The sequence below is a fragment of the Trifolium pratense genome, linkage group LG6 (assembly GCF_020283565.1).
Source record: "Trifolium pratense cultivar HEN17-A07 linkage group LG6, ARS_RC_1.1, whole genome shotgun sequence".
NCBI classification, from domain to species: Eukaryota; Viridiplantae; Streptophyta; class Magnoliopsida; order Fabales; family Fabaceae; genus Trifolium; species Trifolium pratense.
This window is the reverse complement of record NC_060064.1, coordinates 28,930,649-29,033,590: the sequence shown is the minus strand read 5'-3', so window position 1 is coordinate 29,033,590 and position 102,942 is coordinate 28,930,649. Positions and strand designations below refer to the sequence as shown.

At 32.3% G+C, this 102,942-nt stretch overlaps 4 protein-coding genes and 13 long non-coding RNA genes across 21 annotated transcripts; 13 read left to right on the top strand and 4 right to left on the bottom strand.

The window, feature by feature from the left end:
• The first annotated feature begins 18,360 nt into the window (after positions 1–18,360).
• On the top strand, positions 18,361–18,963 carry LOC123888862. The gene is made up of 2 exons (XR_006802321.1): positions 18,361–18,541; positions 18,642–18,963. It is a non-coding gene; the product is annotated as an uncharacterized LOC123888862 (long non-coding RNA).
• A 2,306-nt stretch (positions 18,964–21,269) lies between these two features.
• On the top strand, positions 21,270–21,914 carry LOC123888861. Its single transcript, XR_006802320.1, has 2 exons — positions 21,270–21,500; positions 21,592–21,914. It is a non-coding gene; the product is annotated as an uncharacterized LOC123888861 (long non-coding RNA).
• A 1,782-nt stretch (positions 21,915–23,696) lies between these two features.
• LOC123888860 (MYB-like transcription factor EOBII) lies at positions 23,697–30,424 on the top strand. The gene is made up of 3 exons (XM_045938042.1): positions 23,697–24,548; positions 24,806–24,935; positions 29,891–30,424. The coding sequence occupies exons 1-3, from the start codon at positions 24,407–24,409 to the stop codon at positions 30,240–30,242; spliced, it is 624 nt and encodes a 207-aa protein (XP_045793998.1). The 5' UTR covers positions 23,697–24,406; the 3' UTR covers positions 30,243–30,424.
• Positions 30,425–35,778: 5,354 nt separating this feature from the next.
• Positions 35,779–39,132, bottom strand: LOC123888859. Its single transcript, XM_045938041.1, has 3 exons — positions 38,786–39,132; positions 38,498–38,649; positions 35,779–36,599 (listed from the first exon to the last, which is right to left on the bottom strand). The coding sequence occupies exons 1-3, from the start codon at positions 38,856–38,858 to the stop codon at positions 36,423–36,425; spliced, it is 402 nt and encodes a 133-aa protein (XP_045793997.1). The 5' UTR covers positions 38,859–39,132; the 3' UTR covers positions 35,779–36,422.
• A 306-nt stretch (positions 39,133–39,438) lies between these two features.
• LOC123888858 lies at positions 39,439–41,037 on the top strand. 4 transcript variants are annotated; one of them, XR_006802319.1, is made up of 3 exons: positions 39,439–39,988; positions 40,301–40,497; positions 40,796–41,037. It is a non-coding gene; the product is annotated as an uncharacterized LOC123888858 (long non-coding RNA). The 4 variants fall into 4 exon arrangements; XR_006802317.1 differs by lacking the exon at positions 40,796–41,037 and adding an exon at positions 40,100–40,120 and having other exon boundaries at positions 40,301–40,641; XR_006802316.1 differs by lacking the exon at positions 40,796–41,037 and having other exon boundaries at positions 40,301–40,641.
• Positions 41,038–44,650: 3,613 nt separating this feature from the next.
• Positions 44,651–47,608, bottom strand: LOC123888854. Its single transcript, XM_045938039.1, has 3 exons — positions 46,168–47,608; positions 45,087–45,131; positions 44,651–44,962 (listed from the first exon to the last, which is right to left on the bottom strand). The coding sequence occupies exons 1-3, from the start codon at positions 46,584–46,586 to the stop codon at positions 44,905–44,907; spliced, it is 522 nt and encodes a 173-aa protein (XP_045793995.1). The 5' UTR covers positions 46,587–47,608; the 3' UTR covers positions 44,651–44,904.
• A 134-nt stretch (positions 47,609–47,742) lies between these two features.
• Positions 47,743–48,311, top strand: LOC123888855. The gene is made up of 2 exons (XR_006802313.1): positions 47,743–47,899; positions 48,002–48,311. It is a non-coding gene; the product is annotated as an uncharacterized LOC123888855 (long non-coding RNA).
• Positions 48,312–52,025: 3,714 nt separating this feature from the next.
• LOC123888857 lies at positions 52,026–54,286 on the bottom strand. Its single transcript, XR_006802315.1, has 2 exons — positions 52,777–54,286; positions 52,026–52,118 (listed from the first exon to the last, which is right to left on the bottom strand). It is a non-coding gene; the product is annotated as an uncharacterized LOC123888857 (long non-coding RNA).
• A 416-nt stretch (positions 54,287–54,702) lies between these two features.
• On the top strand, positions 54,703–55,574 carry LOC123888856. The gene is made up of 2 exons (XR_006802314.1): positions 54,703–55,120; positions 55,221–55,574. It is a non-coding gene; the product is annotated as an uncharacterized LOC123888856 (long non-coding RNA).
• A 2,410-nt stretch (positions 55,575–57,984) lies between these two features.
• LOC123888852 lies at positions 57,985–59,288 on the bottom strand. Its single transcript, XR_006802312.1, has 2 exons — positions 59,006–59,288; positions 57,985–58,156 (listed from the first exon to the last, which is right to left on the bottom strand). It is a non-coding gene; the product is annotated as an uncharacterized LOC123888852 (long non-coding RNA).
• Positions 59,289–60,080: 792 nt separating this feature from the next.
• LOC123888851 lies at positions 60,081–60,537 on the top strand. Its single transcript, XR_006802311.1, has 2 exons — positions 60,081–60,212; positions 60,302–60,537. It is a non-coding gene; the product is annotated as an uncharacterized LOC123888851 (long non-coding RNA).
• Positions 60,538–62,935: 2,398 nt separating this feature from the next.
• Positions 62,936–64,187, top strand: LOC123888850. Its single transcript, XR_006802310.1, has 2 exons — positions 62,936–63,875; positions 63,979–64,187. It is a non-coding gene; the product is annotated as an uncharacterized LOC123888850 (long non-coding RNA).
• Positions 64,188–71,028: 6,841 nt separating this feature from the next.
• Positions 71,029–72,379, top strand: LOC123888849. Its single transcript, XR_006802309.1, has 2 exons — positions 71,029–71,967; positions 72,071–72,379. It is a non-coding gene; the product is annotated as an uncharacterized LOC123888849 (long non-coding RNA).
• A 3,033-nt stretch (positions 72,380–75,412) lies between these two features.
• Positions 75,413–76,608, top strand: LOC123888848. Its single transcript, XR_006802308.1, has 3 exons — positions 75,413–75,534; positions 75,638–76,156; positions 76,257–76,608. It is a non-coding gene; the product is annotated as an uncharacterized LOC123888848 (long non-coding RNA).
• A 4,057-nt stretch (positions 76,609–80,665) lies between these two features.
• LOC123888843 lies at positions 80,666–81,763 on the top strand. Its single transcript, XR_006802302.1, has 2 exons — positions 80,666–80,922; positions 81,469–81,763. It is a non-coding gene; the product is annotated as an uncharacterized LOC123888843 (long non-coding RNA).
• A 3,180-nt stretch (positions 81,764–84,943) lies between these two features.
• Positions 84,944–86,888, top strand: LOC123888846. 2 transcript variants are annotated; one of them, XR_006802306.1, is made up of 3 exons: positions 84,944–85,260; positions 85,799–86,487; positions 86,585–86,888. It is a non-coding gene; the product is annotated as an uncharacterized LOC123888846 (long non-coding RNA). The 2 variants fall into 2 exon arrangements; XR_006802305.1 differs by lacking the exon at positions 84,944–85,260 and having other exon boundaries at positions 85,270–86,487.
• A 5,685-nt stretch (positions 86,889–92,573) lies between these two features.
• On the top strand, positions 92,574–98,536 carry LOC123888842. Its single transcript, XM_045938037.1, has 2 exons — positions 92,574–95,910; positions 96,013–98,536. The coding sequence occupies exon 1, from the start codon at positions 93,736–93,738 to the stop codon at positions 95,590–95,592; it is 1,857 nt and encodes a 618-aa protein (XP_045793993.1). The 5' UTR covers positions 92,574–93,735; the 3' UTR covers positions 95,593–95,910; positions 96,013–98,536.
• The last annotated feature ends 4,406 nt before the right edge of the window (positions 98,537–102,942 follow it).

Genomic DNA, 102,942 nt, shown 5'->3' with positions numbered 1-102,942 from the left:
AATGTAACTGAAGAAAATTGAGTAACACAGGAACAAAATGATATTGAGGCTATAATCACTGTCGTTTCGCGATCAAAATAAATTTTAATTAAGAAAAATAGTAACAAGGCAGTTAACCTTGGTCGTCTCACAAGGACCTCTAATTTAATAATTAGTAAAAATAAGAACAGTGAATAACACAATTAAATATGGGGTTTTGGGTTTGTTTAGATCGAAAGAGTAGTATTAGAAATTCAATTGATAAAAAGACGATCAATCCATTGGTTTTAGGAAAACTTCGTTATGATTCTATCCTCGGTTCACATAAAATATTGTTTATATATTCATGCCTTGGTTGGTTTATAAGACCGATTATACAAGCGATAAACAGTTTATACGAATTCATTCGATTAAGCAAAGAATGTGTTCAACTAACCATGAGTAGTGAACAAGCGTCACTTAGAACACGGTTTGTATCATGACAGATTTCGACCAACCCTTTTTTGCTAAGCGCGAAAAAACCTATATCAATTCCTATTCGAACTAGTCATACAAGCGATGAATCAATCCGAAAAGTCTCACAATATATAACTCAAAATAGAGATTAAGCATCACTATATTCGAGTTTCATAAATAAATAAAGAGCATGAATTGATAAGAGAAGACAATAAATAAATAAACTGAATTACTATTAAGAATTGAACCTCAAGAAGTCATGAACGATGTTCCCGTATACCAATGGATCAACCTAGGGTTGCTAGTTCTCCATGAGAATGTAGCAGCCTTTCTTTTCTATTTTTTTTGCGTGAAATCAGAATAATGAACCCTAGGCTGCGTTTTTGCTTAAGTACTCATAGAAAATTGGGCTTAAAAAGCTACGGGTCGAAAAACATAAGTTTGACCCGAAATTACATTATTTTCATAAAGTCTGGAACATAAACGTAAATATTTGACTGCGTTTCGCTCCGAACTGGGTTCTGGCCTTAACATAAAAGTTGTAGCACTTTCTCTTGTCTTTCCAACGCATATTCGCACACCTCAATCCGATACTCGTAGCTCAAGTTATGACCTGCGGACTGAGAAGGATCAATATGTCATTAAATACGAAAATTGGTCAAATAAATTCATTAAGGCTCAATTGTGACCCAAAACTTAGAAACATAATAAAAACTCGATATTATTGTAGAAAAACTACTAATATGCTAAATTATAATACTAGAAAATATGTGCCAAAATGCACTGATCAAATTCCCCCACACTTATTCTTTTGCTCTCCTGAGCAAAACTTAGGATTAAAGACTTAAACTAAAAATTTAAAACACAAACAAGCATGCTACAACGTCACAAGTACCAACACATTCTAAGATTCAAGCTACAAGCCTTGGATTGTTTTTCAAAGATTGGCATAACTCTTGTATGTCAACTATCAATGATAATCATGCGTGTGTGTGTGAACTGTCTATTACTGTCAACCAGAGTCATGACATGATCCTTCTCATAAACTACACAGTCAGGATACTAAGCTACCTTTTCTTTCCTACAACTCAGAGTTTGAGTTTAGATTTCAGCTTGAGGGGAAGCTATTCTTTTCTTGTTCTCACAGGCTTTTTGATTTTTATACGCAGGGATACCACTTATGTTCATTTTAGTTATGCTTTAGGTGCTACTCTACCTTTTCACCTGACGGGATCTCACTTGTAATGAGTCCAACCTGTTACTCCGAATAGAGCACCCTACACAGCATTTGTTCCTCCAGTTTTAGGCACAAGAACTCAACATATTCATTATTGTTCCTCCAGTTTCGGGCACAGGAACTTATTCTATTTTTATTTTTATTTTTTTAATTTTTTTTTATTGTGTAGTATCCCATCATTTAATCTAGCCATGATCCTACAATCAAGTAATTCAGTTTTCCCCCAAACTTAGTCCTAATCATACCTCTTTATCGTATTCTATACTCAGACAACTTAGCTGATGACTGTGTATTTTAAAGATTTATCAAGCCACTACTAAGTTTGCAAGTTTTTCAGCAATTGTGCATTAAGGTGCAAAGATCATCATATCAAGTATGAAAACGAGAATTTCCAAAAATTTCACCAATCCCACGGCTATATTGCTCTCGTCCTAAAACATGTAACTACTCATAACAATTGCATGCATGCTAAATTTATTTATTTATTATTATTATTATTATTTTTTTTTTTAATTGACAGGAAAATAAAATAAATAAATGTCCCCCCCCCACACTTAAAACAGACATTGTCCGCAATATATAACAATAAGCATAAAGAAAAAGGAAGGAACACACCCGAGGGCTAAGGTGTAGCTTTCATGTCTGGTGGTTTTGGAGGAGGCCTTTCTGCACTTCGAATACATGAAACGGGAAAAAGCAAATAGCAGATGAACTTAGATATTAGTAAAAAATCTGGTGGCTTGGGAGGAATAGCCAGCACATATGGTACACCTGCAATAACAAAAGCATGGAAATCAGACAATCCACGGTTAGTTTGTGAGTCAGATAAATTGGGTGGAAGAGATGCACAAATGGTGAAGGACAACTGCATGTTTCTTGGCTTAATCAAAGGTTCCACCAACAATTTTTTTTCTATAGTCAATGGTTTCTTCCGACTAAAATCCATATTTTTGCTGTCAACTACAAGAGTTATTGTATTTGCTTGAATTTCTGCACAAGTGGTTGTCGGCATCAAAATATCTTCACTTAAAATAGCTGCATTGATCTCAAGACAAGCATTACAAACACCACATTCACAAGAAAAAATTTCAAAAGATTTATCTACTTCAAGCGAAGTATGTAATTCATCTATATCATATTCAAAGGAATTTTGTGGTGTGACCTCTTCCATGCATTCACTTGAATTTATGTTGCTTATTTTGTGTTCATCAACAGAAACAAGTATTGTTTCAATGGGCTCACCTGGAGTTTCATCAACACTTGTATCACATTGCATTACCTCTAAGAGTGCAGCAGGTTGTACATCATCATGCAACATCTTCTTCTCTTGAATTAGATGGGCATTGGAGACTATTTGCTCAACTTGGACTGCTAAACTTTGAAGAGAGGATTGCATCCATTCATCCATTTGCTTATTATGTTCAGCCATCTGCTTTATCAATTCTTCCAAACTAGGTTGTGGCTCAACCACCGATGAATCAATTTGCTGAAACTGTGGATATGACCAAATAGGCTGCTCAGCAGGATATGAATTTTGTTCTTGATAGTATTGTCCTTGAAAATTACCTACAAATTGCGTCTCACCACAAAAAGTATCTAAAAATGTAGGACAATCATCACTAATATGAAAACTCGAAGAACAAATATTACACATCACAGATGGAATATAATTTTGATGGCAAGATTGTTATTTTCTTGCATCCAAGCAATTTATGATATAAGCCAACTGGTCCGATGAATCTCCCATTTTTTTATTGGTTTTTTTTTTGTCTAAATAAAATGAAGAGAAAAATAAAAAAAAACGAATAAAAAAAAAAAAATTAAAAATAACACCTAAATTTTTTAAAAATAAAACAAATCTAAATATAATTTTTTGGGATTTTTTTAAATGTATGGAAAATTCAAAAAAAAATAAAAAGTGGTCTAAACGAAGGAATTTCGCAATTTCAGCCTCAATTTTCGTATCAAAGATACGAAAGTTTTGTTCCTTGATTTTTTTCGGATTTGTGGACCAAATTTCGGATCAATCTGAGATATCAACCGAAAATTAATTATTTTTCAGCTTCACTGCAAAATTCAACGTCATAACCTGAAACACAACAAAAACTCACAAAACAAAAAGTGTTAGTAACGTTAGTTAGTTCTAAATTTTACTAATCCTAATCAGAGATCCCCGGCAACGGCGCCAATTTAATCACTGTCGTTTCGCGATCAAAATAAATTTTAATTAAGAAAAATAGTAACAAGGCAGTTAACCTTGGTCGTCTCACAAGGACCTCTAATTTAATAATTAGTAAAAATAAGAACAGTGAATAACACAATTAAATATGGGGTTTTGGGTTTGTTTAGATCGAAAGAGTAGTATTAGAAATTCAATTGATAAAAAGACGATCAATCCATTGGTTTTAGGAAAACTTCGTTATGATTCTATCCTCGGTTCACATAAAATATTGTTTATATATTCATGCCTTGGTTGGTTTATAAGACCGATTATACAAGCGATAAACAGTTTATACGAATTCATTCGATTAAGCAAAGAATGTGTTCAACTAACCATGAGTAGTGAACAAGCGTCACTTAGAACACGGTTTGTATCATGACAGATTTCGACCAACCCTTTTTTGCTAAGCGCGAAAAAACCTATATCAATTCCTATTCGAACTAGTCATACAAGCGATGAATCAATCCGAAAAGTCTCACAATATATAACTCAAAATAGAGATTAAGCATCACTATATTCGAGTTTCATAAATAAATAAAGAGCATGAATTGATAAGAGAAGACAATAAATAAATAAACTGAATTACTATTAAGAATTGAACCTCAAGAAGTCATGAACGATGTTCCCGTATACCAATGGATCAACCTAGGGTTGCTAGTTCTCCATGAGAATGTAGCAGCCTTTCTTTTCTATTTTTTTTGCGTGAAATCAGAATAATGAACCCTAGGCTGCGTTTTTGCTTAAGTACTCATAGAAAATTGGGCTTAAAAAGCTACGGGTCGAAAAACATAAGTTTGACCCGAAATTACATTATTTTCATAAAGTCTGGAACATAAACGTAAATATTTGACTGCGTTTCGCTCCGAACTGGGTTCTGGCCTTAACATAAAAGTTGTAGCACTTTCTCTTGTCTTTCCAACGCATATTCGCACACCTCAATCCGATACTCGTAGCTCAAGTTATGACCTGCGGACTGAGAAGGATCAATATGTCATTAAATACGAAAATTGGTCAAATAAATTCATTAAGGCTCAATTGTGACCCAAAACTTAGAAACATAATAAAAACTCGATATTATTGTAGAAAAACTACTAATATGCTAAATTATAATACTAGAAAATATGTGCCAAAATGCACTGATCAAATTCCCCCACACTTATTCTTTTGCTCTCCTGAGCAAAACTTAGGATTAAAGACTTAAACTAAAAATTTAAAACACAAACAAGCATGCTACAACGTCACAAGTACCAACACATTCTAAGATTCAAGCTACAAGCCTTGGATTGTTTTTCAAAGATTGGCATAACTCTTGTATGTCAACTATCAATGATAATCATGCGTGTGTGTGTGAACTGTCTATTACTGTCAACCAGAGTCATGACATGATCCTTCTCATAAACTACACAGTCAGGATACTAAGCTACCTTTTCTTTCCTACAACTCAGAGTTTGAGTTTAGATTTCAGCTTGAGGGGAAGCTATTCTTTTCTTGTTCTCACAGGCTTTTTGATTTTTATACGCAGGGATACCACTTATGTTCATTTTAGTTATGCTTTAGGTGCTACTCTACCTTTTCACCTGACGGGATCTCACTTGTAATGAGTCCAACCTGTTACTCCGAATAGAGCACCCTACACAGCATTTGTTCCTCCAGTTTTAGGCACAAGAACTCAACATATTCATTATTGTTCCTCCAGTTTCGGGCACAGGAACTTATTCTATTTTTATTTTTATTTTTTTAATTTTTTTTTATTGTGTAGTATCCCATCATTTAATCTAGCCATGATCCTACAATCAAGTAATTCAGTTTTCCCCCAAACTTAGTCCTAATCATACCTCTTTATCGTATTCTATACTCAGACAACTTAGCTGATGACTGTGTATTTTAAAGATTTATCAAGCCACTACTAAGTTTGCAAGTTTTTCAGCAATTGTGCATTAAGGTGCAAAGATCATCATATCAAGTATGAAAACGAGAATTTCCAAAAATTTCACCAATCCCACGGCTATATTGCTCTCGTCCTAAAACATGTAACTACTCATAACAATTGCATGCATGCTAAATTTATTTATTTATTATTATTATTATTATTTTTTTTTTTAATTGACAGGAAAATAAAATAAATAAATGTCCCCCCCCCACACTTAAAACAGACATTGTCCGCAATATATAACAATAAGCATAAAGAAAAAGGAAGGAACACACCCGAGGGCTAAGGTGTAGCTTTCATGTCTGGTGGTTTTGGAGGAGGCCTTTCTGCACTTCGAATACATGAAACGGGAAAAAGCAAATAGCAGATGAACTTAGATATTAGTAAAAAATCTGGTGGCTTGGGAGGAATAGCCAGCACATATGGTACACCTGCAATAACAAAAGCATGGAAATCAGACAATCCACGGTTAGTTTGTGAGTCAGATAAATTGGGTGGAAGAGATGCACAAATGGTGAAGGACAACTGCATGTTTCTTGGCTTAATCAAAGGTTCCACCAACAATTTTTTTTCTATAGTCAATGGTTTCTTCCGACTAAAATCCATATTTTTGCTGTCAACTACAAGAGTTATTGTATTTGCTTGAATTTCTGCACAAGTGGTTGTCGGCATCAAAATATCTTCACTTAAAATAGCTGCATTGATCTCAAGACAAGCATTACAAACACCACATTCACAAGAAAAAATTTCAAAAGATTTATCTACTTCAAGCGAAGTATGTAATTCATCTATATCATATTCAAAGGAATTTTGTGGTGTGACCTCTTCCATGCATTCACTTGAATTTATGTTGCTTATTTTGTGTTCATCAACAGAAACAAGTATTGTTTCAATGGGCTCACCTGGAGTTTCATCAACACTTGTATCACATTGCATTACCTCTAAGAGTGCAGCAGGTTGTACATCATCATGCAACATCTTCTTCTCTTGAATTAGATGGGCATTGGAGACTATTTGCTCAACTTGGACTGCTAAACTTTGAAGAGAGGATTGCATCCATTCATCCATTTGCTTATTATGTTCAGCCATCTGCTTTATCAATTCTTCCAAACTAGGTTGTGGCTCAACCACCGATGAATCAATTTGCTGAAACTGTGGATATGACCAAATAGGCTGCTCAGCAGGATATGAATTTTGTTCTTGATAGTATTGTCCTTGAAAATTACCTACAAATTGCGTCTCACCACAAAAAGTATCTAAAAATGTAGGACAATCATCACTAATATGAAAACTCGAAGAACAAATATTACACATCACAGATGGAATATAATTTTGATGGCAAGATTGTTATTTTCTTGCATCCAAGCAATTTATGATATAAGCCAACTGGTCCGATGAATCTCCCATTTTTTTATTGGTTTTTTTTTTGTCTAAATAAAATGAAGAGAAAAATAAAAAAAAACGAATAAAAAAAAAAAAATTAAAAATAACACCTAAATTTTTTAAAAATAAAACAAATCTAAATATAATTTTTTGGGATTTTTTTAAATGTATGGAAAATTCAAAAAAAAATAAAAAGTGGTCTAAACGAAGGAATTTCGCAATTTCAGCCTCAATTTTCGTATCAAAGATACGAAAGTTTTGTTCCTTGATTTTTTTCGGATTTGTGGACCAAATTTCGGATCAATCTGAGATATCAACCGAAAATTAATTATTTTTCAGCTTCACTGCAAAATTCAACGTCATAACCTGAAACACAACAAAAACTCACAAAACAAAAAGTGTTAGTAACGTTAGTTAGTTCTAAATTTTACTAATCCTAATCAGAGATCCCCGGCAACGGCGCCAATTTAATCACTGTCGTTTCGCGATCAAAATAAATTTTAATTAAGAAAAATAGTAACAAGGCAGTTAACCTTGGTCGTCTCACAAGGACCTCTAATTTAATAATTAGTAAAAATAAGAACAGTGAATAACACAATTAAATATGGGGTTTTGGGTTTGTTTAGATCGAAAGAGTAGTATTAGAAATTCAATTGATAAAAAGACGATCAATCCATTGGTTTTAGGAAAACTTCGTTATGATTCTATCCTCGGTTCACATAAAATATTGTTTATATATTCATGCCTTGGTTGGTTTATAAGACCGATTATACAAGCGATAAACAGTTTATACGAATTCATTCGATTAAGCAAAGAATGTGTTCAACTAACCATGAGTAGTGAACAAGCGTCACTTAGAACACGGTTTGTATCATGACAGATTTCGACCAACCCTTTTTTGCTAAGCGCGAAAAAACCTATATCAATTCCTATTCGAACTAGTCATACAAGCGATGAATCAATCCGAAAAGTCTCACAATATATAACTCAAAATAGAGATTAAGCATCACTATATTCGAGTTTCATAAATAAATAAAGAGCATGAATTGATAAGAGAAGACAATAAATAAATAAACTGAATTACTATTAAGAATTGAACCTCAAGAAGTCATGAACGATGTTCCCGTATACCAATGGATCAACCTAGGGTTGCTAGTTCTCCATGAGAATGTAGCAGCCTTTCTTTTCTATTTTTTTTGCGTGAAATCAGAATAATGAACCCTAGGCTGCGTTTTTGCTTAAGTACTCATAGAAAATTGGGCTTAAAAAGCTACGGGTCGAAAAACATAAGTTTGACCCGAAATTACATTATTTTCATAAAGTCTGGAACATAAACGTAAATATTTGACTGCGTTTCGCTCCGAACTGGGTTCTGGCCTTAACATAAAAGTTGTAGCACTTTCTCTTGTCTTTCCAACGCATATTCGCACACCTCAATCCGATACTCGTAGCTCAAGTTATGACCTGCGGACTGAGAAGGATCAATATGTCATTAAATACGAAAATTGGTCAAATAAATTCATTAAGGCTCAATTGTGACCCAAAACTTAGAAACATAATAAAAACTCGATATTATTGTAGAAAAACTACTAATATGCTAAATTATAATACTAGAAAATATGTGCCAAAATGCACTGATCAGGCTAGAAATACATCTACTGGCTAGTAATAAAGAGGATTCATTTGTTGGTTTTAATGTAATTGAAGGAACTAAAGGAAATAGAATTAGCATGTCCTTCATGATCAATTTTGAGTCATTTGCTAAAGTCAGTCAAATACTAAAATGGTTTGACTACTCATAATTCTAAAATAATAAAATAATTGATTCCTAATACTTTAGATAATTTTATTAAAATAAATTTCTCGGGTCTTACATCCTACCGACCAAAAATATACTAACACACGAAAAATACTTAAAACGAACAAATTTTAATAAACTAACTATTTCTAAATTTTGGGGCGTTACAGCTGTAGAAGAAAGTGGAGTGGAAGATGGTTTCGCCCCCTCCATGTCAAACCTTTGTAGGAGCTCACGAATGTATCTGTGTTGTGTGAGAAAAATTCCATTGCTGGTAGGAATTATTTCGATACCCAGAAAATAATGAGGTTGTCCCAGATTTTTCAATGAGAATCTATGAGAGAGTGCCTTGATGAAGTGTTGAAGAAATGTGGAATTATTACCTGTGAGCAGTAAATCATCTACATAGACTAAGAAGTAAGCCATAATTTCACCCTTGTGATAAGTGAAAAGAGATGGATCACTTTTGCTTGTTTGGAATCCGTAAGATAGAATGAATGCCTTGAGAGAATCATGCCAAGCACGTGGAGCTTGCCGAAGACCATAGATTGCTTTGTGAAGTTTGCAAACATAGGTGGGATGTTCCACATCTTTCATACCCGGTGGTTGATCCATGAAAACCTCTTCAGTGAGTGCTCCTTGTAAAAAAGCATTGTTTACATCAAGTTGATGCATTGGCCACTGATTTGAGATTGCAAGCGTGAGAATAATTTTGATTGTTTGTGGCCGAACAACTGGGGCAAATGTCTCCTTGAAATCAATACCAGGACATTGTGTGAATCCCTTTGCAACAAGATGTGCCTTATAACGAGCAATGGAGCCATCACTATTTCGCTTGATACGAAATAACCATTTGCATCCAACAATATTTTGTCCAGCCCTTGGAGGCACGAGAGAGAATGTGCCATTTCTGATTAATGCTTCAAATTCATCTGCAATTGCCTTGCGCCAATGAGCATGTTTCATGGCCTCACGAATATTGGAAGGTTCCAAGTTTTCTGGTAGGGGATGTTTGGATACAGTGTACATCCTCTTTGGTTTGAATATGTTATTCTTGGACCTTGTGATAATTTGGTTTGGCTCATGAGAGGGTGGTGGAACTGCAGAGTTATCAGTTGTGATAGTAGTAATAGAATCAATAGAAGGTGTAGAGACATCATTACCTGACATAGCATTTGAAGGCATGAGTTCCTGATCTTCAAGGGACATAGCAGATGACGTGAGCGGGTCATTGTTATGGATTGGAATGTTGGTATGAAGAGGTTGAGGTGTGTCAGTTGTAGTTAAGGATGGTGATGGTGTGGGTTTGGTGAGTTGAATGTAAGGGAATATGTGATCAAAAAATTTGACATGCATAGAAGTGTATATTTTGTGAGTTTTAGGATCAAGACATATGTAGCTGTATTGGGATTCTTCATATCCGAGAAATATGCATGGTTGAGACCTTGGTTGAAGTTTGTTGGAAGCATAAGGTCGCAACCATGGAAAACAGAGACAACCAAATGAATGGAGATGTGTGGGAGTTGGAGTTTTCTTATGAAGAGTTTGGTATGGTGACTGCATGTTAAGAACAGGTGTTGGTAACCTATTAATTAGGTACACTGCAGTTCTAAATGCAAATGACCAATATTCGGGTGGCAATTTTGACATATGTAGTAATGCTTTTCCAGTTTCAACTATATGTCGGTGGCGTCTTTCAGCTGGGGCATTCAGTTCAGGTGTATATGGTGGTGTGGTGAGGTGAGATATGCCATGAGTGTGTAAAAATGATTTTAGTTTGATAAATTCTCCTCCATTGTCAGAGTACAATGTGACAATTTTTTCTTTGAAATAATTTTCAACAAGATTTTTAAATGTAGGAAACAAAATAGAGACATCTAATTTATTTCTTATTGAATAGAGCCATACATATTTGGTAAAATGATCAACGAAAATTACATAATAAGAGAAACCATCTATAGATCTAATGTGGGCTGGACCCCATACATCAGTATATATAAGTTCTAATGGTTTTTCTGTGTTAATACTAGAGACAGAGAAGGGTAGTTTATGACTCTTAACACTATTGCAGGATATGCAAGGTTCTTGTTGGCTCTTTATTTTGCAAGATGGAAGTAGATGTCTTAGAATGCGGTCAGAAGGATGCCCCAATATGTGATGCCATGGTGGAGGAATGGATGTAGTTGTGACATATGACTTTGGTGGGAATGATGGATTGGGCATGTGGTAGAGTCCGCTGCTATGCTGCCCTCTTAGAAGAGGTTGCCTTGTCTTCAAATCCTTTATCATGAAATGATCAGAAAAAAATTCAATGGAGATAGAGTTAGTGTGACATAGAGATGAAACAGACAACAATTTTTGTGTAATTTTTGGCACATGTAAAACATTTGATAGATGAAGTGATTTAGAGGGAGTGTGCAGAATAGTTTTACCAATATTAGAGATGGTATGTCCTGAACCATCACCAACCACTAGTTGATCCGAACCTGTGTATGGTTGAGCGAGATGCAATTGATCCAGATCATTAGTGATGTGATGGGTTGCTCCTGAGTCTAGAATCCAATCTGAGACACCTGGTGGCATGGCTCTAGTGTGATGAGCAGTGGGAGTCTGGTTCCTTCTTGGAGGATATCCACGCAGCTTGTAGCACACTTTGGCTGAGTGTCCTGGTTTTTCACAGTATTGGCACACTATGCGCCTTGATGGGCTTCCTGATTGGTTGTAGGCCTGATTTCCAGTTCTATTGTAAGACTGCTTCCCTTTGTAAGCAGTATTTGCAGTAGCAAGAAGAGGGGTTTCTTGCACAGTTTCATCTCTCTTCAAATAGTTTTCAAAGTCTGAGAGGAGATCATGAAGAACATCAAATCCAATAGGATTTTCTCTAGTTCTGAGTGCAGCAGTGACCTCACGGTACTCAGTTCCAAGTCCATTCAAAGTGTGGATGACTAGATCAACATCATCTACCGGAGAACTTATGATGGCCAGCTCATCAGATAATGCCTTGATACCATGAAGGTATTCAGCAATGGATTTTGATCCTTTTGTGGATCTAGAAAGCCTCTCTTTTAGATGCATGATTCTTGAGCGAGTTTTGCTCGCAAACATCTTGGTGAGAGTATCCCAAGCTTGTTTGGAATTTTTCACATTACCTAACATGGTAATGATGCTGGCATCAACAGAAGAAATAATGGCATGAAGGATCAATTGATCCTGTCTTTTCCAGCGTGTATAAGTTGCATCAGTTGTGGCTGGACTTGTATTAGTGCCATCAACATAGCCTATGAGGTCATAACCCACAAGGAGTGCATTGAATTGAACACTCCAGGCAGGAAAGTTGCTGTTAGTCAATTTCAGTGATGAATGTGTGTTGAGTGCAATAACATAATCTTTGTTTGAGGTTATGGGAATTTCAGAAGTTGTGGATGAAGGCATGATGAAGAAAAAGAAAAAGAAAAAAATATGGATCGATGCTTTTAAGCTATTTGCTCTGTATACCATATAAATGAATGATATATTATATTGCATTGTTGAAACATGTACAAGTATATGGTGTATATATATCACAGGAGATATACATCACAGTAATTGAAAAGGCTATTGTTATGCCTAAACTTAAGCTAATTGTAACTAACAATAAAAGACATAATTCTATACAATTATCATATCCTTTAATGATTTTGATTTCATCGGATATGTGTTACAGCTGGCCCATTAGTATCATTGTTTTTCTGAAGAAGCTAAATTAGCCCACCCAAATTGGTACCAGAGAGAATTGAACCTGAGACCTTAAAAAGGAGCACACTCCTAGGTCCCCAACCAATATCATACCATGTATCATTGTTGATTGTGATTACTAGCAAGTATATCACAAATTGTAGATTTTTTTATATTTATCCCAAGGTACAGGCGAGCTTCTAACCGGAGAAACCAATATCTCGATCCTCTACAGTTTGTGAGCAGCGTATTTCACTTACCGTGCGTCTAAGGGTAACATGTGGTTGCAACGCAACATTGGCACACCTATAGCTAGCTTGCTTTTAAAAATAATGTTTTCACATGACAAATATATGTTTGAAAGGGGTTGGAAATTCAACAAAGTTGTATAATAGTGGGTGTTTGCTCTCACTAAATTTTTTCTCTACCTTCTCTCTAAAAAGAAACCCTAAACCAGCCGCTTGCCTCCCTATCATCCAAATCCATCCTCCTTCTCAAGATGTAGATGCCATGGCTGGTGGTGTGAGGAGTTCTCCACTCCAAACCACCATGTTTTCCACCTTCTATTCCAACGAGTTGTTCCTCTCCGCACCAGTAAGATGAAGGTTGTTTAGGTTTGTGCTTGCTAAACCCGTTTTGGGTCGTTAAACCACTGTCGGTTCCGTCGCGATGGTCGTTTCTCTCAGCTCAGATCATCACTTCTCCGCTTCGATCTCTTTGTCACCACCAGTCACTGTACGGAGCTGGGTTTGTGGCCGTCGGCGTGTGGGTCTTTTCCACCGTCGCGGTGCTCGTCCTCGGTTGTTGTTCTCTTTCCGGCGTTGTTCATCTGTGAGTTCTTCGTGTGGTTTGTTGGTGTATTGGAGTACAGTTTCATACCCTTATCGTTTTGGTTTCCTTGTCACCGTCGCTGGTGATTTCGGTTTTGCGGTTCTCGTGGTTTGGTTCATTTGGATATGTTATTTGGTTATTTCTCAGATCTGTTGGGATCTACAGATCTCAGTATCCGGGTTTGCTTCCGCCGCGCTAGAGGATTTCCAGTTTTTTCTAAAATTTTGTTTCAATCCGTCGTGATTGAATTCAATCGGTTTAGCTCGATAGAGTCTTTGATGTCTGCTGTGATTTTTCGTAGGGGGTTGCCGGTACGTAAATTGATTCGTGTTGACGGTCGATTTATTCGCCACTTTAAGTTGTAAAGGTTAACACAACACTTTTTTGCTATCTGGTTTCGCGCCCTATGTGGTTCGCTAGGTACTGAACGTTTTTAGCTTAGTTTTTTAAACCACTTTTGTTATTTTGGACGTTTTGTATGCCCCGTTTGGGTTGATTATGTGGTTTGACTAGGTTTGGTTCATATCCCTAGTTTTTTGTATTTCCTTTTATTTGTTTTTAATCTATATAGGGTGTTGCGGTGGTTTACCATTGGCACACCTTTTGCCTTAAAAAAAACAAAAAAAGGGGTTGGAAATTGTGCTATCGATGAAATTCATAACCTTGGGATTTTATATATTTTTTTTTTATAAGTAAAATTTGAATTATAAGGAGTACAAGGGATACTCAACCCTTACAATTCAAGATTAATTTTGAGGTTTTATATTATAATGTTATTATTCTTCGTTGCTTTCTTGTTTGATCACCATAAAACCAAAAAAAAAAAAATATCTTCATAATCATTTCTCTAAACTTTCATTATATAATTATAATAGTTTATTTGTGTAAAATTCTACCCTGTCTCACATTAGTCCTTGTGGATTTGATATGTTGTGAATTCTAGCCGAAAACCACACCAATAACCAATAGTAGAACTAACTATCTATAGTGTGTGGGACAAATGGATTGAAGCAACCAAATCAACAATGAATGAGAATAAGCAATAAATCAACAAAAGCTAAACTATCAAAAGCGATAAATAACACGAATATTGTTTACCCAGTTCGGTCCAATAATGACCTAGTCTGGGGGAGAGAGCAGCTCTCCGTTCCACTATCAAACTTCCTTCTTGATTACAAAGAGATACAAACCAAAGAGTTACAAGATTTAGTGTTTCCCTAAATCTACCCTTTTCCCAAATCTCTTCCCGTGACCAAGAGATTTCAAAGATAATGTTTACGAGATGAAAGAGATGAGTTCTAATCCCTAGATAATACCCAAGAGAAACACACTCTAATTATCTAGCCTTAATGATGTTGAGGAACCCTAGAAAAAACCACCTTTTTCACTCTCTTTCATGCTGGCGGCTGAAGCAGCAGAAAGCAGGGTATATAAGTACCTGCGGTCACGCCGCGCGTGAAGGACACCACGCCGCGCGTGACCGGCACCAGAGACAGCTCCAACACATTCCTGTAATTACGCCCCGCGTGATCCAACCCACGCCCCGCGTGGTACTCTGTTCCTGCATCAATTTTCTGTTCAATTTCAAGGCAAATCTCAACAATCTCCACCTTGCCTTCAAATTGATGGCGGTGCCAACTTCCCACCAACCACCATGCTGCTCCACTTTGTTTACACCATTCCTCTTCGGCCCCCGGAGTCTACCTCTCCGTTCTCCCCGAAAAATGCTTGCTTCTAATTGCCCTTGGATTTTTAGGACAACTCACAAGCTAAACCATACCATCTTCAAACATCGGATTGTAGCTTTTCGTACTCTTGAAGAATTCCTTGCCTCCAACCAACCTTGGAATTTTAGGTGGTTCCACAAGCCGCAATATCAACCTCTCCTTGCATCCAACTACCTCCAATAGTCCTACAAGTTACCAAGATTGATCACCATTGCTTCCACACAAGGTCCCCATAGCCATACCACTTTGGTGTACCTCCACCTCAAATCGAGTTTCCTTCACCAAAGCCTTAGACCGGTATATCCACTATGTCTTCCACCTTGTACAAAAAATTCAACTACTCTGAAACGCACTTCAAGTCATTGTTAGTCTCCAACACTTCCAATTTAGTTTCAACCACCTAGTAAACTTCATTTTACTAGACTTACTAAATCCATTGTCACTAACAACTACCAACCCGAAGATCTACAACTTAACCATATCATGAGAATTACCACTAGTAGCAAAAGCATGACCAATAGTAGAACCAACTATCTTTGCATCAAAAGTTCAAGAATATACCTCACATCATGTAACAAAGAAACAATCATACCTTGAACCTTACAAGCTTTCCCGTCTCCAAGATGAACAAACTCCACCTTCAACTAGCTCTAGAGGTTTCAATGTACTCCTTCTTCAAAACACATGTGATCGGAGCATCCAAAAGTCCACGACTTAAGCTCCACCAATTCCCAACTTCACCACACTAGCATCTCCGCATTCTCACAATAATAAAGTTGTTGTTTCAAACGTAACCCCGAGTATTATTCCACCGCCTCTCCAGGCCGATGCCGAGTATTATTTCACCGCCTCTCCAGGCCGAAGCCGAGTATTGTCCCACCGCCTCTCCAGGCTTTCTAACCATCTATGGTTCCCAACATGAGACTATAAGTGCACCCGCACTCTCATAGCTTTCATCCTCATCAATGGCAACCTGAGCCGACGAACTACCATTGCCTCTCCTCTTAGGACAATCCTTCTTGAAATGACCCGGTTCTTGACAATGGAAGCATTTGAACTTGCCACCACTATCACCCTTTGTCCTAGACTTGGACCCATGATTCTTTCCTTTCCCTTTGCCTTCGTTCTCGCTTCTACCCCTCGCCACATTAAAGCCTTCCGCACCATCATCAACTCTCAAGTCTCTCAACTTTGTCAACTCCTTGGTTCTTAAAGCCGATTGAACTTCATCCAAGGTGATAGTGCCTTCTTTGCCATAAAGCAATGCATCCTTGAGATTTTCAAGCGACTTGGGTAAAGCACACAACAAATGAAAAGCCTTGTCCTCGTCTTCCAAGTTCACATCAATGTTCGCTAGGTCGTCAATGATCTTGTTGAACTCCGCAAGTTGCTCCACCACAGACCTGTTCTCCACCATACGAAAGAAAAACAATCTTTCTTTCAAACACTGCTTATGTGCCAAAGACTTTGTCATGTACAACGCATCAAGCTTGGTCCACATAGCCTCAACAGTCCTTTCCTTAGCTACTTCCCTCAACACATTATCCGCGAGGCACAAGATAATGGCACTCAAAGCCTTAATTATCATTCATCTCGGTCTTCTCCGCGTTTGAGTAAGTATTCGGCATATTCGCTATTCCCATCAACGCTTCAACACACTTTTGTTGAGTCAAAATTGCTCTCACCTTCACCTTCCACAACCCAAAGTCGTTACTCCCGGTGAACTTCTCAATCTCCCATTTTGAACCCATGGTGCTTAATCCAATTAACCCTTTGCCCCACGACGGGCGCCAATTGTTGTGAATTCTAGCCGAAAACCACACCAATAACCAATAGTAGAACCAACTATCTATAGTGTGTGGGACAAATGGATTGAAGCAACCAAATCAACAATGAATGAGAATAAGCAATAAATCAACAAAAGCTAAACTATCAAAAGCGATAAATAACACGAATATTGTTTACCCAGTTCGGTCCAATAATGACCTAGTCTGGGGGAGAGAGCAGCTCTCCGTTCCACTATCAAACTTCCTTCTTGATTACAAAGAGATACAAACCAAAGAGTTACAAGATTTAGTGTTTCCCTAAATCTACCCTTTTCCCAAATCTCTTCCTGTGACCAAGAGATTTCAAAGATAATGTTTACGAGATGAAAGAGATGAGTTCTAATCCCTAGATAATACCCAAAAGAAACACACTCTAATTATCTAGCCTTAATGATGTTGAGGAACCCTAGAAAAAACCACCTTTTTCACTCTCTTTCATGCTGGCGGCTGAAGCAGCAGAAAACAGGGTATATAAGTACCTGCGGTCACGCCGCGCGTGAAGGACACCACGCCGCGCGTGACCGGCACCAGAGACAGCTCCAACACATTCCTGCAATTACGCCCCGCGTGATCCAACCCACGCCCCGCGTGGTACTCTGTTCCTGCATCAATTTTCTGTTCAATTTCAAGGCAAATCTCAACATGATACTCTTTTTATTATGACGATATACTCGTCTACATGCGAGCGTTTCAAGTTTCTAGTACCGTTGCTGGGGACTAATTGTAGAAAAAAGGTAAAAAAAAAAATTAGGAAAAATTTTCTGCTTTTTTGTTTGTGTCTTTTATTTTTAACATTTTATTGCTCTTGCCATGGGAGAAAGGTATTTTGACAAGGGGAAAATTCTGCTCCCTTGGAATGAATTATATTTCTCTCTTAAACTCTATAGGGTAGATGGCCTTAACCTTAAGCTACACTTCTTGCTAGAAACCATAAAAATGATTCAACTTGTGACGCTTGCGGATCCACTAATTAACCATAATTCCTAACTCTTCACCAACCCACATTCCTACTCCTCAAGACAATCAAGAGTTTCGGTTTATCTTAATATGTTAATTTTAGTTAAAAATCATGTACATGAAAGGTTATAAACTAATGAAAATTTGTTAAAAAATTATGAATTATTTTAATTTGTAAATTTTTACATAACCTCTTTACTAAAGATTTTAAAGGGGCAAATTAACACATTGTTGTACTTAAAAGATATCTAATAATTATAAAAATAAATAAAAAATTGAAAGTCTTTTTAAACTTTGTAAGTACTAAAAACTATTTAATTAATGTAACGAGAGTAATGGCTTTATAAATCAAAAGGTGGTAAACTAAAATTCTATGTAATACATACAAAAGGTGAAAAATATGGATAAAATTTTTAAGTTTGTTAATGTTATGATAATCATTTTTTCTCTATTTATTGTTTCTATAGAAAGTCAGCGTTCTGGTAAACTAGTTGTATCTCCTTTTAAAATTTTCATCATTATTTCTTACACAATATTTTAACCCATTTTAGTAACATTGATTTTTCTCTTTTTACATTTTAGGTCCCATTCCATGTGTTCGTGATCGTGATTGTCCAATTTCTATCTCCCAGGTTCACTCACGTAATACAAGAATGAGATGTCGTAAAGGTTATTGTGTAGGAGCATAATTATAAAGCTCCTAAGGTTATATGATTGTCAAACTCAAAAGAATACACAATGCACTACGTGAATACTACATGAGTTTTTATTTGGTTATTGTGATCACCAATTAAATAAATTTTCTTTTAGCTTTTCTAATTTTACGTACCTTGTTAGTTTTGTACTTTAAGATGATGCGAGTGAAATGAAATAATAATGAAAAATATTATCAATTGTTTCTTCATATATCACTACAACAAAACTGCTGTGTGTTAAGACCAAAGGAAAAAAAAAACTGCTATGAGCGTTGACCAACATGAGACGCTATTCTTGGGGGTGATGCTATATATATATATATATATATATATATATATAGGGTTGCTAATTTACAACTAATTATTAAAAATATGTTGGTGTAAATTAGCAATCCGCACCTTTTTACTTTGGACAAAAAACCCTTGACATTTAGTTATTTTACACTAGAAAATTAAGGGTTAGTTAGGTAACTTTTATTAAATGTTGTACACCCATTTACTAATTTACACCCAAACAATTATAAATATAAGCAACCTAAAGTAAACAACCTAGGAAATCAAACAATCTAAATACAATTCCTTTAGACATAAAAAAAGACAAACAAAATATTTTTGTTTTTTTACCGATAGTCAAACTTTTTTTTATAATAGTCAAACTTGTTTAATTATAGTATAAAAAAAGCATCGAAGCAGCATTTGGTGAATTAAAAAAAATGGAGCATTTTTTTTACGGAGCTGGAGCATGCATAGTGAAAAAATGGAATTCATGTTATAGTAAAAATCTGGATCATATATATTGAAAATCTAGTCACTTTACGTGAATTAAAAAAAATCTGGAGCATATAGTGAAAAAATCTGGAGCATGAAAAAATAAATTAATCGATCAACTTGAATATTCATGTTTTTTTTTAACTTGAATAAAAGATGAATTTGGATTGTAAATTAGCAAATTGGTGCACATCATTTAATAAATTTTACCTAAATAACCCCAAATTTCCTAGTGTTCAATAAATAAATATCAAGGATTTTTTTATCATATTAGAAAAGGTCTGCATTGCTAATTTACACCAACATATTTTTAGTTGGTTGTAAATTAGCAACCCTCATATATATATATATATATATATATATATATATATATATATATATATATATATATAGTGTCTGCTCTTGATGGATGCTATGTAAGTTTATGAATTATATAGCGTCAGCTAAAGCATACACTTAAATGGCCGAAGCTAGGTAGTTGCGTCCACCAGATGCTAGTATCTTGGGGGTGACGCTATATATATTAGTGTTATATATATTTATAATTAACACCAATATAACGTCTGCTCTTGATGGATGTTATGTTAGTTTATGAATTATATAGCGTCAGCTAAAGCAGACGCTTTATTTTTTCTTTTCTTTTTTTATCAAAAACTAAAAATACATCAAAAAATTATCTTTCATAGTTGCAACCCTAATTTCTCAGATCCATAAAATCTCTACCAATATACTCATTAAAATCATCAAAATTAAAGATAAAGTGAAGTGTCAATGGCATAAAAGAAAGGCAAGAACATAAGATATGCTACGATAAGGCAAAATGAATACAATTGTATTTATACAATTAACCTTGAAATGCATCAAAAATAGTATTTATATAATTAACCTTGAAATGCAACAAAAAATAATATCATCAATAGAACCATGCAGCTTCACATATGTATCTTGGGAATTTTCATAAGATTCAAGCCTGGAAATTTTCATAAAAAGGATAAGTGTGGGTTACAATTAAAAGTTGCAACATCATAATAGACAAACTAATTAACACAATTTAGAAAATTACCATGATTGACAGTCATTTAAAAGAAGATATGCGCAACAAAGCTGAGATCTCAAATGTACAGCCTTGCCAATGTCAATGGTTGGAACTTAAATTATATATATATATATATATATATATATATATATATATATATATATATATATATATATATATAATGAAAAGTTAAAATACATGCTAGTGTGCCATGAACGGGGAAAAGTTTTTTAAGATAAATTAAAAACAATAATTTAATGCTTAGAATCTCAAATTGTCATAAATTTATATTTTTAATGAAAAATATGATGTAAGGTTTTAAATTTGTTGTAAGATTTTGAGACTATACTACAAATGTGCAACAAGAACAAATAAAAATAAGATGATTTTTAAGTTTCTTGTTATACATAATCGTTATACATAATATATCAATGTCAATTATCTATAAAATAAATGTCAATAATCATGACACAAAATGTGCTAATAATAAGAAATAGGACTGACAATGAACTGAGTCAACTCGAAAATAGTTCGAGACTCGATTCGGCGATTGATTTGTTGAACTTGGTTGATGAACTAGATGAGCCAAATTTGAGCTAAAAATTAATTTTGTTAATTAAATGAGCTGAAATAGTGCTATATATATATATATATATATATATATATATATATATATATATATATATACCTTAAAAAAAAGTAGGACAATCACTTAACAATAGGATAAAAATGAGCCATATTAAAATAGATAGGCAACGCCATATACATATTGTTGTAGTTTTAACTATTTTAAAAATTAATAGTCTGAAGAATATTTCTTTCTTGAACTTGGCTGAGTTTTGATGATAACAAACTCACATCACAAAAGAAGAAAGTTTATGGAGACTCAACATGAGGAAACAAGATGAAGACCAAGTATTAGACTTAGTATTTAAATTATTTGTAAGTATGGTCCTTATTGATTTATTACTTTTAATAATTATATAACTTATAATGCTTAAATGACACCTCTTTTTCTTTTTCCTTTTACTAGTGGGGTATGTAACCTATTTTTTGTTGGAACCGGTAGAGTTTGTCGGGTGTGGAGCTAGGTCTTTTAAGATCTAGTTGGTTGATGGTCTCTTGTGTCTGCCCTTCTTCGTGGTTGATCCTTGTCTCCCTCTGAGGGGTTTCAAATTATCTTCCCGTGTTGGGAGGTTAGAGTTGTTTAGGTTTTGTTGTTGGTGTGCCTTTGGTTTTGCATGTTTGTTTTTTAGATAGCCGTACATACGTGGAGTGTACTTCTGGTACCACTTTTTTCTATTTTTTTCATGTACTATTTTCGTATTTATTAATATATATACTATTATTGTGCAATATTCAAAAAGAAACAACTTATGCACTTGTTTTTATAGACAAAAGCTTTATCTCTATTGATGCAAATTTCCAATGTACAAAAATGGTTTTATTTACAACAATTCGGAGAGATTTAAATTAAACTCAACGAAAGCTCAAATACAAGTGTTAAACTTTTCTGTGAAATAATGATTTAAAATAAGAACTACACACTTATACAATTGTTCTTGTGAATAGTATTGTTGTAGCTTGTTTGCTAATAGTACGAGTAGTAGAGGTAGTGGTGGTATACCTCGAACTATTTTTTGTCTTGTAGTGCAGCTGGCATAAATGTCATTATCATTGGATTATGTGAGATAAGATCGTTAGTAGTAATCTTTCTTCTTAATTGAATATTTCATTGATCGTCCGTTTGCCAAAATAAAGATGAATAGGACTGGAGGATGACAGAGTGTGTTCAACATATATGTTCAGATGATGGAGTGAAGTGTTAACTTTAACTTTATGATCTTTTCTATGGTGTATAGAGGATGAATGAGCATATCCAGGGGTTGATGATCTTTATGAACTTGGGCACTATATTCGTTCAAAGGCTTAAGGTATTGTAACACCCTTAATTTTTCCATTTGATTTTTCTTTATAATTAAAATCAATAATTAATTTATTCCAAAAAGAGTTTACACGCTAAACTTAGCCAATCACTAAATAATTAATAATTACGCAGCAGAGTTAACAACTTAATTAAATTCCAAAAGTTTGAAGTTAACGTCTCAAAAGGAGAAAAATATAATTCAAGAGGATCTTTAATAAACAACTGAATTTAAGTAGAGTTCCCCTGTAGGAGTTCCTAGCAGAGCGACTCAATTTATTGAAAACGAGAAAGGAGAACAAGTCCTAATGTCATCTCCGAACTCTCATCTAAGCATCATTGTTTACCTGAAAACCTACGATTACACATCATAGGGCGAACCAGAACGAGGGTGAGATGAATTCACCAATAAAATGGATCGGAATGCAAAGAATGAAGCATCAATAAACATCGTCATTCGGATCATCAAAAAATATAAAAGGAATAGAATTATAATTCCTCGAAACCACAACAATACTCAACATTTAAATTCATAGTTTATACTAAACTCGTCCTCCTACTCTTTTAATTATATTCCCTTATTTATACTAACTAAATAGTAACCAAGTTCACCAACTTAATCATCGCACAAATTGAAATAGGATACTATATGTATATCAAGTGGTAAAAGCATAAGTAACTTATACACTAAAAGATCAACACCGACTAAAATTCCAAAGATAACAACACAAATAAGCATTTGATCAGAATTGAATCTAACCATAATAACACAAATAGCAGTATAATAGCAACCTGATAACAATATTAATATACCGATAAAATTAAATACAGTTAGCAATATATAACTAACTAACTGTTATTAAACTATTAATTTTAAATACAGTTATTATTCGGGCACACCAAATCGATTAAATAATGCTAGGAAAATAATAACTAACTAACTTTAATTAAACTATTAATTTTCTAAAAATTGGGGCGTTACAGGTATCATGTCTGGAGGATCAACAAAGGCTACACAAATGAACAAACACATTAGATTATAAAATTACTCTTATAAATATTGTTATCATCAAAACTCAAACAATTAGAGCTATATTGTTTTTATATTTGATGAATAATTTCGCTTTTAAAAAATGTGTCACCAAAACAACCTGAATTAGAATAACAAAATTACGGGAATCAATGTTAAAAGCAACACCTTGAGAGATTTTTAACTATGCCCCTATTGAGCCTATTTTTTGAAGAAACAGAACAATAAAGTTCCTTCGCACCGAAACCAAATACATAGAAGATAAAGGGCAACCAAGGCACTACAAATAACAAAAGCCTTTCAATATCTCAAACAAGACGTAGGGTTCAAACACCGTTGATTTAGATCTAAACCAACATCCTTCTTTCTATTTTTAAGCCACCACAATGAGTCTCCTTTAATCTTATCAACCAATTGATCCTTGAAAAAAACCTATTTTTTAACCGGTGTAAATTCCCCTTATATATCTTACCGGTTGAATTCACACCAGATCAAAACTAGTGTAACAGATAAAAAAAAAAATGAATGAAAAATCACCTTCATGCACTAGTGATATATTTTTTCACATTCAATGTGTTAATCAGAAGGATCCATGTACTATTCAGAATATTGCATATGGACAACAATATATTGAGAGAACGTAAAGATAAAATATATAGCCTCTACACAAAATCACATGCATATATAGTCATCCATGCATGCATGCATGTTAGTATTAGAAACATAGTTAGGTACGTAAAAAAGTAGAATTTACAATTAACAAATGATGTTAGTATTCCCTCTATTTAAATGCTCTCCAACGCCCATTATTATGATATGTCATGAGCATATGTCTTCCTTCATGTACAACTCTCTCACTCTCTCTCTTTTTCTCTCTCATACAAAAATATAATAATGGACAAAAAAGAGTGCAATTCTTCTCATCAAGATCCTGATGTACGAAAAGGACCATGGACTATGGAAGAAGACATGATCTTGATCAATTATATTGCAAATCATGGTGAAGGTGTTTGGAACTCCTTGGCAAAATCTGCTGGTAATTAATTAAACACATATCAATCTTCTACCTTTATTTAATTAAATAAACCAACACTAATAATAATTGTACTACTCTCATCTTAACATGTTTAACTACTTCTAACCAGATCCGGTGCATTTGTGCTAGTATGGATATGATATGATACCTAGTTTAATAGGGTACAAGTGATCGAGAGAGAAAGATTCATAATTTATTTCTTTGTTATTAATAAGCAATAATTCTAAATAATAATAATATGATTTTGTACATCACAGGTCTTAAACGTACCGGAAAGAGTTGTAGACTCCGTTGGCTAAACTATCTTCGACCGGATGTTAGACGAGGAAATATTACACCCGAGGAACAACTCTTAATCATTGAACTTCATGCAAAGTGGGGAAACAGGTCAATCTATAAAACATATATTTTTAATATTTATCAAAGTCAAATATTTAGTTATTCAAATGGTGTGTGTGTTTTGCATGCACTCTACAAAATCAAGATCTAATCAATTTTACATACCATTAAAAAAATAAAAAATTTACATAGAAAAAATATTTTGATGCATATTCTTACTCGACCAGAAAATTTAAATCTCCATCTTTTTCTATAATCCAAAATATGCTTGCTTTATTTTTAGCTTTTGGTACATATATCATATATGAGCTTGTGGTATACTCTTGGAACGTGTGTATATATAAAGTGAGCGGAATTCTATCCATGAGAAAAGTTTAGAAGACTTTGGGATTTGTAATTTTTATGAGAAAGTATCCGAGAATTTATGTTTCTTTGACAAGGGTTTGTGGAATTGATTGATGTGTCTATAAATGTTAATTCCTTGTACTAAATCTTTTTATAAAATTTTGTTTTTCATTACTTTTTTTTTTTTTGACAGAGAACAAAACCCAAACATACATCATCTAGGTTTACTTTAATATAAAAAAAATATCTCATACTTGACAAAAAAAAATATGTCTTGTACAAAAAATCTCTACTTTCTAGTTATAAATTATTATAGTAATATAATAAGATTTGTTTTGGTAATTTTCAAACATTTCATTTTGAGTTTACTAAAAAAAAAAAATTCATTTTGACAAATTAATTGAGTGCATCATCTAAATTTTTGGAGAAATAATTAATTGCTCTTAATCTCGTTTAAATTGCACTTTCACACAAGAATATAATCCCTTAAACTGGAATTACCATATCCTAAGATCTAGTTTATGAATGTTGGTTAGATTTTTGGGCCAATAAAACTAAGAAAGTCCAAAATCATAAGTTCCATACGAAATAAGAAAGAAAGGAAGCCTAGGTTTCATATGAAAATTCCAAAAAGTTTTACAGGTAGATCCTTACCACTTTTAGTTAAAAAAAAGTATAATAATAAAAATGGGAAAGATAAATAATACTTTAATAAAAAAATATATTTTAATAGAAAAAGAAAGGTCTACCTTTATACCATTTATTAAGGATATGTGCTAGATTTTAATATGTAATTCTTTATTCAAAATCCGATTCAATCAAAAGGATGAGAAATCTTTAGAAAATAGAGAAGTAGGTGGTACAATTTCACGATGGGATACAAACAAAGAGATTTAAGGTTAAAACGTTAATTAAGAAAGTGCTTCATATTTTCAATTTTTTTCACTAACAGTATCCAGCATATCGGACCGTCTAATCTAATTTGAAGTCATTCTGACATCAAGTAGTTTTAGCTTTTAATCACAGTTGGGGGGTTCATATTTTCAATTTTTATTATGAGATTAAAATTCTCAACAACCATTTGTACCCTCAAAAGAAAAAATCATTCACAACCACACGGTGCATTGATTGTAGAATATTTCAACACGTTAATATATACATAGCCACTTTTTAAAAATGGGCTTACTCTTTGTATGTCACTTCTACGGTTAAAAAATAAATAGGGCTAGGAGGAGAGTATAAACATGATTAGAAAATTAATATTATGATAGATATATAGAGAATATGAAGATAGATAGAAGGAAAGATTAATTGAGAGGTTGCAAGTCACTTTACTTTCGTATTTGGATTCTCTCTTGCCATCATGCCTCTACAACATAAAAAGGAAGAATAAACAAATGTTAGAACGGTGAAAATAGAAAACAAAAAAGGGCACATCTAAAAAATGTACAAAGAAAAAAATTAGGGCAGAGAGTTATATTTTTCCCTATAATTTTTTTTTTTTAAATATATTGTTTGTTTTAACTTCATAATATCAAAATATTAGGGCAGAGAGTTATATTTTTCCATATAATTTATATGCATCTTGTCTCTACAAATAAAATGACTGTACATAGAAGATCGATAGCGATCGAATATATCATATCATAGAGAAAATAGATGATTTAGGAGATAACAAATGGGTTGAAGATAGTGTCGGGATTGAGTTTTTTTATGAAAAGCATACAAGTTCCCTTAGACTTCTCAAAACAAAAACAAAAAAAAAGCTCTACAAAAAAAAAGACTAGAATAAGTAGTACAACAAATAGATAGAATTCGAACATATCATGTACGAGAAAATCAAAGGGGTAGAAGATGGTCTAGCGATCCCCGTGAGTTTAGCTCAGTTCTATATGCAGGGGTCGGGATTCGAACCCTAAACACCTCACTTATCTATCTTATGGGTGAAATTTAGACTACTTGACCAAAAAAAAAAAAGGGGCTAGCAAGAGCTTTGTTCCTCGACAAAGAGATAAAAATATCAAAAATAAAGTATGACGACTATTTTGAAGAAAAAAATAATGAAGAAATTAAAATAAAAAAAAAATAATGAATTGAAACAATTACAAAATTTACCTTACTTAAATAAACAAAAAATAAAAATCAAGAAAAATGATTCGTAATATTTACTTTCACTTCATATATAATTATAAAAAGTTTGATAAAAAAATATATAATTATAAAAATATTTTTATTTTTCATAAGTCTTTATTTTTAATTGAATATATATTGTAAGTCATGATCTTTGGTATTTATTTTATGTAAAATTTTAACCATCTGATCTTTAGCATAAAATTAAAATCATCGAATGTATAGATGATTAACCTCAACAAATATATTTTATACTAAAATTGTGGATGCATGTTATCATTTTTTTATCTTTACATAGTGTTTAGTTCTAGTTCTGATTAATGACAAAAAATAGGGGTACAATAGATTCAAAGCATAAGGTTTAGAACAGAGGTTGTCTCTATCTTCGGTGAGATTTTTACTCGAATTCCTTATGTATTTTTTTTTTTTTTTGGTACATGATTTCCTTATGTATTAACCTCTGCCCTTTAACTATATTTTATTAGTTGACCAATTTTTAGAAGAAAAAAAGTGGATTGTCGGAATTTCATAAGAAATGATCCCTTCCCTAAGATTTATAATATTTATAGGATATACTTGTAGATTTGAGAGTCTTTCCTTGAGGATAATCTTAACTCAAGTAGCGGATATTTTATAATTATAAATTAAAAAATATTATCTAATATCCTAATTAATAAAAGTATTTCAATTAATTAAATGATATATATTTTTATCTGAGTGCGACCAAATGATAAGTCTAAATAATTGTGACTATTAGTCACAATTATTTAGACTGACTATATAAGTATTTTGCCTTCTTTCTTGTTATCCAACTCGCTCGCAACAAAAAGAAGCTTCTCAAATATTATATTTACCATATTATAAAATAACTAGCTGCTTTTATGCCTATATATTTATTAATTTAGTTCAAGGAAAATAAGTTATATTTTTTAATTCAAACAACAAAAGGTATTGTATTTGTCGCACATGCCTATATTATCTTTCCAAAAATAGAGTCACGCGTGTACCAAAAATAATGTTTGAGTACCCAAAAAAACAAAATGAAGTTAAATTATTTTTGCATAAACAAAAATGAAGTTATTAATTATTGTCAAAAAAAAATGAATTTATTAAATATTCTACAAAACCACAATTGATAAGTCCAAAAAAAAAAACCACAATTGATAAACACAAAACGGAACTTTATTTTAGTAAAAAGAAAAGGAAATTTATTATATAGACAATAGACAATCAATAAATTAAAAATATATATGTATCTTTTGTCAAAAAAAAAAAAAAGAAGAAGAAGAAAGAATATATGTATCTGAAAAAGAATAGGAGATGTATGAACTAAACCATACTTTCTACCTGAGGAATATGCATTGAGAAATCTGAAATTTTTTTGATCTTGGAGAGGTCCTTCTTCAAAGCAAAGTCATTATATATCTCCATATAGCAAAGGAAAATAAGAATCTTATGTATTTCTCAACATGAGGTTGGTTTTATATATAAGTGAGTGATCTTTTTTTTATATATATATATATAAGTGAGTTGATCTTTTTTTTATATATATATATAAGTGAGTCTATAATATAACCTCACTTTTATTCTTAGCCGTTAAACATGACCTCAAACTCTCGATCAGATACATTACCATTGGCTGCTTTAAATACTAGAGTTTCAAACTTCATACTTTATATTTTTATTTTTATTTTTATTTTTATTTTTAAATATTACACAAATTTTCACCCTACATAATTTCATTTACGCTGCAAATTTTGACATATATACTTTTTTTTTAAACCGACATATTTTTTTAGTTAAATATAAGTAATTGTGACCGATATTTTTTTTTTATAAGCAATTGTGATCGATATAGTTGTAGATGCAGTTAAAGCTTTGTCATGAAAATATTTTAAAAAATTATATTCTAATTACAATTATAGTTGCGGACCAGAATTTAAAATTTTATTAACGGTTTGCAAAATCATGATTTATGAGTACAAATAAAAACAATAATAGAAAATTCGTATTTTTTTTTTTTTACTTTTCCCTAAAATTGTTCACTTTTACCTTACCTCCTCACTGCACACACGTGTGCAATCATTCTCATCACACATGACATTTCACTACCCAAAACGTTTCATTAGTTTGGTCTTAGTGGATATTATAGTCAAATTGTTTGATTTAATAATACAATGTGCATCATTAGTTTGCTTAATTATCATTAACAATCGATTCAATAGGGTGGGGTGGGTAGCTCAACTATTTTGAGTCAAGGATTATAGAAGTTAATGAATTAATGGTTCAGGTTTAAGTCCCGATGAAGTTAAAAACTTCAATTTTTTGGAGAAAACAATTTGTGGTCCGATATGCTTACTTTTTCATATAACTCTAAATTACTATTGTCATCTCTTCCCTAAGAATCGGAGAATTAAGACCATAAAAGATAAAAGATATATTTACGTCCAAACAAGACATATAAAAATAGTATAATTCGATTATATATCTCCGACTTTCTTTTGCAAATTAATCACTCACCAATGCAGGTGGTCCAAAATCGCGAAACATCTACCGGGGCGAACCGATAATGAGATAAAGAATTATTGGAGGACTAGGATTCAGAAACATATCAAGCAAGCTGAGAATTCACAACAACAAAGTTCTTCTGATATTCAAATAAATGATAATGATAATCAAATAGGAAGCACTAGTCAAATTTCAGCCATGCCCGAGCCAATGGACATAAATATTATCTCACCACCCTCTTACCAAGGAATGTTGGAACCATTTCCAAATCAATTTCCTACAATTTCTGATCAATCAAGCTGTTGTACCAATGACAATAACTATTGGAGCATGGAAGATCTCTTGTCATTGCAATTACTAAATGGAGATTAATTAAGCTTATAAATGGATTATTATATAATATATATAAACTTAAGTGCTTAATTTCCATGAAGCAGAAGTATATTTCTATGCCTTGATACATATTAATTAGGCTTGTTTATATATAAATAGTTTGATGATGTTTGGTGACAAAGTACTATATATGGGTTATGTTCTGTAATATATATAGGAGCTTATTATGGATTATGTAAGATATGTTTGAGAAACATAAACCTTGTAACTTTTGCTTTTACCTATCACACCCTATCCTTTAGAGAGAAAAAAATTGTCTCCAAAACTACTCTTAAAATACTACTAATATATCATAAAAGTTAATATATTGAAGATACAATTATACACAAAAAACTTCTTAGGTAAAAATCATGGCTCCTCATGCTCTTTTTACGAGTGAGGTATGCACCTTATTTTTTGTTAAAACTGGTAGAGTCTGTCGGGGTATTATTGAGTTGGATCTTCGTGGAGTCTCTGGTTGATTGGAGGCCTCTTGTGTCTGCTCTTCTTGGTGGTTGATCCTTGCCTCTCTTTCTGAGGGGTCCGTGGATCTTCTTGAGGTAGTAGGATAGAAGTGTTTAACTTTTAGTGTGTCTTTTTGTAGGATTGTGTGTGTGTTTTATAGATTATTAGGTTTTGACAGGATGTACTTCCGATACTCCATTGTATTATGAATTTTCTCTCCTTTTTTTTGCTTATTACCCAAGGCATAAACCATCAGCTAACGAAAAGAAAAATTATTCATCATAGTCAATACTATTCAAAGCTAAGGTACAATTATTAATTGGTTATATAAACAAACAATATTCCTTATGTCCCTTTTCATAAGTCATTTTTAGACAAATTTCTAAGTGTTTTAAATGGGAATCTTGATTATGTGGGGTTAAATTTAAAATGATCATATAAACGTAGTATTATGTGTATGTATCTTTTGTAATTATTTGTACAACAACTTTCATTTCTCTTTTTCTTTTTCTTTTTATATACTTTCTTTGATCTCACATATAACTAAAATTTCTTTTTCAAATTCATTGAATAACTAATGTATCTTATCTATAATATAAATCAAATATATATATATATATATATATATATATATATATATATATATATGTTATTCAGTAAGGTTATGTCATTACTCTGTCTTTTGTGCTGTCTTTCATATTAATAAGTTCTCCATTTCTGTTTGCTATCACAGTTGTCTAACTGATCATGTTCATATTGCACATGCAGGAAGAACTTAATTGCATATAGATTGCCAAACTAAAGCCACAAGAAATTGACACGTGTCATCTCTCTCAACACAGTAACAAATGCTATGTTTGTTAACAATTGAAACTTCCTTTTTATTAGTCCAATGTGATGATGCATGTACTGCCATGCAACTTTCAAAACAGACTAAAACCTAACTCTTTGTCTATGGATCCATCATCCATCATGCACTATGTCATCATTCATCACATGATCACATGTGCCTCATAAATAAATCCACCCATCAACACACCAAAATTATCATCATCCATCATTTTACAAAGTTTGTTTAGTTGCTAGCAAGCTCTGCTTTCATTTACACAGCAAGGTTTTAAAATTGTCATTATAAATTATTGTCGCGGACTCGCGGTCGCATTTCAATCCAATCGATCTTTTTATAGGAAAATTTTAGTAGTTAATTTGTTGGAGTCAGTTGGAATTTGTTAGCAGCAAATATCAAACTCTTGACCTCTTTCATAATACTCTTTCAGCATCTCAACTCATACCACTAGACTACGTCTTCAAAAACGTTAGGGTACAAACGTCGCATTACAATCCTAGATATATCATGTCAAATTGTTAAAAAGTCCACGTCGTATTTGAGTTGGCCTGGACAAAGATTCATAAGTAAGAGGTAATTCTCAACTTACAAGCCGGGATTGAGTTATGCTCAATTCTCAATTGCTGTCAAATTTTGATTTGACAGATGTTATAATCTTGATATGGTCGCAGAAACATCAAAAACTTTACACCACGATCGATCGCTACTACAATTGTGGTCACAAATACTTTAATTAGTTTTTGATGATGATATCTTGTTTGTTGAAGTTACATAAACTATAAGGTACTTGTCGTTTGTGACTTGTGAGCATGAAGTTAGGCCAATGATGACAGTAACAAGAAAAAGCATTCATGGTGTACCAAACTTGAACTTTAGTTAAAAGTTAAAACTACACAACACTTATTCAAACAAAGGGTATAGAAGGTGACTCAATAAACATGTCCTGAGATTCTGCTATACCTTATAAAAGAAACAAGGACAGTTACTTGTAGGCTTTGATATCTCATCCTAAAAGTAACTATTTGTGAGAACCGTTCATTCTATTTACTCACGTTTTTTATGTGCTAAAATTTCAATGAAAAGATATCTAACACGTGATGATAATAAGTATGTTGCACATGGTTGGTCGGATACATGAAAAAAACATGATGAAATTGAATACTGCAGTTAGTTTCTGTGTACCATGCCATGACAGCTTTTTAAGATATATAGATATAGATAGATATTTGTACGTTACTTATTACTTTCACCTGCTTAAATATGGGGCTAGCTAGTTGCATGGGATAAATATATAATATTTTCCTTCTTTGTATGGGAACCGACCACAGTTGCATCTGTCGCAATTGCAATCGGAAGGAGTTGGAATCACTTCTAGAACTGATCCTCGAACCAGATCAGATGGTCTAGTGTGTCAGATACCGGTGGTGAGAACAAAAAAATAATAATGCCAACAACGAATCGTTCTGAGTTGCTTTAAGCAGGTGGTCAGGGTTTTATTTATTGATTCTTGTGTATGGAAAGAATTTGGTTTAGAGATGAGAACTCACCTTAAGTGTTCCATAGATTTTCCGATGGATCTTTGTTCAAAATTAGCTTGCTTATATGAAGAGACTGTCCAATTATATACACATTTAACAACCCAAAAACCTTAACAATACGAGACTCTAATAAAACTTCAATAATATGACAAATTGTTTTTTTGTTAGTATGTGGTATGTTAGTTTATTTTACACCTTTAACCCTTGCCTATCACACCCCGAAATTTTTTTTGACTGGCAAAAATATTATATATTTCGGAAGGCTCTACAATTATCCTTGAAAGTTGAAAGAGGGTTTTATAAACAAGAAAATTTCTCAAAAAGATCTTATAGAAATCAAGGTCACATTTTATGGAAATTAACATTCTATTTTATAAAATGGATTTCTTGACATTGTTGGAAAACAAAAGTTTCATATGCTCAAAATAGACAATAGTAAAGTCTATAACGAATACGAATTTTATAAAATTAATCGTTGGATTGAAAGTTTATATCATATCGATCATCCATAAAAATTGATACTCATTGATATTAACAGTAGTAAAAAAATATTGAAAATCATTTGATATGTCATTGGTACTCATCAAAATTTACAGTAGTCAATAAAAAACCATAAACTGTTAATCTTGATGGGTTTCAATAACATATCAAATGATTTTCAATTTTTTTCAAATTTTTTATCGATGATCTATACCTACAATATAAACTTAATTTCAATCCACCGGTGAATTTTATAAAATTCGTATTCGTTATAATGTTATCATTCACTTGTGTACCGTGGAAGACTTTCTCCACTTGTACATGTTAGACTTACCCTAAATGTTTGGTATGTCCCCGAAAGGAAAATTGTGGAGCTTTTGTCTTTAGATTCTAAGTATTGTTGGACAAATGAGCACTAGCCCAACTAGAATATACTAGGCTGCGCATTTGGGCTTCAGCATAGATGGGTTTGTGCTCTAAAATTTAAAATGATATGGTAAGTTTCTTTGGAAATTTTTTTTTATACCCCAACATTTATGTCTTCACCCCTACGAACAAATTTTATTTCCAATTTTACCCTTTTTATCATTTCACTTCACCCAAAAAAAATGATTTCAGTATGTAATTTTCTTTTTGAAATTGAATATATTTTCGGAACACTTGATTCAAGTTTTTCGGTAAACAAAATGACACACATGAACACTTGCAAAAAGATTTCCGATAATATAAATGCAGATTTTTGAACCCAACACTTAAGAATTTACAAACCGGACTAATATTAAAATGATTTCCGGTAATAATACCCACGGTATAGCCGTGGCTAACTTCCAGATCTGGCATTTGTGTGGAGGTGGTGTGAGGTAGATGCTTTAAGGTTTTCTTTCTCTTTGGTTTTACTGATATGCTTCAACTTAAATTAGTATTACGCGATCAAGAATTCATATCCACTGTTTATTTTCATTTCAATTTGAATTATTGGATTGCAAAGAATTGTTTATTCCTAATTCATTAAGTTGTCGACTTTTTATTTTGTGCTAAATTGGGAATCGGACCAATTGATTAAGGATTTCTGGTAATATAACAAACCGGAAAAGTAAACATTAATGTTGGGGTGTAAAATATCTACACCGGAAAACTTAAAGGGTCATGTTAACATGTGCACCAATGGCACATGTTAAGCTATCTAAAAGTAGAAATATAGCATTTAATGATACAAAATATTTAATGTTTTTGAGAGTTGAATTCACAAACTTAACATTTAATGTTTACCACATTTATCTTCTTAACATGTGCATTTGATGCACATGTTAACATTCTCCAAACTTAAAATATATGTTCCGTATGTTTTTTTCAAAATTTTCTCTCTCTTCTTCTCTTTAGTGTACCGGAACTGTTTTAAAAAAATTGTGAAAAAAGTTGATGGCACAAGTGTGTTATGTCTGGGAGCTCTGAAGAAGCATCCATGGCAGAAACAATGTTGTTGTTTGGATGAGAGCAAAAACGGGGTCTATTTGTTGTCTGTGTTTGTTTTGTTTGCGGTCAAAAGTGTCTAGAAAAATTTTACCTGACATTTTTTTCTAAAGTGTTTAGGTAACAAAAATTATGAAAAAATTTTACATACTTGCACACTTTTTTTCAAAGTGTTCAGGTAACAAAAAAAAAATAAAAAAATTTTATATACCTGAACATTTTTTCCAAAGTGTTACAGTAATAAAAAAAATTTCTTCAAAATTTTAGTTTATATATGAGGGCAAATTCGTCCATTCAAAATTAAATTAATATTGAGGTAGATAGACAATTGTTGGGGTAGAAAAAAAAAATTCAATTTCTTTTCGGGCCACCTAACCTTCGTGCCCGTGCCTGGAATCGCCAAAATTATTATGCTCGAGTCCTAGGATTCGACCATTGAAAAAAATCCATATTTTGAAAACACAGGTTCGTGGCGTTGAACTCAAACAAAAGTCTATGAGGTTTCACATTCTAGAATTCAAACGTGATTGGTAGTCGGAGTTTTGAACGGTGGTCATAGTTAATAGTCTTGGACAATGGCCTATTCTTATTGACAACTAGAGAGGCTAGGCTATGCAATTCACTCCGGCCAATAGTATACCTAGCTAGCTAGCTAAAGTCTATAAAATGAAACATTTTTCTCTTTTCTCTTTTCTCAATTATTTTCTTTTATCATTGATTATTACAAAATATATTGTCTAAACGGTCGTATAAAACAATCATTTTTTTGTATAGGCAATTGTTTTATTTTTAGACTAAATATAGCAACAACCTCATATCACACCTTATATCATTTATAAAAGCAATGACCATCGCAGAATGTTAGTTGTAGATACCAATACAATAAAAATTATCATCATCGAGAACATCATATCTCTATTTATTCACCGGAACCTGCATACTTGTACATCATTTCATTCATTTCCAGAAAGGTGGGTGGACGACCAAAACGTTGAATGAATTCAAGGTGAAGTGTTCCGGCAGATTTCAAACCTCCAGAGTGTACTCATACACAATTGGCTTCATCAGTATTTCTGTTGTTTTTGTTCTTCTTGGAAATGATAGACGTGTCAAAAGTATCGAAGAAATTGATGGATCAGTCGAAGAAGTTGAGGGATCACTAAGTAACTACTTGTGGCTTACATCAGTATACATGGATGCTTGTCATACATTAATTTTCATTTCTATATAGGGTTTATCTTACTTGTTAAGTATATTTTCAGGTCAACATTTGGGATGTTCCGAAAACATTCAAGATATTGATGTAAAAGGTAACAACTTGCAGCTTACATCAGTGTACAAGGATGCTTGTCGACATTTTGCCTTATAATTTTCCTCTTCTCATCTGAGGCATAAGAGAGGGTATGAATTACCAGCGAGCCAGAGTAGTGGTTTTGATGGATCCTTTGCGACCTTTTTTCTTGCTTCAGAAAGTAAGGTCGATAGACGTTTGGTAGTTTTTTTGTTGAATATTGCCTCAATAGTCGTTGTGTGATGATTTAGCCAGATTACTTGTGACTACGAAAAATAAAGAAACATTGTTAATAAATTAATAAATATAATATAAAAATTATTTTCTAACTTACCATACTTGGTGTGGTTAATGTCTTTTTAGATGACCGGGAGAGAAAATTTGTTCGCAGATGCAGGAATGACATTCATCTTATGGCTAAAATTGTTAGATGAATTTATTTTCGACTTGACATAACTTGATTCAATTGTGATTATCTCCGGCCCAATTTTATGTTTTTGATCAGGCTGAGCTTTAGGTAAAATTCTCATCCAAAACTTATTTTCTTGGATTACATAACTTAGGGTTGTTGGTTTGACAAATCCAAAAGACTTGGAAACACACACTCCTTCAGTTAGTTTCATATCATAGTTAGACTTGTGATACATGACCATAACGTTATTTTTTTTGGACCCCTAATCCACCCAAATTTGTGTTTCATAAATCCGGTTTTCCATTTTTTGTAAAAATTTATAGGAATGTCAACATTTGCCTAAATATCATGAACAAAACTTAAATGAAAATGTTTTTGACTAATGATCTGAAAACCTAAAAATTTATAAATTCAAAGACAGTATTGTATACCATATTTTGATCAATGAAAGTATGAAAATAGTTGCGATATTTTACAATTTCCTAAGGTGTTGGTAATCGGTAATCTGAAAACATTAAAATTCCTAAGAATTTACCATTGATAGAGTAACCAAAATATATAATAATTATACAAATTCTTCTATTTATAATAATCATATTATAATTTTAGTAAAACATTTTATATATGTTATGTGGTGACAGTTTAGATAAAAATAAGGCTTAAATATGTCATCAGTCCCTGTAGTTACACTCACTTTTGGTATTAGTCCCTGTACTTTAATTTGTTGGCTTTTGATCCCTGCAATTTGAAAATTGTTTGCTTTTGGTCCCTCCGTTACTTAAATGTTAAAAAAAATGGGTATAAACTAACGGAGTGCCACGTGGCACAATCAATGTAAGCCATGTGGCACAACAAAAAGACTTACTTTTATGATTTATATATTTTTTTTATAACTTTTACCACTATTATTATTTAATATTTATATATTATTTTTATTAATTAAATTAAAAAATATAAGGCTAAGGGAAGAAGCAGAATCACGGCAAGAACACCTCCGGTTAAGATCCTGTCCACAACCAGTAGCCTCACCTGAACCAGAACCGCCGCTGGTTTCCACGATCACCGGAAGATTGTAACCGTCAATGAGACTAATCTGGTAGTAACCGGGGAAGCCTCTTCAGTTGCGGTTGATTTCGACGGAACTGCAGTCGCCGGTTGAGCATGTTTCGTGCCGGAATCGTCGAATTTACAACTGGTTCTTCCCCAGAATCAACGGGACCAACTGTTTGGTGCTTGGAACGTTTGTGTTGTTCCTTTTTTGAGTTCGAATCTGGTTGTTCGAAGATCGATTTTCGTAAAATTTCTGCCCATACTTGGTCGCATTTGTTCATGAATGTGAATGTTGTTGATAAAAATGAAGAAGAACAAGAACACGAATGAGTTGTGATGGTTGTTGTCTCACGAAGAAGAAGAGCAGCATAACTTAATCCCTCTTTTTATGCAATTTTTGTTACTTTTTAATTATTTATTTCTATTAATAAAATACTAATATTAAATCCCCATTTATTTATTTTTTCTTCAAAATATAAATCATAAAAGTGAGTCTTTTTACTGTGCCACGTGGCTTACATTGATTGGGCCACGTGGCACTCCGTTAGTTTATACCCATTTTTTTTAACGTTTAAGTAACGGAGGGACCAAAAGCAAATAATTTTCAAATTGCAAGGATCAAAAGCCAACAAATTAAAGTATAGGGACCAATACCAAAAGTGAGGGTAACTGTAGTAATAAAATTGAAACATTTTCACTCACCTTACGAGTATTAATCAAAGAAATCACAGCCGGTTGAAATGTCAATGTAGATCCAAAGACCAAGTGCATTGTAGATACCGATGCAACAAAATTTATCATCGAGAATATCATATCTTTAACAGTTAAAGAGAAACTGCGCATCAAATTGTTACCTAAAAGTGGACATTGCAGATCAAAATATAGCAATATTAAAACACACAAAAAAAAAAGGTAATTCATGTAACAACAATATAGAAACTCTATTTTAGAGAGTTCACAGTATGAACATGAACAATAAATATCACTTACCTAAATAGAAACATGGTGGAACAAGATTCAGAGTTGTATAAGTTGTGAATATTTTGAAGGGAAAATTGGGCATGTAAAGAAAGTTGTCTATTGGATGAAGAATGAGCGTTGTATAAGTTGCTTTATAAAGACAAATTATTAGACAAGACAAATGTAAAGAGAATTAAAATAGGAGTAAATATTGTTAGCGTGTGTTGGGAAAGGGTTCTAAACTCAAAGTCTCAGAGCATCCTATGCTTCTGAACAAACACATTATCAGTGACTTGACAACTCTAATAAATTAGTCTAGCTACTGAGAAAGCTGAGTAATGTTTCTGATTTGTTAAATCACTTTGTGTTTGCGTAGCTGTATAAAGAAAATTGTGACAGTGAAGTTTTTGTTTAGTCACGAGGCAAATAGTAATACTAGTAGTAAACATTAGGGGTGGACAAGACCCGAAAAACCGGCACAGCCCACTGAAAACCGCAAAAAAAACCAATCTGGGTCGGATCTGGACGGTTTTCTGGACCCGCGGGTATGTTTTACGGGTTCTTGTGACTACATGTGGTCGGGTCCGGTTCAATAAATCTGAATCACGGATACCCGAACCAAACCGGAATAGACATATAAAAATAATATTTTAATACTATTGAACAACAAACGCAGCGTTTTATCCTATTTTCTAGGGTTAGATCAAACATACTTCCTTCTCTCTCTCATTCAGTCGTTTCTTCTTTCACTCTCACCATTAACACACAAAATTTGAACCCTAATCTAATGGCGTTTTCGCCGCCGCTGCTACCTCCACCACCGTAAATCTTCTCTTAGAAATATGGTTTGTTTCTTCTCTGTTTTCGTTCCTCAACTCTTCTCTCTTTTTCGTTTTAAGATTTTACTACTCTTTAACAATTTTCTTTTTGCTTTTCTATCATGTTATGCACAAGAAGAAAGATATATTGCTGCCTATGGTTTAGGATTTTCAATTAAAGATAATGCTCTGGTTAATTTATTTTTCCATCCATATTCTTCTTCTCTTGTTTTTCTGTTTTTCAGTTTCCTATTCTAGTTAGGGTTTTTCATGTTACTATTTGACTAACATTTTTTTTTTCGAGTTAGGTTTTGAGAATCTTCCATCTATCAGATGCATTTTCCGGATCTGTGAGACTTGAGAGCTAGACCCTTTAAATCCTTTGATTTTATTCTAGATCTGTGAGATTTGAGAGGTAGACCCTTTAAATCCTTTGATCATATTGCTATTTGACTAAGATAATTTATTTATTTTATTAGTTAAGGTGTAGGGTTTGATAATCTTATATCCTCTTTGCATTTTATAGATCTGTGGTGATATTTGAGAGGTAAGCATTGTAAACACCATTTGCATTTTCTGGTTAATTTAAAATCTATTCTATGATTTTGTTATTTTTATTTTGAATTTAATGTTCTTTATAATTTGTTCTGTTTTATTAATCAAGCTCCTGATTTCTATATTTTTTTATTTTTTTTTAAATGAAAATTGATGAAAATAACCTTCACAGGGCTGGAAAAATTGTGGTTCAATTGAATGGTAGATTGAATAAGTGCGGTGTTATTAGTCCTCGTTTCGATATCCGCGTCAAAGGGGTTGAAGGATGGACTGCAAGGTTGCTTCCCTCAAGACAGTTTGGATATATTGTCTGGACAACCTCTGCTGGTATCATGGATCATGAAGAGGCAAGGAGAAAGAATGTTGGTGGTAAAGTGTTGGGTTTTTTCTACTAGGCTATGAAGATGGCACCCTATTTCAGATTTTGATGAGCTCATAAGTTTTTGAGTGTTAGAGATTTTTTCTTCTTTTGCATGGTTATATATTATAATCTGGCTTTTACTTAGGACCTTATGTTTTTAATTTGTATTATGCTAAGTTGAATTTTGCGTAAAAAAAAGAAATTGATGAAAATAACCTGTCCAATGCATAGATTTCTATATTCTATTTTGCCACTTGATATACTTGGTATTTTCCTAAGGCTAGTTGTTTTGGTTATCTTTTTCAGGTTATTGGAAATACTCACAAGCCAATTATTAAGTTCATGGATCCAAGATCGAAGAACTATTGAATTGTTAACTAGTTTTAGTATGATATGTAGGGGTGTTTAATCTAGATTCAGTTTGAAATTAGACATTAAGGCATTGATAGTTAGTTTAATTTTTTTTTACTGTATTAGAATTTCAATGTATGTAATTTAGGCCTATTAAAATTTAAATGCATGTGATTTTAGTTATTTAAATTTTAATATTTGATATGAGTCATTCTGATTTGGGCCTATGAAAATTTCAAAACCAAGTTGTGAATGTGTATATATATAAAAACAACCCAATTTAAATATTTGGACCTCTGTAAAATAAGAAATCTAGTAAAAGGTAATACGATTTCAAAAAAAAAAGCAAAAATATGTTATTGGGCCTTACAAAGTGACCAGCCCAATAACTCGAACAACCCATTCGAACTAACCCGTAACCTGCTTAAACCCAACCCGTCCAAACCGTTAGTAGATTTTGGGTTGATATGGTCCCGTGGATTCCACCCGTGGATTGGGCCGGTTTGAGGTTTTGGGCCCATACCGACCCAAACCGGCCCGTTGTCCACCCCTAGTAAACATGAATGGACTTTGATTTGATGTGAAAAGAAGAAATTGTTTGAGTTTCAAGGCAGATATTACTCTTATCAAGGACATGAACGGTGTGATTATTTTGAATGTCATTATAAGAGTATTTTAATTTCAAACCACTTTAGACTATCTACTATGGAAAAAAATTTCACATTCACTTTTTTTCACTTTTTATATTTGATATCATTTTTTCTCTCTTCCATCTAATAATTCAACTTTTATTCACTACAATGTTTTGTTTAATAAAATTCAACACCCTACTCCACCATTTTTATTTCATATACTTATTTTCTTTTATGTTTTTATTTTTGTGATTATATATTAATAACAATTATCGATTGAAATAAAATTAAAATAATTAAGAGTTAAATAATTTTTCTTTTTTTAATAATGTATTTGAATTTATTGTTTTAATTTTATATTCTTAATTAATTTTTTTTTTTGCAAGTAATAAAGACGAGATATAGAGATTGTCGTTATTAAAACAAATAAAATTACAAAAACTTAAAATGCAATGCAATACACTAAGCATACAATACACCTAAAATGAAACACATATAAAACTTAATTAGTACAATATACTCAACTCGCAAACAACTTATTTAATCACGAAACATTCCGAACTTTGATCATATGTCTTTGACTAGATCTGCATGCAATTCGTGATGTACATTTGAATCACGCATTGCAGATCTAACACGGACATGATTCACAAATGCAGGTAGCACCTCGGTCGAAAATGGCTCCGTTGTACTAGACCCACTTGCCTCAAATTGATCATAATATGTCCAATGTTGAGCATATGTATCTTGTTCATCCTCAACAATCATATTATGCAATAGAAAAATCTCGGTCGAAATCTATAGTTGTTGGGATTTGGGTAGTTGAAAGGGTAATCAGTAGAATTTTGGGTGTTAAAAGAGTTATTGTTGAGATCCATTTCACTAAAACGATGTTTCGAGCTACAAACAAGAGTTCATTGAAGGCTAAATAGAAAAATTAGAGGGAATTTTTTTTTTTTTTTTTCTGTGTCCAAATCAAATGAATCAATACTCTATTTATAGAGAGAAAAAAATGATGAATTTTGGTGAAAAAAATTAAAAAAAAAATTAATTTACTACGAAATAATTGACCCCAAATAATAAGGATGAGATCAAAATCTAAAAATTTCAACAACCAATAATATAATATGTTGTCAAGTGGAGGATGGCTACTTACTCCCTCCCCGCCACTTCTCTTCTCAACGGGTTGAAGAAATTCAATACCAATTAACACACATGTGTTTCAACTTCTCATTCAACTATATCATTGTAACTATTTTGAATTTATCATTCAACATGTCCATTGCAAGTAGTCTTATAAGGTGAATTTGGGTCGTGTTCATAAATGAACATGGTTATTTTTATTTAAATTTTTAAGAGTATTAAATGAAAATAATCATGTATAATGTGTTTTTTTTATCTGTGTGATTTTTTTAAAGTATTCCTTATAAAAAAGACCGAATGTAATATATTTGAAAAAAAATAATAAATGTGTCTTGGAATTTGAAAATGACTTATATTTAGGAACAAATTTTTTCTTTCAGACAGTGTTTATAATTTGGGATTGAAGGAGTACTTTTTAAAAATAACAAAATTACACCTTTTTGTCTTTGTAGAGAGGCTGAATGAGCGAGAGATGAGTGAGGGGAGTATGATCTAATGCAACATGCTAAAGGAAGCACTAAGCTACAAGCCAAAACAGCTCCTGAACCTTGATCTAATGCAACATGCTAAAGGAAGCACTAGGCCTCAACATCCTGCTCCTCATGGTGTTTCACGATCAGTATTGGAAATGAACGGAGAAGTGGTGGAACGTGCGGAACCACATATTGGATCACTCCAGTGCGGCACGAAGCCGCTGACGTCGAGTCGGCTCCTATGCCGCTAAGCTATGCCCTGCTTGGTCAGCCAGTGAATCTACACCTAGTGCAAACCAATACAAGATAATAATAATGGACAAGCAGAATTTCCCACGCATCACACCAGATCTCCAATCTCAAAAGTCTCAATATCGCATGTATTATTAAGATCTCTCAGCACTGACTACTTACAGATAGGCTGAAGGCGCGAACAGAACCGAACAAAACAGTAGACAAAGCAAACTCCTAATGCAGCCGCAATGCCTCCCACAACACGATCAATTTTAATACCGTACAAGACAAAAATCGTAGACATCAAGAGATGAGTGAGGGAAGTATAATTGTGTGAGTGAGTTTTTAATAATTTACCATTTCGTTTATATACAAAAAACAAAAAAGAAAATACAAACTAAAACCATATTATTTAAATTGTAAATAACATCGAAATACTTATATGACGAGACACAATAAAGTGAGTAATATATTGTTGACCCAAAAAAATCTATAAAATAAACAAATTATAAAAAATAACCCAAGATCTTAGGCTACCCTGGATTCAGTCTCGCGATCATCATGTGCCCTTCAACATCAAAACACTAGGGTTACAGTGCCAATTCACAATCTTTGTTATAGAGCAGACATTATAGTTAGAGAGCTATTTTTGCCACCTACTGTACTAGCGCGCCCTATTTTTACACATCCGCGTCTTAAGTAGCGGATGCGTAAAAATAGAGCGTTTTGGGAAAAAAAAACCGTCCGCTACTTAAGTCGTGGATAGTATTTAAGTAACCAATAGGGCGGCAAAAGTAACTCCCTTATAGTTATTTTGCTAGTTATTTACGAGTAATTTTCTAAAATAAAATTGGTGCCCAAAATTAGGAGACCCTCTGCTATGGGCCTGCAACCTGCACAGCCTCTAGGCCTTCCATTGCTCTACTAGGTTGAGGACTAATTGAATTGGAAAACTTCTCAATCCATCGCAACTTTTCTTGTTTACCCCAAAAAAATTTGGAAAATATTTTTTGAATTTTTTATAGTGTAAATTTTACACTAGAAAAACACTTCAGAACGTATTTTCCAATTTTTTTTGCGCGCTAGGGGGTGAACGAAAAATATTGTGGTGGGTTGAGAAGTTTTTATTGAATTGAAGTTGGAATGTTTCTCTTTTTCATTGCTTGTTCGAAACAAAACAAAACAAAAAAAAAATCTCTTTTTCATGTTCTTCATCAAGCTAATTTTTAGCTAAAAAGGACTCTCACATTGTGGTAGACTTCGAAAAACACATTCCGAAGTTTTTATACAAGGACAAAAATGAAAAATCAGGGTAGAAAAAAAAGGTGTGGGAAAAGAAAAATTCAAATAAATAAATGAACGAATAATTACATTAACATTATTTGGATTTGAGGCCTATATATAATAAACAAATGATTATTTAGAGGCCTAGTGAGCTTAAAAAGAATTAGTTTCTTTGTGAGGCCTAAAGCAAGGACTTGAATTGTCTTATGCTTGGGCCGTCCCTTATATATAGAAAATGAAATAAGTGAAGCACTCACATTATATATACAAGGTTTATTAATACCGATGCAGTTTAAATTCAAGGCATGTTGTCAGCACTGTTTATCAAATTGCAGATATCAGAACATTCCACCAAACTGCACATAAGGAATATGGAATGAATGTAAGCATCAATCGAGAGGATAATTTGGTACTTGGACAATTTTATGATCTGGTGATTAAGCAATAACCATATTATAGCAAAAAGTCGAAGACATTTACCAGTATTGACGAGTTCGAAAACCTTGCTTAAAAACAACCAACGGTCTGAAAAACAATAAGGCCGTCAGTCGCGAATATCCTGAGTGCTACATTAGAACATCCACAATGTATGCTACTTAAAATTTAATGATGTAGAATTATCGGTGAGACTATTTAACATATCTTTGTATGGAGCAGATTTTTTGACTTTTGCGTAGGAAAGACAATGTACCTTCCACTGCTTGCGCGCCATTAGATCAATCCAACCCTCAATAATTTCCCACGTCCCCTTCTTTGTCCAAAACATTTGGAGACCACTAAGACTATGTCTCACAACGAATCTATTGTCCAAAATTTTACAATCATATCTTCTAAAAATGGGTTGTTTAATAAACTTACAAATTCAACATGAACACTCAATTGCAAAAGAAATACACTAAAAAATTACAACCCCGGGTGACAACACCTTAAAAATACCATCTCTAATCCTTAATATTAAAAAAAATAAAATTTAAGCTAAATATATTAGTTGTTTAATAAATTTTAAAAACAAAGTTTTTACCGGAGTAACCGTGTAAAATTTCTTATAAATGCATATACTTGCCTTTTTCGGGCAAAAGTCAAGGAATCCGCTTCCATTGTTTTTTTATATGTTGGATGAGAAGTACTAACAATACACTCTCTTAACGCACATATTTCAACACATTTTTGTTTATTGGTTAAAATTTAAATGAGTTTCATAAAATTTATATGACCCCACATTTTTTTATAGGACCTTATGAATATAAACCAATAAAAAATAGTGTGTTAAAATGTATGTGTTAAAAAATATGTTTCTGGTTCCATAAGCATAGCTCAATTGATTGGGGCATTGCATGAAAAATGCAGTGTTCGGGGTTCGAATCCCGGTACTCCCACTATTTCAGTAAGTTTCCAACATTATTCATTTTGGATTGAAATTGAAGTGATCGAGTGCTAATTAAATTAAGAATACCATTGTGGATGGTACTAATTACTTATTAATTATCATATATTCATAACTAAACTATAGTTTTTTTTTTTTGACAGTATAACTAAACTATATATAGTTAATATTATGTACCTTATGACATTAAAAGGGCCTTCACCAGGAGAACCTTCACCACCTCTAATACAAGTAGTGACACATTTACCTGTACATGATTCTGCTTTCCTTGACTTAGGTTTCTGTATTTTAGCTTTCTTGCAATCTTGTTGAGTTTTGCATTCACCAGATAGAGTTTGAGGTATGTTGGAAAGAGTCTCAAATTCCTCAGCTCTTGCAATTGAAGCTATTACTACAGCAGTTGTGAGAAAGGTAGCAAGTGTTAGACTGGAGTTGTAGCATACTCTTTTGATACTCTCACTATGATGAGATTTGCAAGTGATGATTAAGCTTCTTCTACTCAATTGATGATGATGATGATGATGGTTTTCAACATGTAGAAAATTAGGCACAGAGGATCCATAGTGTGGCAATAAACTTGGGCCACAAAATAACATTATCTTTCTATATTTGAAAATCTCATCCACTTTCTTTCTTTATTTATTTATCCTCTTTTGCTTTTGTTCTATAAGATAATGTTTAGTTGACACTTTTTTTTTTTGGACTTAAAGCTAATGTTTAGTTGACACTTCTCTAGCCATACACTTGTTTTACACAGCTGACGTGGCCAATTTAGTGGATTTTAAAAAATAAAATAAAGACGTAACTGCTCCCCACTACATTTAAGTTTTATATTCCAACGGTCCCTTTTTATGCGTGATTGAATCTCCTCCTTCACTTTCTTCTCCGTCTCTTTTCATCCTCTCTATCTTTCTCTTAATTTCAATCTTTTTCTTCAATAAAAAGTTTTAAAATAATAATAAGAGAGAGTGAGATTAAGAGAGAGATAGAGAGGTTGGAGAGAGATTGAGAGGAGAGTGAAGGAGAGGATCCAAATCCTTTTTATACTCCTTCTGTCTGGATAATACTTTTTAAAAAAAATTTATCATCAATGAATATCTGTTAATATTCGCGGATACCTCAAAATCCGCGAATTATCCGTTTAGTGGATATCCACACGGATATGGAACGGATATTGATATTATATTTATCTAACGAGGCTAACATGGATATCATACTATCCGCCCCCATGAATATCCATTTACATTCCTAACTGTCATAGAATCACATGCTTTGAATTATAATTGATTGGTCTGATATGACCGTTGATAAAACATTACTTGTGTTTGATCATTCCTAAGCGGCATATGCTTCTGCGATTTCCCTTCTTCTTTTTTGTCTTGAAGCCTAATGGCTATAAATTCACCTCTTTAGGTGAATAAGTAGGAGATCCCGGGTTTGAACCTCGGTCTTGCATATAGAATGCAATATCTTTTTTTTTTATCGAGAATGAAAGGTTATAAAATAATAAAAATTTGTTAAAAATGTAAGAATAAATTATTTTGATTCGTAAATTTATACTTGACCTCCTTACTAAGGTGCTAAAGGGACAAATTAACACATTGTTATGCTTAAGAGACATATTAATTTTATAAAAAAAAATGGAAGTTTTTTTTTCAACTATGTAACTATTAAAAACTATTGAATTGATGTAAGGAGAACATACATGAGCTTTATAAATAAATCAACAAGTGATAAAATAAAATACTATCTTTTTTTTTACAATAAAATTTTCCTTTTTTTTTTACAACATAATAAAATTCTATTTGATACATGCAAAAATTAGAAAATATGGATAAAATTTTTAAGTTTGTTAATGTTATGATAATCATTTTTTCCCTATTTCTTGCTTCAACACGAATTTCCCATGGTAAACCGTTTTTAAATCTCCCTTTCAAATTTCCTTCTTTTCTTCTTATACAATATTTTATTCCATTTTAATAACATTGTTTTTTCTCTTTTTACATTACAGCTGACATTCCCATTCCATGTAAAACTGATCGTGATTGTCCGGTACCTACCATCTCCCCATTCCGCCGTCCTAAAAGAATGAGATGCCGTAAAGGTTATTGTATAGGATAATAACTATAAAGATCGAAAGATTATATGATTGTCAGGTCCAAAAAAAATATACAAACGCACTACAAGAATACTCCATGAGTTCTCATTTTATGGGCCCATAAAATGAATTTTCTTTTAACTTTTCTAATTTCACGTAGCTTATTAGTTTTGTATTTTAAGATGACGCAAGTGAAATAAAGCATGAAAAATATTATCAACAATTTCTTCTTCTATACATATCTTAATTTTAAGATATCATCACGGTCTCCATTCAAGTTAAAATTTAGTTTTTATGTTTTTTTTTTTTTAACAACAATGGATAAATTAAATATATACACTATTCAACTCTCACCCTCCATTTTGTTATTCATTTTAAGAAAGAAAGAAATAAAAGATTTTAAATTCGATCAACACTATTCAACTCTCACCCTCCACTTTGTTGTGTTTCCTCGGTTCACGTTCATTTATATATTTATGGGGCTACCTTAGGGTGTCACAAATAATATTATTCTTATTTTGTGATTTTCATTTTTTTTAATTTATCATGTAGCCTAATGGCCAGAAATTTACCTCTTGAGGTGAATAAGTGAGAAATTTTAGGTTTGTTACAAAAGAGAGGGGGATTTCAGGTTTAAACCCGGACCCTACATAAAAAATACAATATATCTTTTCTATCATGAAAGACTATAAAGTAATGAAAATATGTTAAAAAATTAAGAATGAATTATGTTGATTAGTAAATTTTTACTTGACCTCCTTACTAAGGTGCTAAAGGGGCAAATTAACACATTGTTGTACTTAAGAGACATCTAATAATTATAAAAAAAAAAAAAATTGAAAGTTTTTTTTCAACTCTGTAAGTATTGAAAACTATTGAATTGATGTAAGGAGAACATGAGCTTTATAAATAAATCAAAAGTTAAAAATAAAATTCTATTTGATACGTGCAAAAAGTGAAAAACATGAATACAATTTTCAAGTTTGTTAATGTTATGATAATCATTCTTTCCCTATTTCTTGCTTCAACACGAGTTTCACATGGTAAACCGTTTTTATCTCCTTTTCAAATTTCCTTCTTTACTACTTATACAATATTTTATTCCATTTTAATGGCTTTGTTTTTTCTCTTTTTACATTAAAGCTGTCATTCCATGTAAAACTGATTATGATTGTCCGCTAATTAAAATCGGCCGATACAAGCATTTAACAAGAATGACGTGCCGTAAAGGTGTTTGTGTAAATATATAACAATAATTATAAAGCTCCAAAGATTATATAATTGTCATATCCAAAAGAATACACAAACGCACAACAAGAATACTCCATCAATTGCAGAGAGTTTCTTAACAATAGTAATCCATATATTACAAGTTAATCGATATATTCATTTTTATTTTGATAAAAATAATGGATACTTGATTTTAATTTATATGTTTTTGTACTTAATCCCAATTGGTAATCTCCCATCGATAACAACGAATCATACCTTCAATATATATGATTCATCCTAATTCCTTGAGATGGAAGGCATAGACAAGAGTAATATGTAGGTTTATGCCATTTGCTTTCAAACTATTTTGTAATCGATCGGCTATCTCTTATCTCTTATATTATAAACTTGTTAGTGAGAATGTGTGTATACAATAATCTTACCCTAGAATTATTAGTAATTATTCAAGACTATTGATTACAATTAATATTAAGAGTTAAGATATGGATTAAGATTAAGTTTAAAAATTTACTCTTAAGGTCAACGGATCTTTCCTCATAATTTAATGCTTAAAATCTCAAATTGTCTTAAATTTATATTTTTAATGAAAAATGTGATGTATGGTTGTATTCAATTGAGATTTCATGGAATTTTAAAAGACTTTTTAAAAATAGAAAAGTCTTGTGGTATTCAATTAAGATTTTTATAAAATATAAATATGTCATGTCGTATTCAATTAAGACAATCACGATTTTTTTTAAGGCAATGAAATCTGTTGTAATTCAATTGAAATTTCCTGTCATTTATAAAATATCTATTGGTATTCAAAAGTCTATGAATTTTAATGGATTCTTTAATGAAATGGATTTTGCATGACTTTTTAGTTAAAAATATAAATATCAAACTCTTCCAACAATCTCACTTAAAACCCTGGGATTGTTCATACACTCATCAAGACTCTTTTTCTTTCGGCGTCACACTGAAATGCTATGTTGTTCTCTTGAAACAAGATTCCATGTTTGATTTTAGCAAATTATTTTCCTCAGCAAAGATTATGCTCTCATAAAAACGAGATCATGCTCTCGTAAATTTTTTGGTACATACATATACTTTCCAAGGACAATAGACGGTGTTTGTGAATGACAATTGCTATATTGTTCATACATATACTTTTCAATCAATTTTACATTATTTGTTTTGAACGGCAATTGATTATATGAAAATCGATTTTAACTTGATTCATTGTTTTTTTCTATATTATATTCATATTTATGAATCCAATAATTCTGCAACTAATTGCAAACAAAAACATAATAAAATAATTCTGCATTTTTTATTACGATTCATGGTTGTTTTTTTGGTTAAAATTGGTTCATTGATTTTATTGGTTATATTGATCCGATGATTTTTTTAAGGAATGATTCATTTTCATTGATTATTGATTGATTCATTATTATTTTAGAAGAAATTTGTATCGAATTTATTAAATCATTAAAGTATTTTGAAATCTTAAAAGTCTGTGTTATAAATCTCACAAATTCTTGTGTTAAGAATCTTGATTGTAAAAAGTCTTTTAAAATAGTCAACGGAAATCTCACAAAATCAATACAATCTCGCAAAGTCTTTTAAAATCTTCAAGATTTTTTTTGCCAAAATAATCTTGTGAAACCCTTAAATTTGTTTTAAAGTTATGTAAGATTTGTGGAGTATACTACAAATTTCGGACAACATCTCTCCTTATCAAACCAGTATGACTAATATATATACCACAATGTTTAACCCACAAATCATTCATGCCTAGAAAACGTTTAGCCCAAAAAAGGTTAGACTTACTTTCAAGAGCACTAATAATATTATCATCATCATTGTTCTCAGGTAAGACCCATTCCTTTTTACTCCAAACACGAGAAGCATAAGGCCAAGTAGTTTTATCGACACGTGAATCGAAGAGGTTACAATAGTAAGCGCCGTCGAATTTCTTGAGAGTGGTGAGGTCGTGTTGAACGTCGAGGAGGTCGCCGGATTGAGATTGGACTTCGTCGAGGTAGTAGTATTCGACATTTCGGTGGAACAAGAGCTGAGAGACGTAAATGTAGGATTCTATTTTTTAATTTTTTTTTATTAAAAATGAAAATGTAATTTTAAATTAAAAAGTTGAATGAAAATGTTAATTATAATATCCAGATTAGCAAAGTCATCGTCCGCTAAATAATTAGAAATTAGACATGTCAGAAAGATTTTACCTCATGGATTCTTTTAAAAGTTTTGAGATTTTGCAGGGATATAAATAAATAAATAAAATTCACTTCATGGTCTTTTTTTGTGAAAACAATTTTTTTATTTTATTTTACGGTGATCAAAATCAAAAGTGACATTTTTTTTTGACGATATATATTTGTAGGGACCAAAAACAATACAGATGCCTACACATAATATATATAGGGACGAATCCAGAAATTATTTACACGGGGGGCCTAATTTCTTTTTTTAATAATAAATAATAGAGTTAAATATATTTTTTGTTCTTATAAAATAACAAGTTTTTATGTTTAGTCTTATTAAATTTTAACTGAAAACATCCTCTAAAATCTTGTAGTTTGATAAGAATAGTCCCTATTTTTAAATATTTTTACAAAAAATTGTCTCTTAATTTTATAAAGACAAAAAATATATTTAACTCAAAATTATAAGATATAAAATCACAATAATTTATTTAGAAGCACCCAACACAAAAGTGTGTAAATTAATAGGTGTCATTAGCAACTCATATATGCATAGGGAGGGGGTTGGAGCCCCTGCTTGCCCCGCGGGTCCGTCCCTGAACATATACACATAAAATATAAATGTCAATTATCTATAAAAGAATCCATGAGACCAGACATTAGCAAGATCCTTAGTTTAACACCCCGTTCTAATGTTGAAGAATTCTTCTTTTCGGTGATGATTTCCATTGGCACATGTTCACAAAAGTTTATGCAATATAATAAGATTTGTCCCTAGGGTTTTCAAACATTTCATTTTGAGCAATTAATAAAGTATGTCATCTCAATTTTGGGAAAATTAATTAAATGCTCTTAATCTCATTTTTCACTTCCAAGAATATGTTCCCATGAACTGGATTTACCATATCCTAAGATCTAGTTTACGAAAGTTCGTGAGGTTTTTGGGCCAATAAAAATAAGAAAGTCCAAAAAGATAATTTTTTATTGGCTTAAATACAGTTTTACTCCCTCTCTTTTGATTAAATCGGAATTTTTCTCCATATTTTAAAACGCGGACTTTTACCCCCCTGTTTTATAATTTTTTGGATTTTGCCCCCCTAAAATTCTGTTTTCGAGTCACAACTTAAAAGCTTCCAACACAACTCAATTTGGATCAATAATTCACCAAATGTATACTGAAATGACCGTAACCGAGTTATCTTTCCACAGAATCAAACCCCACTAAATTTGGAGTAACAAAAAGAGATTAATTACCGTTTTAGTGAAGATATGTCCCCCAAATTCTGAACAAAATCTGCTTTCGAGTCACAACTTCAAAAGTCATTGCCTTGGTTCTGTGGTTATTGTGCCATGTGATTGTGCTTATCCCATTTTAATGGGCCTTCATGTGTGTTAGGCTTTCGGATGATCTGGAACACTTTATTTAAGTTATTTATGGTTTATCCTCATCTTCAATATGTTGATTTTAGTTATATATTTTGAAAAGGAACTTAAACTTCTTTTTCTATTCATTTTAAGAAAGAAAACATTTTAAAATCGATCAACACAATTCAACTCCTCCCTTCTCCCTCCCTCCTGATAAAGAACTAAATTTCATTATTTTAAAAAAGAAAGAAATCAAAGATTTTAAAATCGATCAGCACTATTCAACCCTCACCCTCCACTTTGTTGTGTTTCCTCCGCTCACCTTCATTTATATATTTATGGGGCTAGCTTAGTGTAACGCCCGGGTCTGACGAGGGCGGGGAGTGGTTGTCGGTGCATGAGACATGACAATTAGCGGCTCCTGGCAGCTTCTAGGCAAAAAACGAATCACATCGAAATGAGAGGGATCCTGAGGCTGTGCGGGTTTGAGATTGCATGGTGGAAGGAAGACTTATAAGGATTGATGGGTACTACCTATACCTACAAGATGCATCTTCTTTTCGGTAGCTCATTCGATAAGAACTCCACAGTTAAGCGTGTTTGACTTGGAGTAGTCTTTGGATGGGTGACCTTCTGGGAAGTTTTCCCGGAAAGCGTGCGAGTGAGGACAAAGCACGCTGGAAAGACTCGTGTTGGTTTGTGGGGTCAGTCGGTTATCCTGAAAGTAGTTTGGGATGTTACAAATGGTATCAGAGCAGTGTAACGCCCGGGTCTGACGAGGGCGGGGAGTGGTTGTCGGTGCATGAGGCATGACAATTAGCGGCTCCTGGCAGCTTCTAGGCAAAAAACGAATCACATCGGAATGAGAGGGATCCTGAGGCTGTGCGGGTTTGAGACTGCATGGTGGAAGGAAGGCTTATAAGGATTGATGGGTACTACCTATACCAACAAGATCCATCTTCTTTTCGGTAGCTCATTCGATAAGAACTCCACAGTTAAGCGTGCTTGATTTGGAGTAGTCTTTGGATGGGTGACCTTATGGGAAGTTTTCCCGGAAAGCGTGCGAGTGAGGACAAAGCACGCTGGAAAGACTCGTGTTGGTTTGTGGGGTCAGTCGCTTATCCTGAAAGTTGTTTGAGATGTTACACTTAGGGTGTCACAAATAATATTATTCTTATTTTGTGATTTTCACTTTTTTTTTAATTTATCATGTAGCCTAATGGCAAGAAATTCACCTCTCGAGGTCAATAAGTGAGAGATTTTAGGTTTGTCACAAAAGAGAGGGGGATTTCGGGTTCAAACCCCGACCCTAATATAAAATACAATATCTCTTTTCTATCATGAAAGGCTATAAAGTAATGAAAATTTGTTAAAAAATTAAGAATGAATTATGTTGATTAGTAAATTTTTACTTGACCTCCTTACTAAGGTGCTAAAGGGACAAATTAACACGTTGTTGTACTTAACAGACATCTAATAATAATTATAAAAAAAAAATTGAAAGTTTTTTTACAACTCTGTAAATATTGAAAACTATTGAATTATAAAATAATGAAAATTTGTTAAAAAAATTAAGATTGAATTATTTTGATTTGTAAATTTTTACTTAACCTCCTTACTAAAGGTGGTAAAGGGGCAAGTTAACACATTATTGTACTTAAGAGATGTTTAATATTATTAAAAAAATAAAAAATTAAATGTCTTTTTTATAACACTGTAAGTATTAAAAACAATTTATTTGATGTAAGGATAGCATGAGCTATATAAATAAATCAAAAAGTAGTAAAATAAAATTCTATTTGATACATGCAAAAAGTGGAAAACATGGATAAATTTTCAAGTTTTTTAATGTTATTATGTGGGAGATTCGGAGTTTGAACTCCGACCTACATATAAAATGCAATATCCATTTTCTATCACGAGAATGATAATAAAATAATGAAAATTTGTTAAATAAATTATGAATGGATTATTTTGATTTGTAAATTTTTATTTGATGACCTCCTTATTAAAGGTGCTAAAGGGACAAATTAACAAATTATTGTACTTAAGAGACGTCTAATAATTTTTTTAAAAAATAAAACCTCAGCTATATAAATAAATCAAAAAGTAATAAAATCAAATTCTATGTGATACATGCAAAAAGTGGAAAACATGGATAAAATTTTCAAGTTTGTTAATGTTATGATAATCATTCTTTCCCTATTTCTTGCTTCAACACGAGTTTCACCTGGTAAACCGTTTTTATCTCCTTTTCAAATTTCCTTCTTTACTGATTATACAATATTTTATTCCATTTTAATGGCTTTGTTTTTTCTCTTTTTACATTACAGCTGCCATTCCATGTAAAACTGATTATGATTGTCCGCGAACTAAATTCGGCCGGTACAAGCATTTTAGAAGAATGACGTGCCGTAAAGGTTTTTGTATATAAATATATAACAATAATTATAAAGCTCCAAAGATTATATAATTGTCATATCCAAAAGAATACACAAACGCACAACAAGAATACTCCATCAATTGCAGAGAGTTTCTTAACAATAGTAATCCATATATTACAAGTTAATCGATATATTCATTTTTATTTTGATAAAAATAATGGATACTTGATTTTAATTTATATGTTTTTGTACTTAATCCCAATTGGTAATCTCCCATCGATAACAACGAATCATACCTTCAATATATATGATTCATCCTAATTCCTTGAGATGGAAGGCATAGACAAGAGTAATATGTAGGTTTATGCCATTTGCTTTCAAACTATTTTGTAATCGATCGGCTATCTCTTATCTCTTATATTATAAACTTGTTAGTGAGAATGTGTGTATACAATAATCTTACCCTAGAATTATTAGTAATTATTCAAGACTATTGATTACAATTAATATTAAGAGTTAAGATATGGATTAAGATTAAGTTTAAAAATTTACTCTTAAGGTCAACGGATCTTTCCTCATAATTTAATGCTTAAAATCTCAAATTGTCTTAAATTTATATTTTTAATGAAAAATGTGATGTATGGTTGTATTCAATTGAGATTTCATGGGATTTTAAAAGACTTTTTAAAAATAGAAAAGTCTTGTGGTATTCAATTAAGATTTTTATAAAATATAAATATGTCATGTCGTATTCAATTAAGACAATCACGATTTTTTTTAAGGCAATGAAATATGTTGGTATTCAATTGAAATTTCTTGTCATTTATAAAATATCTATTGGTATTCAAAAGTCTATGAATTTTAATGGATTCTTTAATGAAATAGATTTTGCATGACTTTTTAGTTGAAAATATAAATATCAAACTCTTCCAACAATCTCACTTAAAACCGTGGGATTGTTCATACACTAATCAAGACTCTTTTTCTTTCTGCGTCACACTGAAATGCTATGTTCTTCTCTTGAAACAAGATTCCATGTTTGATTTTAGCAAATGCTATGTTCTTCTCTTGAAACAAGATTCCATGTTTATTTTAGCAAATTATTTTCCTCAGCAAAGATTATGCTCTCATAAAAACGAGATCATGCTCTCGTAAATTTTTTGGTACATACATATACTTTCCAAGGACAATAGACGGTGTTTGTGAATGACAATTGCTATATTGTTCATACATATACTTTTCAATCAATTTTACATTATTTGTTTTGAATGGCAATTGATTATATGAAAATCGATTTTAACTTGATTCATTGTTTTTTTCTCTATTATACTCATATTTATGAATCCAATAATTATGCAACTAATTGCAAACAAAAACATAATAAAATAATTCTGCATTTTTTATTACGATTCATGGTTGTATTTTTGGTTAAAATTGGTTCATTGATTTTATTGGTTATATTGATCCGTTGATTTTTTTAAGGAATGATTCATTTTCATTGATTATTGATTGATTCATTAATTTTAGAAGAAATTTGTATCGAATTTATTAAATCATTAAAGTATTTTGAAATCTTAAAAGTCTGTGTTATAAATCTCACAAATTCTTGTGTTAAGAATCTTGATTGTAAAAAGTCTTTTAAAATAGTCAACGAAAATCTCACAAAATCAATACAATCTCGCAAAGTCTTTTAAAATCTTCAAGATTTTTTTTGCCAAAATAATCTTGTGAAACCCTTAAATTTGTTTTAAAGTTATGTAAGATTTGTGGAGTATACTACAAATTTCGGACAACATCTCTCCTTATCAAACCAGTATGACTAATATATATACCACAATGTTTAACCCACAAATCATTCATGCCTAGAAAACGTTTAGCCCAAAAAAGGTTAGAATTACTTTCAAGAGCACTAATAATATTATCATCATCATTGTTCTCAGGTAAGACCCATTCCTTTTTACTCCAAACACGAGAACCATAAGGCCAAGTAGTTTTATCGACACGTGAATCGAAGAGGTTACAATAGTAAGCGCCGTCGAATTTCTTGAGAGTGGTGAGGTCGTGTTGAACGTCGAGGAGGTCGCCGGATTGAGATTGGACTTCGTCGAGGTAGTAGTATTCGACATTTCGGTGGAACAAGAGCTGAGAGACGTAAATGTGGGATTCTATTTTTTAATTTTTTTTTATTAAAAATGAAAATGTAATTTCAAATAAAAAAGTTGAATGAAAATGTTAATTATAATATCCAGATCAGCAAAGTCATCGTCCGCCAAATAATTAGAAATTAGACATGTCAGAAAGATTTTACCTCATGGATTCTTTTAAAAGTTTTGAGATTTTGCAGGGATATAAATAAATAAATAAAATTCACTTCATGGACTTTTTTTGTGAAAACAATTTTTTTATTTTATTTTACGGTGATCAAAATCAAAAGTGACATTTTTTTTTTTTGACGATATATATTTGTAGGGACCAAAAACAATACAGATGCCTACACATAATATATATAGGGACGGATCCAAAAATTATTTACACGGGGGGCCTAATTTCTTTTTTTAATAATAAATAATAGAGTTAAATATTTTTTTTTTCTTATAAAATAACAAGTTTTTATGTTTAGTCTTATTAAATTTTAACTGAAAACATCTTCTAAAATCTTGTAGTTTGATAAGAATAGTCCCTATTTTTAAATATTTTTACAAAAAATTGTCTCTTAATTTTATAAAGACAAAAAATATATTTAACTCAAAATTATAAGATATAAAATCACAATAATTTATTTAGAAGCACCTAACACAAAAGTGTGTAAATTAATAGGTGTCATTAGCAACTCATATATGCATAGGGAGGGGGTTGGAGCCCCTGCTTGCCCCCCGGGTCCGTCCCTGAACATATACACATAAAATATAAATGTCAAGGGTTATGCTAACCGGTGCCCCGGGGCACTGGTTAAGGAAACCAAAAAAGGAAATTTTTAAATTGAAAATAATACTTTTTAGACTTTCGAGACGTTGACTGCACAAAGTTCAATGTCATATTACTATATTTGCTTCCTTAAACAGTGCCCCGGGGGCACTATTTAGCATTTTCCATTATCTATAAAAGAATCCATGAGACCAGACATTAGCAAGATCCTTAGTTTAACACCCCGTTCTAATGTTGAAGAATTCTTCTTTTCGGTGATGATTTCCATTGGCACATGTTCACAAAAGTTTATGCAATATAATAAGATTTGTCCCTAGGGTTTTCAAACATTTCATTTTGAGCAATTAATAAAGTATGTCATCTCAATTTTGGGAAAATTAATTAAATGCTCTTAATCTCATTTAAATTGAATTGTAGTAATTTTTTTTCACTTCCAAGAATATGTTCCCATGAACTGGATTTACCATATCCTAAGATCTAGTTTACGTGAGGTTTTTGGGCCAATAAAAATAAGAAAGTCCAAAAAGATAATTTTTTGTTAGCTTAAATGCAGTTTTACTCTCTCTGTTTTGATTAAATCGAAATTTTACCCCATATTTTAAAACGCGGACTTTTACCTCCCCTGTTTTATAATTTTTTGGATTTTGCCCCCCTAAAATTCTGTTTTCGAGTCACAACTTAAAAGCTTCCCACACAACTCAATTTGGATCAATAATTCAACAAACGTATACTGAAATGACCGTAATCGAGTTATCTTTCCACATAATCAAACCCCACTAAATTTGGAGTAACAAAAAGAGATTAATTACCGTTTTAGTGAAGGTATGTCCCCCAAATTCTGAACAAAATCTGCTTTCGAGTCACAACTTCAAAAGTCATTGCCTTGGTTCTGTGGTCATTGTGCCACGTGATTGTGCTTATCCCATTTTGATGGGCCTTCATGTGTGTTAGGCTTTCGGATGATCTGGAACACTTTATTTAAGTTATTTATGGTTTATCCTCATCTTCAATATGTTGATTTTAGTTATATATATATTTTGAAAAGGAACTTAAACTTCTTTTTTTTATTCATTTTAAGAAATAAAACATTTTAAAATCGATCAACACAATTCAACTCCTCCCTTCTCCCTCCGGATAAAGAACTTAATTTTGTTATTTTAAAAAAGAAAGAAATCAAAGATTTTAAAATCGATCAGCACTATTCAACCCTCACCCTCCACTTTGTTGTGTTTCCTCCGTTCACCTTCATTTATATATTTATGGGGCTAGCTTAGGGTGTCACAAATAATATTATTCTTATTTTGTGATTTTCACTTTTTTTAATTTATCATGTAGCCTAATGGCAAGAAATTCACCTCTCAAGGTCAATAAGTGAGAGATTTTAGGTTTGTCACAAAAGAGAGGGGGATTTTGGGTTCAAACCCTGACCCTAATATAAAATACAATATCTCTTTTCTATCATGAAAGGCTATAAAGTAATGAAAATTTGTTAAAAAATTAAGAATGAATTATGTTGATTAGTAAATTTTTACTTGACCTCCTTACTAAGGTGCTAAAGGGACAAATTAACACGTTGTTGTACTTAAGAGACATCTAATAATTATAAAAAAAATTGAAAGTTTTTTTACAACTCTGTAAATATTGAAAACTATTGAATTATAAAATAATGAAAATTTGTTAAAAAAATTAAGATTGAATTATTTTGATTTGTAAATTTTTACTTAACATCCTTACTAAAGGTGGTAAAGGGGCAAGTTAACACATTATTGTACTTAAGAGATGTTTAATATTATTAAAAAAATAAAAAATTAAATGTCTTTTTTATAACTCTGTAAGTATTAAAAACAATTCATTTTTCAAGTAATAAAGTAATAAAATAAAATATGGAAAAAGTAATAAAATAAAATTCTATTTGATACATGCAAAAAGTGGAAAACATGGATAAAATTTTCAAGTTTGTTAATGTTATGATAATCATTTTTTCCATATTTCTTGCTTCAACACAAATTTCACACGGTAGACCCTTTAAATTTTCTTCTTTACTTCTAACATAATATTTTATTCCATTTTATAACAATATTGTTTTTTCTCTCTTTACATTATAGCTAACTTTCCATGTAAAACTGATCGTGATTGTCCGGTAATTTCCGTCAACCAGATTAGATCAAAACCTGTAAGAATGAAATGTCGTAAAGGTTTTTGTACTTGACAATCATAAAGCTCCAAAGATTATAGGATTGTTAGACCCCAAAAGAATACACAAATTCACTACTCCATGAATTCTTGTTTAGTTATTATGATCATCCATTAAATGATTTTTTTTTATAATTTTTTAATTTCAGTTACCTTGTAAGATGATGCAAATGAAATTAAATAAAGCATAAAAAATATTATCTATGGTTTCTTCTTCTATATCTTAATTTTGAGATATCATCATGGTCTTCATTCAAGCATATCCAATTTTTTTCTAGTAATTAAATTATAAATTAGTTTTTATGTTAGTTTTGAGTCTATGGTTTTATATTTATGTCATAATAATATTGATACATTTGTTTTTCTCACATTTCAATTGAAATTTCCCCTTCCTTTTATTTTTATCAACATCCTCAAATACTTTGTTTCCTTTTAAAAGATATGAAAAATTAAAATTCATGGCAAAATTATAAGGTATACTCCCTCCGTCCCAAATTATAAGAGAAAATAAAAAAAATCACACTTATTAAGAAAAAGTAAAACATGAGAATTTGAAGTATATTTTTGTGGGTTTTCCTTGGAATAAGTTGCATAGGAAGATGTAAAAATAATTTTTATTGGTTGTTGTTTATTTAGAAAATGAGAGAGAGAAGAAATTAAATGCAATTTGCATTTAATTTTATGAAAATAAGGAAAAAACATTTTTGAAAATGATTTTTTCTCTTATAATTTGGGACAAAAAAAATGGGCTTTTTTCCCTTATAATTTGGGACGGAGGGAGTAATAATTTACTGCAATAATTATGCAACTTTTAATTAATGTTTTATTGGTGATGTATCATCTTCAATTTAATAGATTTATCTATAACTCTATGAATTAACCTTAATTGTTCTTTGTAAAATATAAAATAAAGAAACCTTAATTTTTCTCGCGCTATAGGCTAATGCGTGTTTAATATACTCCTTTCGGACACAAATATAAGAAAAAATGTGTTTTTTGGATTCATTGAATAATAGATGTATCTGGACTATAATATAGTCCAAATACGTCCATTATTCAATGAATCTAAAAGGTAATGAGCATATATACTTAAGTAAATTAATCATTTATTATTCTATATTCGCATTTATCTATAAAAAAAAATCATCACACAAGATGATTTTAAAGGTTCATGTTATACATAATATTATCTATAAAATAAATTTCACTAATCATCACACAAGATGTCCTAATATATTCCCTTGAACTGATGTACCATAGCCTATAAGGTTTAGTTTATGAATGTTGGTGAGGTTTTTGGGCCAATGAAAATATACTCCCTCCCTACCAATATAATAAACACGATAAGTTTATGAATGTTGGTGATCCCATAACATCATAGGAACAAAATGATTAGTAGTACAAATGCATAATCAAAACGGAAAATTATGAATGTTGGTGATCCCATAACATCATAGGATAAGTTTGTTGAAACCCATAATTACAAATCCATAATCTTCTCCAAGTTTCACCATTTGCGACGCCTTTTTCCATAAAAATATGCAAATGCGGTTACTTTTAAATCCATTTCCAAGGAGATAGCCAATAAATATATTTTTCCAAATGGCATTGGACGCAATATGTGTTCAAAGACTCAATGGTTGCAGAGATTTTGTCCTAAAAGCAACATTCGTTGATCCCTGATCGACATTGTTTATAGTTGAGACTAGGATGGTATCTGATTGTCTTCGAGCCCCCAACTTTTGTTCTTGATTAATGAAAATATCATTGGCAAATATTTTCGCAGTTGTTCATATTTTATGAATCCAAGAATTTCACCTCTAACTATAAATACAAATGACCCCGACTGTCTTAAAAATAAAGTAAATGCATTAAATAAATTTATTCATGTGATTTCTAAGTAAAAAGTAAAGTAAATGCATTAATTATGATAAAATATTTCCTTTTTTAAATCACTAACATGTGCCTTTAGGTAGGGATGGCAATGGGCGCCCATGGGTGCGAGTTTGACACTTACCAAACCCACACCCGAAATTATCACCCAAACCCAAACCCAAAGGTTGTTCGGGTGGCAAAACAACACTCACGCCCACACCCATTGGGTTCGGGTATTTTCCACCCAAACCCAAACTCACATCACATTTGAAAATAATTTGCAAATTTAAGAAATTAAATTCCAACATAGACTTTGAATTAAATTACAACTAAAATTAAGGTCTTCCAAGAAAATTCAAACAATGACTTTCAATAAATTACAACATAGACTTTCAAGAAATTAAATTACAACTAAAATTAAGGTCTTCCAAGAAAATTGAGGGAGACTATGGGGGGTAATTAGATAATTATAAAATATTTCGGGTGGGTGTATGGGTTTCGGGTGTGGGTTTGACTGATACCAAACCCACACCCATATTATCGGGTGTCACCCAAACCCAAACCCAAACCCAGTCAAATTGGATTTCGTCCGTTGACTTGGGTTTGAGTTCGGGTGGGTTTCTCGGGTTAGGGTTTTTTTGCCATCCCTACCTTTAGGGCACATTTTAGCTTTTCCCTATTTATAAAGGGCAATATAGTACATTTATTCATGTTTTATATTAAATAAAAAAATTAATTACACTTAACTAAATTTCTTAAACACTGCGCAAGTATTTTTTTTTTGCCTATAAATGTGACTGAAGGGAGTATTTTGCTATGAATTCTTGTGGGAATAATTTATGAAGGATTGTTATTTGTATTTTTTTTCTTGATGAAATGACAAAGTTATTGAAAACTCACACACACAAAGTGGAGTGATCTGAGTTTGAAAACCTCGATCATGACATTTGATGCTAGCAATTTTGATATTTTTATCAGTTGAGCTAAAATGTGTTGATTTTTTTTTTTATTAGTAAATACAATCATGCATGTGAACAATATACAGCTGAAGAATTATAATCCAGTAAATAGGATAGGATACAATATTACAACATGTAAATCTATCTTAATTGTTTGTTGACACCCTTGACCACAACTCGGTAATCTTCTCAAAAGAAAACATTTAAAAATCTATCTTTAAGATTTTAATTTGTCATATAATCTAATTGCTATAAATTCACCTCTTGAGGTTAATATGTGGGAGATTCGGAAGTTGAACTCCGACCTACATATAAAATGCAATATCCCTTTTCTATCACGAGAATGATTATAAAATAATGAAAATTTGTTAAATAAATTATGAATGGATTATTTTGATTTGTAAATTTTTATTTGATGACCTCCTTATTAAAGGTGCTAAAGGGACAAATTAACAAATTATTGTACTTAAGGGACGTCTAATAATTATTTAAAAAAATAAAACATGAGCTATATAAATAAATCAAAAAGTAATAAAATCAAATTCTATTTGAAACATGCAAAAAGTGGAAAACATGGATAAAATTTTCAAGTTTGTTAATGTTATGATCATCATTTTTTTCCTATTTCTTGCTTCAACGCGAGTTTCATATGGTTAACCATCTTTATCTCCTTCTTAAATTTCCTTCTTTTCTTCTAACACAATATTTTATTCCATTTTATAACAATATTTTTTTTTTCTCTTTTTACATTACAGCTAACATTCCATGTAAAACTGATCGTGATTGTCCAGTAGTTTCCGCCAACCCGTTCAAGAATTCAAAACCTATAAGAACGAGGTGTCGTAATGGTTTTTGTATTTTGAGATAAGACATTAAATGAATTTTTTTATAGTTTTTTTAATTTCACGTACTTTTGTAAGATGATGTAAGTGAAATGAAATAAAGCATAAAAATTATTAGCAAATTATTCTCTTGAAACAAGATTCCATGTTTGATTTTAGCAAATTATTTTCCTAAGCAAAGATTATGCTCTCATAAAAACGAGATCATGCTCTCGTAAATTTTTTGGTACATACATATACTTTCCAAGGACAATAGACGGTGTTTGTGAATGACAATTGCTATATTGTTCATACATACTCCCTCCGTCCCAAATTATAAGGGAAAATAAAAAAATCACACTTATTAAGAAAAAGTAAAACATGAGAATTTGAAGTATGATTTTGTGGGTTTTCCTTGGAATAAGTTGCATAGGAAGATGTAAAAACAATTTTTATTGGTTGTTGTTTATTGAGAAAATAAGAGAGAGAAGAAATTAAATGCAATTTGCATTTAATTTTATGAAAATAAGGAAAAGACATTCTTGAAAATGATTTTTTCTCTTATAATTTGGGACAAAAAAAATGGGCTTTTTTCCCTTATAATTTGGGACGGAGGGAGTATACTTTTCAATCAATTTTACATTATTTGTTTTGAATGGCAATTGATTATATGAAAATCGATTTTAACTTGATTCATTGTTTTTTTCTCTATTATATTCATATTTCTGAATCCAATAATTCTGCAACTAATAATTGCAAACAAAAACATAATAAAATAATTCTGCATTTTTTATTACGATTCATGGTTGTTGTTTTGGTTAAAATTGGTTCGTTGATTTTATTGGTTATATTGATCCGTTGATTTTTTTAAGGAATGATTCATTTTCATTGATTATTGATTGATTCATTACTATTTTAGAAGAAATTTGTATCGAATTTATTGAATCATTAAAGTATTTTGAAATCTTAAAAGTCTGTGTTATAAATCTCACAAATTCTTGTGTTAAGAATCTTGATTGTAAAAAGTCTTTTAAAATAGTCATCGGAAATCTCACAAAATCAATACAATCTCGTAAAATTTTTTAAAATCTTCAAGATTTTTTTTTGCCAAAATAATCTTGTGAAACCCTTAAATTTGTTTTAAAGTTATGTAAGATTTGTGGAGTATACTACAAATTTCGGACAACATCTCTCCTTATCAAACCAGTATGACTAATATATATACCACAATGTTTAACCCACAAATCATTCATGCCTAGAAAACGTTTAGCCCAAAAAAGGTTAGACTTACTTTCAAAGAGCACTAACAATATTATCATCATCATTGTTCTCAGGTAAGACCCATTCCTTTTTATCGACACGTGAATCGAAGAGGTTACAATAGTAAGCGCCGTCGAATTTCTTGAGAGTGGTGGGTCGTGTTGAACGTCGAGGAGGTCGCCAGATTGAGATCGGACTTCGTCGAGGTAGTAGTATTCGACATTTCGGTGAAACAAGACCTGAGAGACGTAAATGTAGGATTCTATTTTTTAATTTTTTTTTATTAAAAATGAAAATGTAATTTTAAATTAAAAAGTTGAATGAAAATGTTAATTATAATATCCAGATCAGCAAAGTCATCGTCCGCCAAATAATTAGAAATTAGACATGTCAGAAAGATTTTACCTCATGGATTCTTTTAAAAGTTTTGAGATTTTGCAGGGATATAAATAAATAAATAAAATTCACTTCATGGACTTTTTTTGTGAAAACAATTTTTTTATTTTATTTTACGGTGATCAAAATCAAAAGTGACATTTTTTTTTTTGACGATATATTTTTAGGGACCAAAAACAATACAGATGCCTACACATAATATATATAGGGACGGATCCAGAAATTATTTACACGGGGGGCTTAATTTATTTTTTTAATAATAAATAATAGAGTTAAATATATTTTTTGTTCTTATAAAATAACAAGTTTTTATGTTTAGTCTTATTAAATTTTAACTGAAAACATCCTCTAAAATCTTGTAGTTTGATAAGAATAGTCCCTATTTTTAAATATTTTTACAAAAAATTGTCTCTTAATTTTATAAAGACAAAAAATATATTTAACTCAAAATTATAAGATATAAAATCACAATAATTTATTTAGAAGCACCTAAGATAAAAGTGTGTAAATTAATAGGTGTCATTAGCAACTCATATATATGCATAGGGAGGGGGTTAGAGCCCCTGCTTACCCCCGGGTCCGTCCCTGAATATATACACATAAAATATAAATGTTAATTATCTATAAAAGAATCCATGAGACCAGACATTAGCAAGATCCTTAGTTTAACACCCCGTTCTAATGTTGAAGAATTCTTCTTTTCGGTGATGATTTCCATTGGCACATGTTCACAAAAGTTTATGCAATATAATAAGATTTGTCCCTAGGGTTTTCAAACATTTCATTTTGAGCAATTAATAAAGTATGTCATCTCAATTTTGGGAAAATTTATTAAATGCTCTTAATCTCATTTAAATTGAATTGTAGTAATTTTTTTTCACTTCCAAGAATATGTTCCCATGAACTGGATTTACCATATCCTAAGATCTAATTTACGTGAGGTTTTTGGGCCAATAAAAATAAGAAAGTCCAAAAAGATAATTTTTTTGTTGGCTTAAATGCAGTTTTACTCCATCTGTTTTGATTCATATTTTAAAACGCGGACTTTTACCCCCTCTGTTTTATAATTTTTTGGATTTTACCCCCCTAAAATTCTGCTTTCGAGTCACAACTTAAAAGCTTCCCACACAACTCAATTTGGATCAATAATTCACCAATCGAGTTATCTTTTCACAAAATCAAACCCCACTAAATTTGGAGTAACAAAGAGAGATTAATTACCGTTTTAGTGAAGGTATGTCCCCCAAAATTATGAACAAAATCTGCTTTCGAGTCACAACTTCAAAAGTCATTGCCTTGGTTCTGTGGTCATTGTGCCACGTGATTGTGCTTATCCCATTTTGATGGGCCTTCATGTGTGTTAGGCTTTCGGATGATCTGGAACACCTTATTTAAGTTATTTATGGTTTATCCTCATCTTCAATATGTTTATTTTAGTTATATATTTTGAAAAGGAACTTAAACTTCTTTTTTTTATTCATTTTAAGAAAGAAAACATTTTAAAATCGATCAACACAATTCAACTCCTCCCTTCTCCCTCCCTCCTGATAAAGAACTTAATTTTGTTATTTTAAAAAAGAAAGAAATCAAAGATTTTAAAATCGATCAGCACTATTCAACCCTCCGCTCACCTTCATTTATATATTTTTGGGGCTAGCTTAGGGTGTCACAAATAATATTATTCTTATTTTGTGATTTTCACTTTTTTTAATTTATCATGTAGCCTAATGGCAAGAAATTCACCTCTCGAAGTCAATAAGTGAGAGATTTTAGGTTTGTCACAAAAGAGAGGGGGATTTCAGGTTCAAACCCCGACCCTAATATAAAATACAATATCTCTTTTCTATCATGAAAGGCTATAAAGTAATGAAAATTTGTTAAAATATTAAGAATGAATTATGTTGATTAGTAAATTTTTACTTGACCTCCTTACCAAGGTGCTAAAGGGACAAATTAACACGTTGTTGTACTTAAAAGACATCTAATAATTATAAAAAAAAATCGAAAGTTTTTTTACAACTCTGTAAATATTGAAAACTATTGAATTATAAAATAATGAAAATTTGTTAAAAAAATTAAGATTGAATTATTTTGATTTGTAAATTTTTACTTAACCTCCTTACTAAAGGTGGTAAAGGGGCAAGTTAACACATTATTGTACTTAAGAGATGTTTAATATTATTAAAAAAATAAAAAATTAAATGTCTTTTTTATAACTCTGTAAGTATTAAAAACAATTTATTTGATGTAAGGATAGCATGAGCTATATAAATAAATCAAAAAGTAATAAAATAAAATTCTATTTGATACATGCAAAAAGTGGAAAACATGGATAAAATTTTCAAGTTTGTTAATGTTATGATAATCATTTTTTCCATATTTCTTGCTTCAACACAAATTTCACACGGTAGACCATTGGCAGGCACGTATCTAAGGCTATGCAATTGGGGGGCAGCTGCCCCCACTATATGATTACTTGTGTTTTGATTAGTATGTTATATTTAGTTTATGTTGCTATGTAAAATAGTGTTTTGCCCCCACTTGATAGCAATTATACATGAAAGAAAGATTTCACTTTCTATCCTTCAACACTTTTCACAAATACACGGTTATGAACAATTAGTAGGATAGTTAATGTTGATTTTTTATACTCTAAAGCAAAATTGTAGTATTAATAAGAGATATAATAATAGAATATACTAAAATATATCTTTTTTTTTTTTTGTCACTATGAGTATAATTCAGTTGGTAGGAACATTGCATGTAATATGTAGGGATCGAAGTCCAAAACTTAGTACATCTAATTATCCTATATATATCACATACGAATTAAAAAAATATATATTTATCACATATAATCTTGCCCCCACAAACTAAAATTTCTGGATCCGTCCCGAACCCTTGATATCTCCTTTTTAAATTTTCTTCTTTACTTCTAACACAATATTTTATTCCATTTTATAACAATATTGTTTTTTCTCTTTTTACATTACAGCTAACATTCCATGTAAAACTGATCGTGATTGTCCGGTAATTTCCGTCAACCAGAATAGATCAAAACCTGTAAGAATGAAATGTCGTAAAGGTTTTTGTACTTGACAATCATAAAGCTCCAAAGATTATAGGATTGTTAGACCCCAAAAGAATCCACAAATTCACTACTCCATGAATTCTTGTTTAGTTATTGTGATCATCCATTAAATGATTTTTTTTTATATAATTTTTTTAATTTCAGGTACCTTGTAAGATGATGCAAATGAAATTAAATAAAGCATAAAAAATATTATCTATGGTTTCTTCTTCTATATCTTAATTTTGAGATATCATCATGGTCTTCATTCAAGCATATCCAATTTTTTTCTAGTAATTAAATTATAAATTAGTTTTTATGTTAGTTTTGAGTCTATGGTTTTATATTTATGTCATAATAATATTGATACATTTGTTTTTCTCACATTTCAATTGAAATTTCCCCTTCCTTTTATTTTTATCAACATCCTCAAATACTTTGTTTCCTTTTAAAAGATATGAAAAATTAAAATTCATGGCAAAATTATAAGGTATAATAATTTACTGCAATAATTATGCAACTTTTAATTAATGTTTTATTGGTGATGTATCATCTTCAATTTAATAGATTTATCTATAACTCTATGAATTAACCTTAATTGTTCTTTGTAAAATATAAAATAAAGAAACCTTAATTTTTCTCGCGCTATAGGCTAATGCGTGTTTAATATACTCCTTTCGGACACAAATATAAGAAAAAATGTGTTTTTTGGATTCATTGAATAATAGATGTATCTGGACTATAATATAGTCCAAATACGTTCATTATTCAATGAATCTAAAAGGTAATGAGCATATATACTTAAGTAAATTAATCATTTATTATTCTATATTCGCATTTATCTATAAAAAAAAATCATCACACAAGATGATTTTAAAGGTTCATGTTATACATAATATTATCTATAAAATAAATTTCACTAATCATCACACAAGATGTCCTAATATATTCCCTTGAACTGATGTACCATAGCCTATAAGGTTTAGTTTATGAATGTTGGTGAGGTTTTTGGGCCAATGAAAATATACTCCCTCCCTACCAATATAATAAACACGATAAGTTTATGAATGTTGGTGATCCCATAACATCATAGGAACAAAATGATTAGTAGTACAAATGCATAATCAAAACGGAAAATTATGAATGTTGGTGATCCCATAACATCATAGGATAAGTTTGTTGAAACCCATAATTACAAATCCATAATCTTCTCCAAGTTTCACCATTTGCGACGCCTTTTTCCATAAAAATATGCAAATGCGGTTACTTTTAAATCCATTTCCAAGGAGATAGCCAATAAATATATTTTTCCAAATGGCATTGGACGCAATATGTGTTCAAAGACTCAATGGTTGCAGAGATTTTGTCCTAAAAGCAACATTCGTTGATCCCTGATCGACATTGTTTATAGTTGAGACTAGGATGGTATCTGATTGTCTTCGAGCCCCCAACTTTTGTTCTTGATTAATGAAAATATCATTGGCAAATATTTTCGCAGTTGTTCATATTTTATGAATCCAAGAATTTCACCTCTAACTATAAATACAAATGACCCCGACTGTCTTAAAAATAAAGTAAATGCATTAAATAAATTTATTCATGTGATTTCTAAGTAAAAAGTAAAGTAAATGCATTAATTATGATAAAATATTTCCTTTTTTAAATCACTAACATGTGCCTTTAGGTAGGGATGGCAATGGGCGCCCATGGGTGCGAGTTTGACACTTACCAAACCCACACCCGAAATTATCACCCAAACCCAAACCCAAAGGTTGTTCGGGTGGCAAAACAACACTCACGCCCACACCCATTGGGTTCGGGTATTTTCCACCCAAACCCAAACTCACATCACATTTGAAAATAATTTGCAAATTTAAGAAATTAAATTCCAACATAGACTTTGAATTAAATTACAACTAAAATTAAGGTCTTCCAAGAAAATTCAAACAATGACTTTCAATAAATTACAACATAGACTTTCAAGAAATTAAATTACAACTAAAATTAAGGTCTTCCAAGAAAATTGAGGGAGACTATGGGGGGTAATTAGATAATTATAAAATATTTCGGGTGGGTGTATGGGTTTCGGGTGTGGGTTTGACTGATACCAAACCCACACCCATATTATCGGGTGTCACCCAAACCCAAACCCAAACCCAGTCAAATTGGATTTCGTCCGTTGACTTGGGTTTGAGTTCGGGTGGGTTTCTCGGGTTAGGGTTTTTTTGCCATCCCTACCTTTAGGGCACATTTTAGCTTTTCCCTATTTATAAAGGGCAATATAGTACATTTATTCATGTTTTATATTAAATAAAAAAATTAATTACACTTAACTAAATTTCTTAAACACTGCGCAAGTATTTTTTTTTTGCCTATAAATGTGACTGAAGGGAGTATTTTGCTATGAATTCTTGTGGGAATAATTTATGAAGGATTGTTATTTGTATTTTTTTTCTTGATGAAATGACAAAGTTATTGAAAACTCACACACACAAAGTGGAGTGATCTGAGTTTGAAAACCTCGATCATGACATTTGATGCTAGCAATTTTGATATTTTTATCAGTTGAGCTAAAATGTGTTGATTTTTTTTTTATTAGTAAATACAATCATGCATGTGAACAATATACAGCTGAAGAATTATAATCCAGTAAATAGGATAGGATACAATATTACAACATGTAAATCTATCTTAATTGTTTGTTGACACCCTTGACCACAACTCGGTAATCTTCTCAAAAGAAAACATTTAAAAATCTATCTTTAAGATTTTAATTTGTCATATAATCTAATTGCTATAAATTCACCTCTTGAGGTTAATATGTGGGAGATTCGGAAGTTGAACTCCGACCTACATATAAAATGCAATATCCCTTTTCTATCACGAGAATGATTATAAAATAATGAAAATTTGTTAAATAAATTATGAATGGATTATTTTGATTTGTAAATTTTTATTTGATGACCTCCTTATTAAAGGTGCTAAAGGGACAAATTAACAAATTATTGTACTTAAGGGACGTCTAATAATTATTTAAAAAAATAAAACATGAGCTATATAAATAAATCAAAAAGTAATAAAATCAAATTCTATTTGAAACATGCAAAAAGTGGAAAACATGGATAAAATTTTCAAGTTTGTTAATGTTATGATCATCATTTTTTTCCTATTTCTTGCTTCAACGCGAGTTTCATATGGTTAACCATCTTTATCTCCTTCTTAAATTTCCTTCTTTCCTTCTAACACAATATTTTATTCCATTTTATAACAATATTTTTTTTTTCTCTTTTTACATTACAGCTAATATTCCATGTAAAACTGATCGTGATTGTCCAGTAGTTTCCGTCAACCAGATTAGATCAAAACCTGTAAGAATGAAATGTCGTAAAGGTTTTTGTACTTGACAATCATAAAGCTCCAAAGATTATAGGATTGTTAGACCCCAAAAGAATCCACAAATTCACTACTCCATGAATTCTTGTTTAGTTATTGTGATCATCCATTAAATGATTTTTTTTATATAATTTTTTTAATTTCAGGTACCTTGTAAGATGATGCAAATGAAATTAAATAAAGCATAAAAAATATTATCTATGGTTTCTTCTTCTATATCTTAATTTTGAGATATCGTCATGGTCTTCATTCAAGCATATCCAATTTTTTTTCTAGTAATTAAATTAAAAATTAGTTTTTATGTTAGTTTTGAGTCTATGGTTTTATATTTATGTCATAATATTGATACATTTGTTTTTCTCACATTTCAATTAAAATTTCCCCTTCCTTTTATTTTTATCAACATCCTCAAATACTTTGTTTCCTTTTAAAAGATATGAAAAATTAAAATTCATGGAAAATTATAATAATTTACTGCAATAATTGTGCAAGTTTTAATTAATGTTTTACTGGTGATGTATCATCTTCAATTTATTAGATTTATTTATAACTCTATGAATTAACGTTAATTGTTCTTTGTAAAATATATAAAAAAAAAACCTTAATTTTTCTTGTGCTATAGGCTAATGCGTGTTTAATATACTCCTTCCAAACACAAATATAAGAAAAAATGTGTTTTTTAGATTCATTGAATAATCGATGTATCTGGACTATAATATAGTCCAAATACGTCCATTATTCAATGAATCTAAAAGGTAATGAGCATATATACTTAAGTAAATTAATCATTTATTATTCTATATTCGCATTTATCATTAGAATAATTACAAGTGATATAAATTGAGCATAATACTAGTACCGGTGTGCATTGAAGTTGAACGGGGAAATTTTTTTAAGTAAAATTTAAAAAAAATAATTTAATGCTTAAAATTTCAAATTGTCTTAAATTTATATTTTTAATGAAAAATATGATGTATGATTTTAATTTGTTTTAAATTTGATGTAAGATTTTGAGAGTATATTACAAATATGAAACAAGAACAGATGAAACTAATGATTTTAAAGGTTCATGTTATACATAATATTATCTATAAAATAAATTTCACTAATCATCACACAAGATGTCCTAATAATAAGAAATATACCAACAATTTTGAAGATGCAGCGTCACATGAGTTCAAATAATTTAGTTTAACACCATGTTATATTGAAGCATTCTTTATTTTTTTTATTCTCTCCATTTTGGGGATGACCTTTCAATTGACACAAATTCACCAAAGTTTAAGCAATATAATTTTTTTTCTCTTCCAAGATTATATTCCCTTGAACTGATGTACCATAGCCTATAAGGTTTAGTTTATGAATGTTGGTGAGGTTTTTGGGCCAATAAAAATATACTCCCTCCGTACCATAATATATGTCACTTTGGGGAAAAAATTTGTACCACAATATATGTCGCTTTATATTACCAATGAAGTATTTAATGCTATTTTTCCTATTATATACCCTTAACTATTTATTACTCTCTTTTCTTTCAATTTTTCAATTTATTTTTTCCATACAATAAATGAAGGACAGTTTTGTAAATCAACTCATAATCTCTCTTTTCCATACAACATTAATTATCTTTCTTAATGTGTAAAAGTGTCAAAAACGACATATATTGTGGTACGGATGGAGTATAAGAAAGTCCAAAAAGATAACATTTTGTTTTAAAAGTATCTACGATTTCGATCATTCTATTTAAAAAGATCATAAAATGGACTGAAAACACGATAAGTTTATGAATGTTGGTGATCCCATAACATCATAGGAACAAAATGATTAGTAGTACAAATGCACACCAGTACTAGTATATGCTCATTTTATGAATGTTGGTGATCCCATAACATCATAGGATAAGTTTGTTGAAACCCTTAACTACAAATCCATAATCTTCTCAAAGTTTCACCATTTGCGACGCCTTTTTCCATAAAAATATGCAAATGCGGTTACTTTTAAATCCATTTCCAAGGAGATAGCCAATAAATATATTTTTCCAAATGGCATTGGACGCAATATGTGTTCAAAGACTCAATGGTTGCAGAGATTCTGTCCTAAAAGCAACATTCGTTGATCTCTGGTCGACATTGTTTATGGTTGAGACTAGGATGGTATCTGATTGTCTTCGAGCCCCCAACTTTTGTTCTTGATTAATGAAAACATCATTGGCAAATGTTTTCGCAGTTGTTCATCTTTCATGAATCCAAGAATTTCACCTCTAACTATAAAATACAAATGACCCCGACTGTCTTAAAATTAAAGTAAATGCATTAAATAAATTTATTCATGTGATTTCCAAGTAAAAAGTAAAGTAAATGCTTTAATTATGATAAAATATTTCATTTTTTGAATCACTAACATGTGGCTTTAGGGCACATTTTAGCTTTTCCCTATTTATAAAGGGCAATATAGTACATTAATCATGTTTTATATTAAATCAAAAAAATTAATTACACTTAACTAAATTTCTTAAACACTGCGCAAGTATTTTTTTTGCCTATAAATGTGACTGAAGGGAGTATTTTGCTATGAATTCTTGTGGGAATAATTTATGAAGGATTGTTATTTGTATTTTTTTTTATTGATGAAATGACAAAGTTATTGAAAAGTCACACACACAAAGTGGAGTGACCTGAGTTTGAAAACCTCGATCATGACATTTGATGCTAGCAATTTTGATATTTTTATCCGTTGAGCTAAAATGTGTTGATTTTTTTTTTTATTAGTAAATACAATCATGCATGTGAACAATATACAGCTGAAGAATTATAATCCAGTCAATAGGATAGGATACAATATTACAACATGTAAATCTATCTTAATTGTTGGTTGACACCCTTGACCACAACTGAACTCGGTAATCTTCTCAAAAGAAAACATTTAAAAATCTATCTTTAAGATTTTAATTTGTCATGTAGTCTAATTGCTATAAATTCACCTCTTGAGGTTAATATGTGGGTGATTCGGAGTTTGAACTCCGACCTACATATAAAATGCAATATCCCTTTTCTATCACGAGAATGATTATAAAATAATGAAAATTTGTTAAATAAATTATGAATGGATTATTTTGATTTGTAAATTTTTATTTGATGACCTCCTTATTAAAGGTGCTAAAGGGACAAATTAACAAATTATTGTACTTAAGAGACGTCTAATAATTATTAAAAAAAATAAAACATGAGCTATATAAATAAATCAAAAAGTAATAAAATAAAATTCTATTTGATACATGCAAAAAGTGGAAAATATGGATAAAATTTTCAAGTTTGTTAATGTTATGATCATCATTTTTTTCCTATTTCTTGCTTCAACGCGAGCTTCATATGGTTAACCATCTTTATCTCCTTTTTAAATTTCCTTCTTTCCTTCTAACACAATATTTTATTCCATTTTACAACAATATTTTTTTTTTCTCTTTTTACATTACAGCCAACATTCCATGTAAAACTGATCGTGATTGTCCAGTAGTTTCCATCAACCAGTTCAAGAATTCAAAACCTATAAGAATGAGGTGTCGTAATGGTTTTTGTATTGTGATAAGACATTAAATGAATTTTTTTATAGTTTTTTTAATTTCACGTACTTTTGTAAGATGATGTAAGTGAAATGAAATAAAGCATAAAAATTATTATTTACAGGTTCTTCTTCTATATGTTTTACTTGACCTCCTTACTAAGGTGTTAAAGGGGCAAATTAACACATTGTTGTACTTAAGAGACATTTAATAATTATAAAAAAATTGAAAGTTTTTTTACAACTCTGTAAGTATTGAAAACTATTGAATTGATTGAAGGAGAACATGAGCTTTATAAATAAATCAAAAAGTGATAAAATAAAATTCTATTTGATACATGTAAAAAGTGAAAAACATGGATAAAATTTTCAAGTTTGTTAATGTTATGATAATCATTTTTTCCCTATTTCTTGCTTCAACACCAGTTTCACATGGTAAACCGTTTTTATCTCCTTTTCAAATTTCCTTCTTTACTGCTTATACAATATTTTATTCCATTTTAATGGCTTTATTTTTTCTCTTTTTACATTACAGCTGTCATTCCATGTAAAACTTATTATGATTGTCCGCTAGCTAAAATCGGCCGGTACAAGCGTTTAAGAAGAATGACGTGCCGTAAAGGTGTTTGTATAAATATATAACAATAATTATAAAGCTCCAAAGATTATATAATTGTCATATCCAAAAGAATACACAAATGCACAACAAGAATACTCTATCAATTGCAGAGAGTTTGTTAACAATAGTAATCCATATATTACAAGTTAATCGATATATTCATTTTTATTTTGATAAAAATAATGGATACTTGATTTTAATTTATATGTTTTTGTACTTAATCCCAATTGGTAATCTCCCATCGATAACAACGAATCATACCTTCAATATATATGATTTACCATCTATTAATTTTTTATGATTTATGCCATTTGCTTTCAAACTATTTTGTAGTCGAACAGCTATCTCTTATCTCTTATATTATAAACTTGTTAGTGAAAATGTGTGTATACAATAATCTTACCCTAGAATTATTAGTAATTAATCAAGACAATTGATTATACTTAATATTAAGAGTTAAGATATGGATTAAGTTTAAAAATTTACTCTTAAAGTCAACGGATCTTCCCTCATAATTTAATGCTTAAAATCTCAAATTGTCTTAAATTTATATTTTTAATGAAAAATGTGATGTATGGTTGTATTCAATTGAGATTTCATGGGATTTTAAAAGACTTTTTAAAAATAGAAAAGTCTTGTGGTATTCAATTAAGATTTTTATAAAATATAAATATGTCATGTCGTATTCAATTAAGACAATCACGATTTTTTTAATGCAATGAAATCTGTTGGTATTCAATTGAAATTTCTTGTCATTTATAAAATATCTATTGGTATTCAAAAGTCTATAGATTTTAATGGATTCTTTAATGAAATAGATTTTGCATGACTTTTTAGTTGAAAATATAAATATCAAACTCTCCCAACAATCTCACTTAAAACCCTGGGATTGTTCATACACTAATCAAGACTCTTTTTCTTTCTGCGTCACACTGAAATGCTATGTTCTTCTCTTGAAACAAGATTCCATGTTTGATTTTAGCAAATTATTTTCCTCAGCAAAGATTATGCTCTCGTAAATTTTTTGGTACATACATATACTTTCCAAGGACAATAGACGGTGTTTGTGAATGACAATTGCTATATTGTTCATACATATACTTTTCAATCAATTTTACATTATTTGTTTTGAATGGCAATTGATTATATGAAAATCGATTTTAACTTGATTCATTGTTTTTTTTCTATATTATATTCATATTTATGAATCCAATAATTCTGCAACTAATTGCAAACAAAAACATAATAAAATAATTCTGCATTTTTTATTACGATTCATGGTTGTTTTTTTGGTTAAAATTGGTTCATTGATTTTATTGGTTATATTGATCCGTTGATTTTTTTAAGGAATGATTCATTTTCATTGATTATTGATTGATTCATTATTATTTTAGAAGAAATTTGTATCGAATTTATTGAATCATTAAAATATTTTGAAATCTTAAAAGTCTTTGTTATAAATTTCACAAATTCTTGTGTTAAGAATCTTGATTATAAAAAGTCTTTTAAAATAGTCAACGGAAATCTCACAAAATCAATACAATCTCACAAAGTCTTTTAAAATCGTAAATGTAGGATTTGTGGAGTACGTATACTACAAATTTCGGACAACATCTCTCCTTATCAAACCAGTATGACTAATATACCACAATGTTTAACCCACAAATCATTCATGCCTAGAAAACGTTTAGCCCAAAAAAGGTTAGAATTACTTTCAAGAGCACTAACAATATTATCATCATCATTGTTCTCAGGTATGACCCATTCCTTTTTACTCCAAACACGAGAAGCATAAGGCCAAGTAGTTTTATCGACACGTGAATCGAAGAGGTTACAATAGTAAGCGCCGTCGAATTTCTTGAGAGTGGTGAGGTCGTGTTGAACGTCGAGGAGGTCGCTGGATTGAGATTGGACCACGTCGAGGTAGTAGTATTCGACATTTCGGTGGAACAAGAGCTGAGAGACGTAAATGTAGGATTCTATTTTTTAATTTTTTTTATTAAAAATGAAAATGTAATTTTAAATTAAAAAGTTGAATGAAAATGTTAATTATAATATCCAGATCAGCAAAGTCATCGTCCGCCAAATAATTAGAAATTAGACATGTCAGAAAGATTTTACCTCATGGATTCTTTTAAAAGTTTTGAGATTTTGCAGGGATATAAATAAATAAATAAAATTCACTTCATGGACTTTTTTTGTGAAAACAATTTTTTTATTTTATTTTACGGTGATCAAAATCAAAAGTGACATTTTTTTTTGACGATATATATTTGTAGGGACCAAAAACAATACAGATGCCTACACATAATATATATAGGGACGGATCCAGAAATTATTTACACGGGGGGCCTAATTTCTTTTTTAATAATAAATAATAGAGTTAAATATATTTTTTGTTCTTATAAAATAACAAGTTTTTATGTTTAGTCTTATTAAATTTTAACTGAAAACATCCTCTAAAATCTTGTAGTTTGATAAGAATAGTCCCTATTTTTAAATATTTTTACAAAAAATTGTCTCTTAATTTTATAAAGACAAAAAATATATTTAACTCAAAATTATAAGATATAAAATCACAATAATTTATTTAGAAGCACCTAACACAAAAATGTGTAAATTAATAGGTGTCATTAGCAACTCATATATGCATAGGGAGGGGGTTGGAGCCCCTGCTTGCCCCCCGGGTCCGTCCCTGAACATATACACATAAAATATAAATGTCAATTATCTATAAAAGAATCCATGAGACCAGACATTAGCAAGATCCTTAGTTTAACACCCCGTTCTAATGTTGAAGAATTCTTCTTTTCGGTGATGATTTCCATTGGCACATGTTCACAAAAGTTTATGCAATATAATAAGATTTGTCCCTAGGGTTTTCAAACATTTCATTTTGAGCAATTAATAAAGTATGTCATCTCAATTTTGGGAAAATTAATTAAATGCTCTTAATCTCATTTAAATTGAATTGTAGTAATTTTTTTTCACTTCCAAGAATATGTTCCCATGAACTGGATTTACCATATCCTAAGATCTAGTTTACGTGAGGTTTTTGGGCCAATAAAAATAAGAAAGTCCAAAAAGATAATTTTTTGTTAGCTTAAATGCAGTTTTACTCTCTCTGTTTTGTTTAAATCAAAATTTTACCCCATATTTTAAAACGCGGACTTTTACCCCCTGTTTTATAATTTTTTGGATTTTGCCCCCCTAAAATTCTACTTTCGAGTCACAACTTAAAAGCTTCCCACACAACTCAATTTGGATCAATAATTCACCAAACGTATACTGAAATGACCGTAATCGAGTTATCTTTCCACATAATCAAACCCCACTAAATTTGGAGTAACAAAGAGAGATTAATTACCGTTTTAGTGAAGGTATGTCCCCCAAATTCGAACAAAATCTGTTTTCGAGTCACAACTTCAAAAGTCATTGCCTTGGTTCTGTGGTCATTGTGCCACGTGATTGTGCTTATCCCATTTTGATGGGCCTTCATGTGTGTTAGGCTTTCGGATGATCTGGAACACTTTATTTAAGTTATTTATGGTTTATCCTCATCTACAATATGTTGATTTTAGTTATATATATATTTTGAAAAGGAACTTAAACTTCTTTTTTTATTCATTTTAAGAAAGAAAACATTTTAAAATCGATCAACACAATTCAACTCCTCCCTTCTCCCTCCCTCCTGATAAAGAACTTAATTTTGTTATTTTAAAAAAGAAAGAAATCAAAGATTTTAAAATCGATCAGCACTATTCAACCCTCACCCTCCACTTTGTTGTGTTTCCTCCGTTCACCTTCATTTATATATTTATGGGGCTAGCTTAGGGTGTCACAAATAATATTATTCTTATTTTGTGATTTTCACTTTTTTAATTTATCATGTAGCCTAATGGCAAGAAATTCACCACTCGAAGTCAATAAGTGAGAGATTTTAGGTTTGTCACAAAAGAGAGGGGGATTTCAGGTTCAAACCCCGACCCTAATATAAAATACAATATCTCTTTTCTATCATGAAAGGCTATAAAGTAATGAAAATTTGTTAAAAAATTAAGAATGAATTATGTTGATTAGTAAATTTTTACTTGACCTCCTTACCAAGGTGCTAAAGGGACAAATTAACACGTTGTTGTACTTAAAAGACATCTAATAATTATAAAAAAAAATTGAAAGTTTTTTTACAACTCTGTAAATATTGAAAACTATTGAATTATAAAATAATGAAAATTTGTTAAAAAAATTAAGATTGAATTATTTTGATTTGTAAATTTTTACTTAACCTCCTTACTAAAGGTGGTAAAGGGGCAAGTTAACACATTATTGTGCTTAAGAGATGTTTAATATTATTAAAAAAATAAAAAATTAAATGTCTTTTTTTATAACTCTGTAAGTATTAAAAACAATTTATTTGATGTAAGGATAGCATGAGCTATATAAATAAATCAAAAAGTAATAAAATAAAATTCTATTTGATACATGCAAAAAGTGGAAAACATGGATAAAATTTTCAAGTTTGTTAATGTTATGATAATCATTTTTTCCATATTTCTTGCTTCAACACAAATTTCACACGGATGTAAGGCTATGCAATTGGGGGCAGCTGCCCCCACTATATGCTTACTTGTGTTTTGATTAGTATGTTATATTTAGTTTATGTTGTTATGTAAAATAGTGTTTTGCCCCCACTTGATAGCAATTATACATGAAAGAAAGATTTCATTTTCTATCCTTCAACACTTTTCACAAATACACGGTTATGAACAATTAGTAGGATAGTTAATGGGTAAAATTGTAGTATTAATAAGAGATATAATAATAGAATATACTAAAATATCTTTTTTTTTTTTTTTGTCACTATGAGTATAATTCAGTTGGTAGAAACATTGCATGTAATATGTAGGGACCGAAATCCAAAACTTAGTACATCTAATTATCTTATATATATCACATATGAATTAAAAAAAAATATATTTATCACATATAATCTTGCCCCCCACAAACTAAAATTTCTGGATCCGTCTCTGACCCTTGTTATCTCCTTTTTAAATTTTCTTCTTTACTTCTAACACAATATTTTATTCCATTTTATAACAATATTGTTTTTTCTCTTTTTACATTACAGCTAACATTCCATGTAAAACTGATCGTGATTGTCCGGTACTTTCCGTCAACCAAGCTAGTTCAAAACCTATAAGAATGAAATGTCGTAAAGGTTTTTGTACCTAACAATCATAAAGCTCCAAAGATTATATGATTGTTAGACCCCAAAAGAATCCACAAATTCACTACTCCATGAATTCTTGTTTAGTTATTGTGATCATCCATTAAATGATTTTTTTTTATATAATTTTTTTAATTTCAGGTACCTTGTAAGATGATGCAAATGAAATTAAATAAAGCATAAAAAATATTATCTATGGTTTCTTCTTCTATATCTTAATTTTGAGATATCGTCATGGTCTTCATTCAAGCATATATATCCAATTTTTTTTCTAGTAATTAAATTAAAAATTAGTTTTTATGTTAGTTTTGAGTCTATGGTTTTATATTTATGTCATAATATTGATACATTTGTTTTTCTCACATTTCAATTAAAATTTCCCCTTCCTTTTATTTTTATCAACATCCTCAAATACTTTGTTTCCTTTTAAAAGATATGAAAAATTAAAATTCATGGAAAATTATAATAATTTACTGCAATAATTGTGTAAGTTTTAATTAATGTTTTTCTGGTGATGTATCATCTTCAATTTATTAGATTTATTTATAACTCTATGAATTAACCTTAATTGTTCTTTGTAAAATATATAAAAATAAAAACCTTAATTTTTCTTGTGCTATAGGCTAATGCGTGTTTAATATACTCCTTCCAAACACAAATATAAGAAAAAAAATGTGTTTTTTAGATTCATTGAATAATGGATGAATCTGGAATATAAGGGTCTGTTTGGTTCGAAATAGAAGGAGGGGAGGGGAGGAATTTTAATGGAGGGGAGGGGAAGTGAGGGGAGGAGAGGATAATATTTATGTTTGGTTCAAAAGAGAGGGAGGGGAGGAGAGGTGAGAGATTTTTACTAAATATGTGTTTGGTTCACATGGGGAGAGGAGGGATTCTAAAATTAATTTACTTTTTTATCCTTGTCATCTTTACAAAATCTCAACATTTTAAAATTATTCAGTATTCACTACATAAACAATTAAATATGAAAACTCAATAACCGAAAACTCCAGAAATAATCAAATGCAAAATTAATCAATAAAATGAGCATATATACTTAAGTAAATTAATCATTTATTATTCTATATTCGCATTTATCATTAGAATAATTACAAGTGATATAAAATGAGCATAATACTAGTACCGGTGTGCATTGAAGTTGAACGGGGAAATTTTTTTCAGTAAAATTTTAAAAAAATAATTTAATGCTTAAAATTTCAAATTGTCTAAATTTATATTTTTAATGAAAAATATGATGTATGATTTTAATTTGTTTTAAATTTGATGTAAGATTTTGAGAGTATATTACAAATATGAAACAAGAACATATGAAACTAATGATTTTAAAGGTTCATGTTATACATAATATTATCTATAAAATAAATTTCACTAATCATCACACAAGATGTCCTAATAATAAGAAATATACCAACAATTTTGAAGATGCAGCGTCACATGAGTTCAAATTAATAATTTAGTTTAACACCATGTTATACTGAAGCATTCTTTATTTTTTTTATTCTCTCCATTTTGGGGATGACCTTTCCATTGACACAAATTCACCAAAGTTTAAGCAATGTAATTTTTTTTCTCTTCCAAGATTATATTCCCTTGAACTGATGTACCATAGCCTATAAGGTTTAGTTTATGAATGCTGGCAGGGACGGACCCATACATGGATTACTAGTGTGGCTACTTTTGTTAGGTATTACTAAAAAAAATCATCGTTATCTTAATAATTCAGTTAAACAAAGAACAACGTATGAAATTATTATTATTAATACAACATGTGTATCTAAAAAAACACCAACAAATCAACAATTTAGAAAATTTCTATTTAAAAAAAAAAAAGAAATTAACAAACTAACGAACTATATCCAGAAAATTACAAAAATTTTATTCGAAAAAAAGAATAGACTATAACTTATTGAATATATGTGAAATCATACATATTACTATTGTTTGATACATCACACGATTCTATCTTGGACCAAAATATATAGAACCCAAACTTTTACTAGCTTATAGTTTATTTTGATAAATTAATTCAATTAACTTATAACTTATTAATATTTATTCAAATTTTACCCATATCTTCTTACTTGAAAAAATTAAACCTATTGTTTTATGTCATTTCATATTTATATGCCACAATCGTTAAAGTTGATTATTATACAATTAAATTATATAACTTAAAATAATACACTATGTATAACCAAAGAGTTGAATACTACAAACTAATATTTGCACTAATATTTAAACTAATATGTATGAGAGACTTACGATCATTAATAATAAATTATAAACTAATATTTACATTAATATTTGTACGAATATGTATACAGAATAATTTAAAATTATTTATAAAATTATTATTATTATTTTAAAAAAATATTTGGGCCGGACTGATGTGGCTATAGCCACACCAAGTCTCACACAGGTCCGTCCCTGAATGTTGGTGAGGTTTTTGGGCCAATAAAAATATACTCTCTCTGTACCACAATATATGTCATTTTTGGGAAAAAATTTGTACCACAATATATGTCGCTTTATATTACCAATGAAGTATTTAATGCTATTTTTTCTATTATACCCTTAACTATTTATTACTCTCTTTTCTTTCAATTTTTCAATTTATTTTTTCCATACAATAAATGAAGGACAATTTGGTAAATCAACTCATAATCTCTCTTTTCCATACAACATTAATTATCTTTCTTAATATGTGTAAAAGTGTCAAAACAACATATATTGTAGTACGGAGGGAGTATAAGAAAGTCCAAAAAGATAACATTTTGTTTTAAAAGTATCTACGATTTCGATCATTCTATTCAAAAAGATCATAAAATGGACTGAAAACACGATAAGTTTATGAATGTGGTGATCCCATAACATCATAGGAACAAAATGATTAGTAGTACAAATGCACACCACACCGGTGGAAAAAACACTTTATAGAAAACTTCTTAGGCCGGTTAGCGTTGCCACCTGACTTAAGAACATGTGCGGTGGCAATTCCGTAAATAAGTTAAACCGTGTTAGGTCGGTTCCTTTGTTAACCGAGTTAATAGAGATTAAAAAATTCCTAACAAATTTATTAAGTCAGACATCGGTCAACTGGCTTAAGAAATCTTTTTTGTTAAGTCAGTTGTCATGACAACTGACTTAAGAAACCCTTTTGTTAAGTCAGGCTTCACTCGCCTGACCTAAGAAGTGTCATTTATTTTTTACAAATTAAATTGTGTTGTGTAGCATACGAGAATCGAACCCAGTCCCTTAATATAAAAAGAATTCTTATTTTTTTTTAAAGAAAAATCTTTTTTATTTTGATTGTTTTGTGAAATTTTTAAAGAAAAATCTTAAACTTTAAAAAAAAAAAGTTAACAAACTCCCACAGTTAACATACGCAGAAACAATACAGTTCCTTCGAACCCTTATTCTTCACCGCAACAAAAATCCAATTCTTCTTCTTCACTGAAACAATCGATTGAATCCTTCATCACTGCAAACACTTCAAAATCGAACCCTTTGTTAAACTCTTCTCACGAACCCAGAAATCCCTTAGTCAAACTCGAATCATTCACATAAAACCCAGAAATCCTACTCTTCACTGCCGAGAAATCGAACCCCGTCGCTGCAAACTCCAACCCTTCACTGCAAACTTGAACCCCATCGCAGCTCTCTTAGTCCGTATATGTAATCTGCAAACCCCACTACTAGAAAACTCAGCTTTAGCGACCAATTTAGAGACCGATTTTGATGAAAATCGGTCTCTAAATCCATTAGCGACCGAAATAGCGACCGAAAAAAATCGGCATCAATGACCCTGGTCGCTGATCAGTGGTGACCACCCCAGCGACCGATTTTGTAGCGACTGAATAGTTGTTTGATTGCAATTTCTTGTTGCTATTGTTTCCTTTTCTGTTTCTGGTGCTGTGTTGCAAAGAGATTATTGCAATTTCCATATTATTATTATTATTATTATTATTATTTTCTCTTCTAGTTGTTGTGTAGTGATGAGAGATGTTGAGTTGAGTATAATTTTAATTTGTTGGAATATTACATATTCTCTTTTTTCCACATTTTAACAGTTTTTAATTTGGTGGATTAGTATCTATTTTAAATTATTCTTATAATATAATTTTGGGGAAGCAACTTTATACATAGAGGCTATGAATCTTATGATGATTACTATGGTTTTGGTTCTGTGTTTTTTACTCTATTATCATTACAGGTTCACAGGAAATTGGACCTTATCTTGTGGTTGGTTTACATATCTGATAATGCTATATTAGGCTTTCATTATCATTTATTAATACTCTGCAACTCATAATAATAAGTGTATTACTGTTGTAATGCAGCCACAACAATTATCACAATAGATGATAAGTATTGCTTTGTCCTGGTTTGTTGTTGTTAGTTTTGGGAGATTGTTTCGTTTTAGTTTGTTTGAAAAGATCGAAGCATGCCGTTTGTGTTTTCCTTGCTATAGGGTGTTATTCAAGAACTGGTTGTTTAGTTCCAGTTCTTCCTTTATATACCAGTTCAAATCAGTTTGGTTTTGCGAGAGGTCAAGGTGATGGACTCTCAAAATATGTCAAGTTTGAAAGAAATTGGTTTTTGATAATAATGTCTTTCTTTTATTTGATAACATACCTTAATTAATTAAGATAGTAACGTGTTTGCAAATTAGTCTCATCTGATATTTAGATTTTGTTGTGTTGTTTAGTGTCATGTTATTTTGCATTTGAATTATATCTCTCAATGCTACATATATAGACCCTTAGTAAGTTGATTAATATGTTTGAATTATTAATTATATCTCTCGTGATTTTAGGCCGTACAAAATGCTGCTTATAAGCTGATTGGCATGTTGTCTATATAGTGTGCAATATGTCACAATCTACGGAAGTTGTTCATGAGGTAATTTTCCCCTAAGTATTGGTGTCTCTTTTTATGTAAACTTTTATGTCACAATCTATTTAAATTAGTTCACTTTTAATGAACTTTTTCTTAACAGTGTTGGAAAAGTGAACTTCACATGTCTATATAACTGGTTTATATAGAATTAGAAGAGTCTGCAACTCTGCATCAATATACTTTGTTGGAACTGAAGTTTTACATTGAGAAAAGTATTATTGACTAGACATTCACATATTCATTATTGTGTTGGTTCTTAGTGTGTGTTAGAATTGTAATTAGTTTGTAGTTAGTTTAGTTACTTATTTCTTCATGAGTGATATTATACCCCTTAAATTAGTTTGTAAATTTGTTCTTATGTAATTTAAATTGGGCAAAATAAATTACTCTCATTTGGATATTTGGTTAGCAAATGCAGAGCTACTGTATTTTTTTATTATTTTTTTGTAAAGAAAGTGTTGTTTGCCACGATTTAATTGTGGCTATATTTTTTTTTTAAATTACAGTAACACTTCTTAGGTCGGGTAAAACTTTAACTGACTTAAGAAGTCAGTTTTTAAGTCAGGTCAAAATCTGACTTAAGAACTTCAAACTTCTTATGTCGCCTTTTCTTAAGTCAGGTAGAGACCGACTTAAAACGTCATTTTAACCGACTTAAAAAGCGTTTCTTAAGTCAGTCCAAATCCGACTTAAGAAGTCAATACTTCTTGTGACTGGAATTGTTAGGCCAGGCTCGGAACCGACTTAAGAAGTTGATTCTAACCGACCTAAGAAGTGTTTTTTCCACTAGTGCCAGTACTAGTATATGCTCATTTTATGAATGTTGGTGATCCCATAACATCATAGGAACAAAATGATTAGTAGTACAAATGCACACCAGTACTAGTATATGCTCATTTTATGAATGTTGGTGATCCCATAACATCATAGGATAAGTTTGTTGAAACCCTTAACTACAAATCCATAATCTTCTCAAAGTTTCACCATTTGCAAATGCGGCTACTTTTAAATCCATTTCCAAGGAGATAGCCAATAAATATATTTTTCCAAATGGCATTGGACACAATATGTGTTCAAAGACTCAATGGTTGCAGAGATTTTCTCCTAAAAGCAACATTCGTTGATCCCTGATCGACATTGTTTATGGTTGAGACTAGGATGATATCTGATTATCTTCAAGCCCCCAACTTTTGTTCTTGATTAATGAAAACATCATTGGCAAATGTTTTCGCAGTTGTTCATCTTTCATGAATCCAAGAATTTCACCTCTAACTATAAAATACAAATGACCCCGACTGTCTTAAAAATAAAGTAAATGCATTAAATAAATTTATTCATGTGATTTCCAAGTAAAAAGTAAAGTAAATGCATTAATTATGATAAAATATTTCATTTTTTGAATCACTAACATAAAGTAAGAGCATCATTATCCTATGAACTCATATGAGTTCTTTAAATGGGTCCCGTTACATTATTTATATTATTTTACACTTCTCAATTATTTAAACAATTCAACCACATTTCTCAAATATTCATACAACTCATCAAAAACTCTTAAATGGGTCCCATTAAATTCCACACATAATAGAAATTTATTTTTTTATAATTTAAAAAGTTAGTCTTGTAATGAGAAATAAAGCTTTTATCATGTGCATTGATGACAAATCGTCACACTCTCTAATCCATGCCTATTTTAGCAACATTAGATACATTTTATTAGGTTTTTAGCAATAAATATAAGAGAAATCTAACCATAAGCTTGATTACTTGTTTTGCAAGAAAACAGGAAAAATTGCAGGAAATGGAGGATTTTCACTACGCTGGGGGCGTAGCCCATCACGCGCCGCGTGATGGAGCTCACAGGGAGCCAAGATTTTTACTCTGATCACGCGCGGCGTGATACCTGACCACGCGCGGCGTGATGCTCTGATCAAAAGAAGATTGCTCTCTGACTTGATCACGCGCCGCGTGATACCGTTATCACGCGCGGCGTAGTTGATGGATCTGCAACCACGCGCGGCGTGATAGATCTGGCGCGCGGCGTGGTTGCATTCTGTATATATAGTTTCTGCATAATTCTGTTTTCGGGTTGGAAAAATTCTGCAACTTTGATCTACATTCTGGGTTTGGAAACTTCGAGATTGGGATTCAAGACTCCAGAGGATAGCTCCAAGCACATCGATAGCATGGATTCAAAAGCCATGACATTGAAGCTCGGAAGCGAACGAAGGAAGATGAGGAGCTAAGCATCTTTGGAGGTAGGATCTAGGATAGCTTAGGATGTAGATGAATCTCATGTAATCTGCTTAATTGTAAGAATCTACTCTTTTCATAGTGTTTACTTAATGCAATTCGTCTCTTAATGCTTTATGATCCTTCATTAGTGTTGTAATGATTTCGAGTTAAGTCACGTGCGAGAGTATTGATTTAATTTCTGAACTGAATTGCATTGAGCACTCGAGTGTCTCCGGTCGAGAGATTGAGGCATAGAGTGTAGCGAACGATTGACGCGCGTTAATATCATTCGTTGTAGGTAGCTTCCGCCCGAGAGATCGGGGGAGTATCGACAACGAATAGAGTGGATTTTGACAAGAGATTGCGATTCACTAATTTGTCGATCTAGTTGTGAACACTTGAGTAGATTCCTATGGTATAGTAGATTGCATGTGGTTTAGCTATAGACTAGGCGATTCCGATGATTCTACCTCGCCTTTCCATTATATCAAAGCACTTTTTCTAACGATTCATCACTCAACATACCCCCAATTTATGTGTATTTTCTGCATAATGTCTATGAGCACTATTCGACTAGTTTAATCACACAATCCCTGTGGATCGATATTTTTATTACTACGTGGTAATTCGTTCACTTGCGAAATAATCCATCAAGTTTTTGGCGCCGTTGCCGGGGATTGTGATTGATTCGACAAGGCGATAGTGTTCATATTTTCTGTGTTTTCTTTATTTTTTTGTTTGATATTTTTTCTACCGGAGCGTTCTACTTGTGTGTTCCTTGTGCATGCGGAGAACAGGTACAGTTGAGCTACAATTCGATCCCGAAATTGAAAAGACAGCTCGCGCAATTCGGAAGGCAACAAGGGAAGCTCAAGCGTCAAGAGAACAAGCTTTGCTAGGTGGCACACCGGACTGTCAAGGACAGATCTCAGCCACTATGGAAGAAGAACAGGTTCCACCGGTTCCGCAACCACCAAGACGTACTCTCGGTGATTATGGGAGAAGAGACAACGACGCGTTGGCAAATCAAGGGTTTCAGCCGGCGAATCCTGTCTCATTTGACATCAAGAACACGGTCCTTTCCGCCCTAAAAGAGAATCCTTATTCAGGTTCGGAAGCTCAATGCCCGAACTTACACTTGTCTCACTTCTATGAGGCCTGCGACTATACCGATCCACCGGGGGTGAGCGAATCGGACAAAAGACTGAGGTTATTCAAACATTCTCTCACTGGCCGTGCTAAAGATTGGTTAGACACGATACCCGCCGGAACGATTGAGACTTGGAGACAGCTGGAGCGGAAGTTCTTAGATCGTTACTTTCCCATTCACAAGTTTCTAGAAAGAAGGGCTGAAATTAGCAACTTCGAGCAAGCAGATGGGGAAACGTTGTATGATGCTTGGGAGAGGTTCAAAGTTTGTCTTAAAAGGTGTCCGAATCACGGTTTCGATGGCCACAACCAGATGCAAATGTTTACCCAAGGTTTGAGGGCTCAAACGCGAATGATACTTGACGCATCAGCCGGTGGTTCGTTGAAGAACCGTGACGAAACTGAAGCAAGAGAATTGGTGGAAAGCATGGCTCAAAACGAGTATAGAGCTACTAATGATAGAGGAGCCAAAAAGAAAGGCGGAGTGTTGGAATTGGATACTCAAACAGCACTATTGGCACAGCAAAAGCTCATGACTAGCCAAATGGAAGCAATGATGAAGCTGCTGTCCAATCCACAAGTTCAATCTTCTCCAATAGGTAAAATTGACAATGTGCGCTGTGATTTTTGTTTGCAGGACCACCCAAATGGCGGATGCTTCCCGGAGGGTTCAGAGGAGGCTCGCTACTTGGCCAATTTTCGGAAGCCGTACAACAACAATAACAACGGTTCCGGGTGGGGGAACGGTATGCAAGGTCAAGGTGCACCGCAACAGCAGCAAAGGCCTCCATCAAGGATGGAAGAGACTCTAAATCAGTTCATGCTCATGACCCAAAGCAACTTCGAAGCGATGAAATCGAGTCAAGCAACCTCTAATAAGAATCATGAAGCATCTATCAAGAATCTTGAGGTGCAAATGGGTCAGCTCTCAAGGCAGTTTTCAATGTTGCAAAACCAAGGAGGTTTCGGTGGAAACACTCATGATAATCCGAAAAATGAAACTTGCAATGGAATCACTTTGAGGAGTAGAGAGATACCGGAAGGGCCAGCTGCGGAGAAGCCCTTGAAAAAGAAGGTCAATGAGGGAGAGGTTGAAAATAAGCAAGAGGTTGTAGTTGAAAATGAGAGATATGAGGGAGAAGTAGAAAATGAAAATATGTCTAAGGAAGTGGAGATTAGTGAGGATGAGAAAGAAGAAGTTGAAAAACAGAGGGAGATAAAAGAAAAAGAGAGTAAGAAGGTTGAGAAAGGTAAAGGAGTTGATGAATCGCCATATGCTAGGATGCCTTTTCCTAGGAGAAAGAAAGTTAAGAATCTTGAGCGGGAGAAGGAGTTCAAGAAGTTCATGAAGGTGTTGAACAAGCTTGAGATGGCTATACCATTAGTGGAGGCATTGGAGCAAATGCCAAGTTATGCAAAGTTTTTGAAGGAGCTGCTCACAAAGAAAAGAAAACCATTAGATGATGAAATGGTAAGTATGACGGAAGAGTGCAGCGCTCTCATCCAAAGGAAGCTACCTCAGAAAAAGAAAGATCCGGGGAGCTTTACAATTCCATGTTCCATTGGAACGCTCACCATTGAAAAAGCTTTGTGTGATTTGGGTGCTAGCATTAATCTGATGCCGTTATCAATGATGAAGAAGATACCGGGAGCGGTAGCAAAGCCGACAAAGATGAGTCTCTCTTTGGCGGATAGATCGATTGTGCATCCGGAAGGTATTCTCCATGATGTGTTGGTTAAAGTTGCTGGGTTTGTGTTTCCCGCAGATTTTGTGGTCTTAGACATAGAAGAAACTAGGGAGTGGGAACCCTTGCTACTTGGTAGACCCTTCTTAGCAACTAGCCGTGCCCTAATCGATGTAGAGATAGGCGAACTCATGCTAAGGACCGATGATCAGCAGGTTACATTCAATGTCTTTGATAAGATGGAGTGTGATGATGGAGACCCACAATGTTTTAAAATCCAGGTCTATGATCATATTGTTAAAAATGCCCTTAAGTTACCTTGGAATGCACACTACTTGCCACATGGTGGCACTTCTTCTCCATGACCCTTCGGGGCATGGAACGTCAAGCATCGGGACGTTAAACAAGCGCTGGTTGGGAGGCAACCCAACGGTTTCTAATGTTTTAGTTTGTTTTGTTTCGAAGTATGTAGGTAGGTGTGCAGCAGAAGCAAGGACGGAAGCAAAACAGGGCAGAACAGAGTTCTACTACGCCGGGGGCGCAGTACAATCACGCGCGGCGTGATCCTTCAACACAGAGGAAGGGGTTTTCAGAATCTATTACGCGCGGCGTGGGGATGCATCACGCGCTGCGTGAAACCTGGAAGAATTATGGGCTCTCTGACTAGTGCTACGCGCCGCGTGATGATGAGTACGCGCGGCGTGGCCTTTAGGAAAGAAGTTCTTGACCGTTACAATTGGTACTACGCGGGGCGTAGGAATGGTCACTGATAAGTGCCAAAAAGCAGTGATTTTACGTATACATTTTAAGCACTTATTGACTTATTTTATAAGTCATTTGAAGTAAAAATCCCAACTATTCGTAAATATTAGTCTTTACTAGCAAATTAGTATTTTAACTATTTTCACCTATTTCACTTCACTTATGTTGATATATCTCATAGTTTATAATAATAGATGCTATATATTATAGTTATATATTATTAGTTTATAATAATAGATGCTATATATTACAGGTTCTTAAAGAAAAAGAAAAACAAAAGAAAATAGAAGAAAAAAGAAAGAAAGCAGAAAACAAGTGGCAAGAAAAGGCAAGAGAAAGAGAGGCTGTGCTCACAAGTGGAACAATACCTTGCAGTGAAGTAAGGTTTTCTTAAAAGCCTATAAAATATGCAATAGCCACTCCATTCAAGTCACTCTCACAACACGCCCAACACCAAAAGAAACAGGGAGGACTGAACGCAAAACAGAGAGGAGAGCACGGAAGAAACGAGAGCAAGGCAAAGGTGGGATGCACGCCAACCGTTCGAGAAATCGACACCGGTGTTGTTATTTCATCTCTTTTCTTCTCATTTGTGTAAAGCTACCATGGTAATGAGTAGCTAAAGACACTTTTGTTGGGATTAGGTGTAAATTACTCTATTAGTATGTGTTTCTATTGATCATGGTTTTATATATGGTTTTAGTTGTCTCTCAATATTGATGTTATTTTTGTTTACATTGTTTTAATCTTTGATTTGAATTGTTATAGACATATGCCTTTTGAATCTAAGAACTAGGATAATATCTATTGATGAACTCTAAATTCTAGACATAGATTTAGGTTTAATATTCACTTAGAGTATCGAATCTTAATGCTATTGTATTGATTGACGATCCGAGACATTGGAGGTTAATAGATGCAATAGATATATCGGCGTTATCTGGACACGGAAACGTTCGACGAGCGATACATGATAATATTGATAGATGACTAGAACCTGTGTAACTGATTAGGGGAATATGTATGAATGAGTGATTGAAATCTAATCCCAGCAATTTAATCTCTCTGTCAAATTAATCATCTTTACTGCTTTCATGTATTCGCAACTTTCGTAATCAACCATCTTTGAAATCCTTTACTTGAAATTATATTAATTAACGGCATCGATATCGCATCAGTCCCTGTGGAGACGATAAAAACATACTTACTTTTGTACTTTCAACAAAATGGCGCCGTTGCCGGGGACTGGCGTTTAGATATTGGAGCATTGCAACAATTTATATTCTTTTAAGTGTATTTGTACATATTTGTTTATATTGTATATAATCTGTGTTTTTTATCCTAACCCCTCTTTGCTAGACAAAGTAGTTCTTCTTGTTAGCTATTTGTGTTTCAGATTCTCCAAAGTGACATAAAAACCATGACTGACCATGGTTATAACAACAACAAAGGTGGTGGCGTAATGCCTTGTCACAACAGTCCAAGACGGCTAGCCCACATTGTCGGACCTCTGAAAAATACCAGACAAATAGAGATAAAACCTGGGCTCCTTCAAATCTTATATACTAACCCTTTTGCAGGTTTAGACCATGAGGATCCATATAATCATCTTGTCAAGTTTTATGAGATTGCTGATACGCTCGGAGCAACTGAAGCAGAAGAAGAAAATGTGTTCATGAGAATGTTTCCTCATTCACTGACCGGGAAAGCAAAAGATTGGTACTTGGACCAACCGGCTCAGATTATGACCGACTGGAACGCACTCGAGGAGAAATTTCTCAACAGGTTCTTTCCACACAATAAGTTCATGGAAGCCAATATCGCTATTGTTGTATTCTCACAAGGGTCCAATGAAACACTTTGCGAAGCTTGGGAACGGTACAAGTCTATGTTGAGAAGATGTCATAACCATGATTTTGATGATCTTACTCAAATTCATTTCTTCCGAAACGGACTTCAACATCAGCCAAAACTTTTCTTAGATGTAGCTGCAGGTGGTTCTTTAATGTCAAAGAGTGCTGAAGACGCAATATCTATCATTGAGAAGATGGCACTCAGTGATCATCAAGGTGAATACAACCGGAATCCTTCGCAAAGAAAAGCAGGAATCATTGAACTCGGTGCAACAGATGCAATGTTAGCTCAGAATAAACTATTGGCTCAAGTGGTAAAAGAGCTTACAAAGCAATTGTCAAAACTTTCACAACATATAATGAAGATGCAAGAACTGCCGAGTAAACACAAACAGGTTGCTTATTGTGAGCTTTGCAATGGAGACCATCCCACCGGTTATTGTCCCTCATCGAATGAAGAAGTTTACTATATGGGAAATCAACAAAGACAATGGCAATATCAAGGCAACACTGCTTATCAAAGAGGAAACAATCCAAATTATGGCCAGGGGTGGAGACAAGATGCAGGACCATACAGCGAGAATCCTCCTCAACAAAATCAGAATTCAAAGTTGGAGGAAAACCTGAACAAATTTATGGAGATGACTATTTCCCATCAGCAGGAGCAGCATCAACATCATCTAAACAACGTTGCTCACCAGAAAAACACCATTGCAGCAATAAAGAATATTGAAAATCAGCTTGGCCAGATAGCTAAGCAGATGGCCAATACACAAGGAAAAACGTTTACTGCCAACACTGAAACTAACCCGAAGGAACACTGCAAATCCATTTCAAGTAGGAGCAATAAAGTGATTGGTGACAATTTAGAAACTGAGAAAGAAGATGTTGTTGAGTTGAAAGAAAAACCAGAGGGGGAGAAAGAAGTAAGTGAGAAGAAAATAGAAGAAAAGAATAAAGAGGGCGAATTAGTTGAAAATGAAAAAAGTGAGAAAGAAGAAAATGGAGAGGTGTTTGAAAACAATGTGGAAAAATCATTTAGTGAGGAAGGAACTAGTATGAATAGTCCTTATAAAACAAAACTTTCTGACCCACCTGCTCCTACCAAGAAAATAGTCATTGAGGAGAAAGTCATTGAAGAAAATGAAAAATTAGAGAAAGTTGTTGTTGAGGTGAAAGATCAAGATGAGGGAGAAGAAAAAGTGAAATTAGTTGAAAAACAAGAAGAAAATAACCAAGAGAGGGTTAAAGTTAACAAGGCCGAAATTGATGAAGTCATAGAATCCATTTGTGCCTTGTTCAATAAAAATCAGCTGGGGAGAGAATGGACTCCGCATCATCCATATCAGAAGTTCATGGAAGTTCTCCCTATTCAACGGAAGCAAAAGAATGATGTGGTTTCCGTTTCATTTTGGCCACCCTAACATATCAGGCGTCAAGCTAATGACGTTAAAGAAGCGCTTGTTGGGAGGCAGCCCAATTTTCTATCTTTCCTATTTAATTTTTGCAATTTATCAACTTAGTATACTTAGACATGTTTTGAAAGGTTTTAATTGAGCCAAAATTGAACCATCGTGACTATTTTGTGTTCAATATCATACAAGTTCAAGTTGTGCTGCTGTGGTTAGTGAAAACATGTTTTTAAAGATCAAATATCTAGCTTGTGTACTCATGTGTTAATCCTTTTTGAGTTTTATGTAACCACACTTAACTTTTGTATGTCATCTCTAAAGCTCAACATGGTAAGCTCTTATTGACCTTTTTCTCTTAACATAAGGCTGCTATCTTGAAACTTGAGTGCATCTGTGATTTGGACTTTGTGGACTTGGTGATCACAAAATCAGGAGTTAGGAACATGGTGTGGAAGAATTATAATTGTTTGTTATTCCTGTGGATATAAACATGCTGTGCCTGTGAAGCTTAAGATCAAGTTTAGTGCTGCTATGTTCACTATGCAGCAAGGTGCAACTATTTCTTTTGTCTGGTCTACACCTGAGGTCTTTGCTGCATTTGTTAAATGGCCTGGGGTCAGTCCATATTTACCGGAGGAGGCAGCTCATCAAAATGATATTGAAGTTGGAGATAATAATGCGCAAGATGGAGGAGAGCATGGAGCTTAAAGCACGCCAATCCTAGTGAACTTTTACCGTTTTTATTTTTTTAATCCAGTCATTTATTTTCAGTAGAATAGATAGGTTATTTTGAATGTTTTATGGTCATTTTGTGAACAATGTGGAACCTGTGTTTCCTTGTGATGTGGTACTTTGTTTTTTTTTTTTTATTTTGTTGAATTAAATGGCATTTGGTAATTTATATTATATTAGTTAGTAGTTAGTATTGTGAATATTGTGAATACTTTTTGAAAACAAGCTCACATTCTTTTGAAAGTCCGAAAGACAGGTTTGTGGTAAATCAATGATCAAGCATGATAACTTTGATTTGTAGAACTTTATGTCAACTTTTGATTAATGCTAGAAATATGCTTAGGAACTCAACATGTTTTTGAATTGTGTTGCTTGTCCTAAGATGATTCTCATTATTTTTGTTGAACATGCTTGAAGCTTGTGTTATCCAATCTATCCGGGTGAGAATGTGTGAACTTTCCATTGTTTACATAAATATTTGAGAGCCGGCAATTGTGTGTGCTCATTTGATTTTAACTTAATCTTGCCGTCACTGATGTGTTTGATGTTGTGGATATGATCAAGGCCCTGTTTCTTTTTGAGTGATAACTAATTGGCCAAATTTAACCTACCTTGTGAGATAGTGATCTTTTGTGTCCCCTGTTGAGCCTTAAATTTTGAAAATTGTTTGTTTTATAAACCCTGAAACCGAAAGAATGGAAAAACAACTACTCTACCCTTGCCTTAGGATATGAGAGTAATTGTATTTCAAGTAAGGGTTATGTCAAGATTCAAGTTGGGGAGAAGTAGGTTGAAAGATAAATAAATAAATTGGTTTGAAAAAGTAGTTGAATTGGTGAATGAAAATGGAAAGAAGAAAAAATGTTGTAAAATAGTTGTTGAAAAAGAGTTTGTACGACACAATAAAAATTCAAAAGAAATGAGAAAAGAAAATAAGTTTTGTGAAGAAGTGTCGAAACAAAAGAATCACCACAAAAGAAAAAGGGGAAAGTGAAAAGGAGTAAATAAATTATGAGTTGAAAGTATTTCAAAGTTTTGTGCTCTCTTATCCTCGAGGCTTTTTGAATCCATAGAAAAACAATGAATTTTTGTAGCCCAGCCCCGTTACAAGCTTTATGAAGTCCTTAGTGATCCACGACCTATAGCATGTTTTGTGATATTGCTTGGATGAATGTTTGAATTGAATTGTTGCATGCACATTGCTTGGATTGAGTGAAACACTTGCCCTTGAGTGATATATTTGTGAGAAATTTGTGATAACACTTGAATCTTAATTGTTTGATAAGAATGTTGAGAATTTTGCTTAGGCATAGCAATCACTTCATGATCATGCATTGTTTCTTTGAATATTTTGAGGATTAGTCTTTAATTGGCATTGCTTTACTCATGCTTGGAGAAGATTTTCAAACTTTGATTGATTACAAACCCACTCTTGAGATTGCAAATTTTGAGCTTGTCTATATTTTGATATTACTTTTTGTTTGAGGACAAACAAAGTCCTAAGTTGGGGAGAGCTGATAAGTGCCAAAAAGCAGTGATTTTACGTATACATTTTAAGCACTTATTGACTTATTTTATAAGTCATTTGAAGTAAAAATCCCAACTATTCGTAAATATTAGTCTTTACTAGCAAATTAGTATTTTAACTATTTTCACCTATTTCACTTCACTTATGTTGATATATCTCATAGTTTATAATAATAGATGCTATATATTATAGTTATATATTATTAGTTTATAATAATAGATGCTATATATTACAGGTTCTTAAAGAAAAAGAAAAACAAAAGAAAATAGAAGAAAAAAGAAAGAAAGCAGAAAACAAGTGGCAAGAAAAGGCAAGAGAAAGAGAGGCTGTGCTCACAAGTGGAACAATACCTTGCAGTGAAGTAAGGTTTTCTTAAAAGCCTGTAAAATATGCAATAGCCACTCCATTCAAGTCACTCTCACAACACGCCCAACACCAAAAGAAACAGGGAGGACTGAACGCAAAACAGAGAGGAGAGCACGGAAGAAACGAGAGCAAGGCAAAGGTGGGATGCACGCCAACCGTTCGAGAAATCGACACCGGTGTTGTTATTTCATCTCTTTTCTTCTCATTTGTGTAAAGCTACCATGGTAATGAGTAGCTAAAGACACTTTTGTTGGGATTAGGTGTAAATTACTCTATTAGTATGTGTTTCTATTGATCATGGTTTTATATATGGTTTTAGTTGTCTCTCAATATTGATGTTATTTTTGTTTACATTGTTTTAATCTTTGATTTGAATTGTTATAGACATATGCCTTTTGAATCTAAGAACTAGGATAATATCTATTGATGAACTCTAAATTCTAGACATAGATTTAGGTTTAATATTCACTTAGAGTATCGAATCTTAATGCTATTGTATTGATTGACGATCCGAGACATTGGAGGTTAATAGATGCAATAGATATATCGGCGTTATCTGGACACGGAAACGTTCGACGAGCGATACATGATAATATTGATAGATGACTAGAACCTGTGTAACTGATTAGGGGAATATGTATGAATAAGTGATTGAAATCTAATCCCAGCAATTTAATCTCTCTGTCAAATTAATCATCTTTACTACTTTCATGTATTCGCAACTTTCGTAATCAACCATCTTTGAAATCCTTTACTTGAAATTATATTAATTAACGGCATCGATATCGCATCAGTCCCTGTGGAGACGATAAAAACATACTTACACGCGCGGCGTGACTGCACAGGAAAGCGTGTAAAATTTGAATTTCTTCATCTTCTCAACCACTCCATCCGTCCCATCATCAATCCACACGTCCTCTCACACGAAAAACTCCATTGTTAACTCATTTTCATCTTTCAAACCTCTCCAATTTCATTTCTAAACACCTCCAATCATCCCACTCCTTCACATTCACATACCACCATATCACCCACTCCAATTCCACTTCCAATTCCTCATTTCACCATTTTCCCTAATTAACCCACTTCAATCTTCACAATATCAAGATGTTGACACGGCTAACCGGAAAGGGAAAGAAGAAGAGTGATGCTAATCCAACACAAGAGCCACCCAAGAAATCAAGGACGAAGATGAGTGCCAGCAAGGGGCAATCTTCTCGGTCCGCGGAAGCATCCCCTCCTCGCCGGAGCAATGTGACTCAACCTCAGGTCCACCCCCACTTCATCAGTGCAGTTCATGAAAAAAGGTACACAAAAATCCAAACCTTTACTATTAATCAAGAAAAAGGTTTTGGAGAGGACTTGTTGAAGGGTGTTGCTGAGTTAGGAAATGAGGTCAGGTCTAGAAAATGGGGGAAGTTTAATAAGTTGATGATTAAAGATGAAGCTAATCCAGGTAATCAGATGTGGGTAAGGGAGTTTCTCGCGAACGCTTATTTGCCTGACCAGTCGTCGGTTCCGGAGTTCTATTCGACGGTTAGGGGAATAAGAGTGTACTATTCCGCAGCTCACATTAATACATTATTGGGTTGTCGTGTGAGAGGTGCTTGTGAGTTGGTATCCGAGAAGGAACGAATTTCTAACGGTGGCCTTGCGGTGAGAGAAGAGTTAAAGGCGATTGTTTGTAGGCCTGGAGCTAGGTGGTTGTCGCACTCAGCCTCATCCCTTCCTACTAGGTTGAGTTTGACGAGTTTTAACCCTATTCACCGCGCTTGGGGTGAATTTTGGCTTAAGAATGTTAGAGTGGTTGGTAATAACTCTGAAATCCAGATTGATAATGTTGCTGCTGTTCGATTATTAGCTGATGGTCGTTATATCGATCTGGGTCTTTGGTTGCAAAGGGATTTACATGAAATGGCAAATAATAATAATCCGACTTTTACTTTGGGGCATTGCAACTTAATTGCTGCTTTGTGTAGAGCAAGCAATGTCCCTATGTGTGTGCAAGAAGGTGACTTACATCCCGTCCGTCCACTATCTTTATCATACTTTGAGAAGAGATTTGAGAGAGGTCCTATTGTGCCCCGAGGTGAGGGGAATGCTGCAAGAGAGGAAGCTTTGAGGGAAGAAGAAGAGATTAATCGGTTTGAAGAGGGTAACCATCCGGATTAACAGGGGGATCCGGCATATGAGTCTCAAGAAATACCGGCACATGCTCCTCCTCTTTATTCGCATGATGTTAACCAGCTGGCTTCAATGTTGCATCAAATGGAAATTTCTCAATATTCCGGGCTGCCAAATCTTTACTTTGATACCGCCTCTTCCATGTACACCGAGGCGATGACTTACCGATCTACCTTCCCTCCTCCTACTTTTGGGACTTTGTATCCCGTTGATACTGATTGGGAGGCGCATCAGGCGAGGGAGCTGGCATCTTTTCAGGCCAGACAAGCGTACAATTCGGGTCTGAGAACTTCTGAGTTGGCTGAGATCGAGAGGCGACGCCGGGTTGAGCAGGATGAGGCTGCTGCTATGGAGAGGGAAATGCTGGATGTCGATGGGCTGAATCTGAACTTGAATAGCCCGTTCAGAAACTACTTCACCGGCCATCCGGATGATACCGTTTGACATTAGTGGTGATAATGTCTGCTGCTGCTGCTGCTACTATTCTACTACTCTATCTCTATCTTTACTTAATTGTCTATTTTACTTTCGTTGGTTTGTAATAATAATTTGATGTTGCTTGGATATTGGCTGGATGTTTTATTTGTGTACTCTGAATTTGAATCTTCTTTTGTTTGATTGTGGAATGGGTTTTACCTTTGGAGTTTGTTTCAATACTTTGGCATGTTCCTTCTAGTCACTTGAGTATCAATTACTTGATTTTCTCCGTGTGTGATATGTGAAACCTGCAGTGCAATAGCTTGTTGCACTCATGTGATCAAGAGGCAAAGGAAGGGAACGCACACTTTTTGACCGGTTCTTTGGTTCGACCCAACCGAGAGGTATTGAGCCAAACACTCCTTTTTCTTCTATGTGTGATATCCACTCATGTATTGTCTCTCGATTTTGCTTGTCATCTTTGTATTCGATTGGTACTTTTGTAGCACACACGAGGCATGTTTCTTGGTACCTTTGAGCCTTTCTATCCACCCTTACATATAATTATCCTTTGCTTAACCAATTTGAGCTGAAAAAGAATATGTTATTTTTGCAAAACCTTAGGAAATTTTTGTTGAAAAAAAGGAATGACTTTCTTGGAGGTTAGGCACCTAATTAGTGGTTGATGCGCATTGCTCGCCACTAAGTTTGGGGTTGCTCTTTGGAATTAGCAACAAATAAAGTTTGGGGTGAGGGTACTAGAGAACTTATAAAAGTTTTGATTGAATAATTTTTCAAAAATTTCAAAAATTGCAAGGCAAAGAAGAAGAAAAGAAAAAAAAAAAAAAGATGAATGAATGTGAAAAATAAAAAAAAAATATAGAAAAGAAGTGATAGCCTTGAATTCAAAGAATTGCAAAACTTTGTTGATGTTTTGAAAAAGTTCTCTAGTCCACTATATTTCAAAAGGGGTTTGGTTTTATGAAAATGTTCTTTGACTAATAGGGGGATCTAACTCCAAGTTTTTCTACTACTTGTCCCAAAATGTCACCATCCACCCCTAGCCAAGCCACGTTATAACCCTAAAAGACCTCTAATGTGTGTGCACAAAGTGAACCGAATGAATTCTTAGACTACTTGCAAAATTATTGTTGACTTGCATTGATGTGTTGATTTGAGTGAATTACCAAAAACTGAAGAGTGCATGTGAGTAGTGTGATGAAATCATAGAGCCTTGGTCGAAAAGTGTGAACTACTTGAAAATGTCTTGCGGGAACGATTGTGCAATTGAGCATTGTTTGCAGGTGGAGCATTGATCATCAGGTGATCCTCACGTATGTATGATTCGAGTGAATTTAAGGAAAATGCCAAGGTCTTGACACAAAAGCTTGAGGTAAAAGTTGTTTCCTTGAGGACAAGGAAAGGTTTAAGTTTGGGGTTGTGATGACAAATCGTCACACTCTCTAATCCATGCCTATTTTAGCAACATTAGATACATTTTAGTAGGTTTTTAGCAATAAATATAAGAGAAATCTAACCATAAGCTTGATTACTTGTTTTGCAAGAAAACAGGAAAAATTGCAGGAAATGGAGGATTTTCACTACGCTGGGGGCGTAGCCCATCACGCGCCGCGTGATGGAGCTCACAGGGAGCCAAGATTTTTACTCTGATCACGCGCGGCGTGATACCTGACCACGCGCGGCGTGATGCTCTGATCAAAAGAAGATTGCTCTCTGACTTGATCACGCGCCGCGTGATACCGTTATCACGCGCGGCGTAGTTGATGGATCTGCAACCACGCGCGGCGTGATAGATCTGGCGCGCGGCGTGGTTGCATTCTGTATATATAGTTTCTGCATAATTCTGTTTTCGGGTTGGAAAAATTCTGCAACTTTGATCTACATTCTGGGTTTGGAAACTTCGAGATTGGGATTCAAGACTCCAGAGGATAGCTCCAAGCACATCGATAGCATGGATTCAAAAGCCATGACATTGAAGCTCGGAAGCGAACGAAGGAAGATGAGGAGCTAAGCATCTTTGGAGGTAGGATCTAGGATAGCTTAGGATGTAGATGAATCTCATGTAATCTGCTTAATTGTAAGAATCTACTCTTTTCATAGTGTTTACTTAATGC

Excerpts from the sequence above, each read along its gene's own strand:
- LOC123888860 (XM_045938042.1), top strand. The coding sequence starts at position 24,407 with ATGGACAAAAAAGAGTGCAATTCTTCTCATCAAGATCCTGATGTACGA. Across the intron at positions 24,549-24,805 it reads CTCCTTGGCAAAATCTGCTG|GTCTTAAACGTACCGGAAAG; the intron begins GTAATTAATTAA and ends TGTACATCACAG. Across the intron at positions 24,936-29,890 it reads CATGCAAAGTGGGGAAACAG|GTGGTCCAAAATCGCGAAAC; the intron begins GTCAATCTATAA and ends TCACCAATGCAG.
- LOC123888859 (XM_045938041.1), bottom strand. The coding sequence starts at position 38,858 with ATGCCCAATTTTCCCTTCAAAATATTCACAACTTATACAACTCTGAAT. Across the intron at positions 38,650-38,785 it reads TCCACCATGTTTCTATTTAG|GTAACAATTTGATGCGCAGT; the intron begins GTAAGTGATATT and ends GTCCACTTTTAG. Across the intron at positions 36,600-38,497 it reads CTTTGATTAATACTCGTAAG|TCACAAGTAATCTGGCTAAA; the intron begins GTGAGTGAAAAT and ends TATTTTTCGTAG.
- LOC123888854 (XM_045938039.1), bottom strand. The coding sequence starts at position 46,586 with ATGTTATTTTGTGGCCCAAGTTTATTGCCACACTATGGATCCTCTGTG. Across the intron at positions 45,132-46,167 it reads GGCCCTTTTAATGTCATAAG|ACCGTTGGTTGTTTTTAAGC; the intron begins GTACATAATATT and ends ATTGTTTTTCAG. Across the intron at positions 44,963-45,086 it reads TTTCGAACTCGTCAATACTG|TTTGGTGGAATGTTCTGATA; the intron begins GTAAATGTCTTC and ends CCTTATGTGCAG.
- LOC123888842 (XM_045938037.1), top strand. The coding sequence starts at position 93,736 with ATGACTGACCATGGTTATAACAACAACAAAGGTGGTGGCGTAATGCCT.